Source organism: Cetorhinus maximus, chromosome 4, assembly GCF_964194155.1.
Source record: "Cetorhinus maximus chromosome 4, sCetMax3.hap1.1, whole genome shotgun sequence".
NCBI lineage: Eukaryota > Metazoa > Chordata > Chondrichthyes > Lamniformes > Cetorhinidae > Cetorhinus > Cetorhinus maximus.
Genome location: NC_135882.1, coordinates 150,605,714 through 150,749,892, shown reverse-complemented (window position 1 = coordinate 150,749,892; position 144,179 = coordinate 150,605,714).

The following is a 144,179-nucleotide window of genomic DNA, read 5'->3' as shown; positions in this document are numbered from 1 at the left end:
GGGACAGCCTGAGGTCATGAAAGGTGCCACATAAATGGAAGTATTTCTTTTTTATTTTATATATAATATTGGTATATATCCCTTAAGTAGTAGTGTTCATGGTTACTCCTGAGTTTGGAGCATGGCTGTGATGTTCTCAGCTTATCTATTGACGTGGTTATTAAGTTTTATGGGCACTGTTACATAGTCATTGTCATGCCCAGTAAAGGCATGACATATTATAAACTTTCAATCAGTGCTTTTAGGATGGACCAACAACTAAAGACTATGTAATTTCCAGACTGCCTGTCTCCATGTTTTACACTGGACAAAAGGGAGGATTGAAACTCAACGACCACAATTAACTTCCTATTGTACCACAATGGCCTTCAAACAATACTGGGTGGGCCTCAGAAGTGTTAACGCAGTGGTCTTGTGACAGAAACTGGTTTCAGGGACTGCATCCTCATTACCTCAGGACCCAGCAGATCCTTCAGAACCATCAGCCAGTCTGAAAACCAGTCTCTGAAACTAGTTACAAGTCATCTAGCAGCCAAATATTTAACCTGTTCCAGTTTGAAATTCACCTGAGAACTAACCTCTCAGATACTCAACTACAAAAAAATCTCAACCTGTGAAGGCTGTGAACCTTCCGTTTTACAAGACTCTCACTTCAGCTTCAAATCATTGAATCCATTCAAGGAAATGCAGGCTTGCCATGTGGGAGGCCGGAAATCATAAATCAGAGACTGAATTAACTGTAATCTGTAAAAGTGCACTATCTTTATTTGTATCCCATCTTTGTGTGTGTGTGTTTGTGTGTGTGTGTGCGCATGTGTGAGTATTAATTTGGAGTAAGTGTGTGAGAATAACTAACCTTCTTAATTTTAAACTCATGAAAACTTGCTGCACAATTTTTTAATTTGAATAGGCAGTCTAAGTTAAGAAAAGACACACCTCTTTCCATACAAAACATACTGATTACATTCTGTCCATGGCAATCATAGTTGTAATAACTTGATTTTAATTAATTCATTCAAAGCACGAGGGCATTGCGAGCAAAACCAGCATTTATTGTCCATTCTAATTGCCCTTGAGAAATGGTGAATTGGCTGAGTGAAGGGATTTGGCTTATTAAGTGAAGAGAAGAAGTGGTCAAAAAGAGGGAGTGAGAGAGAGTGAGTCCTGAGAGCTGAAATCTCGAGGCATTAATTAGGTGAACAGGCAGGTGATTTGTTGGTGAGTTTTATGTTTTTCTTACTTGAAACTGGAACAGTAGTTTAATCCAGTACTGAGGAGTTGTAAGTACTATATAAAACTTAGAGCTTAACTAGTTAAACAACTTAATATAACTACAAATAACCATTTAGTGATATTTCAAAACTCGGAACCCCAATTAGTGAGCCACCTTCTTGAACCACTGAAATGTATATCATGAAGGTACTCCCACAGTGCTGTTAGGGAGGGTGTTCCTAGGCATTGTATGTGATTTGGAGTGAAATTAACTTCTTTAGAGCCAGAGGGTGGTTTTAATTACCTGTATATTTGAAGGCTCCATGTCAATGAGTTTGGTTTTCTCTTTTTAATTAGTTTTTATTACAGTTTTATTAGCATGGAGGCTAGCTCAACAGAGCAAAGCTCTGATAGATTACTTAACTCAGGAATTTGGTGAGTGAAGGGATTTGGCTTATTAAGTGAAGACAAAGAAGTGGTCCAAAAGAGGGAGCGAGAGATAGTGAGTCCTGAGAGCTGAGATCTCGAAGCACTAACTAGGTGAACAGGCAGGTGATTTGTTGGTGAGTTTTACGTTTTTCTTACTTGAAACCGGGACAGTAGTTTAAACCAGTACTGAGGAGTTGTAAGTACTATATAAAACTTAGAGCTTAACTAGTTAAACAACTTAATATAACTACAAATAACCATTTAGGGATATTTCAAAACTTGGAAACCCAATTAGTTAAGCAAAATACAATAGGCTGGACAGGTGATGTGTTACAGTGTAGCATGTGGAAGCTGGTGGATGCCAGTTTGATCCACAACAACCACACCTGCAGTAAATGTCTCGAGGAGCTTTGGTTCGGAGTTGATGAGCTGGATTCTGAGTTTCAGGCACTGTAATGCATAAGGGTGGAAGAAACTTACCTGAACACTTTGTTCCAGGAGACAGTCACACCCTTTAGGTTCAGTATTTCAGATTTGGTTCACGATCAGGGACAGGAGGGTATGACCACATGGCAAGTTGTCAAGTAAAAGGTCAACATTGGAAATGTGGAAAAGTCTTCAGGTGAGTTAAAAAAAAGTTTGTCTAAAGGATAAAAGCGTAGTGTACATTTCATACTATTGAAAGGGTAGCCTGGTATGATAACAATGTGTAGAAATAATAACCTTTTCCCATTGCTTTTATGTATTAAGTCCAGACATCTTTTGAGATAGCAGTTCTAAAGTCTGATTGTTTACTTGGGCAGTTTTATGGGCTCTTGCCTGCAATCTAACTTCCTAATCATTTACAAATACTTGACTTTTTTTACACTGATGTTTTGAAGAGTCATTTACTCGGGGTGGTTTTTAGCCCATACAATGGCTTACCCTGTTATTTGGACTTGTGAGCTCTGATCATAAAGTAGATAATGGGTGAAGGGTGCGGTGGGGGGGTGGGGGGTGGGGGGGGATGAGAGTGAGGGGGAAAGGGGGTGAGGAGCTCAGGGTGAGGGGGTTGGGGGTGAGGCAGTGAGGGTGAGGGGTTTAATAGGGTAGAGTGAAGGTTATGCATGAAGCAGTGAGGGTAAGGTGGATGGAGTAGAAAAATAGGGAAATCTTGCTCCAAATCTACAAAGCATTAGTGAGACTGAACCTGGAGTGCTATGTGAAGTGTTGGTTTCCTTACTTAAGGAGGGATATACTTGCATTGGAGACAATTAGAGAAGGCTCACTAGATTGATTCCTGGACTGAAGGGTTGTCATATGCTGAAAGGTTGGGCAGGTTGGTCTTCTCCTCATTTGCATTTAGAAAAATGAGAGGTAATCTTATTGAATCACATAGGACCTTGACAGGGTGGATGCTGAGAGGATATTGTCCCTAATGGGGGAAATTAGAACTAGGGTGCACAGTTTCAGAATAAGGCGGTACCCATTTAGACAGAGATGAGGAAGAACTTCTTCTCTCAGAGGGCCTTTAACCTTTGTAATTCTTTTCCCCAGAAAGCATTGGAAGTTGGGTCATTGAACATACTCAAGTCTGAGTTAGATAGGTTTTTGACTGACACGGGAGCTAAGGGTTATGGGGAGCAGACAAGAATGTGGAGTTGAGGCCGTGATCAGATCAGCCATCATCTTATCAGCAATCTTATAAATAAGGCAATCTTGATGCAGAAATAGAGCGCGTCAAAACTATCCTGCAGAACAATGGCTATCCTGATCAGCTTATTGTTCACTGTATATCGGGCAAACTCACAAACCATTCAAAGGCACCACTTTCTGGACTTGAGAATTTCCCAGTCTATCTCAAGTTACCCTGGAAAGGCGAAGCATTTCAAAATGTGAATAACAGGTTAAGCAAGCCGTTTCATGCTGCTAGAATGCAGTGGTGATGCAATTGGTAACCTCCACTAACAGGATGCTGCCATCAGCTCAAAAAGACTTTCTGCCTATCACACAATTGAGCAACATCGTGTATGAATTTCAATGCCGGTGCGATGCCAGATACGTCTGCTATACGTACCAACAATTGGCTGACCGAATCAAACAGCATGTCCCATTGGTTGTTCGTAACAGATAGAATACAGGCCATTCTCAACCAGCCTGCGCTTGCAAAACTCAAAACAAAACTGCTACTGTCAGATGTGACCCGGCGATTGGGCAGAACTTGCTGAAAAGTCCTGAGTGCGCTAATTGCTACACTAACAGTCAATTTAAGATAATCAGTTGAGCTCATAACATGGTTCATTTACCCTTGCTAGAAACGACATATATTTATAAAAAGGGACCTGTTCTCTGCAACGAAAAGAATACGTTCAAGACGTGCATCTTTTTTGAATTACTGGGAATTTAGGGAGCTTATAATTTCTCATTACTTTCTCCTGTAGCATAAATTATTGTAATTGTTTAAAATTTGGCATTCTTGCATTTGCCCTGACCAGTGCAAGACGAAAAGCTTTGTCAACATGTCTCTCTTTGCAGCAATATTCAAGTTCTGCACTATCAAGTGACTCTTCATTTTCTCATTGTTGCTGGGATGAAATCCTGAAACCCGCTTCCCAACAGCACTGTAGGAACATCTTAGCCAAACAGATTGAAGCAGTTTAAGAAGGCCATCAGCTACTTCCAAAGTTCAAATAGAGATTGGTAATAAATTCTGGTTTTGCCAGTGATCCTCAAATCCCGAGAATGATTTTTTAAAAATTCTGCAGATTAAACTGTGCAATTGATAATTAAATTTGCAAGGAAAAGTTAACAATAAAAAAAAATCTGGAGGGGGAAAGTATGGAAATGAAACCTCAGTAATGTTATGACTCAGTTACTGGTAGGAAGAAGAAGACAGGTGTGATTAATGCCTCCGCAACTCTCTCTCATTGTAATTTGGAGACCCAGGTGTTGTTTGGCATGCTAATTTCCTTCTATCGATGAATGGAAATTAGGTTATTAATATAGCAAAAAATAAATGACGAAGTAAAGTGTTGTCACTCAGCCTGTTTTCAATTATTCACCATACTTCTAACAATGAGATGCATAATTTCAATGATCCTAACATATGCTGTAAGGTAATTGCTTGAAATTAATGAGCTTGATTTCCATGTAAATTTATATAATCAAGTGTGCCTAAGATTTTCTTTCATTCACCTTAAATTAATAGCTGTCAGCATAATGTGTTCATCGGAGATTCCTGTCACTATCTTCAGTGGTGTAATGGGACATAAGAAAAATGCAGATATTGAAGGGTCATGAGGACTCGAAACGTCAACTCTTTTCTTCTCCGCCGATGCTGCCAGACCTGCTGAGTTTTTCCAGGTGATTCTGTTTTTGTTTCAGATATTACATAGGCTGGGAGGAGTGCACAGTTGATCTAGCCCCAGTACTCCACAAGGTTGCACAATTAGGTTAAAAGTTTAATTCACTGACCAAAACGGCCAATGATTTACCTTTGCTATGGTTAGACCCAGAATAAAAGGCACTTTAACTAGGCTTCTTTCAATAAACTCAGAATGATTGATTTATTATAAAACAAAACTTATTTTTTTAAAACAAATTGCAAGATTTGGCTAACATATATTTTATAATTTGGAAGTTTATCTATCCCTCTTAAAATTCCCCAGCACACATACATAAACAGGCAAAGGACAAACAAATAGAGTTTCTGCAGCGATGGGCAATTGAAGAAAAGACTTGATAAAACAAAGGATAAAGTTCCAGGATTTCAATGCTGTTGATCTGGAGCTCACTCATGTGAAGACAGATTGCTACTCTCAGTAGATGCCTGCAGGTTCTCACCAATGGAGCTTTGACATGAAGGAGAATAGAGCCAGATCAATCCTTCTCATTTTAGCCTTTCGGGTTTCCAAAGACAGACAAGTTCCACTGAGATGAGGATTCCTAGCTGGATACAGATAACCACCCTATTTCAGGTAAGGCAAGACAAGAAGAGTGCGGGCTGGGCAGCTTCACTTCCTCAGTTCATTCCCAGCTCAGTACAAAAAAAGAAGCTCAAAACATGAAGCTCCTTAGTCAGGTGATCTCCAGTAAATCACTAGGCTGTTGCCTTTAAAACAGCTTTTGCCCATCAAATAAAGTGATTGCAGTTCAAATAGGCAAACATCTCTCCTCAAGTGCCATGCAGCTCAAGTTTATTTATTGGAAAGGGTGCTTGCTTACAATCCAAGGTGAACTTATGACCTCTTAAAAAACCCAAGCATCCAAATAATGCAATGTCTTTCCAAATTTTAAAAGAAAACGCAGATCATGAATATATGATTCTAACAGACTGATTACACACACATGCCAGGCCATTAAGGTCATACGTTTCTTCTAGAGAGCTGATTAAGAAGTTATTCATTATTCATCAGAATCTTGATAATTTATTTCATAAGCAAGCATTTGTAATTAAGCCCCACTGCAGGGCATGAGCACAAAAATCAAGGCTGGCACTCCAGTGCAGTGCTGAGTGAATGCTACACTGTTGGAGTTCCCGTCTTTCAGATGAGACATTAAACCAAGGCCCAGCCTACCCTCTCAGGCAGATGTAAAAGACCTGATGGCACTATTTCGAAGAAGAGCAGGAGAGTTAACCCTAGCATCCTGGCCAATATTTATCCATTGGTCAACATCACAGAACAGCGTATCTGGACATGATCACATTACTGCTTATGGAAGCTTGCTGTGTGTAAATTTGCTGCCGCATTCCTTACATCACAACAATCACCCCTCTTCAAATGTACTTCATTGGCTGTAAAATGTTTTGGGACATCCGATGGTCATGAAAGGCGCTATAAAAATGAAAGTCTTTCTATTTCCTTCACACATTTAAAAAAACATTTATAGAGCATCGTACCACATCTTCCTGCAATGTCTCCAACTGCTGCATCTATCTTGAATATTTGTGATATGCAGTCAGTTATTGTTTAACCAAATACAGCAGTCCTTTCTGGTTTGGCACGATTTCACAAACTGCAATGATAAAAATGATTGGTTACTTATATTTTGTTTATGATAAGAGAACTCCCTGTTCTTGTTCAAATAAAGCTCTGTGGTTTTCAAGGTCAAACGGGATCACCAGAACAGCTTAGGTGCAATATCTTATTCACTTCTTCCGTTCCTGCACTACGTCAATCCCACACTGAAGTATCATGTCACATCATAAACTCAAGTCCTCTTGTGGGTTCTGAACCCTCAATTTTCAGACTCTGCGACGAGTCAGATTAACTTTAGGTGAGAGCATAAAACAGGTAATGTCAGCTCAACTGTCTGTTATATATCTCTCCACAAGTTTCGCTTCCATTGATTATCAGCTTACCAAGATGGAACTCAAACAAAGGGCAGAATTTTGCCGTTGGCGTGTGGCGGCGTGCCTGACACGCCGATGCATAAAATGATGCACGATGACGTCGGGCGTGCATCCCGGGGTGCAGGGTCAATAGCAGGTGCAAGGCGGAAGGGGCCGCAGGAGACACCACTATCCTGCTGCTAGGATTTACAGGCGGCGATGCAGCTATCTCGATATGTCTGAGGTGAAATGCCGAATGAAGCTCCGCATCACAAGGGAGACAGTGACCTTCATCTGTCAGATGATTGGCCCTGAGATCAGATCCATCTGTGTGGGTGGACACCCCATGCTAGTGGCGCTGAAGGTCACAGTTGCCCTCAGGTCACGGTTGCCCCCAACTTTGGCTATTTCCAGGGGTCGGTGGGTGATCTTTGTGGAGTATCCCAATCAGCTGTCCACAGTTGTGTCAAGCTGGTAACAGACGCTCTGTTCAGGCGTGCATTGACTTTCATTCACTACCGCTTGGATGAGGCCGACCAGGCAGATGAGCCAGAGGCTTTGCAGCGATGTCTGGGTTCCCTCGCATAGAGGGTGCAATCGACTGCACACATGTGGCCATCAAGGCACCAGCGGGTGAGCCAAGAGCCTTCGTCAGCAGGAAGGGATTCCACTCCATGAATGTGCACATAGTTTGTGACCATAGGATGCAGATTCTGTAAGTCTGTGCCAGGTACCCTGGCAGCTCCCATGGCACTTACATCCTGAGACACACCCAGGTGCCGAGGCTCTTCAGTTCTCCAATCCGGCTAAATGGATGGCTGCTGGGTGATAAGGGCTATCCCCTCAAAAGGTGGCTCACGATGCCTCTCTGCTATCCAAGAACAGAGGCCGAGCAGCGGTACAATAGGAGCCATGCCTCCACAAGGGTCATAAAAGAGAGAACCATCGGTCTTCTAAAGATGCATTTCCGATTCAAGGGGCGCACTGCAAAAGCCCCCAAATCGTGTGTCACTGATAGTGGTTGCATGCTGTGCGCTCCACAATTTGGTGCTGGAAAGGTGGGATGCAGTAGAGGAAGAAGATGTAGATGCAGATGTTCTTGCTGCAGTCGTTGAATCCAGTAGTGAGTCTGAGGACAAGTATGCTCAGGAGAATGCTGAGGGGATAGACACTGACCTGGGCAACCTCCAGGGAGGCAGGGACACCCGGGAGGCTTTGATCCAATGGTCCTTCAGCTAGCCGACCAAAGATGAACCACCAACATATGCCAGGGCTGCAGGCTCCATACTTGATATCTGAGAGCAACATCTACCTGGTCAGGAACATTAACTATGTGCCTTGTCAATAAAGCTCAATGTCAAACATGTCACTCATAACATCATGGGTTCCCCTTCAACTGCAGAAGTAATGAAGCACCCAGAGGCTTGTTGAAAAACAAAACATTTAATCATTGCACACTTGCATACAGAAATGAAAGTCCATTAAAAGGTGTTGAGCAGTACATGTACTGAAAAACAACTGAAATGGGGACAAAAGAAAACCACCAGTGATAAGCCTGTGGTGTGCCTAATGTGATGTATATTAACGTTTGTGGGTGCTACATCTAGATGCTCCCCCCTCACTGGCACTGTCATTGGAGGCAGCCTGCTCACTCTGCTGTCCTGTTGGCCTTGATGACCTTGGCGGGCGTCCTCTGGTCCGTGGAGCCTGTGCTGGCCCCGCCTGGAAAGGAATGGTCAGTGTCATGTCTGGCATCTCCCCAGTCACCGCAGCTTCATCAGATGTCATTGTCACTGGCAGCGGGGCGGAGGAGCTGCTGCCATCATCCAGAGCACCCTGAGAGGAGCCCACAGAGACAACAGGCAGCTTGTGCGCCAACATGAGGTCGCTTCGGACCTCCCTGCTCACCATTGATGGATGGGCATCTAGCTGGGATACTGGGTGCCCAATCCATCTCCCACACTGACACTGACCACCTGAGGTCAATGCCACTATGAGGGCTTGCAGGTCCGAGTGCATCCCCAGGAAGCCCTGATTGTTCTCCTGGAGGACCCTCTCTATAAGAGTCGCCACTCTCTCCATGGAGGAGGCTTTGCGCTTGGCCATGAGAGTCATTGTATTGCTCATGCTCCGCATGGACTCCTCCATCACGGAGACCATGCCACCCATTCCCTCATGTATCTCCGGCAGATCCTCTCGGTCACCCTGCTGGACTTCCAGCATCTGCTGCCTAAGGGACAACTCCAGAGGCCCATCATCAGCCATCGACTGAGCATGTTCCTGGTGCCCAGCAGTCCTCCGACTGCCAGCGCCCTGGGCACTCTCTGCCTCTGCCTCAAGCGAGTGTGAAGTGCCCTCACCGCTGTGCACCGAGATACTAGCCGACGATCTTATCCCTAGCGAGGTGCAGGTATCTGCACTGGTGCCTGCCTGGCTGAGAGGGTGTGACGCTGGTACGTTTATATCTTCTGGGCCCTCAGGGGTCGGTGGCGGTCCCTCTGCCTCCTGAGTGTGGATGGCATTATTGTGTGCTGTCTTCTCCTGAAAGGAGAGAGCAGCATTGATTAGTCCACCCTGTACTTGCATTGCCATTGCAGCCCTGTCACCCCCACCTGAGTGAAACATTGCAGGGCTCATCCGATTCGTGACCCTGGAGCCGCCATACACTCACTTCAAGCAGCCAGGGCTGACCCCTTTGCCCAGGTGCTGCCTCCATCAATTTGCCACTCACACGCTAAGACCTTCCAAACTTACAAGCACTACCACCTAGAAGGACAAAGGCAGCAGATGGATGGCTACACTGCCACCTGTAAATTCCCCTCCAAGTCACTTAGCATCCTGACTTTGAAATGTTTCAGCACTCCAGCACTGTGCCTAGATCCAAATCCTGGAGCTCGCCCCCAAACAGCACTGTGGGTGTACCTGCACCACATGCAGCGGATACAGAAGGCAGCTCCCAAGCAAGTTTTGTCAGGTGGGGGGGCTTCATCCTCCTGTCCCTTGGCACTATGATGTCACGCCGTGCTGCCACCTCCTCGAGGAGGGCAGCGAGGCACTCATCCGAAAATCTCGGGGCACACTGCTCCGTCGACCTACACTCCCTCCTGGCCTGCTCTCCAAGAGCGCTGTCAAACATCCTTCTGTGCGCTATCAGTGGCAGCCTTTGGAAGGCCGCCTGCACTGTTTTTAAACAGGCCGCCGGGTCGCCATTGGACCCAGCGGTCATTGGACTCCTGCTGCTGCCCGCCCCTTCCCACTGTTCTCGGGAGCAGCAAATCACGCTGGCTGGGCCTTAATTGTCCCGCCCGCGTAAAATGGTGGCGCGGAGTCAATCGCAGGTGGCGATCGGCTCTGTGCCCGCTCTCGACCAGCCCACTCGCCATATGTAAAATCCTGGCCAAAGATACAAAAGATGTGTTTTATATTTTCCCAATGGGCAGTTGTCAGGCTAATAATGGGCTTAAATTTTAGGAATATATCCTAGTTCTGTCTGTTATTAAGCTAAACAACTTCCAAACGTGTTTAGTATAAAGTTTAAGAATCCATTAGGTTATGTATTTTTATTGGCACCTATCAAAGAAAGCTTACTGGCTAATATACTGAAAAAGGATATATTGCAGTCAGGTAAAGCTAATGAATCACAGACTCTAAAGTGACTCATTTCAATAGATTCTTTGGGGCTGATTTTCACCAACTATTCACCGAACCTGGTTTAGCCTGTGTTTCGCGCAAGATGCCATCTTGGTAAAGGAATTGATGCCAGTGTTAGGAATGGCTGCCCGGAGGCTTGTTAAACAGCTGATTGCTACTTATAATGCCTGCTAGTACTTATTAAAGAGCATGGACAGCAGTTTGGTGTCTAGCACTTCAACTAACAACCTCCCTTAACAGGGAATGGCTGTTTGGGTGTAAACAAGGTTGTGAGGTCCATTTCAGGCAGTACTCAAAAAGGCACTCACCTGTTGAAGGAACATTCACCATTTTATGATCATTGTTGCTAGAGCTATGAAAAAGACCTCTAAAACATATCAAAAGACTTTGTGGGATATTGTCTCAAGACTTCATCAATACTCATGCAATGTTTATTCCGGAAATTCTCTCCTTATAGAAGTCACTAAGAGATAAGGCATCTTGCTAGGGGTCCCCTTGGTCTGGATGAGGATTGGGAGGAAAACATGGGGAGAACCAGAGCAGCAGCAACTGCTTCAGGAGAGAGGAATTGGAGGGCTAGGAGGACTACATAATAGCTACAGGACATACCTCGTCCTCTCGATCTCCTCCACTAGAACCTCCAGTGCTGCTTCCAAGAAGCTGTGGTCACTCTCTGAGCCATCCTGTAACATGCTGATCAATGTGAGTCAGGGAACTTGAAGGAAAGTGGATTTAAGGTCACAAATCAGTCATCATCTTATCAAATGGCAGAGCAGGCTTGAGAGTTCAAATGGCCTACTCCCGCTCCTAGTTCTTGTGTCCTCTACACTTGCAGCAGAAGCTGGTGTGAGGAGCTCCATAGAAATTGCATCCACTTAGCACTAGAGTGCGTGATCGGTGGGCCCGGGAGTGGTCAGAAAATGGACCACTGACTGCAATCGGCCCCCAACCGCAATTTCACACCAGCTGGCCAACTAATGGCCAGCCAGCTTGAAGCGTGTGCTGAAAAGCTCAGTGCCGCAGGGGTGGGGGCAGGAGAAGGGTGGGCGACTACGTCAACACGAGCGTAGGCAAGTGCTGAAAGAAAGCTCCCTGAAGGCAGAGAGCTGCCTCAGGGAGTTGAAGATCCGAAACCCGGGAATAAACTTTAAAAAATCAGGAGAAAAAGGTCCAAATTTCACAAACAGGCACCTGAACAAATAGATTACAAAAATGCTGCCCACAGGTTTCTATTTTTATTTTATTTAATAACGGAACCCTCATCCCGCCCTTAGATGAGGTTTGATGAAAAATGTAAAGGCCACCTGGCTGATTCACCTGTCTGCCAACCATAAGATTGGACGAGCTACATAAAATGACAGACAATTGCACTGTTAATGGGTTTAATTCCCTCTTAATTATTGGCGGGCGCATTTCTGACTTCTGCGCGCGCCCGCTGACCGAAATATCGCGTGAGCATGGGATGACATCAGGGCGCTCACCCACCATTATCTCGCACGATTTCACGCCCAATCAGGTTGGGCACGCGCCCACCCGATCAGCATAAAATTCAGCCCCAGAGGTTTTATGAGAACATTGATGCTTCTTAGTTGAACCAGGGACAGATCAGCATTGGGTGTGTTAAATTGATTGACAGATTGGAAGATCAGTGGACATGAGTTTAAAGTAAGTTTTCGGCATTTCATCTTTTCCCAGATTGTGGTGAAGCACTGGGATGCGTTGGCTTCTGGTGTGGTGGTTGCCCTCAAGAGAGAGCTGGACTGCTTCTTGACTGGGGCAGAGATTGCTGCATTTAGGAGGCAAGTGACTTTGCAGCTAATGCATGGAGAGGAATTTTCCAGAATGTTTCTCCCTTATTGGCCTTAATTTTTTTTTTTGCTTCACCAAGGAGTGAGGCTCCCATGACTTCGAGGGAGCTGGGTATGAGGGGATGGGGCATGGTAGGTGGTGGACTTGGGATCAGGAAGCAGAAAAATGCAACCTAAGGGTTTTTGTTAGCTGAGCTGGTTATTTTCCTTCTTCTCACCATTCCCGGTCTGCCAATCTCTTTTTGGAGCCTTTAGATGATTTGAACGAAACAGGTTAATAAATGCCCTTGATCAGGGAGAAGATTTGAGTAAGTGCTCGTAAAATAAAACACCCTGCCAATCAAACACATATTGTTGTTGTCATGGTTAAACACATATCTGAACACAAATTAGATTGAATTTCTTTCCCTTGGACATTGGCTAATAGCCAAACCAACAATTGTATATTTTAAATTGGAACATGGAGCAGAATTTCGGCATCGAGCTGGAGGCAGGATGCGCTGTGTGCGGGGCGGTAAAGTCCCTGAAATTGATGTTGAGCCGTGACCCCAGTGTCTCCAAGCTTTCACCAGGTGGATTCCAAGTCCACTGGGAAACCGCCTTGGGCAGGGTTGGAAAGCAGTTGAGTCAATTAAAAAGGCAATTAAGAACCTTTTTAAAATGAACTTCTTCTTCCCCAACAGTGCACGAGTTCCACGCTATGTTTGCACCTCACTATGTCACCAAGGTGGGTGTAGAGCAGGGAGAGCTTCTTCAGTGAAACTGATAAGCTGGGAATTCTTTGAGTAATTATACTGAAGAGCTCCAGCCATGTCCAGTGAGAAGCTACTGTTCAAAGCACTTCTCCTGTCAGAGAGTGCTTGCACTGCTTTGACAGGTGATTGTCAACTGCTTGGAAGGCACTTCACGCAGCTTTAGCTGCACTTCCCTGTTGTTAGACTTCACCACAGCATTGGAATGGCTTGTGCAGCTCCACCTTCCATCTACTGTGTGGCTACCAACTAACTGCTCCAGCAACAGCGGGAGCAACAACAGCTGCAGAACCAGCTTCCTTCTCCTCAAACACATACCCCTCCATTGGGCAGATGGGATAAACACTGAGATCTGGTTGGAAGGAGGTGAAACCCCCAGCACAGGGTTGACAGGGAGAGGATCAGCTCTCTCAACATGTATGGGCGTCAGTGCCTGAGGAGGCTCAGCCTCTCACAGCAGGTCACTGCCAACATCTGTAGCCTCCCGGAACAAGACCTACTTTCCACTGGAGCAGGTGGGCGTGCATTGTCAATGGTCACCAAAGTTCCTGTTAATAGGGGGCCATCCCCATGCCGCCACTCCCCTCCCCACTGCCCCGAGGTCGCTGTTTTGCGCCAAGCTGTGTGCTCTCATCTCTTGCAAGCAGAGGAAGCAGAGACCTATGCATGTTTGTAAGTGTTTGGAGAGGAGGGAAGGACAATATTTGTGGAGGGTGACTGTGAGGCGTGGATGTGGGGCAGTAATAGGCTGAGGGTGAACGTGGGCGTTAGCTGTTCAGATGGGGATGTGAGGCGTATGGAGAGAGACGAGCTGCAAAATGAGTTGTCCTGAGGAACGCTGGGAAAGTGAGAGAGTGGAGCTTGGTGCCTGGGAGTGTTTTGTCATTCACCTGTTATGCCATCCTGAGGTCCTAGACCCTCTTGGTGCACTGTGCCCAGGTTGGAGGGAACACTTTTCTGCTTTTGACTTCCTGAGTCATTTACATCCTTGCCTGCTTGGTTGGAGATGTTGCCATCTTCCTCTCATCTTGGGAAAGATCACCTCACTGCAGCCCCCAGATCCTGCAGCAGGATCTCCAGGTAACAATGGGAGACTTGGGGGCTGCCTTCCCAGTTCTTTTCTCCGTTCCTGTGGTCACTGCAGCCTCAAAAGTCCAAATGCTGACGTGCCCTTCCAACCCACAACATAAATGCCTTCTTTCTACACAAAGTCACAAATGCACTACAAATATTGAATAGAGGAAATCGTTTCAAGCACTCCTCAGGACAAATCACTTTGCAGCTCCACTCGTTCCTCTCTCTCCAGGCACCTCATGTACAGTGCTTCACAATTTAATTAGAAAATTTCTTTCTGAAATACATTCTTATAGACAGCGTAAACATCAAATGAATAGAGATGAATGACCAATTGATCAACATCTTGGGGGTTACCATTGACCAGAAACTGAACTGGACTAGCCATATAAACACAGTGGCTACAAGAGCAGGTCAGAGGCTAGGATTCCTGCGACGAGTAACTCACCTCCTGACTCCCTAAAGCCTGTCCACCATCTACAAGTCACAAGTCAGGAATGTGATGGAATATCCCCCACTTGCCTGGATGAGTACAGCTCCAACAACACTCAAGAAGCTTGACACCATCCAGGACAAAGCAGCCTGCTTGATTGGCACCCCATTCACAAACATTCACTCCCTCCACCACCGACGAACAGTGGCAGCAGTGTGTACTATCTACAAGATGCACTGCAGAAACTCACCAAGTCTTCTTAGGCAGCACCTTACAAACCCACGACCACTGACATCTGGAAGGACAAGTGCAGCAGACACATGGGAACACCACCACCTGAAAGCTCCCCCCAAGTCATTCACCATCCTGACTTGGAAATATATCGCCGTTCCTTCACTGTCGCTGGGTCAAAATCCTGGAACTCCCTCCTGAACACCACTGTGGTGTATCTACACCATGTGGACTGCAACGGTTCAAGAAGGCAGCTCACCACCACCTTCTCAAGGGCAATTAGGGATGGGTAATAAATGATGGCCAAGTCAGTGATGCCCATATCCCATGAATGAATTAAAAAAAAAAGAAATCGAGTTTTGATGCTGTTGTTTGAGTGTGGAAGGCTGGTCAGGGCATCAGGAGAACTCTCTGCCCTGCAAATTTTGCCATGGAATATTTTATTCTATCTAGTAGCCGCACGGGTCTCTGCAGTTTACTGTAGCATCGAAAGGACACACCCTCCTACAATGGATCATTCCAATGAAGCATCAGCCTATAAAATGTATTTAGGTCATGGAGTGAGACTTGACCCCATGTCTTTTTCTGGCTTAGTGAGTGTTACTAACTGGGTCAAGTGGACAATTAGTTACAAAATATTATTGGCAGGTAGGTTTGGACACTCCGCATCAAATTTATTTTCTACCCTGGCAGTGTGAAGCCTGATTTTTACATAAAAGTTTTACAACTTTATATAAAAAAAACGTAAAGGCTGAAAATATCAAGGCAAAGATTAGCAGCAACACCATAACTGAACGATGGGTTGCTTTTAAAGAAGAGATAGTTCAAGTACAGTCAAGGTATATTCCCAAAAAGGGGAAAGGTATGGCAAACAAATCCAGAGCTCCCTGGATGACAAAGCGATAGGGGTTAAGATAAGGCAGAAGAGTGCTTATGACAGATATTAGGTGGATAATGAGAAACAGGTTGAATATAGAAGGTTCAGAGGGGGATTAAAAAGGCAAATAAGAAAAGCAAAGCAAGACTATGAGAAGAGGCTGGCAGCTAGCATAAAGGGGAAATCAAAAGTCTTATACAGCCAGATTAAATAGTAAAAGGTGGTAAGAGGAGGAGTGGGGCTGATTAGGGATCAAAAAGAGAATTTATACATGGAGGCAGGGGCCATTGCTGGGGTAGTAAATACTTTTTATTTGTCTTTACCGAGGAAGCAGATGCTGCACAGGTCATGGTGAAAGAAGAGGTAGATCAAGCACTTGAAGGGTTTAAAGTTGATAAGGAGGAGGTGTTGGATATGGTGCCTGTACATACCAGGACCAGATTTGATGCATCCAAGGATAATGAGTGATGTGAGGGTGGAAATTGAGGAGGCACTGGCCCTAATTTTCCAGTCTTCCTTAGACTCAGGAGTGGTGCCAGAGAAATGCAGAATTGCAAATATTACACCTTGCTCTAAAAAGTGTGTAAAAGTAAGCCAAGCATCTATATGCCAGTCAGTTTAACCCTGGTGGTGGCGAAGCTGCTAGAAATGATAATCCAGGACAAAATAAATAGTCACTTGGGCAAATGTAGGTTAATTGAGGCAATTCAGTATGGATTTGTTAAGGGCAAGTCGTGTTTAGCTAACTTGCTTGAGTTTTTTGAAGAGGTAACAGGGAGGATTGATGAGGGTAGCACTGTTGATATGGTGTATATAGACTTCCAAAAGGCATTTGATAAAGTGCCACACAACAGACTTGTGAACAAAGTTAGAGCTTTTTTATTATTCATTCACAGGGCGTGGGCTTCACTGGCTGGGCCAGCATTTATTGCCCATCTCTAGTTGCCCTTCAGAAGGTGGTGGTGAGCTGCCCTGGACTAAAAAGGACAGTAGCAGCATGAATGTGAAATTAGCTGAGTGACAGGAAAAAAAGGATAGCGGTGAACTTTGTTTTCAGATTGGAGGGAGTTTTATAGTGGAGTTTCTCAGGGATTGGTGTTTGGACCCCTGCTCTTCCTGGTATATATTAATGACCTAGACCTTGGTGTACAGGGAAAAATTTCAAAATTTGCAGATGCTACAAAACTTGGAAATACTTTGAACCACGAGGAGGGTAGTGTGGAACTTCAAAAGGATATAGACATGTTGGTGGAATGGGCAGCAAGCAGCAGATTAAATTTAATACATATAAGTGTGAAATGATTCATTTTGGTAGGAAGAATGCAGAAAGGCAAAATGAAATAAAAAGAATACAATTCTAAATGGGGTGCAGGAGCAGAGGGATCTGGGTGTATATATGCATAAATCATTGACGATGGCAGGAGAGGTTGAAAGTGCGGTTAATAAAACATACAGTAAGGAAGTTACATTAAACCTCTATAAAACACTGGGCGGAATTTTACGAGCTCGCTGGCGGCGGACATGGTAGGTGGTGTGCGCAGAAAATATGGTGGGACCCACTTCACAACGGCGTGAAGGCAGGTCGCAATCGTCTGCTCAGCCCGCTGACAGCGGGTCGCGTTTCCTAATCGTAATACATCAGCACATAATTAAAAGGCCATCCCGCCAGGCTCTTGGAACCCCGCCGTATCGTCCGTCATTGGCAGGAAAGCACACCAACGTGTTTCACAACGGCACACAGACGATGTGCGCTTGGTGGCCTTCACTTTGGGGGAACTGAGGTGATTGAACAGCAGCGTTCTCCGCAGCTTTCCTGTTGTTTACAGGTCTCGGGGCACCATGGGGTGGGGGCAACTGATGCCTGGTCCTGGAGGTGACTGCTGTGGGGGTGGTGTCTGGGGTCAAGTGCTGGCTAGCCTCGGAGGCGACGGCTGGGAGTGGGGTGGTCGGTGTGTCTGGGGGCAAGTGCTGGCCAGCCTTAGAGGCGACTGCTGAGTGGGGTGGGTGGTCAAGTGCTGCCCTGGCGTTGCATCCCGCGCACAGGCAATCGAGGTGGGGGGCAGGGTAAGAAAGCGGAGTGGCCACGCATTAGGGGCACCTGTATAAAGTGACCATGCTTCTGCAACTGAGACAGATCAGGCGCAGCCACAGTGATGTGATTGGGGTCAGGCTCCTAGTCTGCCTGCCCTTGCAAGCAACGTGGAGGCATGAAAGGGCCACCAAGTGTTCCATACCTTACCGCACTCCCCCCTACCATTGCCCCACTCCCCTGGCACAGACTTCAGGTCCGCCTCCACTTTATTGGACCGTGGAGCAGTTAGACTTGCACCCATTGTACAATCTCCTCGCCAACACTGGCCATGTAGCAGTCACTGCTGGAGGTGCTCACAGCCCCTTGCAATCTCAGCATCCCAGTTTGGACCAATGTCCCCATGTCATAGGTTGACAGGGCAGCCATGCAGCGCACTCATCTCTGGCCGTCCGAGGGGTGACCAGCACTCTCCGGGAAGCATTAAGGGGCGGTCACACAGGGCCAGGAAAGATGTTAAGTACACCCATGATAACCACGTCTCTCTTTCATGCTGCAGGAGGATACGTCAGGATCATGGATCTTGGTGACCTAGCTCTATGCCTGATGGCCTACAGAGACTGTAGAAGATGGAGGAGAGAGTGACTGAGGCTCCTGGCCGCGCAAAGACAAGACCAGCAACGTTATGAAGAAAGGGCAGCAGGGGCTTCTGCACACGCTGCCCAGGAGCGACAGCGAGCCGTGGCTGGTTGGTGCCTAGCGACACCCAGGGTCTATAGGCATCGCCTGCCATTCCTGCAGATGATTAGGAGCCAATGTGACCAATGACTGTGCATGTCTAGGGACCTGGTGTCTCACATCTGCCACTTACTGCAGGGCTTAGCACCAAAGAAATATGGAGGGCATCCACTGCCAGCGACTGTGAAAGTGACTGCGATGCTCAATTTCTATGCCAGTGGCTCCTTTCAGGGTTCCACAGGTGACCTCTGTGGGATTTCACAATCCGCCACCCACAAATGCATCCATGAGGTCATAGATGCCATTTTCTCCATGGCACACAACTTTGTGCATTTCACCCAGGACTGGGGCAGCCAGGGTACAAGGGCCATTGGATTCACCCTGATCTCGGGATTCCCACAGGTGCAGGGTGCAATTGACTACACTCATGGTGGTGCTCAGGTCTCCATCGCTACACTCACTGGATTTCATCAACCGCAAGGGCTTCCACTCTGAATGTGCAGCTGGTGTGCAACCACCAGAAATGCATCCTGCAGGTATGCGCACGGTTTCCAGGGAATGTGTAAAACGCCTACATCCTGAGTCGCTCACAGATCCCTGCAGTCTTCCAGGATCCACAGAGGCTGCAGGGTTGACTCCTCGGGGACAAGGGCTACCTGCAGAGGCCCGCGCAGCGGCCTCAGACTGCAGCAGTGTGACGGTATAATGAGGCTCATTCTGCAGTTGACAACTTGGTGGAGCAGACCATCGGGATGTTGAAGATATGGTTCCGATGCCTGGACTGGTCTGGTGGAGCCCTGCATTACAGTCCACAGAGGGTGTCACACATCGTTGTCGTCTGCAGCACCCTTTACAACCTGGCGCTGCAACAGGGTGAGGAGCTGGCTGAGGAGGAGATGGAGGAGCTGCACGTCTCCTCGGATGAGGAGGATGCTGACAGCGATGAGGGTGAGGGGGTCCTCGGTGGTGATGATAAGGGGGATGAGTCTCTTGCACTGGCTAGATGAGGCAGGCACACTCTGGAGGTCCTCATAGCTGCCAGATTTGTGGAGAATGATGACTACATACGTTAGGTGTCCCCGTAGAGCCTTGCATCACAGTTGTCAGCCTTTGACTCCAGTCTGGCTTATCGCAGCGCCAATAACCTCTGAGAATGCTCCTGTCATGGAGATGCAGTGGAAGCCCTAATAGTCGTTTGAATGCAGGAGGATGATGACAACATGCAGTGAGGATACTCCATAGATCTTCACATAGCCTCGGAGAATGTCTGACTCCTGTCTGGCCGAGGGCAGCTTGCTTGCTCTCCATGATCAGGGCCATCTCAGAGACACAGCCATGAAACTTTAGATGCATCTGATGCTGTGTCCACCTTCAGCACCTCAGCCCTTCAGGTCGCAGATGCTGGTGTGATGGGGGCCAGCCCCACCTTAAAGGTGTTGAGAGCACACAGAGAGAATGAGAGAACCTTAAGGTGCCTGCCCACTCCATTCTAGCAGCAATGACCATCAGTAAGGTTTCCAGGGAGTGTGAGGCTGGACTATCACTTTGGTCTGAAGGCTGCACAGAGCACAGGGAAGAGGCCCTGGACTGAGACACCTGCCTTTTATCTTGTGCAGAAAGGTTTCACATCTGAATGACATGAACACTGCTCATCAGAACAAGGAGCCATAGGCAGGGAGACATTCTTAGGAGTTTATTGACAATAGTGAACAGTATGTACAAGTGATTAACACCCGTGGCAAGGCTAACTTTGCGAACCCTGCCTCTACGTCTTGGTGCTCCCTGAACATCCACAGCGGAGGTGGAGGTAGCCCGCTGACTGTGACACCCTGTCTATGATGACTTTGGCGGGTGACCTCTGGAGGGCTGAGACTTGGAGGGCCCTGGCCTGCTTTCGGGGTCCTGCTGTGTGGCAGTGGTATCCTCCCCGGCCTGTGAATCTGGATCTATGAACATCACAGGAAGAGGGGATTCAGATAGGCCGGCCGTTCCCAGAGTCACCTGGGTGGATGGCCCCGGAGTGTGCACCTTCTGATCCTCCTCCCTATGGGTTCCCGAGGACCCTGGCTGACTCAGTGAGCAGAAGGGGTAACCGGAGCGAGATATAGCTGCCCAGCACCTCTCTCGTGTAAACACTGTTGGAGGCCAATTATAGCATCAGCAATGGAGTTAGCGTAGCAGTGCAGGGATGACATCCTGCATCAAGGTCTCCATGGCGGCTGCCATCCTGCCAGTGTTGACCTTGGTGCGTTGCAAGGCTGGCGCTATCACTTCAGCCTGAAGACGGATAGACTCCTCCATCGTGCCTTGAAACCTGAGGAGTGCAGCGTACATCCCTTCCTGATGTTCCCGTTCTTGCCTTTGCAACTCCAGCAACTGTAACATGACTGAGTCCCGAGGCTCGTCATCTGACTCAGACTCAGCAATGCTCTGGCCTCTAGCAATCCCCTGAGTGCCGGGGACCTGGGAAGTCACTGCCTCTGCCTTCTGTGGATCAGAAAGTGTGATGTGTTCACCAGACTGTGATCCTGAGGCTACTCTAAAGCTAGGTCCCACCGAGGTGTGTGTCTCTGCGCTGGTGGAGGGTGTGGGTGTGCGCTGTGATGGGACGTCAGGGAGGCTGCCTTCAGATTCCTCTTCAGAGGTTTCTCCGGAGCTTGATTGGAGGCCCTGGGTCATGGACTCTGTCGACTGTTTGGCAGATGTGCCTGTGAAAGCAAGGGGAGATAATCAGTGCATGGCAGTGGCCTGTGAAAGAGGACACATCACTCATGGCATGATTATCTGATGGATGTTGCACTGCTGGATCCTCACTTGGTAGAGCAGCGCTGACCTCACCGTTAGCACAGGACCGGTCCCAGTCATTCGCCAGCCAGCTGGATGGCTCTGTTTTCGAATTCTGTCAGAACTTTGATTTTTGGCATCCCTCCACCTGTCTGCGGCCTTTCCCTCTTGTTGTGAGCCAGTTTGTCCTACATAGATAGAGCTGGGGAGAATGTATCAGGACACCTGCCAGGCCAGATAATAAGTATGCCTGGCCTGGGTGGGTGGTGAGTGGTTCCACGGACAGGATGAGGACGATGACAGTGTGTGTGAAAGAGTGAATGGTGATGTTCCTTGCACTGGAGGGCCCTGTGGGTATGTGATGGGTTTGTGAGTGTGTGAGTTGGGAGTGATGAACAGAGTGACTTACCCTGGCGGAGATCATTCATCCTTTTGCGGCACTGGGTGGCTGTCCTCCTCTGCAGGGCGTTTGCGCTGACCACCGCTGCCAGTGCCTCCCAAGCTGGTTTGGTGACATTGCTACACATCCTGCGGCCAGAGCAGGGGTAGAGCACATCCCGTTGGGCCTCCACGGCATCCAGCAGTCGCGCGAGAGACCCGTCATTGAAGCAGGGAGCTGTAGTCTTTTTGCCTTTGCTGGCCAGGTCTCCCAGGCCACAGTGGTGAGCTGGTGTTGATGAGCGCTTTGCTGGCGGCTGCCTTTTAAATGTGGCAGCCAGCGTGATGCAATAGCAGGGTGATGCCGAGCAGGCACATGAGAGATCATCTGTCATGGAAACGGCGTGTTTCCCAGGAATGCACAAATAATAAGGCGGGCTCAGGAAGATATGGTGTGAAAACCTGACATTTTCGTTGGTGGGTCGAGCTCCATTTTACCCGCCCGCTCCCGCACTTAGTGCAATTTTGGGAAAGTTCTGGCTGCTGGTTCAGCCTCAACGGGAGTATTGCATTCAGTTCTGGGCAACTCACTTTGGTAAGGATGTGAAAGAATGCAGTAATGGTTCCAGGCATGAGGAACTTCAGTTAGGTAGAAAGGTTGGAGGAGTTGGGGCTGTTTTCCTTGGAGAAGAGAAGGCTGAGATGAGATTTAATAGCGGTATTCAAAACCATGAGGGGTCTGGATAGAGTAGATGGGGCAAAACTGCTCCCATTAATGAAGGAATTGAGAACAGAAGTAGGCCATTCGGCCCAGAGAGCCAGTACAGACTCAATGGGCCAAATGGTCTCCTTCTGCATTGTAAAGATTCTGTGACTCTGTCATTCTGAGGGGGGCACAGATCTAAGGTAATTGGCAAAAGAAGTTATGGTGACATGAGGAAAATGTTTTTCATGCAGTGACCGTTTAGGATTGGGAATGCACTGCCTTAGAGTGTGGTGCAGGCAAGGGGAACTCAAGCTTTCAAAAGACAATTGAGTCACTATCTAAAAAGGAAAAATTTGCAGGGCTACGGGGAAATTATCCAGCCAATATAAATATAATACTGCTAGGCAGGAGCCTTATTTTGAGGGGTAGGAGGCCATTGCCGGAGGCCTGAGGGATCGGTAAAATGATGGAAAGTTTGAAAGGGCATCTTGATTGCAATTGAGGGATGGTGAGGGAAGTCAGTAGCAGGGGAATTCCCAATATTCTCCTGAGCCTAAAGGGTAACAATCAGAATATTAAAAATGCTCACTTAGCAGAAGCTTTTCGGTCCATGATCCTGTTTTCACTGCACTGTCCTGATCCACAGTAAAAATCACATTGGGGTCCAAGTTTCATCATCAAGCCTCTGCTTACCTATAGTGGGTGGGATTAATACTGCTGAAATTCAGAGTTGAAATCACAGTAGCTGTGAATGTATTGGGTAGCAACCAGTGACCATTTTAACATCCCATTTAGCTTGTTCCCATTCTGTAGGTAGTGTTGAATTGACCTCTTTAAAGTTGTTGAGACATCTATTTCATTGCTTTCAGGAGATAATCTTGCAGCTCTAGGCATTCAATAAAGCCATCATATAAAGGCTCCTTACACAATGCGAAAGAGGTGCCTTATTTGCAGGCAAACAAATGGGATAATTCCCTAACGTTGACATAATTCTGAAATATTGAAATCTCATCAAAATGCAATCACCACCCAAGGGGTTAGATCAGATTCAGCCGCAGGGTCGAAGTTTGCTCGACAATTGGATTCAAAATGAGTAGTGGTTGAAGAGCTTGGGGATGTTTATTCTGGAAAAGAGAAGGTTCCAGGGGAGACATTATTCAAGTTTCTGAGATTATTAAGGTAACAGACAAAGTGACTTTTGATAATACATTTGAGATTGTCACAAACTCTCCAACCAGCAAACGTGGACTGAAAGAGAAAATGTATACAGCTCCTTTTAACTACTTTATGTAGTGGGTGGTGAATATTTGTACAAGCAAGGCAAGGTTAGTATACAGGTACAGCAAGGAATTAGGAAGGCAAATGGCATATTGTCCTTTATTGCAAGTGGATTGGAGTGCAAAAATAAGAAAGTCTTGTTACAATTGCACAGAACTCTGGTGAGACCACACCCAGAGTACTGTGTGCAGTTTTGCCTCCATTTTTAAGGAAGGTGAAACCCATACTTGCATTGGAGGCAGTGCAATGTGGGTTAACTAGATTGGTTTCTGGAGTGAGAGTGTTGTCCTATTTTGAGAGTAAATTGGACATATATTTTCTGGAGTTTAGAAGAATGAAAGGGGATCTTATTGAAACATACAATATTCTGAAGGAGATTGACAAGGCAGACGCTGAGAGACCCAAGGGTGGGGAATCTAGAACACCGGAGGCACAGGGCTGAATTTTCACTGAGTCGGGATAACTCAGGAGCCCTTTAAAAATGGTGGATGGGTCCTGATTTTTAGGATTCCCGACCCCATCCCCAGGCTGCCTGATTTTTGGGAGTGCCTTTAAAGGTGCGGACTGGTCCCTGTCAAAAACCCGCATCCTGACCTGGCCGTCTCTAGTGTGGAGGTAGGCATGTTCTACTCCTCGGCAATTTTCATGAAGTTGGGCCAGATTTTTAAAGAGTCATGGATCACAGTCCCTCAATGGACTCATGAATCCTAGTCTGCATGAGGGGATCTTTCAAAAGGAGAGTTCAGAAGGTCCTCCTCATGCATCCTATGCCAAGCTATGTCCCTTCATCCAACAACTATGGCCCTCATTATGTATGCTTGGCTGAGAGCCCTGACACCCATTACTTTTGTTGAAACAGCTGTGTCTCAGAGAAAACATTGTTTGATTGACAGCTCAGGCTCTCTAATCTCTGCAGTCAATTTCACAATGTTTACTTACACACGGTTAAGTGATTCAAGGACTTGTGGTTTTTATTACTGATACTTTAAAGGACATGAATGATTGACACTTTTATTGCCTTGCAGTGAAATTACTTTTTAAGCTTATATATTGGGAAGTTATGAACAAATTACTTTTTTAAAAGTTTTTTTTTTACACATCCTACTGTCACTGTCATGTTTATTGGTTCTATACAGTGTATATTTTGTCAATGGGCATGGAAGTGCCACAGCTTTGCATAGGGGCATGGGGGGTCCAGTGGTGGGTAGAGGGGCATAGCTTGGCACAAGTGGCATGAGGGGCCATAGCGGGTGGGTGCAGAGGCATAGCTTGGCAAAGTCTAGGGGGTGGGTGGGGGGACATGAGGTGGCATGGCATGGGTAATGTTGGGGGGGGGTGGGTGGTGAGGGGATATGAGGGGTGAGGGCTGGACGACTTTGGGTTTTTATTTTAACTGGGATGAAGTCCCTCAGCACTGAGGTGGGCCTTTTAAACAGCCCGTCTCAGCACCGGGCTGCCCCTTTGGCTACCTCCAACCCCTTTCCCGATTCCAGCCTGCATCCGCCCCCTGACAATGAAGATCCCGCCTTTCCGGATACATTCTCCCGAGGCAGGCAGGCTGAGCAGAAATTTTCCCAACTGCTGCCCACATCTAGGATGAAAATTCAGACCACAGTCTCAGGATAAAGGACTGATCATTTAGGGCTGAGATAAGAAGACATTTCTTGACTCAAAAGGTTGTGAATCTTTGGAATAATCTACCCGGGAGAGCTATGGATGATATATTTAAGCATGGGATAGAAAGATTTTTGGTCTCTCAGGGAATCAAGGGAAATGGGGAGTGGAGGGAAAGTGGACTTGAGGCTGAAGATCAGCCATGGTTGCAATGAATGATGGAGCAGCTGGGGGATTGTATGATCTATTCTTGTTCTTATTTCTTGTGTTCTTATGTTAACGTTTGAAGGAAGAAGATTAAGGAAATAATGAGGTGGAATACGTCAAATCACATTTCCTGCCTTTAAACAAAAAAACCCAGCAAATTATATCTCTTGAGTGCAATTATCCTTATCCATTACACTAATCATCACAGTACACCACTATACTCTGCAGGTGCTTTCAAAAGCTTTAGGAGAAGCCTTTGACTTATATAGAAACATGCAATCCCTAATACCATTGAAGTAACCCCTTTGGAATGTTTAGTGAGAGTGCAGCTGTAATTTTATTCCAAGTATATGGTATTGAGAGGAATTACAACTGGTAACAAGCCTGTTGTGTATTATTGCATGTGGTACCTCTCGTGATTTATCAACACTGCCTCACTCATGCAATTTAATTGTATTTTACCTTGAGCAACCATCTATCTTTTCTATTTCTTAGATTATGGTTAAGTTCCACTAGAGCTCAGTATCATATAGTGTAAAGCAAACAGAATACTGTTCTTATTTTAACGCTGGAGTTTTAAAAAAATTAATAGAGGTGAAACAATGTGCGGAGCTAGCACAATGGATCAAAATAATAAACAAAAACAAAAATACCTGGAAAAACTCAGCAAGACTGGCAGCATCTGTGGAGAGGAGCACAGTTAACGTTTCGAGTCCGTATGACTCTTCAACAGAACTTCTGAGATAAGAAGATATTTCTTCACTCAAAAGGTTGTAATGCTTTGGAATAATCTACCTGAGAGAGCTATGGATGATATATTTAAGCCTGGGATAGAAAGATTTTTGGTCTCTCAGGGAGCCTCTCTCAGGTAGATTATTCCAAAGATTCACAACCTTTTGAGTGAAGAAATGTCTTCTTATCTCAGAAGTTCTGTTGAAGAGTCATATGGACTCGAAACATTAACTGTGCTCCTCTCCACAGATGCTGCCAGACTTGCTGAGTTTTTCCAGGTATTTTTGTTTTTGTTTTGGATTTCCAGCATCCGCAGTTTTTTGCTTTTTATTTTGCTTGGATCAAAATAATATCCTGTGTTTGAAATTCTATTAAGGAAACATGTAACTTGGTCAATTGTATGTTCATCAAGGTGAAGAACCCCCAACCCTTGATTATGAATATCAAATTTTATTTCTAACTTACCTTACATTCCCATGTTCGGTCCAGCACAAGTTAGATGTCTGCTCAATGCTCTGATTCAATTGCAACTTCAGAAGCTTCTCCCTTCCTAAGTATCTACATGGTTGGCTTATCCCCTTCCTAGAATCCTTCTTTCTCACTGGGATATATCTTTGTTGTGAGTCATGAACTATTTTCTTAAACATCTGCTATTGTTCATCAACCATCTTTTCTGCTAAACTCCTTTCCCAGTCTATTCCAGCCAACTCTACCCTTATTCCTTTGTAATTACCTTTATTTAAGTTTAGCACAGTTGTTTCCGACCCAAGTTTCGCATTCTCAAAGTAAATGCTGAATTCGACCATGTTATGTTCTCTGTTTTCTAGGGGATCTTTTACTCTGAGAGCATTTATTAAACCTGCCTCATTACACATTATCAGATCCAAAATAGCCTGATCCCTGGTTGGATCCTCAACATATTGTTCTAGGAAACTATCCCGAATACAACCTATGAATTCTTGCTCGTGGCTACCTCTACCAATTTGATTTTCCCAATCTAGATGAAGATTAAAATCACCCATGATTAACATATTGCCTTTTTTCACATGCTCTCATTATGTCCTTATTTGTTCTCTGTCCTACAGCATAGCTACAGTTACTCCCACCAGTGTCTTCTTCCCCTTGTTATTTCTTACTTCCACTCATATGGATTCTACATCTTCTAATCCAGGATCATTTCTTGCTTTTATACTTATTCCATCTCGTACTAACAAGGCTACCCCACCACCCTTTCCTTCCTGGCTGTCCTTTCGAAAAGTCACATACCCCTGAATATTTAGTTCCCAGCTTTGATCTCCTTGTAACCATGTTCCTGTAATGGCTATAAGCTCATACCCATTAACCTCTATTTGTGCCATTAATTCATTAATTTTGTTCTGACTACTATGTGCATTTAAGTAAATAGCTATTCATTTTGCCTTTTTATCATTTTTTCCCTCTTTGACCCTATTTGCTGCTGCTTTTTTATGTTTGGACACTGTCCCTTCCTGTCACACTCTCCGTATCATTGCCCAAATAGCTGCCCTGCAATGCTGCCATATCCTTTTGCTTTGCAAGCTTATGTATCCCCTCTCTAGAACCCTCTCCCCCTCTATTTAATATAAAGCCCTCTCTACAGCCCTAATTATTCAGTTCGTCAGGACATTGGTCCCAGTACGGTTCAAATGAAGCTGTCTCACTGGAACAGCTCCCTTCTACCCCAGTACTGGTGCTAGTGCTCCATAAACTGAAACCCATTCCTCCCACACCAATCTTTGAGCCATGCATTTAACTCCTTGATTTTATTTACCCTATGCTACTTTGCCCTTGACTCAGGTAGTAATCCCGAGATTATTACCTTGGAGGTTTTGCTTTCTAATTTAGCTCCTAACAGTTGAAATTCTTTCAGCAGAACCTCCTTTCTAGTCTTATCAATGTCATTGGTACCAACATGGACAACAACAACTGGATTCCTCCCTTCCCACTCCAAGTTCCTCTCCAGCCCTGAAGAGATGTCCTTAACCCTGGCACCGGGCAGGCAACACAGCCTACGGGACTCACGCTCACAATTGCAGAGAACAGTATCTATCCCCCTAATTATACTGTCCCCTACCGCTATTACATTCCTATTTCCTCCCCCCACTTGAATGTCTCCCTGTACCATTGTGCTGTGGTCAGTTCGTTCATCCTCCCAGCAGTCCCTGTTCTTGTCCACACAGCTTGCAAGGGTCTCGTAGCTGTGGGACAATTGCAGGGGCTGAGGCTCCTCGAACGCTATCCCCCTGGTCCCCACACCTGCTTCACCTGCAGTCACACCCTCCTGTCCCTGATTACAGACCAAATTTGAATTACCTAATCTAAGGGGTGTGACCACCTCCTGGAGCAAAGTGTCCAGGTAACTTTCCCCCTTCCTGATGTGGTGTCCCACTCTCTTTATCTACCATCCACTACTCCAAATGTTTATTTTCACTTCCCTTAAATGATACAATACAGTCTTCCTCAAATCTCTCTGCATAAAATTATTTGTCTTACTCTCTCTCTGTTGCAAAAGTCTAACGTATTTTGTGTAAAAAATTCCACTCTTCAGAGATCCAAAGGCACATGTTTAATGTGGCTAATCACTGTTTGTTTTCCATGTTTGTAGATAAAGGCAGCTCATCAGCTGTTCTCTTTAATTGCAAATCCTGGCTCCCCTATTATAAGCGAGTACACTGTAGGCAAGAATTTTAATGAGATATTGAATCCCTGTGCAATAGTGTGCAGTAGTGTCAATCAGTAAAGCAATAGCACTAAGAGGTAGGAATTAACAAATGGTGGTGTTAGGGAAGAGAGGGAAGGAATTAGGATCAGATTCCTGGGGAGGCTGTGACAGAGTGGACAAGCTGGGAGTGACACTGTAGAAATTGGCAAAGACCAGAATGGTGGCAGAGCATAAGGAATGAGAGCAGGAATAGCAGTTCGGTTTGAAGAGTGGGTGAAAAGGGGAAAAACTAGAACCAGCAGCTTGGGGATGAGTAGAAGTTGAAAGAACAAAAAAATCCTGGAAACACTCAGCAAGTCTGGCAGCATACGTGAGGAGAATTGGAGTTAACGTTTCTGGTCATTGCCCATTTATCAGAACTGAGGAAAGATAGAAATGTAACAAGCTTTGAGCTAGTGAAAAGGGGGGTGATGGGGGGAGGAGTGGAAGAACAAATGGGGAAGGTCTATGATAGGGTGGAGGGTTGGGGAGATTAAATGACAAGTTTTCATGGTACAAAAGCTAAAGGGAGTGGTAATGGGTAAAGTAAAGAAACAAATGTGTCTCGATGAGGTGTAAATGATTGGATAGCAGCCATCTGAATGCATTTTGAAGAAATAAAGAAACCAGAAAAAACTGAACCAGCAAAAAAAAAAGCAAAATAAAATGGAGGCAGAAGTTATGATCTAAAATTGTTGAATGCGATGCTGATTCCTGAAAGCTTTAGGGTGTTGAGTTGAAAGATGAGGTGCTGTTCCTCAAGCTTGCGTTGAACTTCACTGGAATACTAAAGCAGGCCAAGGACAGAAAGGTGAGAGTGAGCACAAGGTGGAGAATTGAAACGAAAGCGACAGGAAGCTTGGGGCCATGTTTGTGGACTGAACAAAGGTGTTCCAAAAAGCGATCGCCCCAGTGTAGTGGAGACCTCATCATGAGTAGCGAGTACAGGACATAAAGTTGAAAGAATTACAAGTAAACTGCTGTTTCACTTGGAAAGAGTGTTTGGAGTCTTAGATGGTGAAAAGATAAAAGGGCCAGTGTTGCATCTTTAGCACCGTAGGTAAGGGAAAGGGTGTGAGGGTGATTACGAGTGGACCAGGGTGTCACGGAGGGAACAGTCCCTTCAGAATGCTGAAAGGAGAGAGGAGGGGAAGATGTGTTTGGTGATGGCATCATGCTGAAGGTAGACTGAATGGCAGAGGGGACAATTTGAAAGAAATGCTTTGTGGAAGCTGCTGCTCATGGTGCAGATGTTGTGCCTTAGAGAATGCCAGAATGAAATAAGATGGGGAGAATAAAGGAATCAGAGTTCAGGCATTAAATGAGGAGCAGCAGAGGAAGCAGAATGGCTGAGAAAAACTGAGGGAAGGGAATTTTTTGGCAATAGCTGAGAGGCAGAAGAGAAAAGAAAGAACTTGTATTTACATAGCACCTGATCATGTCAGGACGTCACAATGTGCAACACAGCTGGTGACTATATTTGAGGTATAGTCACTGTTGTTATCTAGATGAATATAGTAACAACTGTTCTAAAGGTCCCTGCCATGAAAGTATAATAATTCTCATAATAGTATTGTGATTTATTGTAAAAGTGGATTAATAGTGAGGTTTGGATAGTTTCTGTGTGTGTGTGGTGGGGGGAAGATTTAATTGATTGGAGTCAGCTGGTCTGAAGGCTTTGCCTCATCCAAAGAAGCTAGGTTTGAAATGCTAAATATGTAAAGATGGCTGAAGTTTTAGAATGTGAGGTGAGGAGAATTTGCATTTTTAGATAAATCAGGGTAGTTTGAATTTCAAAGAGATGGTAGGATGTTACACCTCGCCAGAGAAGCTAGACCAAGCAGTGTGTTTATTCTTCCTAAGGATTACTGATAATAGTAGCACCATGAAATGATTTATATGATGAGAAAGGTAAAGTTCCAAAGACATATGGGAACAATGGAATTTGCATTAAAAGGGAAAAACATGTATAAAGGTGAAGAGGCTATGTGTCAGAGAGGAAGGCATTGTAAAATTTAACATAAGTGTGAGAAGCTTCCAGTAGTTGTGCATAAAGCTGCTGTCTACAGAAACCGAATCTTGGAAAAGCCAGTTTGAATTATACTGTCCAGAGTATTGTGCTTACAATTTTTTTTACTGTTGCCTTAATGGGGGTGTAACTGGGAGCCAGATTAATTAGGGGTTTTAGGACTTCTTATAGTAGTAATTTGTAGACATATGTATGTGGTTGAAATCTTTTCCTTTGTTAATAAATGTTTAATTTAGTTTTGTAAAAAAAATCTCTAGAATCTTGGCGAACTTATTACTTCTGAATTCAGGGCACTCATCTCAAAATAAAATACAAATTGCAAAATCGTTATGACCACGTGATTAAGTTTCCCTTGTGCATTTGATCCACCTGGCACGCATCATCTGTCACATCATAACAGTTTCAAAAACAGAAAATGAGCCAAATGACTTGTTAATCTGTTATAGTGATCTGAGTAAAGGATATATTAACGAGGACACAGCCTGAATCTTTTACATCAATCCAAACAGATGGATTTAGCTGATTGGTGATTTAGCATTTCATATGAAAGTTAGTACCTCTGACACAGCTCCCGCGGTACTACATTAAAACAGTCTTCGTCTTCTATTTCCTTCTCCCAATTCACTTGGGGTCGTCACATTGCTGGTTGATCACCCTTCTTTATCTTCTCCTGTCAATCACCCATCCCTCTTCCAATCCCGTTGCATTTAAGTCCCTCGTCACCACATCCTTTCATCTGGTCTTAGGCCTTTGTCTTCTCCTTTTTCCTGACAGTCCCAACTCCATCACTCACCTTACGACATTTCCTGTCTCTCTCCACAGCAGATGAGCACACTATTTCTATCTCTTCTTATCTACATTCTTCGATACTCCCACAATCTTCACCGAACCCCTGATGTGCTAGTTCCTGATTTTCTTATTCCTCGTTACTCCACACATCCATCTCAGCATCTGCATCTCAGTAATACCCTGTCGTATTTCCTCTCTTCTTGATGCTGCCCAAGTTTCTGCACTATATAACAAGGCCAGTCTCACAACTGTCTGGCTGATTCTTCCTTTCAGTTTCAATGATACTTTTCTATCACATAACACTTCACTGCACTCCACTTCCAATTACTCCAACCATAGCTAATTCATTACCTAATTTCCATGTCCATACTTCCATCTTCTGGCACCACTGATGCCAGATACTTGAAACTACTCACTTTTGCCAAATCTTCACCCATAATCTTTACACCTTCATTCTGACCCTCTTCCCTAGGCTCAAATGGAAAGTTTTTCATATATGCTTAAGTCCTGAAGTGGAGCCCTCAACCTTTTGTTTTACTAAAGTGAGAGTGATACCACTGAGCCAAGTTGACGCAGGAACGAGGTCAGCATCAAATGAGAGGCAGAAGAGGAAACAGAGACTGTCAGCATTAACTAAGCTAGGACTGAAAGGAAGGAGATACTGACATTAACTAAGAGGAAGGGGAGAACAAGGGTCCATGGATTAACTGTGAGGACAGAGTAGAATGGTGACATGACTTAGCGTTGAACAAAAATGTCATCTTGAACTTTTGGGAGGAAGTAGAGTTAAAATTTAACCTGGGGGTATTTTGCATGGTGTCCAATTGAACTGGGTGAGAGGTGGATAAAGGAAAATGGAAGATTGCCAAGTGGAACTGTCAGAGGAGGAAGAGGAGTGCCAACATCAACTGGGATGGTTGCACTGGGAATGCAGATTTTTTTGTGAACTGGGTAAGAAGTCACATATGAACTGGGCTCTTAGCGGATAGAACTACATGTGGTGAAATAAGGAGAAAGGAAATTCATTGGAGAAAGAAAGTGACCCTTAACAGAGCTTTTAAGAAAACTGGGTGCTTTGAAATGCCAATGTCAATTTGCTTCTCCTTCTTTTCAGATTTAAAAAGAATTACCACTTGCTCACTCAAACACTTCGGAGGGGGTTGCTGTTTTAGGCAACAGTGTGTGGGTGCATGGTGCAGGGTGAGAGGGTGTTAAAATCGGGCAGAAACCCACTCCAGCTTAACTCACTTCCATACTTCACTCAAGCAGCTCAGACTGTGTGTCCTCAACAGCCTCAGGTTAAGGCGGGTTGCCAATTAAATGTTAATCACTCAATTAGAGAGATAACTAGACTTCTGAGTTTACTTGTAGTCCACAGGTTTTCTGGCCAGCAAAAGCAAGTTGAGCACACAACAGCAATTGAGGGAGTCATCCAACTCATGGAATATATGACCATAAATATTCAGTACTCACAGCTGCTTCCTCTCTTGCTAGTTTGAAAGGGTGTTCACAATACTTTTGCAGAGACTTTATTTTCTACATGTTGGAGGATTGTTCTATCACATCAGAATGGGTGGTGCTTTGGTTACCTTAAATAAGATCTCTGCTGAGGAGCAACATGGCCAGGAGGAGTGCAGCTCCAACAACACTCAAGAAGCTTGACACCATCCAGCACAAAGCAGCCCACTTGATTGGCACCCCATCGACTTCCTTCAACATCCAATCCCTCCACCACCGACACACGGTGGCAGCAGTTTGTACCATCTACAATAAAAGCAAAAATCTGCGGATGCTGGAAATCCAAAACAAAAACAAAAATACCTGGAAAAACTCAGCAGGTCTGACAGCATCTGCGGAGAGGAACACAGTTAACGTTTCGAGTCCGTATGACTCTTCAACAGAACTAAGGAAAAATAGAAATGAGGTGAAACATAAGCTGTTTTAAGGGGGGTGGGACAAGTAGAGCTGGATAGAGGGCCAGTGATAGGTGGAGATAGCCAAAAGATGTCATAGACAAAAGGACAAAGAGGTGTTGAAGGTGGTGATATTATCTAAGGAATGTGCTAATAGGTGACATTAAGGGTAGAAAGCAGGACGAGCAAGGTACAGATAGCCCTAGTGGGGGTGGGGTGAGGGGAAGGGATTGAAATAGGCTAAAAGGTAGTGATAAAACAATAGATGGAAATACATTTAAAAATAATGGAAATAGGTGGGAAAAGAAAAATCTATATAAATTATTGGAAAAAAGGGGGATTGGAAAGGGGGTGGGGATGGAGGAGAGAGTTCATGAACTAAAATTGTTGAACTCAATATTCAGTGCAGAAGGCTGTAAAGTGCCTAGTCGGAAGATGAGGTGTTGTTCCTCCAGTTTGCGTTGAGCTTCACCGGAGCATTACAGCAGGCCAAGGACAGACATGTGCATATAGATGGGAACATCACCATCTGCAAACTCCCCTCCAAGCCACACACCATCCTGGCTTGGAACCGTTCCTTCACTGTCGCTGGGTCAAAATCCTGAAACTCTCTTCCTAACTTCACAGTGGGTGTACCGACACCACAGGGACTGCAGAAGTTCAAGAAAGCAGCTCACCACCCCCTTCAAGGGGAGGTGGTAATGTAGTGGTATTGTCACTGGACTGACAACCCAGATACCCAGGGTAATTCTGTGGGGACCTGGGTTTGAATCCCACCATGACAGATTCAGTAAATATCTGGACGCTGTTAATTGGCCAGCCAGTGTAAAATTGCAGTCGGGAGCCGACTGCAGGCAGTGGGCTGTTCCTGGGCCTGCCCTCCAGACCTGCCCAACGACTTGAAAATCCTGTCCAAGATCTACAGACAGACTTTGTGATTCCTTGACAGGTTTGCACACTAATGTGCCCAGAGGCTCAGATTATCATGTCAGGTAGTGGTCAGGTGAAATATGCAGCCTCCTGGAAGAAGACATTTTCCCTTCTGGACCCCAGTGGTCACGTGTTACCAGTGACTATCAAAGTCACCAAAGCATTTTTCTGCCTCAGAGTCCTGCTGAAGCAATTGCGACGATCTCACAGTCGACCATCCACAAATGTATGAGACAGGTGATGAATGGTTTGTTTGCTAGAGCAGGCAGTTATGTAAACTTCACGAGCCAGAATGAGCGTTTAGATTTTGGCTGATTTCCCACCAGTTCACAGTGCTGTTTTTGGCACCCCAAGATCATTCGGAAGCTTTCATCATCTGTAAGGGTTTGCATTCTTTCAATGAGCAGCTGGTGTGCAACCATCAAAAAATATTTCTGCAGATGAGCACAAGATTCCCGTGGAGCTGCTTCATCCTGTGGCAGTCCAAGCTTCCTGACACCTTCACACCTGAAAACAAGCTTTGCGGTCAGCTGCTAGGGGACAAGGGATTCCCTTTTCCAAACTTGGCTAAAAATCCAACCAATTAAGTTCAACAGTGCAACAATGAATGGTATATGCCCAGCAGATGTGTTATTGAACAAGCCATTGGCCGGGATTTTCCAGCCCTGTTGTGGTGGGTCCTGCTGTGGGAGATTTAGCAGGCTAGCCAGAAGTCCATTGATTTTCAACAGGACCAGACGATCCCGGTGGCTGGCGGAACCGGAAAAATCCCGCCCATTGGCGTGCAAAAAATGTACTTCAGGTGCCTGGATAGTTTTGATGGAGCCCCGCAGTACGCAGCACCCAGGTTATCTGGTATGGTTACTGTTTGCTGTGCTCTGCACAACATTGTACCGCAGTGGGATTTGAACCTGCAGGAGGAACAAAGCACTGAGTGTAGAGCTTCTTCAGAGAATTCCAAGGAGGAAGAGGAAGCTGAGGCTGAGGAGGCGGAAGACAAGGAACAGAAGGTGATGTGGGCAATGCACCACCAGTGTTGCACATTGTTATCAGATGCCCTCATTATTGAGAGGTTTGCTTGTGAATCCACTTGCAATTCCTGACCTTGCCCACACCTGCCTCCCACAATCTCCGCCTTGCCTGGCATCTGTTCCTCAGCTGCTTTCCTACCTGACAGGCAGGCAGCCCGTCAGTCAAATTGACCCTAGGGCAGAAAACCAACCACCCACCCAGTTCTCTTCACAGCCCAAGTAAAATCTATGCCTCTTTTTATACAGCCAAGGATTCCACGTGCTTTTTTTTTTGAACAGCCTGGTCAATTTGTCTTGCTACCTTCAAGTATTGGAGCAAGTGAACTCTCATGTTTTCTGTTCCTGAATCCCCTTTAAAATGGTATAATTTATAGGGAGCATGGATAAGCCACCCCAGTGCCATGCTAAGGTGGGATCTGAGGGTTATTATCAATCAATAGTTTCTATGAACTACATCAATCCATTTTAACTCATTATTGTTTAGGCTTTGACAATTCTTTAATTCTTTCTACCCTTCCTAGCATTGGTTACAATGAAGCTGTGATATTCTTCAGTCCAAATACTCAACATGAAAGGTGCATTGTTACAGGTGCGATGATTTGTTGATTCCCTTTCATTCACACCTATGAAATTGATATTGCATGAATTTATTCACAAAAAAAAATTGATCTTTGTTTTGATTTGCGCCCATTATTATCTGTAATGTCAGAGCAATTGATTCAATTGATTCACAAAAACAATCTAAAATGATCTAACATGTAGCAAAATCTTTTTATCATGTAACATGTACACTAGCAAATCAACAAATTTTGTGTATTCTTTCTCTGAAGATGAAGGTTGAGTTTTTCACCAGTTTGTATTGAAGATGTTGGCACGTTTGCTGCAGTTTATCAAACTTGCTGAGCTCCCAGTCTGAGTCAAGTTGCTATGAGTGTTACCAAGAAGAAACTGGGTGCTTCCCACAGGTAGGGTGTGATTGGCAAACAGGTCATGTGTATCTTATAACAACCAGTTCAGAATCAGATTAAGTGTAAGAATTGAAAGGAGAACAGAGAAAGGGAAGGAAAATTGAAACTTATCATAAAATAAAACACTTCTAAAAACTGAAAAAAATGCATTATGCTCACTATTACTCTGCTGACAAACTGAATTTAAAGTCTCGGATGAAGAAATTATGGACAGTCATTCATGTGCATTCTGGAATTCAGAAGAAAGACAGCCAAAGGACTGAGTGAGAATGGCTAATTAATACGGTTTCTTAATGTGACACAGCTTCCATTAAGATTAGCATTTGCTTTGATTGTGTCCATTGAGTTGTTGAACAGTAATAGGGCACTGTTGCAGAAAGTGACTAATGTTTTTGACAGCCATACATTCATTGAGCTTCATGACAATAATTTATCTCTATCATTTTCTATGGCTGTAGTCTTCCTTGCTATGCTAGCAGCAGCCTGAAAAGCTGCATTTAAGATATTGAATAGCAACTGAGAGGATGGAAAACCACATTGAAACAATGAGGAAGGATGACTTGTAATAGAATATGTTACAGCTGTTACGGCACAGCCAATGATAAATGCTGAGCTGTTCAAATCCCAAAAGGAAACTTGAAACAACTGCCACAACTGCTTTGCAATTTGTATAAAAATCGAGGTGCGTGCCTTGAATTTAGTAGTAATAAGATCACCGAGTCTTATAGGTTCCTTACAAAACTAAATTAAATCTTAATTAGTAGAAGAAATTATTTTCGGTACACACATAGATCTACAAATTACTATGATGATAACTTCTAAATCCCCTAGTTAATTTAACTCCGAGTTACTTTCGTTAAAATCTATGTGATTGTAAAAGACCTAGACAAAGAAAGACAATACCCTGAACAATCCAATTCAAAGTGAGTTTTCTTAACTTGAGTTCTTTGTAGACAGCAACTTGAGGCTTAGATGCTCAAAAGCTTAGAGGCTTTTCACACTTGTTTTTGATCTTTGGATGCCTACCCTTACATACAGCCTTTTCTCCTTTATACATATTTTCCCCTTTGAATGCAAATTCCCATTGTTTCACTATGTCTTTGGACTTTACCTCTCTAATAGTAAAAACGTCTCATAGTACCAATTTTTGCCAGTAATCTTTGGGAAGAATAAATACACTGGGCAGAATTTTGCCCTTGATGGGCAGGCGGGCCCCACCGGATCGGCATCGGGTGGGCAGCCGGTCGCTGCCACTGAAACGGGCCCCATTGCCATTTTGAGTGGGCCACCTGATGGGAAGCGCTATGTGCTTCCTGTGCAGGGGGGGGAGGAGGGATTCCCCAACTGTCAAAGTGCGCTTTTTCGCGCATGTGCGCGAAAGAGTGCACAACTCCCTGAGACTAAGTGCTGTCTCAGGGAGAGCGCTGAAAGTTTTATAAACTTAAAAAATAGAAAAATAAAAAAATGATTAACATGTTCCCCTCATGTGAAAATGTCACACAAGATGGGACATGTTAATAAATATCACATAAAGTTTATTAAAGTTTTTTAAAACAGACATGAAACCTCATCCCATCGGTGGATGAGGTTTCATGTATTTTCAGAAACCCGCTGGGGCTCCTGGCCTGCCCGCCAGCCTTAAGGTTGGATGGGCAGGCCCTTTAATTGGCTTAATTATCCTGTCAATGGCCTCAATTGGCCATTGACAGGTTGGCGGGGGGGACAGCTGATTTCGCTGCGCCCCCGCCTTCCTGAATATTTAAGTGGGGCGGGATGACGTCGGGGGTTCGTCATTTTTGTGTCAGCGAGCGGGCCCCGCCCCCAACTTGCCAACGGAAAAATTCTGGCCACTGTTTCTTAACTTCTCCTGGCTAGGTTAAACATTTTCCACAACCTTTAAATTCAAGCTAATCTGGTTTATTTAAAATGCAAATGTCCCTTTTAACTCTTACATTCTAAAACTTCCCCCAAGTTTGCCTACTTAACATTTCAAACCTAGTTTATCTTCTGACCAGTGCGCACACACACACACACTATTAATCTACAATAAACTCCAATAACATTCTAAGCATGATTATATCTCCCTGGCAACAGCAAAAAGGCAGTGATGGTCAGGATAGGTGTGTCCTATAGCTGACTGGGATTGAATGGCTCACGAATTGAAAAAGATCATGTGGAAACCCAGATATGCAATGAGGTATTATCTGGGAAGACTTTAATGGAAGAATGATAATGACTTTACAATGGCACAGGCTGGCAGAGAGGAAAAGGTATTGATGATTGACAACAAACAGAGTTTGCAATGAAAAGATCAAGGCTCTGAAATTGTAACATCAGGGCTAAGACTGGCCTCACACCTGATTCTTTTCTCTGGACTTTCTGCCTGCCTCCCACCAAGTTAAGGCAGGACACCAGTGCTAGCACAAAGTAATCTCAGCTGTACCTTTTGAAATATCCTTGGTTTCTTCTGTAGCCACATCTGAATCATGCATGAGACAACCTTCATGGATGTCACAAAGGACCTTAAATTTCATTGTGAAAAGGTGTGACATTATATTCAATAAGCCTGATAATTTGTGGACTACCATCAGAAAAGAATAACTATGAAAAATTCCAGGCTATCATGAAAGACTAACAATTTCACTCATTTCTTTCACGGAAGGGAATCCACCCCTATTAAATATGGCTGACTAATAACTCCAGTCCCTAACCAAGTGGTTGACTCATAATTCCCTTCATGTCCTAATAAGCTAAGTGGACATAAGAACTTTTGGCCCACAACCACATTATCAAGGCAACTAGGAATGGCAATTTTTGTAGCCTTGGCAAAGATAGTCACATCCCAAGAACAAATAAATACAATGGCTGGGATTTGGCGGTGGTCATAATAGCAAAGCTGTCAGCATTGACGTCATTACTCCACTGAACTGACAGCAACTTGTGTGTTCACACTTATGCAGAATAACGCAGAAATCCAAAAGTTGATATCAGTGATTCTACACTTCTCCAGAAGATGCACTGTTTAGACAACCCAACCCCTGTCAAGTTTTATGAAGATTTATGTCGTCTGACCTTGCCTCTGTAACTCATTAGATTCACTTTGGTTCTGGCAAGTTGGACTAACTAAGGCAAAATTAGAACTCTGGATGGTAAATTTTAAAATAAGTTTATTTTTAAAAGGAAAAAGGTATACTTAATGATACACAACAGACTTTTACACTTAAATTGGATGATTGAGTATGATAGAAGCACAAATCTTTCTCAGGTTCCCTCGCCAACAGTGATTTCCCTGAAATCCTGTCCCAGGCAGCATACTCTCATGACTATAGTCCAACCTGCAATCAATGAGGTGGTTCCCGAGAATCACTTTTAACCCTTGAATTAGCATTACCTCATCTAGAATCAGATCTGTTGTAATAAGCCAATTGGCCATTTGTTGTTACTGGGTTAATTTGATTGTATTTAGCCATTTAAGTACATTGTTCCATGGAGTGAAACAACCAGATGGTTCATGATCTTTCTTTCACCTGAATTTGGACCAGTCTTCATTCATTCTCCTGCAACTGCCCCAGCCAGCCAAGGACAAATGGAGTCCATGTACTCTTTGGTATCGGAATGCTCTCTGTTTACATGGACAAAGCTTACAGCAGCAAATTAATATTTCAAACTTCAAACATTAGAGTATTACTCAGCCTTAACAATTGTACATTGATTCATTACTCATCCTTCAATTGTACATTGAGGCTCATTACTTATTTAATCATCTGTTTCTGGTTGGTTACTAATTACAAAGTAACCCTTGATTAATACGTGAATGATTACAAAGTACAGAATAATGTACAAAATGTTATAATATACAAAATGGTTTATTTAACCCAATGTGTTAGTACAAAATGGTGTATTGAACTTGTTAGCTTATTTCAGTGAAAATAATGTGAAAACTCCTTAGAAATGATCAAGTTAAACTAAAGCCTGCTGCCCAGACCTACTTTACACCACTCTCTCTAATCTCCACCAGAGTGCAATCAAGATAAATTAGTTGAACTGAGGAGAACTTCAACTCGTACTCTTGCATAAAAACCCTTGAAAAAGTTACACTCTGTTGAATGAGGATTCTTCACTAAGTTCATAATTATTACTGAACAGCCTCACTGGCCCGAAAGAGTCATTTTATATTTATTGGATGTCAAATTTCTCCATTGATAAGAAATTTCCCATACTTTTAAACTTTTTTGAATGGAACATTTTTTTTATATTGATGACCTTAGCTTGTATCATAATCCAAACATAATTATTTATTTTGCTATCTGAAAATTTAAATTAAAAAAGAAGGGTGAAAGTTTTAACTTCCTGGTTTGCTGTCTGTAAGTATGCTTCAATGCAATTGGTTCCTTCTTGCTGACATCACTTCTGCTACAAGCCTGGAGAAGCCTGGACTTGGCAACAGATTTAAGCTGTAATCGAGAAAGAGGAAATCTGCATCAGAGCGATCACTAGTTCCTAGAGGGCAGCTTTCTTCGAGGCCAGCAACAAGTGATATTGTTCATCACTGACTGCAAAATCCAGGCCATTAAGTTACCAAAGCTCACTTGATTAAAGTGCATCCTCACCCCCAGTTTTAAATCCTCATTAAGTTTGACCAATATTACTAATTCTAGCATTGCAGAACATGAATGAATTGGGGGGAACAAAGGGTTTCTTGCTGAGGCTGTCACATTCTTGGTGATATAGCAACCAGGTGACCACTTAGCTTGGCCCCATGACTATGGTCTCCCAACTTCTTGCCATCTCTACCCCTGATGACACTCTCCCCCCCCATTCAGATCTCCCTCCTCCACACAATCCCTTCCTGCAGCTTTGATCTACCTGCCCAGCCCAACTCTGAGGAGCATACTGTGTTTTCATTTCTGCCATTCTTCTCTCTGTAGCTCATGTTCTGTTCAATATCATATCTCTTAACTCTAGTTTGTGTCAGTTTACAAACAATTGCCTGTTGCTACTTAAATGTCTGTGAAATGATTTGTAGTCAGCAGCCATCATAACATTTCCTATCTTCGAAACTTTATGGTCCTTATGGTGAGACCTTATTCCTAAAGGGACACTATTTTTAAATTCCCATTAGCATCAACTCTCTAAGGTTTCCAAAATCTTGTTCCATCATCATAGCTCATATCAAATATATCAAAATCCATAGTTCGTGTCAATATATCTATATATATATACACACCACATATGGGGCGGATTTACAATGAAACACACTGTGCCATGGCACGGAGCCCCCATATGACAGGGGGGGGCTCCAAAATAAATGAGTTGCAAAACATTCCCTCCCGTTAATTCTCAGAACCAAACAGGATTTCCTCCTCCTGAACATGGCCGCGAGATATCGGAAAATGAACGCAAGGCCTCTGAATGTCAAAGTAAACCAACATTCCTGACTTTCCAGCACAGTCAAGATTGGGACTGACTGACTTTCCTGCTGTTTGAAAAATGCAGTGGGCCTATCAGTAGCCTATCACCAGGGAGCCCCTCAACAGCAAATGCAATTGTGATTGGCTGAATAGCTTCACTCACATTTTTCAAACAGCAGAACAGTCAGTCAGTGAGTCGTGGCTGCGGGGAAGGTGGGTTTAATTTGGAACTCACACCTCGCGTTCTTTTGTTGATATCTCGCAGCTAAGAGTGGGAGGGTAAGTTTTTAAGAGGGAAAGTTCAAACGTGAATAGTTAGGAACACTACACCAAGCCGAAGGCAAGGCAGCGCAGCGGACCCCAAGTGAGGTGGCAGGGAGCAGCGGATCCCAGGCGAAGCAGTAGATCCCAGGTGAGGCAGCGAGGAGCAGCGGGTCCCAGGTGAAGCAGTGGATCCCAGGTGAGGCAGCAGGAAGCAGCGGACCTGAAGCGAGGCAGTGGACCCCAGGCAAGGCAGTGGATGGACCTCAGGCGAGGCAACAGACCCCGGGCAATGTGAGAGAGAGAGAGAGATCGTGAGGGTGTTGGCGGGAGAAAGTGAGAGTCTGAGGTTCGTTGGGGTGAGAGAGAGAGAGACAGTCTGAGGGTGGTGGGAGTGGACAGAGTATTGTAGGAAATCCATGGTCAGAATCATAGCTACATAGTTAAAAGGTATTTTTGCAGAGCCTGATAACAACACGGGATTGACTGTGTGAAACCCTGCTTTGTCAGACATTTTATTACCTGCCTAAAATCAAGGCCAGTTTTTTTAGCAATAACAAAGGGACAATCTGAGTCCGGCAGTTAAAAATGCAGACAAATGAAGGCGAAGCAAGAAGATGAAGCTAAGCAAACAGACAGTTTGACATCTTATTTAAAAAGCTTGAGGTATTGAATAGTGGGCATCCATCAAAAAGTACGGGTGAGGAAAGATCGGAATTATTCCATCACTTGCCGAGTTGCGGAGATACCACAACGACTGCAAAAGTTGAACAAGTGGACTCTGAAGTGACAATGGAACCACAAAATATTGGTAATTTTGTCGAAGTAAGGGAAGAAACCCAACCTGAAGACATTGCATTATGGCCAAAATCTGTTTCATTGGATATGATAGAATATTTCTGAATTAATAAAGCAAAGAACATAGGTAATATGGAAAATCTGAGAGAAGAGTTTAAGGTTGGAGGCAAAGAGCAACTCAGAGGTCTTCATGAGCCCCATTATCTGAGAATGAAGCAAAATGGGACGACAGAGATGAGAACTTGGTTGATTTTTTTCAGAAACCACCACAGACATCTACTGCTATGTTTGCAAATTATTCCTTGACCCTAGTAAAGGAAAACAAACATTTGTTAATTCTTATTGGAGGAAAGTGCCTCATCTTCTTATCGTGTCCACGGACAGTCTATACATGGCCCAGCCAGAACTGGACACATTTTTGCGCCTTGTTGTTGAATTCGGCAAGATCTGCAACAATGCAGGGTTCCTCTAGCGATAGGCATTGCAGGAGATGTTGCATAGTCTGTGGCTCAGTTCCACATTCACAAGTTGTCGGGCAGGTTGTATATCCCCATTTGCTTAGTGACACCTTTGAACGACTTACACCAGTCCTAAATCTGTTAAGGCACTTCCAGGTTGCCCAGTTGCAATTAGCTCCTGGGGGAAGGCTTTCATCTGGTAGAATTTCCATCGTTGGGAGTTGTTCGAGACTGGTCTTTCCACAAGGCGATGCGGGCTTCAGGTGGGGTTGATTGTAATGAAACAACACTGTTCATGAAGCTCTTCCTTGACTTTAGGCAGCTGGGTGTAGGTGTATGACCATGTAGAGGGTGCCTTTCATCTAATGTTTGACGGAGTCACTCTTTCTTGCTGGCTACCGTTCTTCTTATATCAGGTGGAGCGATACCGGCCAGGATATATAGGCTGTTGGTGTTTGTTGGTTTTAAACAACCTGTAATAAGTCGGCAGCTTGCATCCAGAACGGCATCCATCTTCTTAGTATGAGTAGATCTTTCCCATGCAGGGCAGGCATATTCGGCAGTGGAATAGCAAAGAGCAAGTGCACTGGTTCGCAATGTTTTCGAGCTTGCTCCCCATTTTGTGTTAGTGAGCTTATTCAGGTTGTTGTTTCATGCGCTAATTTTTGCCTTTGTCTTTTCGATGTGGTTCTTGAAGGTGAGGCATCTGTCAAGGGTGACTCCTAAGTAGATAGGGTGCTCGCAATGTGTCAGTGTTGCTCCACGCCAGGTTACTTTAAGCTGGCGTTTGGCTTCACGGTTTCTGAGGTGGAATGCACAAACTTGCGTCTCTGTTCCAACCAATTCTACCACCACCACGCACAGCAAGTAGGAAAGTGCTGAGACATGTTATTGCCATGGTCAAACTACTGTCTTCTTTGGGACTACCTCTAAGAGGACATGGTGAGTCATCACTGACAAATTGAAAAGGTAATTTTTTAGCCTGCCTTGAATATCTTAGATGATTCTCTCAAAGAGTATTTGAAAAGCTATCAGTATTGTGGATCAAGTTGGACCAGCTTTTTCATCGCACCAAACCTGCAATGAATTTATCACTATAATGGCAGAGCAACTCAGAAACTGATGAAGTAAAGGATGCCAAGTATTATTCCATAATAGTCGATTCAACACGAGATGTGAGTCATGTAGATCAATTACCATTAATTTCAAGACACGTGACCAGCGATGGTGCAGCGGTAGAGCGATATCTTCGTTTTGTCCTGCTTAAATCCCACACATCTGAATGCCTTGAGACAACTGTTTTGGAAATCATTGCAACTTTGAGTTTGGACATCAAAAAATGTCTTGGGCAGAGCATTGCCAATGCAACAAATATGGCAGGAAAATATTCAGGTCTACAGGCAAGCCTGAAGAATGCAAGCCCCTCTGCTTTCCATGTATACCATGTTCCAGCCATTCCCTAAATTTAATCTGCAACGTTGCAGCTGAATCTAGCGAGGGAGCAACGCATTTTTTTGACTTCGTTCAAAATGTGCAAGCCTTTTTTTTTTGGTTTCCATGCATCACTGGAGTATGCTACAATCACACTTAGAGCAGGCAACTGAACAACATTTGACAGTCAAAAGGATTTGTGACACCAGGTGGCCTGCTCATGCAAACGCTCTTTTGGCTTTGAAAATGAGCTATAATGATATAAAGATCTTATTAGAAATAGCCACATCAGATTCAGGAAAACCACATGTGAAAACTGAAGCAAAATCCTTCACAGAAAAGTTTGAAAAGTACGATATTGCTGTTTTGTGGAACCATTTACTTCAAAGAATGAATGTCGTCAGCAAATCGCTGCAAAAGGTTGATGCAAATTTATTGAAAGCTGCACTGTTAGCCTCAGTTAAAAAGTTTTGTCATGGAAGTTCGAAATGACTACACTTTGGTGGAAGCAGAGGCACTAACATTAATAGAAAATACAGGTTCCTCTGATATATCTGATACGAAGCGTAAAAGAAGCAGGAAATCATTTTTCGATGAAACTAGAGACACTGAAATCAATTTACAATGGAAAGCGAAGAACTTCACTGAGACCGCCAATGTTATTTGTGACACAATAATGGTGCAATTGCAGAGTAGAGGTGAATCTCTAAAGAAAGGTTGATTTATTTTGTGTGTTTTTTGACAGAAGTATGGGCAAAAATGTTAAAAGCCATTGCAGTAAGAAATTACGTGAAACCTACCAAGAGGACATAGACACAAGCCTTTTTGAAGATGAAGTGAAACATATCATTGAAAATGATGAGGCCTGTGTTCTAAGGTCACAGTTGATTTGTATTTTTTTTATTTGCTCATGGGATGTGAGTGTTGCTGGCTAGGCCAGCATTTATTGCCCGTTCCTAATTTCCCATGTTCAGGGGGCATTTAAAAGTCAACCACATTGTTGTGAGCCTGGAGTCACATGTAGGCCAGACCAGGTAAGGACGGCAGATTTCCCTCCCTAAAGGGCATCAGTAAACCAGGTGGGTTTTTACAACAATGGTTTCATGGTCATCATCAGACTTTTAATTCCAGATTTTTACTGAATTCAAATTTCACCATCTGCCGTGGTAGGATTCAAACACAGGCCCCCAGAGCATTACCCTGGCTTTCTGGAATACTAGTCCAGTGACTATGCCATTCGCTCCCTGCGCATTGACTTGTATGTGCCGGTTTGCAGGCAACCTTTCCAAATGTAGAAACCATTCTGTAAATATCTTTAGCAATACCTGTCACAAATGTTTCTGGTGAACATTCTTTTTCTGGATTGAAATGAATTTAAAATCATTTGTGAAATACGATGAGTGAGGAACATTTGACAACTTCGGCAACATTGACAATTGAAAGTGCCTCTTTACAAGATATTACTTACGATGATGTAATTGACGATTTTGTAAAGGAAAAGTGTAGAAAAAAAGCCATCTAAATTGTCATGCCAACAAGGCATGAAGAAAAAATATCTTAAAAATCTGTTTCTCTTCCATATTCCCTTGTTTAAATTCTGTTTTTCAAAAGGATAATTTCTGGGCTGATAAAATGACTGCAGCTGGTCACTCTAAAGTCTGGCTCTAAAGTCACCTGCTCAAAACACAATGGGCAGGATTGTCCCAGATTTGCACTAAGTGCGGTAGCGGGTGGGAAAAAGAACGTTCTACCTGGCGGCTTGCACCCAGTATTGTCCCAATCCCGCCCCATTACTCTTGCATTCCCAGGAAACAAGCCATTTTGATGGCGGGTGGGCTCCAATTTGCCCGCCACACCGTCACCTCACCGTTTCATCATGCCGGGCGCCACATTGGCGCGCACACCTCTCAGTGCTTCCAGCACAGGGCTGCTGCACAGAAGACATGACCCGGAAAGGCAAGAAGACTACAGACCCTAGGTGTGGTGATGCATCCCTCGAGCACCTTTTGGATACCTTGGGGGCCCGCCATGATATCCTGTACCCCGGCTCTGGCCGCAGGAGGGGCAGCAACATTACCACTCAGGCTATATAGGTGATGGTAGTGGTGATCAGTGCCAATGCTGCACAGAAGAGATTGGCCATCCAATGCAAATAAAGGATGAATAATCTTGCCTTTGCTGCCAGGGTAAGGCAACCATCTCATCACTCTAAACTCACATGCTAAAGCCCATCACACATTCACTGGCACCTCACTCACTGCCAGCTCAAGGGACATCACTGCTCACTCTCTCACACACACCCTCACATCTCCATATGGCTTCATCTCCTCACGACATTGCTTCCTCAGCACTTACCATCTTGAGGCCAATTGCACAGTTCAAATCGTGTCCCCACATATACACCTTGGGTTAACCCCCCTTCTCCAGTACAGCCATCGCCCTGCAGCCTCTTCCTTTGCTGAGGCCACTTCTCTCCCTTCCTCAAGCAAGCCGTAGCCCTGCAGCCATTGAAAAACCACCCACACCGTACGGCTGGTCTGGTAGGTAGAGACTTGCCTGTGAGCTCCCCTAAAATTGATGTGGCGCTGTCTGCAGATCTTAGCACTGATGGCTGTGAGTACTGCCCGAAGAAGGATAGGCAAATAAACCTCAAAGTCCTGAGTGAAGTGCGACTCACCAGGTGCACGTCACTTATGTACAATTGTGAAACACATCGGTGTAATTGCACGCCTACGCGCTCGGATGATCCAACGTGGAGGGATGATTCTGGTGAGCTGGGCTTATAATGATATGCAGATGTGTTACAATGACATTCCCGACATCCGACGGCGGGCAACATGGCCCGCCATTCACGGGCAGATTGGATGATTGCAAACTGGTCTCACGACGTTGTGAAACTGATTTTTGGTCTTCTCGCCATATTGTTTGCTCATGCCGCCAAACACACCCGACGTCAGTGGGCACGGGAAACTCCACCCAATGGGGCTTCATTAGCCAAATAGCTCGGCCTGAAACCATCCTTTCACATGTATAAGACTTGAACTGTTTGAATTGCTTTAACTATACAGCTTTCGAATTCCATTTTCAGTCTCTGTTTTAACCTCTGAAGAGAAGCAGGACTACACTATCGCAGCTTGACTCTGACCACCACCTCTCTCCGAGACTGGTCTCCAGAAAGAATCCTGTTTTTCGTCTACAAAGTGGACTAATTCTTAGAACACAAGAATACTTTTCTGCATCTTCAACTGCCTCAACAAAGTTCCTTGGATAAGGACACAGAAATCTGCCAGACAAAGCTACCTGAAATTGGACTTGGACTTACTGCACTCTGCTCACATGAATTTATGCCAATGTCTTATTTAATTTCTTCAGAGGGAGTTAACTTATTTTAAATGAAAATCTGTGAAATATAGTGAATGGCAGCATATGTATCTTGTTGATCAGAGCATTTGCTCCTGCACAGGCTTGTTCCCAATAAATCCTAATTGTGAAAAATGAATCTTTAAAAAAAGGAGTTGCTAGGCAACATTTTTACTAGCTGTACAGGTCGTTTACAGCATTTAATTAAAATATTCTAACAAAAGACTTCACATTCAAAATGCATAGCCACGTAGTTTTCATTTGCTTATAGGTTATAAAAAGTGCACCTAAATAAACTGTGAAGGAATAAGTGCATTTTCAGATCTGTCCATCGCTGTATCAATAGGAGTGATCACCACACAGTTCTTGTGCTGACAAAGTCCCATCTTCACACTGAGGACACCCATCATCATGTTGTGTGGCACTACCACCATACTAAATGGAATAGATTTCAAACAGACTTAGCAGCTCAAGACTGGGCATTCATGAGGCACTGTGGGTCAACAGCAACGGCAGAATTATATTCAACCACAAATTGTAACCTCATGGCACAGCATAATCCCCTCACTCTACCATTACCACCAAACAAGCGGACCAACCCTAGTTCAATGAAGAGTGCAGGGGGGCATGCCAGGAGCAGCATCAGGCATACCTAAAAATGAGGTGTCAACCTGGTTAAACTACAACAAAGGACTACTTGCGTGGTATACAGCATAAGCAGCAAGTGATAGACAGAGCTAAACAATTCCACAACCAACTGATCAGTTCTAAGTTCTACAGCCCTGCCTCATCCAATCGTGAATGGTGGTGGACAATGAAATAACTCACCGGAGAAGGAGGTTCCACAAATGATGGAGGAGCCCAGCACATCAGTGCAAAAGATAAGGCTGAAGCATTTGCAGCAATCTTCAGCCAGAAGTCCTAAGTGGATGATCCATCTCAGCCTTCTCCGGAGGTCCCCGACATCACAAATGCCAGTCTTCAGCTACTCCTTGTGATATCAAGAGAAGGCTGAGGGCACTAGATACTGCAAAGGCTATGGGCCTTGACAATATTCCAGAGATAAGTGCTCAAGAACTTGCCATGCCCCTAGCCAAGCTGTTCCAGTATGTCTACAACACTGGCAGCTACCCGGTGATGTGGAAAATTTCCAGGTATGTCCTGTATGCAAAAAACAGGAATAATTCAACCCAGCCAATTGCCACCCCATCAGTCTACTCTCAATACCCTGCTCACTGACGCTCAGTTTGGGTTCTGCCAGGTCCACTCGGCTCTTGACCTCATTACAGCCTTGGCTCGAGCATGGACAAAATAGCTGAACTCCAGATGTGAAATGAGAGTGACTGCCCTTGACATCAATGCAGCATTTGAATGAGTGTAGCATCAAGGAGCCCTAGCAAAACTAGGTAAAACTAAACGAATCAGGGGAAAATTCTCCACTGGTTGGAGTCACTCCTAGCACAAAGGAAGATGGTTGTGGTTGTTGGAGATCAATCAACTCAGCTCCAAGACATCATTGCAGGAGTCCCTCAGGGCAGTGTCCTAGGACCAACCATCTTCAGCTGCTTCATCAATGACCTTCCTTCCATCATAAGGTCAGAAGTGGGGATGTTTACTGATGATTGCACAAGGTTCAGCACTATTCACGACTCCTTAGATACTGAAACAGTCCATGTCCAAATGCAGGAAGACCTGGACAATATCCAGACTTTGGTTGACAAGTGGCAAGTAACATTCACACCACACAAGTGCCAGACAATGGCCATTTCCAACAAGAGAGAATCTAACCATTACCCCTTGACATTCAATGGCATTACCATCGCTCAATCCTCCACTATCAACATCCTGCGGGGTTATCATTGACCAGAAACTAAACTGGACTAGCCATGTAAATAATGCAGCTACAAGAGCAGGTCAGAGGTGAGGAATCCTGTGGCGAGTAACTCACCTCCTGACTCCCCAAAGTCTGTCTATCATCTGCAAGGCACATGTCAGGAATGTGATGGAATGCTCTCCACTTGCCAGGATGAGTGCAGCTCCAACAACACTCAAGAAGCTTGACACCATCCAGGGTAAAGCAGCCCACTTGATTGGCACCCCATTCACAAACATTCACTCCCTCCACCACCGAAGAATAGTGACAGCAGTGTGTACCATAATCAAAAAGCACTGCAGGAAGTCACCTAGACTCCTTTGGCAGCACCTTTCAAACCCACGACCACTACCAACTAGAAGGACAAGGGCAGCAGATCAATGGGAACACCACCATCCGGAAGTTCTCCTCAAGCCACTTGCCACCCTGACTTGGAAATATATCACCGTTCCTTCACTGTCGCTGGGTCAAAATCCTGGAACTCCCTCCCTAACAGCACTGTGGGTGTACCTACACCACAGGAACTGCAGCAGTTCAAGAAGGCAGCTCGCCACCACCTTCTCAAGGGCAATTATGGATGGGCAATTAATGCTGGCCCAGCCAGCAATGCCCACATCCCATGAATGAATAAAAAAAACGTGGGTTAGGGAATGGATAAGCGAGTTATCGTGGATGGGTGGGCAGTCAGGTCAGTGGGGTGGGTCGTCGGGTTGCGCCCCCTCATTGATATAAATCCAGAGAAGAAATGCGTTTTGCACCTCTATTTTTTCATGGGATATTGATGCCACTGACAAGGTCAGCATTTGTTCCCCATCCCTAATTGCCCTTGAACTGAGTGTCTTAATGAGTCATTTCAGAAAGCGGTTAAGAGTCAACTGGAGGTCTGGAGTCACATGGAGGCCAGACCGGTTATGGATGGGGGATTTCCTTTCCTTCAGGACATTAGTGAACCATGTTGGCTTTTGCATTAATGTTAGTTTCATGGTCACCATTACTGAGACAAGCTACCAAAGTCAAAAACAATGCCACAAGAACACTATCACCTCCAAGGTCCCATCCAAGTTACAAATTTTTATGATAGACCTATATTCCTATTTCTTTATCATTGCTGGGTCAAAATCCTGGAATTCCCTTAATACCACTATGGGAACACTGAGGATTGCACTGCTTCAAACAAAAGGCCCAGCACCACTTTCTCCTGATTACTATGGATGGGCAAAAATGTGTCCTGAGCCATAGTATGCACACCTTGCAAAGAAATACATTTAAGAATCCTGTTTTGAGCCTGTTAGGTGAAACGTGATGCTGAATTGCAGAAGAACCTATATGCTCTGAAGCCTCTTTCATTTTAGGAGACTAATGATGTACTGTCACATGACAGCTGCCCCCACTAGATAATTATCTAGTCTTCAATTAATTAAATGACACTGACTTCTACTCTCTGAAAGTGGCATTTCTCACAAACTGAGCTGATCCTCAGCAATTTACTTTGTTTATACATTGATTATTCATTTAACCCCAACTCCTTTCCATGATAAGGCCATTTAAAATCACAAATGCATTTTCGTAGTTACATCTATTGATTGGAGTAGTGGCTTTGGACCATCTCAGGCAATACTTTTATAGTTTAGTCTGTATCACATTGAAATTTTGTCAGGCATCTTTCAACAGGGAGAAGCAGAAATATTACCTTCTCTGATGTGGGGAAGGAGTAATGCAACAAGTCAGCACATTGCCCAATCGCTTATTGCATCAATGTTTACATGCAGTCCACACACATGGATCTCCTCTTTTTTATTTGTAAGTCAGGTAAAAGTCATTTGCAACTTTTTACGAAATGCCTTACAACTGGCATAAACTAACAATGAGCCTGAATTTCCTTAAACTTTCTGCCAGTTCACCGTTGTAACTCCATTGTTAAGTACAGCAGAAATTTTATTTATACACATAAATGTGCATTATGTGGCACATCTCTAATTAAGTTAAGAGTGGTGCAATGGCAGGAAACCTGAGGAACGTCATCTTCTGAAGAAACAAGTACAATTGTAGCAAATGGGCAGGTGAAGTGTGGAAATCCCAAACCAGGGGACATAGTTACAGAATAAGGGGACACTCATTTAAAACTGAGAAGCGAAGGAATTTCTTCTCTCAGAGGGTAGTGAATGTGTGGAATTCTCTACCCCAGAGAGTTGTGGAGGCTAGTTTCCTGAAAGTATTTAAAAGAGGAAGTAGATAGATTTTTGAAATATTGAGGAGTTGAGGGCTATGAGGAGCTGGCACGAAAAAGGCGTGGGGCAGATCAGCCATGATCTTATTGAATAGCGGGACAGGCTTGAGGGGCCAAATGGCCTGCTTTTGCTCCTATTTCTTATGTTCTTAAAATGGATAGGATTCTGGAGCTATTTGCTATAGTGTTTCCATACACTATTTAAATAGACTCTATTTGCTGTTTGTTGAGCAACTCCTTCTTCTTCTTAGGCAGTCCCTTGGGGCCAAGGATGTCTTTTTTCCACTCCGGAGTTGAGGTGACGGTAAAGTCCAATGCTGGATCCGCAGACTCTTCCACAGATGGGGCAGGTAGTGTTTGATGAGGCGGGTGGGTTGGATGCTAGGATTTTGGTACGCTTCTTCCACTGAGCTTTGAGCTTGGCTTCCGCCCGGGCCTGTTGGAGACGTTCAAAATGGTTGGCACTTTCGTGGCTGCTTCTCCTCCAGTTTGGGCAGCCTCAAGCAAGAGATTCCCACATGTTGGTGGGGATGTTGCATTTTTTTCAGGGAGCCTTTGAGGACGTCCCTGAAACATTTCCTTTGCCCTCCTGGTAAGCACTTGTCGGGATGAAGCTTGGAGTAGAGAGCTTGTTTTGGGAGTCTTGTGTCAGGCATGAGGACAACGTGGCCCACCCAATGTAGCTGATTACCCATGAGCAGGGCCTCGAAACTGGGGGTGCTGGCCTGAGAGTGGACACTGACCACGGAGTACCATGAGCCATTGAATTTGCAGGATTTTGCAGAGGCATCGCTGGTGATACCTCTCCTGGGATTGAAGGTGTCTGCTGTATGTTGTCTATGTCTCTGACACATACAGGAGGGCAGGAATGAACCCTATTCGTCTTGCCTCAAAAGCACTGGTGAGATAGTGACGTCAATGCTCTCTGTTTTGTTATATTTACAGGATAGTGATGGAGTTGGGAGAAAGACTTTTGAAACTTGTTCTACATTGCTACTGGCTGTAGTCTGCAACTGCACTGTTACGTGCAACTCTTTACATAGAGGATTTCTATTCTAAGTGTTCAACTGGAAGGTATCAGTGTTAAATGTTGACTAAAAGTGCACTTGATTTTCATGACCGCAGGGTGTGAATACTTACGCAAATTTCCACATGGAAATGGCTGACAATATCATGGGCCATTCTGTACTGAAACAGATGGTGCTGAGTCTTACATAGCAATAAGTGCACGATTCTTCACGTGGGCCACTTTTTGTCAGACATAGGGTGGAATCGTCCCAAATTTGCTCTAAGTACAGTTGCGGGCGGGAAAAAGGACATTTTACCCACTGGCCGGAATGGCGGCTTTTCATGCCGTATCGCCCACTTCCCACCTCATTAATTATGCGACAGCCGGAAACACGGTGTCTCACTGGCGGGCGGCCTCTGAAGTGCCCACCACACCATTACCTCACCATTTCCTCGCTCTGGGTGCCATGTCTACACAGCAGCCGCGTACACCGTTCGAAGTGCTTGCAGCCCGGGACTACTTCACTGAAGACATGGCCCTGAAAGCCAGGAAGAGTTCAGTGATCCATCACTGGAATGCATTTTGGAGGCCCACTGTGATGTCCTCCATCCCTGCTCTGGCTGTAGGAGGTCCAGCAATCTCAACACTTCAGCTTGGGAGGCGATGGCAGTGGTGGTCAGTGCCAGCGCTGCACAGAAGAGGTCGACCATCCAGTGCAGAAAGAGGGTGAATGATCTCATCCGTGTCACCAGGGTAAGGCAACCATCTCATCACTCTAAACTCACACACTCACAAGGCCATCACACATTCACTGGCATCTCATTCACTGCCAGCTCAAGTGACATCACCATTCACTCTCTCACACACACACTCAAATTTCTATCTGGCCCCATCTTCCCTGAAGACTGCCTCCTCAGCCCGCACCATCTTGAGGCCACTTGCACAGATCAACATGTGCCCCCCACAGACACCCTAAAATACCCCCCCTTGCCCAGTACACCTCTAACCCTGCAGCCTCTTCCCTTGCCTGAGGCCTCTTCTCCCCCTTCCCTAAGCAAGCCCTCAGTCATGCAGTCATTGAAAAGCCACCCCCGCCGTACGGCTGATCTGGTAGGTAGAGACCTGCCCGTGTGCTCCCTAAAAGCCACGGGGTGCTGCCTGCAAAGCCTGGCACTGATGCCTACGAGTGCTGCCCAAAGCAAGATAGGCAAACAAACCTCAAAGTCCTGAGGTAAGTGCAGCTCTCTAGATGCATGTCACTTATGTGCAGTTGTGAAGCACATTGGCCTGGCCCAGATGATCCTTTTTTGGGGGGGTGCGGGGTTTGGTGAGGGGGGATGTTTCCGGTGAGCAGGGCTAAAAATGATATGCAGGTGTATGAAAATAAAGTTCCCGATGTCCAGCGGCAAGAAATCCTGCCCACCGTTGACGGGCGGAGTGGACGATTGCAAACTGGTTTCATGACATTGTGAAACTGACTTTTGGCCTTCCCGCTATACTGTTTGTTCACGCCCGCTGTGGCGCCCGACGCCAAGGGGCATGGAAAATTCTGCCCATGGAACAATGGGAAAAATGTAATATTTTAACACTCAGCTCATTTTAATCTCACAGGCACATTTCGGCATCCCATCTATCGGATCAGCAGAGGTTTTTCATATCAGTGCCGAGCTGAAACCTCAACTATGATGGAATATGCAAATATTTCAACAGGGGTCAATCTGAAGGCCAAAGTTTGGTATAAATATGGATATAATCATGGACAATTAAGCAGATTATATTTACATGGCAAATAATGGGACAAAATTATGTTTTATGTTCTAACGTATGCCAGAGGTAATGCAATTACATTACTCGGGCCCTGACTGCAGGAAGCCTTATTGCATTTGTTTACAAGTACATAATAATGTGTAATCGCTTTGGAGTCGCTCATCACATTGTTTACGCCATCCTAGCAGAAATGGCACAAGACTTCTTTCTTCCTGAAGATAAGTTTTGAGAAACACTTTCCCTGAAGGCACAGTATCTTTCAGTATTGCTGCATCTCATGGACTATGCAACTTCATAGCAACCAGGGCCCCCTGCTGGAATGACTCTGCAGCATTGTTTTAACAATTAAATGATAAAACAAATGTCCTGAAGGCATTTCAAACACAGATGTTGAATCTGGCTGCATTTAGTGTTGTAGACTCACGGCAAAATTCAGCGATGCTGACACATTGATATCTTTGACTGCGCAGTACAACAGGCGTTTTGAGACTGTCGTGTGCCGAGCAAGATCAAAGTTGTAGTCCTGGCTGTGACTTCCCACCCGAAGGGAGCTCTGTGCTTCCATGGTCACGTACATGGGTACAGTTAACATACTAGCATGAGCAAGCCATTCAGACCTTTGAACCAATCAATTGAATTATGGTTGACCTACACTTCAGTTCTTTTTGGTCACATTTGCTCCATAGCCCTTGATATCGTCACCTAATATTTATCGATCTCAGCCTTGAAAACATTAATTAAGCCAGCAGCTATAGTCTATTGGGGAAGAGAGTGCCTATTCTTTGTGTGATAAAAATTACTTCCTGATTTCACTCCTAAAAGGCTGAGCTCTAATTATAAGATTGCCCTCCATTATTCTAGATTATTCTAGCCAATTGAGGCCATTGACAGGATAATTAAGGTAATTAAAGGCCCTGCCTCTCCAAACTTAAGGCTGGCGGGCAGGCCAAGAGCCCCAGCGGGCTCCTGATAATACATGAAACCTCATCCACCGGCGGGATGAGGTTTCATGTCTGTTTTGAAAATCTTAAATAAACTTTATGTGAGATTTATTAACATGTCCCAGCTCGTTTGACATTGTCACATGAGGGGGACATGTTAATTTTTTTTTATTTTTCTATTTTGACACTTTGAAGCACTGCCTGTGATCTCCCTGAGACAGCACTTAATCTCAGGGAGCAGTTGGCAGTTGGGGAATCCCTGCCCCCCTGTCGGGCAGACCGCTGGGCGGGCCTTAATTGACCCACCCACTTAAAATGGCGGTGGGGCCTGCTTCAGCGGCGGAGTTCGGCTGCCTGCCTGTCACCGAGCCAGTGGGGCCCGCCCGCCAACCTAGGGCAAAATTCTACCCAATGTTTTGAGTCCATATGACTCTGAAGAAACTCTATTTCTCTCTCCACAGATGCTGCCAGACCTGCTGAGTTTTTCCAGCATTTTTTTGTTTTTATTTCAGATTCCCAGCATCCATAGTATTTTGTTTACATTCAGGTCTATATATTCTATCCTCTTTAAGCTCTGGTATAATTCTATATAATTTGCAATGAGCACCTTCCAAGGGCATTATTTCTTTCCTGTTATTTGGTGCACCAAACTCCAGTTGGGGTCTGTTTACTTACACGATGCAAGGCTTCTTCCTAATCCCTTCTTCTGCTTATCAATAGTCTATAACAATCCTACCCCAATTTGTCACTGGCCTGTGATGGCTCCCTGTTCACCAGCGATTCAGATTCAAAATCCTTGTGCAAATCTACCAATTCCCTCCATTGCCTTGGTCCACTCTGCTCTTCAACCTTCTCCAGTCTTGCTTCTCCTCCTGTACCATCTGATCCTCTACCATTATCGTGCTTTGTATCCCTTCTTTCTCCATCCTACAGTTGTTGGCAGAGCCTTTAATCATTTGAACTCTCCTTTCTGGCATTCTATTCAGACAATGGGGAGCTGACCAATGACACCATATTGCATAATACATTTTTAACACTTACAAAATGGGCGATAAGCCATATAAATGTAAGTAACAGCAAAGAAGGTCAGCATTTCATTTGGTTACTGCAAAACCCCTTATCACCTATATTGAATCTCCATTCTGTAGCAGTAGAAAAAAACAGTGGCAAGAGTGTAGGAAACAAGAATTAATGAAATTTCTGTTTTGACTTAATGGTGTTAAATAATACATGATAAATTATTCATTATTAGTGTCGTGGAACCTCAGTATAATTGGCATTATTTGTAGGCTTGCTATATGGAGGTTTCTCTACACAAATAATTGATAACTTATTATGTTGATCGTGCATGTTAATATAAGAAAAACTGCTGAGAACACTCAGAGATGAAAAGATTTTACATTCTGGTTACGCCAGCCTCATTCATCAGTATGGGCTTATTATTGTTTACTTTCCTTTTCTCTATTCTGAGTTATGATATGGCTAACAGCAGGCAATTTGTTATATTTCTGTTTCAACCAGAAGCACTGCCAAACACATGGGCACTTGTTCTTTAATCCTTCCTCTCTCTGGGTATAACTCTCTATAACCCATAATACAACACTATACTCAATATATCGCATTACCTTCCTCCATCTACCAAGCTAATTTAACTGCAGAATAATAAACACTGTAAAGTACCTCAGCAGCACCTCATTGTATGCAGTCCTCTTGGAAAATTGAATATGGGGAGGGACTGCTTAAATGAAAATATTATTCTAATTATTGGCTTTGTCTAATCGCTATTGATTGACCTCGTCTTCTGTCTTACTGTTTTCCATTTTGCTATCCTGCATTTTGGGCCTTGACCTGCTTCTCAGGTTTCTAGATTTTCAATGAATTAGTCCTGATTTGCCTTATGATCTCATTTATTTCACATTAGATTTAACACTGTTTCACAATATTAAGAAAATGCAGTCTATTAGAGACAAAAACATTGAGCTCCCAGCTGCTTAAAGTGATTTAAATATGTACGTTGGTAAGTGATTTGAAACTATGCACTGATATGACTTAGAAGTTGGTTTGTTATTGTCACCAGTTCCAGGAAAGGTATATTGATCCTTTATAATATAATTAGCATTACAAGGCCATGCTGTGAAACAGTGAGCATTCATTGCAGTGCATGCTACTGAGAGTATACCACTGGGAAATGATTCTGTGCTGCAGCCAATGGCCCTTGTACAAAGTCTATTTACTTTATCCTAACCTCTCATTCATCAACTGGGCCTCTTGATGTTGCATTATAGCACCACTGGTACTCGATTACTCCATGTCTGAAGATATCTCTTAAATGATTAACTTTCTGTGCACTGCTGCTCAACCCTTTCACTCTTGGTGGATTACATTAAACAACCATTAGGAATATCTACGTGCCTACATGTTCTTAGCTTTTTGACTGTTTCATACAAATCTTACTACTTCATATTTGCCTTTGCAGTTTAGTGAACCTATACAACCTATATCACATTTGTATTTTATCTAGATCGACCCACAGTCATAAGATATATCATTTTGTATGTCCTTACATTTGCTGGTGATGGAGATTGGTAGCGCCTGGAATTTGGGGTTATCATGGTTAATTTGAATTCAATTATATTTGCTTGTAGTACCCCTTCCCCTTGGCAGAACAGGCAGCAGCAGAGTTAAAATGAGGGTCATGATTTTAATGCCTTGTTCCTTCTTCTTCTTCTTCTTCTTCTTGTATATGACGTCTTGCAGCTTTACAAATAGTCTAAGTTGGACAACTATGTCGTAGAAATAGAGACAGAGGAGTAAAGGGAAGGGAAGTGTCGGGGATTGACCATGTGAAGGTAAGAGAGGGGTGGAAATTGGAAGCAAAATCAATACATTTTTCCAGGTCCAGGCAAGAGCATGGAGCAGCACCGATACAGTCATCGACATACTGGATAAAGAGTTGTGGGAGTGGGCCTGAGTAGGACTAGAACAAGGAATGTTCCACATGCTTCACAAAAAAACAGGCGTAACTGGAGCCCATGCGGGTACCCATAGCCGCACCTTTTATTTGGAGGAAGTGAAACATGTTAAAGGAGAAATTGCTCAATGAGAGAACAAGTTCAACCTGGCAGAGGAGAGTAGTAGCGGATGGGGATTGTTCAGGGCTCTGTTCAAGGAAGAAGTGGAGAACCCTCAGCCCATCCTAGTGGGGGATAGAGGTGTAGAGGGATTGGATGTCCCTAATGAAAAGGAGGCGGTTAGGCCAGGAAACTGGAAGTTGGTAAAATGACGTAAGGCATCAGAGGAATCAAGGATGTAGGTGGGGAGAGACTGGACAAGGGGAGAGAGAAAGAGTCACGGTAGAAATAAATGAATTCCATGAGGCAAGAACAAGCTGAAACGATGGGTCTAGCAGGACAGTCCTGTTTGTGGGCTTTGGGAAGGAGATAGAAATGGGCTGTGCGGGGTTGGGGAGCTATAAGACGGGAAACTGTGGAGGGAAGATCTCTAGAGGAGATGAGGTCAGTGACAGTCCTGTAAAGAATGGCTATCAAGGTCTGGGGTAGGTAGGATGAAGTGTCTGAGAGTTGGTGCTCAGTCTCTGTGAGGTAGAGGTCAGTACGCCAGACAACAATGGCACTACCCTTGTCAGCAGGTTTGCTAACAAAGTCAGGGTTGGACCTGAGATAATGGAATTCAGCAAGTTCAGAAGGAAACAGGTTGGAGTGGGTGAAAGGAGCAGAGAAATTAAGATGGCTGATGTCACGCTGACAGGTTCGCAATGAAAAAATCAAGAGCAGGTAAGAGGCCAGAGGGAGGGTTCCAGGTAGTGGGAGAATACTGGAGGTGGGTGAAAGGATCTGTTGAACGGGGGAGGACTCCTGGCCAAAGAAGTGAGCATGGAAACGAAGGTGACAGAAGATGAGTTCAGCATTGTGCTGAGCCCAAAATTAATTGAGGTGAGGGCATAAGGGGATAAAACTGAGTCCTTTGCTGAACACAGAACATTCAGCATCAGAGAGAGGAAGGTCAGAGGGTATAGTGAATACATGGCAAGAACTGGGATTAGAAGAAGGGATTAGGTTAGAGAGATGGGAAAGGTAGAAGCACCTGGATGGGTAATGGTACCAATAAGTTGTTAGAGCTTGCGTCCCTTAACACCTGAAAGGAAGGGGAAAAGTTTTTGTTAAGGCGTCAGATGAGATGAAGAATGAAATGGTACCATGTTCCTGGTTTCAGGAAGAGGTTTAATGACCTAAGCAGGTCAAGAAAGGTAAAAATAAGCCCAAGTTCACCTACATCCTGCTGTGTGCTTCACCTCACCCCCTCACTTTGACTTCTCAAGCCTACTCCATCACACCAACCCTCACAACTTGCAGACATAGGTGACAAAGAGGAGCATGAAGAGGGTAGAAAATAAGTAAAAATAACAGGAAGGCAAAGAGGAATTACAAAATGAAATTGTCAAAGAATATAAAAAGAAATAGTATAGTATTCTATGGACACATCAATAACAAAAGAAAAATTAAGTCAGATATAGGGCCACTTAAGGGATACACAAGATAAACTTGCAGATAATGAAAGTGAAATGGCAGAAATAATGAATAGCCATTTTGCCTAATTTTCTGTGACCAGGAAAGCCAGCAAAGTGGGTGTGGCATTAGAAGAAGAGATCAAAAAGGTTAGAAAGGAGGGTGATAATTGATAAAATAGGGGGGAGATGGTGATGTAGTGGTTATGTTACAGGACTAGCAGTTAAGAGACCCAGGCTAATGCTCTGGGGGGCATGGATTTGAATCCCACCATAGCAACTGGTGGAATTTACATTCAATTAACAAAATCTAGATTTAAAAACTCATCTTAGTAATGCTGACCATGAAACAATTATTGATCAACAAAAATAACTCCATCTAGTTTACTAATGTCCTTTGGGGAAGGAAATCTGCCCCCCTTACCTGGTCTGTCCTGCATGTGATGTCAGACCCACAGCAATGTGATTTAGTCTTAACTGTCCTCTGAAATAGCTGAGCAAGTCACTCAGTTCAAGGGTAATTAGGGATGGGTAACAAATGCTGGCCTTGCCAGTGACACACACCTCTCATGAAAGAATTTTAAAAAAACTAGTCAAACTTAGAGAAATAAACCCCATCTCTGGATGGATTACAATTGGGCATTGTCAAGAATGAGGTAGCAGAGATAGTAGTGGTGCACATTTATAAAATTTCAATATGATAGGGAATAGTGCCAGAGGACTGGCAGACAGCTAATGTTATCCCTCTATTCATAATGAAAGATAGAACCAATCTGGGAAACTATAAATTATATCTCAATTTTAATATCGTGGTAGAAAGGCTATTGGAATTTTTACTCAAAGATGTAATAGAAAAATGGATAGAAACTGAAAATATAGTAAAGAGTAGTCATCACCGATTTCAAAAGGGAAGATTATGTTTGATCAACCTTACTGAATTTGTTGAAGAAGTAGTAGAAAGAATAGATAAGGGTAATAAAATGGATAGAATATGTGTAAGATTTCAAAAAGCCATTCAATAAGGTACCACATGACCCATGACTAAGGTCAGAGCACATGGAATCAGAGGACAAGCAGTAGAATGGATAGCAGATTGGCTGCAAGACAGAAAATAGATAGTAAGGGTTAAAGGAAGTTCAGACTGGCGGACGATGGGAAGTGATGCTTCACAGAGATTGGTGCTGAATCCACCATTATTCACCATTTACAGAAATGATTTGGGCTCAGGAACCAGTTTAAAACTTTTTAAAAAATTCATTCATGGGATGTGGGCTTTGCTGGCTCGGCCAGCATTTATTGCCCATCTCTAATTGCCCTTGAGAAGGTGGTGGTGAGCTGGCTTCTTGAACTGCTGCAGTCCATGTGCTGTAGGTACACCCACAGTGCTGTTAGGGAGGGAGTTCCAGGATTTTGACCCAGCGACAATTTTGACCCAACTTCCAGAAGGTGTGTGTAAATGGAAAGCAAGTTACATTTTCGAGATGTGTGAGGTGTTGCATCTTGGGAGGTAGAGTAAGGAGGCCACACACTTACTGGAAACTGAGTGTCTAAATGTTGTTGAAATTTAAATTGATCCAGGGGTATAGAGTCACAAATTACTAAAAATAGCAATGAAAACAGAAAATGCTGTGAAAACTCAACAGGCCTGGCGGCATTCGTGGAGAAAGAAACAGAGTTAATCCTTCGATTCCACGTGGCTTCTTCTTCAGATCTTCTCCAGACTTGCTGAGTTTTCCCCGCATTTTCTGTTTTTATTTCAGATTTCCAGCATCTGAAGTACTCTGCTTTCATTACAAGTAGCAATACAGATTAATAAAACCAAACAAAGTGCAAGCAAAGCAGTGGGATTCATTTCCAGAGGGATGAAAAAGCCGAGAAGTTTTATACTAAACTTATACAGAAAGTTACACTTAGAATACTGTGCACAGTTCTGGTCTCCATATTACAAAAGGATGTAGAAACACTGGAAAAAATACCAAAAAGATATACAAGCACGATACCAAAACTAAGAGGGTAAGACTATCAGGAAAAACTGAACAGACAAGAGCCCATTTCGCTGGCAAAACGGGAACGTGAGGGATCTTCAAAATTTTTAAGAGTAGACTCAAGGGTGAAATTTTCCATGCCCGCTGGCATCGGGCATCGTGGCGGGTGTGAGCGGATAATATGGCGGGAAGGCTAGAAATCTGTTTCATGATGCCGAGAAAGCAGTTTGCAATTGCCTGCTCCGTCCATTAATGGCTGGTCCGAGTTTCCCGCCGCCACACATCGGGAACTACATTTTCATACATCTGCATATCATTATAAGCCCAGTTCTCCGAGTCATCCCCCACACTGGATCATTTGAGCACATTGGCGTGATTGCACTCCGACGTGTTTCACAACAGCATTTATAAGGCATGAACTTGGTGGGCTGCACTTCAAGGGGAACTCGGAGGTAAGTGCACAGTAACATTGTGCAGCGCTTGCCTGTTGGACCTCAAGGTTGAGATGCTGCACTGTTAGCAAACAGAGATGTTTTAAGGAAGTTATATTGGTACTTGTAGGTGTTAGGAATGAGTTTTAGTTTTAAAGTTTAAGCTTGGTTTAATTTCTGTATTTGTGTGTTAAGAAAGGTCAAACTGAGTTTTGGTTTCACTTTAAAAAGGTGCCTGCATTTGAAATGAGGTTTTTTATGATTATAAGCTAAGTTAAGCAATCAAGAGTAGAAGAATCGGGCTGTTGCCCAAATAGGGTGCCAGAGAGGCAGGTCCCTCCCAAAGACACAAAGAAAGTGCTAAAAAGGCAGTTTTGAGTTCTGAAGACAGCTGTCAAGCAGAATCAACCTAAAATGGCCAGATAGCCAGTTCAAAACTAAAGAAAAGACCCCAAAATCCAGAGGAGTGGAATAGGAGAAAGTCCTAAGCTGACCTTTTAGTCAATGGAAGAACAGGAACCTGGAAAAGGTCCTGTTAATGAAGTTAAGATTGCGGGGCACAGAGAAAGGCCCCAAGCTTCAGATTTAAAGAGACAAAAGCTGCAGAAAGCAAATTTAAAGTGAAAACAGCTTGCAAGGGGCAAGAAGGTCCAAAGAGACGGCTGAAGGTCTGTAACTCTTTGCTATGGGCATGTGAAGCAATGGTACTGTTGATGGCTGAGTCGGTGGGAGAGAGTGTGTGGAAGACAGCTTGAATGCATATGATGACCCAGGGAAGAGGAACATCGGAAGGGGACTTTGAAACCCTGAAGGTGAACTATTGTGGAAGGTGTCTGAGAGAAAGCGTCAGTTTGGGGGAAGATACCAAGGTGTGGCCTGGGATAGTGGAGATTGGAAACCCTCGTGTGAAAGACGGAGTGCAGTGAGATCGCTTGGATCACGTATGACAAGCACCTGGGGGAAGTTGAGGAGAGATCCATAGCATCTGGTTGAGGTGGCATCTGTCACTTGGTTTCAGAGTGTGCCGTGTCTGACCATAGGGTGCCTATTGGTACATGGACTGTGTGCTTATTGTGAACATTAGAGTATAAGATAGCTTTTGTAACTTGTGTTGTCCTTACAAATATGTCTATATTTGTAAAGGTATAGTTGTGGCTGAAGGAGTATTGTAATATAGTTCATTTTTTCTTTCTCAATAAATATTTTATTCTTTTGTTAAAAGATCTTCAGCTGACTTCTGTGAATCTGTTCAGTCACCCCTCTCCATGTATCTAAACAAACAAAGTTAAGATCTATCAGCTGGGTTCTGCCCCGGGATCGGGCTTGTCCAGTGGTAACCTCAGTTGGGGGTCATAACAACGCATTCAGGCAAGAGCATGGGCAAGCTGTATTTTCCCAGCTGGCTGACAGTGCATTGACGGGGCAAGGGCTGCACTGCAGTTGAGGCGAGTTGGGGGTGGGGGCAAGGGCTGCACTGTGGTTGAGACGAGTTGGGGGAGCAAGGGCTGCACTGTGGTTGATGGTAGTGCGAAAGCACATGCGGGATGGGGGGGCGGGGGGAGGGGAGTGGCCATGCATTAGGGAAACCTTGTATAAAGTGACCATTCCTCAGCAGCTGAGACAGCTCAGGCGCAGCCACATTGACATGTGTGGAGTCGGGCCTTGAGCTTATCTGCCCACTCAAGCAATGCAGGGGCCTTGAAGTGCTACCAAATGCTCCGGAGCTTTTAACCCCTTGGGCACAGACTGCAAACAAATGAGCATTTTAGTGGACTGCAGAACAGTTGGACAACTGGGCATGTTGTATAATCTCCTTGCGAAAGCTGGCCATGGAGCCTGTATATGGCTGGTGGGGGTGCTCACAGCCCCTTGCAATGTTATCATTCCCGTTTGGAACAGCCAGTCCAGTGGGCAAAGCTACTGCCAATCGCTCAGGTGGAGTGGGGCAGAGGTGGATGGGGTTTCAGGTAGCCATGCAGCGCACCGAACTCTGGCCACCTAAGTGGTGGCAAGCACTCTCTGGGCTGCTAACCAACACTTGGAGTCTTTCTCTTTCATCCTGTCATCAGGAGCATGGAGTTTGGTAACCTCGCTGTATGCCTCATGACTTACAGAGAATGGAGACGAAGGAGAAGAGGGTAACGGTGATGCCTGGCTGGGCAGAGGGGGGAGCAGCACCCTCAGGAAGAAGGGGTGGCTGGGGCTCCCGCGCATGCCACTGAAAAGCCATAGCGAGCTGTTGCTGGTCTGCGCCTTGCTAGACCCAGGGTCTATAGATGCAGCCTTTCATTCCTGCAGATGACCGGGAACCAGTGTTGCAGAAGACTGTGCATGTCCAGGGAAATGGTCGGTCACATCTGACATTTGCTGCAGGATTTGGCGTCACGGGGACATGGAGGGTATCCACTGCCAATGGCCATGAAAGTGATCTTGGCGCTCAATTTTTATGCTAGGTGCCACTTTCAGGGCTCCACAGGTGACCTCTGTAGGATATTGCAAGCCTCCACCCACAAATGCATCCATGAGGTCGCAGATGCCATCTTTGCGAAGGCACACAACTTTGAACATTTTGCCTAGGACCAGGAAAGCCAGAATACAAGAATGCTGGGATTTGCCAAGATCTGAGGTTTCCCACAGGTGCAGGGTGCCATCGACTACACTCATGTGGCGCTCAGATCTCTATGTCAACCACAAAGGCTTCCACTCGCTGAATGTGCAGCTGGTGTGCGACCACTGTAAACGCATCCTACAGGTCTGTGCATGGTTCTCAGGCAGTGCCCACAACTCCTGCATTCTGAGTATGTCTCAGATCCCTGACTTCTTCCAGGGTCCACAGAGGCTGCAGGGTTGGCTTCCCGGGGACAAGTGCTACCCGCAGAGAATGTACCTGATGACACCCGTGCAGTGGCCTCAGGCTGCAGCAGAGATACGGTACAATAAGGCTCATGCTGCAAATCGCAGCTTGGTGGAAAAAACCATAGAGCTACTGAAAATGAGGTTTTGGTGCCTGGACTGGTCTGGTGAAGCCCTGCAATACAATCCAGAGAGGGTGTCAGACGTCATCGTTGCCTGCTGCACCCTTTACAACTGGCGCTGCATCGAGGAGAGGAGCTGGCTGATGAGGAGATGGAGGAGCTGCATGTCTTCTCCACTGAGGAGGACGTCAATGGAGATGGTGAGGATGAGGATGACGAGGATGACGTTGATGAGGCCATCGCACTGGCCAGACAAGGCAGACGCTCTCAGGAGGTCCTCATAGCTGCAAGATTCATGGAGGATGATGACGACATGCACTGAGGAGACACCATAGATCCTCACATTTCATCTGTGAACGTTTCACTCCAGATTGGCTGATGGCAGTGCACATACCCTCTGCGATAAGGCTCCTGTCATGGAGGCGCTGCAGATGCCCATAGTCCCTACATTCCAGGAGGATGATGACGACATGCAGTGGGGACACTCCATAGATTCTCACGTAGGAGTGTCATAGTTTATGTGAATGCCTGACTCCTGTCTGGCTGATGGCACCTCACTTGTGCTCTGTGAACAGGGTCATGTCATGGAGATGCACGTATTTCTTTAAAACTTTAACTTCTCATGAGCCTGTGGCATCCTTCGTGGGCGGAACTCTTCAGGACCACGCTGTCACCGGACACAGATGCTGATGAGATGGGGGACCAGCCACACCTCAAAGGTGCTCTGAGCACACAGAGAGAATAACGGAACTCCATGCTGCCGGCCCAGGACATTCTGGCAGCAATGATAAGCCCCATCGAGGTGCAGTCATAACTGATGTGACCAGTGAGAGTGAACGCGCACCATCAATGTGCTGGGAAGGTTACCCAAAGCACAGGGAAGAGGCCCTGGACTGAGCCACCTGCCTTTATCTTGTGCAGGGAGCAAGGTTTCACATCTGAGTGACATGAACACTGCCAATCAGAACAAGGAGCCGTAGCAAGGAGACATCCTTGGGAGTTTATATATGATAGTGAACATTATGTACACAGCCTGTACCCAGGCTGTGTAGCTATGTCTTCTTAGCTTTCCTAACCCTGCCGCTATGTCTTGGTGCTCCCCCGACATCCACAGTGGATGTGGAGGCAGCCTGCTGACTGCTACATCCTGTCTGCGATGACCTTGATGGGCGTTCTCTGGAGGGCCAATCCCTATTGGGCCCTGGCCTGCTTTCAGGGGCCTGCTGTTTGGCAGTGGCACCCCGCCTCGGCCTGTGGAGCTGGATTTGCTCGGGTCACAGGAAGAGGGGATTCGGATGGCTGGAAGCTCCCGGAGTCACCTGAGTGGATGGCCCCAGGGTGTTCCCCTGCTGATCTTCCTCTCTGTGGGATGCCTGAGGGCCCCTGGCTGACTCCTTGAGGAGAAGGGGAAGATGGAGTGAGATTGAGCTGCCCCACGCCCCTCTCGCGTACACGCTGTTGGAAACATTAGTGATGTAGTTCAGCCCGTGCAGCAATGCAGGACCAGGGTCTCCATGGCAGCTGCCATCTGACCAGTGTTGGCCATGGTGCATTGGCATGCTGGCGCTATCACCTCAGGCTGAAGGCAGGTGCACTCCTCCATCGTGCCTTGCAATCTGAGGAGTGCACCTGACATCCCTTCCTGATGTTCCCAAGCTTGCCTTTGCAGCTCCAGCAACTGTGACATGACCGAGTCCAGAGGTTCGTGATCTGACTCAGACTCAGCATATTTCTGGCCTCCAGCAGTCCTCCGAGAGCTGGAAACCTGGAAGTCTCTGCCTCTGCCTGCTATGAATCAGATAGTTTGATGTGCTCACCAGATTGTTACTCCGAAACTGCTCTAAAGTTTGATCCCACCGAGGTTTGTGTATCTGCACTGATGGAAGGTGTGGGTGAGTACTGTGATGGGTCTTCAGTGAGGGTTTCAGCAGATTTCTCTTCTGAGGTGTCTTCGGGGCTTGAATCGAGGACCTGGATCGTGGATTCCCTTTGCTGTTTCTCAGATGTGCATGTGAAAGAAAGGAGAGATAATTATTCATGAGCTGTGGGCATCCCTGGCTAGGCCAACATTTATTACCCATCCCTAGTTGCCCTAGTTCAGAGAGCATATAACAGTCAACCACATTGCTGTGGGTCTGGAGTCACATGTAGGACCAGGTCAGATAAGGATGGGTTTTTACAACAATCAACAATGGCTTCATGGTCATCATTAGACTATTTCATTCCAGGGGCAGAATTTTCTCCCTGTTGGGGGGGAAGTTCAGAAGCGGGTGCATGGAGGCCTGCCTCTGATCGGCATCCCCGATTGGGGGTGCGCCGCCATTTTACGTGGGTGAGCCAGTTAAGGCCCGCCCAGCGTGGCATCTGCCAGGAAGCGCTATGTGCTCCCTGTGTGGGCAGGGAGTGGGGGGGGGGGGGGGGTGGATTCCCTGAGCTGAGAGTGCGCTCTTTTGCGCATGTGTGCAAAAGAGCGCACTCATCTTCCTGAGGCTAAGTGCTGCCTCAGGGAGATCGGCTCTAAATGTAAAAATGCCAAAAATATAAAAGTTAAATTTCCCTGACATGTCCCCTCATGTGACACTGTCACATGAGTTGGGACATGTCCATCACTTTTAGTTAAACTTTTATTAAATTATTAAAAACCAATATGAAAACTCATCCCGCCCATGGATGAGGTTTCATGCTTTCTCTGAGGCCCGCCAGGGCTCCCGGCCTGCCTGCCAACCCTAAGGTTGGACGGCCAGACCCATTAATGATGTTAAAGTGTTTGTCAATGACCTCAATAGGCCATTGACAGGCCAGCGGGCACACAGCTGATTTGGCTGAAAATTGAAATGACGCAGGGTGACGTCAGGAGTTCCACCCGATGTCATCCCATGTCATTTTACTCGTCGGTGAGGAGGCCCCGCTTGCTGACTGGGAAATCCTGCCCCAGATTTTTATCGAATCCAAACACCACCATCTGCTGTCGCAGGACTCAAGCTCAGGTCCCCAGAGCATTATCTTGGGTCTCTGGATTACTAGTCCAGTGATAATACCACTATGCCACCTCCTCCCCAAACCAAATTGGAAAACGTGGGCATCGATCCCACTACCGCTCACATGCAAAGTGAGTGCTCTACCATTTGAGCTAATTCCCTCATGTATGCAGGATGCCTGCCAGGCCAGAGGATAAGTATGCCTGTCTTGTGTGGGTGGTGAGTGGTGCCATGGATGGGATGAGGACAATGAAGGTGTGTGTGAGAGAATGAATGGTGATGTCCCTTGAACTGGCAGTGAATGAGGGCCCTGTGGATGTGTGATGGGTTTGTGAGTGTGTGGGTTGAGAGTGATGAAAAAAGTGACTTACCCTGGCAGAATGGAGGAGATCTTTCATCCTCTTCCGGCACTGGATGGCTGTCCTCTTTGCAGGGTATTGGTGCTGACCATTGCAGCAACTGCCTCCCAAGCTAGATTGGTGATGTTTCTGTCCCTCCTGAGGTCAGAACGGGGGTAGTGGACATCACGGCGGGCCTTTGCGGCATCCAAAAGGCGTTCCAGGTATGCGTCACTGAATCGGAGAGCTGCAGTCTTCTTGCCTTTTTGGACCATGTCTTCTGTGCAGCAGTCCTGGGCTGGAAGCACTGAGGGGTGTGTGTGTGGCTACACCTGAAATATGGTGCCTGAAGTGAGGAAGTGGCAAGGTCATGGCATGCCAGGCGAATCGGAGGCCGCCCGCCAGCGAAATGGTGTCTTTCCCGGGAATGCATGATTACTAAGAGGGGTTAGGACGATATGGCGTGAAAACCCGCCATTGTGGTTGGCGGGTAAAAGGTTTTTTTCCCGTTCGCTACTGCACTTAGTGCGAATCCGGAATGATTTCACCTGATGTTTCCACTTGAGATGGGAATACAAAACTAAGGACTATAGATAGTCACTGATAAATCCATTAAGGAATTCAAGGATCATTGGTGAGAATTTGGAATTTGCCACAACACAAAGTGGTTGAGGCAAATAGCATAGGTGAATTTATGGGAAGCTAGATAATTGCAAGAGGGAGAAAGGATTAGAAGGGTATGTTGATAGAATGAGATAAAGTAAATTCGGCGGAGGTTCATGTGTAACCCTAACACCAGTGTCGGCCTGTTGGGCCTGGATGACCTGTTTTTATGCTGTAAAATTCTAGGTAATGACTGGTTTCTATCTTTGGGATCTAATTGGTTGAAACTCTTCATTATAGTTCACACTAGGAACTCCATGCGATTACAGCATCAGCAATGATACAGGCTTAGAACTTCTAGCAATATGGAGCTCTTCCAGCATTTGAATAATTCATCATTTTAATATGTATGAATGTAACGATTCTGAGGGTCGCATAACTTTAACACAGTGAGCTAGCAACCCCTGATATTTATTGCGTGTACTTTTAAAATTAGCATTTGCAGTGCAAACATGTCATAAATTATTAATAACTTCACGGCATAAATATAATTACCGGACTGGAAAAGTAATGGGAGACAAAGCTGTTTTTAACAAACAAAATGCAGCCCGCAGGCGATTAATTTCCATCCATGTCATCATATTTGTATTCATTTTTCTTTCCTATACATTTCATACTGCCTCATCCGTCTCTTTTTGTCTGCTCATTAGTGTCATTTTTTTTCTTTATCTTTCTGATTTCTGTCTTAATGTGATGTATAACGTGTGTCTACAGGGAGAGCAAAAGAAGCAAGGTGGTGAAAGATTCCCTTGACATTTCAGTGGGAAATGCACTGTGCAATTTGACACTAGGCCTTATAGATCCCAGGGTTCTGTCTCTGATACTTTGCTGAAGATAGGAACAAAGAAATTACTGGGTGAGAAAAGACCAACATCCATCATATTCACCCATCTTCCACCCTGGTAGCCACAAGATACAATGGTAATGGAGTTATTGACGAATCATAGCAATCAATCTTTATCAATTAGCATACAACAGACCTGGAGATGAATTAAGGGAAACCCCCAGCGATGGAGAGCTTTGGCAATCGTAGTTCCAAAGTCATCTATTTCCTCCCAAGTGCAAAACACTTTATACAAGGCACATCCCAAATTATTCATATGCTATATCACAAGGCGTTATCTTTTGAAAGAAATTGATATAATCTAAATTTATCTAAATTGTGGCTTTAAATTTGTAATAATGTTGAGAGCAATACGGTTGGCTGTGGGGTTGGGAGGAGAAAACTAGCCATTGTTTTGCTTGCTATCAAATGACTACTGATTGTGGATACCTGGTAAGTACAGGGTTATTTGAGTCAATGATCAAAATGCCGACCTATGCACAGTATTTATGCTCCGCCTGGAAGAAAGGAGAAAGACAAGGAAATAGCCATAGGGATATTGTCAACATAAAAACTGTATCACAGAGAGGAGGAGAAGAGAAGGCAAGGAGACATAAGTGCGAAAAAGTGCTATTCATCTGAAGGAGACAAGAAAGGAAGGAAAACAAGTCTATGATTAAAAGGCGCACAGCATTTCTTCACGGCAGTTGAAAGCTTTTAATAACTTTGCTTTTGCAGTCTTGTCTGCATGTGTAAAGTATGATCACTAGCTGTGTAGAGCAGCATTTTATCCTTCATTTCAACACAGGAAGGAAGTTGCAATTCTGCATTTAATCGAGTTTACTGAAGACACATTTTTCTTTCCCCTATCAGTTATGGCCTTTATCTTTTGGTTTAGATTTCATGCTCATCAGAGTTTGGAATGGAACAGTTTTCATTTCAGAGTTTGGAATGGCTGTATAAAATGCTAGTTAGGTCACAGCTGAAGTACTGTGTGCAGTTCTGGTTGCCACACTATAGGAGGGATGTGATTACCCTGCAGAGGGTGCAGAGGAGATTCACTAGGATGTTGCCTGGGCTGGAGTGTTTCAGTTATGAAGAGAGACTGGTTAGGCTAGGGTTGTTTTCTTCAGAGCAAAGAAGGCTGAGGGGGGACCTGATAGAGGTATACAAAATTATGAGGGGCATAGATAGGGTAGATAGGAAGAAACTTTTCCCCTTAGCAGAGGTGCCAATAGCAAGGGGACATAGATTTAAGGTAGGGGGAAGGAGGTTTAGAAGGGATTTGAGGAAACTTTTTTTTCACCCAGAGGGTGGTTAGAATCTGGAACACACTGCCTGAGGGGGTGGGAGGCAGGAATCCTCACAACATTTAAGAAGTATTTAGATGAGTACTTGAAACACCATAGCATACAGGGCTATGGGCCAAGTGCTGGAAAATGGGTTTAGAATAGATAGGTGCTTGATGGTTGGCACAGGCACAATGGGCCGAAGGGCCTGTTTCTGTGCTGTATAATTCTGTGACTCTATGACTCTAATGGAGCAGTTTTCATTTCAGTCTGGTATCAAGCATTCCCAGGTCAGATTAGATGCAGAGTAAAGCTCCCTCTATTCTGTCCCAACAATATGTCTCAACCCCAAACTTAGAAAAATACAACCCATTACACCACTGTGACATTTTTCCATTTCCCACACTGGCCATCTTGAGTGAAGTTGCCAATTAGTATTCATTGTAGTTTCTTGCTGGAACTACATTCCAACTAGGAACTGAGCTGAGATGACCTAAACTTATCCATGAATTACTCTTATCTCCAGCAGACTTTAATTCCATCAGTCTGGGTTTAAATCAAACCGATATCCCAGAGGTGAAAGATCAGCATCTAACATACTTCAATGCTCAGTCCCCAGTTATTTTTTAATTGGAGAATTAGTGAATTAATCAGCAAAGCTACATTGTTTTTTTTATAGATGTTTTTGATTTATTTTTGCATTCGACTCTGTCAGCATTAGCAAAAAGAATGATAATCCACTTTGAGATCCAGTGTCACCACTAAGTAGTCACAGATCAGAAAGTGCACAGCCATGTGCAATGTAAGCTTTTACTCTTATTTTAACTCTAAGTCAACCACAAAACAGCATCCTATGGCAAATATGTAGATTTTTCCTCAATTCAATTCCAGTCATCTTTATGGGCTTTCTGAGGGAGATTGCTCATATAATGTTATTTTGTGCAAATTATTGAACAGTGGATATCCAATCCTATAAACCTAAACTAAGGCACTGTCATCTATTTTATATAGGATCTTTACACAAAGAAGAGACATTCATTCCACTAGTGCAAGCTTTTATCAGTATATGAAGAGTCTCTTAAATTCCCTTAATTTGCCTAGTGCTGTTGGGGGTGAAATTTAACTTTGGTGGGCAACAGGGAATTGGCAGTTGGTTTTCCATCCTGCCCACTTTGCTTTTCCATGATGGTAGGTCACTGAACTGAAGCCATCACTATCATTTCTATTCATGCTTTTGCTGAGTGCAACAAAACAAATGGAGCAATGCCTTCTTTGGACAATTGATAGACAATATAGACAACCATTACAGAGCCACAAAACCAGCTATTGAGAAACACAGGTAATATTCTGCTTTTAACTATCAAGTGCATGCACACACTGTCCATATGGTTGGCCATTCATCCTGTGATGCGGGTTGTGCGTGGTGGCAACTAGTGGTGCTGTTGAAGTTTAAAAAGATTAAGCTATGTGACCTATCTGTTTGTACAGTCATGGGCATTCCATTTGTTACAGTATTAGCTTGCTTCGTTACTTGGTACCAAATGGAATGCACGTGTCCAGCCTTCATTAGTGAGTCAATCACCAAAAGTGCCTTGCAGTGCTGCTGATCTGCCGGACTCAGTTTGTATTGTTGAGTCTACCACAAAGGGTTGACTAGACCCTGAGCTTCCAAGAACAAGCATGTTTAATGCCAACTGAAGTACAGAGAACCTGCCTATCCTGCAAGGAGCATAATCAATTGATTGGATAAATAAAGCAGGTGGCAGGAACTCTTCACAAGCAGCATTCAGAGCAGCAGAGCTTGAGCAATAGCTACTTGGTTTTCTGCAACTCAGTCATGGAAATATAAGCATCTGTCCTCAGATCTAGCCTTTAAGTAATTCCTTTCAGCAGCTGTGGTGCTAGCCACTTACAATATAAGGAAATTGTTTGTGTGAAACAGAAATTGAGTTAAGATTTTGAGAATGAACTTCTTGATCAATTTAACATAATTATTTATTTATGTAAATATTTTGGAAATGCCTGTTACACTCTAGCCTTCAGTTGTCATATTTTGTATTTCCCTAATTTAAGCAACAATCTGATCCCTTTTTTTATTATTTACAGCTGAACATTTTTACCATAAAGTAAACAAAAGGTCACAGAAACCCAGTTACTTTCAACTGTTTGGCCCAGATTGATGCCTGGCGTGGCAAAAATCCTTGAAATGGCCAGAAATCCTGAGTCCCTCCCCTGAACACGGCATGTTCCATTTCTGCAGGGGCAGGAGTGGAGTCAGGCCATGATTCATGCATACATGGTTCACGAAGCCAGTGGCCAGTTAAATCACCAGCTGCCTCCACTGAAGGGGGATTTTGGCAGGCCAGACTTGCGAAACCCTGATTGTGCAGATTAAGCCAGGTAAGAGGAGGTCTGGTGGATTCTATTAGATAGCCAGGGAACCCCTTTGGAGAGTGAAGATTGCCCTTTGGATCTGGTTCTGGGACACATTTGAGGGAGGTAAGGAACCCTTTGGGGATGGTCAACATCCTGGGGGTTACCATTGACCAGAAACTGAACTGGACTAGCCATATAAATATTGCGGCCGCAAGAGGAGGTCAGAGGCTAGGAACTCAGTGATGAGTAGCTCACCTCCTGACTCCTCAAAGCCTGTCCACCATCTACAAGGCACAAGTCAGGGGTGTGATTGAACACTCTCCACTTGCCTGGATGAGTGCAGCTCCAACAACACTCAAGAAGCTGGACACCATCCAGGACAAAGCAGCCCACTTGGTTGACACTCCTTCCACAAACATTTGCTCCCTCCACTACTGATGCACAGTAGCAGCAGTGTGTACCACCTACAAAATGCACTTCAGTAACTCACCAAGCCTCCTTGGGCAGCACCTTGCAAACCCATGACTGCCACCATCTAGAACGACAAGGGCAGCAGATAAGTGGGAACACCACCACCTGGAAGTTCCCCTCCAAGTAACTCACCATCTGACTTGGAAATATATCATAATTCCTTCACTGTCGCTGGGTCAAAACCCTAGAACTCCATCCTTAAAAGCACTGTGGATGTACCGACACCACAGAAACTGCAGCGGTTCAAGAAGGCAGCTCACCACCTTCTCAAAGGCAATTAGGGATGGGCAATAAATGTTGGCCCAGCCAGCAAAGCCCACATCCTGTAAATGAATAAAAAAATGGTAAGGCACTCTTTGGGATTGTTAAAAGTAAACATGATTGTGCATTAACTCATTGGAGTTGTCTAGTTGTCAAAGAGCTGTCAAAGAACTGTCAAGCTATCAAAGAACTGTCAAGCTGTCAAGGAACTATCAAGCTGTCAAGGAACTATCAAGCTGTCAAAGAACTACCAAAGGATTGCCAACAAACTGTCAAGCTGTCAAGGAACTGACAAGCTATCAAGGAACTGTTAAAGCTGTCAAAGCTCTGAAGAAACTGTCAAAGGATGCTTGGTGAACTGGCATGAAGAGGATAAGAGTGGTGGTTGGGGGGAATGGGTGGGCATGAGTTGTCACTAACTTGGCATAGGAGCTATAAAAGGCCATGGGGATTTGGGGAAATAGGAGGTATGAGGGACCATGGGAGGATGGGTAAAGAGGCAGGAGTTGGCAGAAGGGTTATGAGGGGCTTGGGGGGGCTGGGTGGGGGGCATGGGGTGGCATGGGTTGGCATGGATGGGGCATGAGAGTCTGTGGGGGGGGTGAGGGTTGAGGGTTATTTTCCGTTTTATTCTTCAAAAAAAAACATTAATTCAATAAATTGCCGGAGCGCCCGATAGCCTCTGCAATCTTTCTGGGGGTGGTGGGCCCAACTTCCAATCCAGTTCGCTCACCCCCCACCTCCCCTCCGGCCTTGGAATGAAAATTCAAACTACAGCCATTTTTAAAGGTCAGGTTCACAGAAGCTGGGAATTCTCCTGTCCACATCACGGAGATTAGCTTTAGGACTTCAGATATGTTAATTGAATTTAAACTCCACCACCTGTCATGATGGGACTTGAATCCATATCCTCAGAGCATTAGACTGGGCCTCTGGTTTACTGGTCCAGTGACTATCACTACACCACCATTTCACCTATGAGCTTCTGCACAAGTACAGAGAGGGACAAAGAGGGAGAGGCTATGCATGCACAAGGACAACCTCCTTGGAGAGGGCTCGAAAACATTGATCACGGGATTGGGGTTTTAGGGTGCCATAAAGGGGAGGAGTCTGATAAGAGGAGTGGGGGGATTAAGAGGCAGCAGAAAGTTGCCAACTCTTTGCAGCTGATGTATTGTGATTAGCTTCCTGCAGCTGAGGCCCAGGGGTGCCCAGGAGCAATATTTTCTTGGTGCAATTGGGGATTGGGGCTCAGTGGTGCCCAGGAGCATTTGTTGGCAGCAGTACGGCTGAGGAACTGGGACCGTTCCTGTCTTTAGACACTGGAGTGTAACCTGGCCAGCACAGGGGGCATAGTCTTGGTAGTGGATCAGCTCAGCTGCAAAAGAAGACTTGGGTGTGAGCTGTAAGCTCTCTGTGTAAGTAGACAGTGCTTGCTACCGAACAGAGTGGGGAGCACACAGTGTTTTGTGAATGGAGTGCTTATTTGAGAATTTGGTGCAGGTGGGAATTTGGTGTAGAGGGGAAGATGCTTTTTGTCCTGTGTCCAGTAGCTGTTGAGTATTCTTCTTTATTGTCCAAGCTAGGGCATGGTAACTTGCTGTTACTTTACTAAATTAGTAACTAGTTAAGGAAGGATATTGGAGGCAATACAGCAAAAGTTCACTAGATTTGTTCTGGGCTGAGAGGGTTGTCCCATGATGAGTAGCTGAGTAAATTTCAAGTAGTCCTGAACACCACACTTAAGGAAGGATGTGAAAGCATAAGAGGTGCAGAGAAGATTTATGAGAATGGCTCCAGGGAAGGGGAACTTTAGTTACATAGATAGATTGGAGCAGCTGGAGCTATTCTCATTGGAGAAGAAAAGATTGAGAGGAAATTTGATTGAGATTTTCAAAACATGAGACGTCTGGATAGAGTAGATAGGGAGAAACGTTCCCATTGGTGGAAGGATTGAGAACCAGAGGACACAGATTTAAGATAATTGGTAAAAGAAGTAATGGCGACATGGGGAAAAACATTTTTTTGCAGCTAATTGTTAGGATATGTAATGGATTGCCTGAGAGTATGGTGGAGACAGGTTCAATTACAGCTTTCAAAAGATATGTGAATTCTTATCTGTAAGGGAAAAGCTTGCAGCGCTACAGGGAAAAGGTGGGGGGAATGGCAGTCGGTGTATTGCTCTTGTAGAGAGCCAGCAGAGACATGTCCTCCTTTTGTGTTGTAATCATTTTGTGGCTCTATGATTCTATGAAACTCAAGGTTTTTGACAGGGCAGACAGGATAGAGAGGTTGTTTCCCCTGGTTGGGGAATCTGGAACATGGGTGGCACAGTCTTAGGATAAGGGGTTGATCACTTAGCACAGAGATGAGGAGAAATTTCTTCTCACAAGGAATTGTGAATCTTTTAAATTCTCTACACCGGAGGCTTGTGGCTGCTTCATTGTTGAATATGTTTGGGCCGTGATAGACAGACTCTCAGGGAATCAAAGGATATGGAGAGTGGGGGAGTTGAGGGCAAAGATCAGCCATGATATATTGAATGGTGGAGCAGGTTTGAGGGGCCATGTGGTCTACTCCTGCACCTATATCTTATGTACTTACACTGTAGTCACAGGTGTCACCAACACAATCACTAACAATAAATAGATGCAAAACCTGGAAGTACAATGATGATGAGGTGGCTAAGTTAAAAAGCACTGCACTTACCTCTGGGTTTCCCATGCATTTCTGGCCTACCAAGGTCCCCACCTCAGCACATCTGTGTATTACAATTCAGCCCATAGTTTCTATCTGAATCTGGAAATAACTTCTATAGTTTCACAACTTTCAGTGTAAAGAAATTTCTCCTGCTCTCTACTTAATTTCTTGCATTCAATGCTGTATCTATGCCCTCAGTTTAACTCTTTCAGCTATTGGAAACAGTCTGCTTTTATCTACTCTGTCCCATTCTTTCATAATTTTAAACTCTTCTCTCAGATTTCCCCATAGTCTGAATTGTTCTAAGAATTCAAGACTATGGGCAGAATTTAGCCCTTGGCTGGCGGGCGGGCCCCACCGGCTCGGCTGTGGGCGGGTAGCCGAACCCTGCCGCCGAAACGGGGCCCCTCGGCATTTTGAGTGGGCGGGCCAATTAAGGCCCACCCAGCGGCCTTCCCGACAGGAAACGCTATGCGCTTCCTGTGCCGGGGGGGTGGGGAGGGGGGAGGGAATCCCCATCTGTCAAAGTGCGCTCTTTCGTGTATGCGCGTGAAAGAGTGCACTGCTCCCTGAAGCAAAGTCCTGTCTCAGGGAGATTGGTGAGAAGTAAGTAAACTCTAAAAATAGATAAATATTAAAATTATTAACATGTCACCCTCATGTGACAATGTCACACGAGATTGGACATGTTAAGAATAAACACATAAAATTTATTAAACTTTTAAAAAACGGACATGAAACTTCATCCTGCCAGTGGATGATGTTTCATTAATAATCTGGAGCCCACTGGGACTCCTGGCCTGCCCACCAGTCTTAAGGTTGTCCAGGCAGGGTGTTTAATAAGGTTAATTAGCCTGTCAATGGCTTTAATTGGCCATTGACGGGTCGGCGGGCGGACAGCTGATTTCGCTGTCTGCCCACCTTCGTGAATGTTTAAAGGGCCCGGGATGACGTCGGGGGTTCCTCCTGCCATCATCCCACGTCATTTTCCCCTCGGTGACCAGGCCACGCCCCCAAATCGCCGAGGGGAAAATCTTGGCCTATCTTTTTGAGAAATTCTCATATTTCCTTATAACAAGTAGGATCCTAGTGGTATTCTACTGTGCTGTCTCAGTACAGCCTCAATATCCTTCCTATAATTTAGATACCAATACTGCACTCTAATTTAGGTCATTTTAAAGCTTTATATTAAACATATCATCATCACTTGGCTTTTATGTTTTTTCTTATTCATTCACGGGATGTGGGCTTCGCTGGCTAAGCCAGCATTTATTGCTCACCACTAATTCTCCTTGAGAATATGGTGGTGAGATGTTACCTTGAGCTGTTGCAGTCCATGTGGTGTAGGTACATCCACAGTACTGTTAGGGAGGGAGCTACAGGATTTTGACCCAGCGGTAGTGAAGGAACGGCAATATATTTCCAAGTCAGGATGGTGAGTGGCTTGGAGGGGAACTTCCAGGTGACAGTGTTCTCATGTGCCTGCTGCCCTTGTCCTTCTAAATGGTAGTGATTGTGTGTTAGGAAGGTGTGTCTAAGGAGCCTTAGACCATAAGACCATAAGACATGGGAGCAGAAATTAGGCCATTCGGCCCATCAAGTCTGCTCCGCCATTCAATCATGGCTGATAAGTTTCTCAACCCCATTCTCCCACCTTCTCCCAGTAACCTTTGATCCCCTTACCAATCAAGAACCTACCTATCTCGGTCTTAAATACACTCAATGACCTGGCCTCCACAGCCTTCTGTGGCAATGAATTCCATAGATTCACCACTCTCTGGCTAAAGAATTTTCTCCACATCTCTGTTCTAAAAGGTCTTCCCTTTACTCTGAGGCTGTGCCCTCGGGTCCTAGTCTCTCCTACTAATGGAAACATCTTCCCCACGTCCACTCTATCCAGGCCTTTCAATATTCTGTAAGTTTCAATCAGATCCCCCCCTCATCCTTCTAAACTCCATCGAGTATAGACCCAGAGTCCTCAAACGTTCTTCATATGTTAAGCCTTTCATTCCTGGGATCGTTCTCGTGAACCTCCTCTGGACCCTCTCCAGGGCCAGAACATCCTTCCTGAGATACAGGGCCCAAAATTGCTCACAATATTCTAAACGTGGTCTGACCAGAGCCTTATTAAGCCTCAGCAGCACATCCCTGCTTTTATATTCTAGTCCTCTCGAAATAAATGCCAACATTGCATTTGCCTTCCTAACTACCAACTCAACCTGCAAGTTAACCTTAAGAGAATCCTGGGCTAGGACTCCCAAGTCCCTTTGCACTCCAGATTTCTGAATTCTCTCCCCATTTAGAAAATAGCCTATGCCTCTATTCTTCCTACCAAAGTGCATGACCTCACACTTCCCCACGTTGTATTCCATCTGCCACTTCTTTGCCCATTCTCCTAACCTATCCAAATCCTTCTGCAGCCTCCTCAATACTACCTATCCCTCCACCTATCTTTGTATCATCTGCAAACTTAGCCAGGATGCCCTCAGTTCCTTCATCTAGATCATTAATGTATAAAGTGAAAAGTTGTGGTCCCAACACTGACCCCTGTGGAACTCCACTAGTCACCGGCCGCCATCTTGAGAAGGATCCCCTTATCCCCACCCTCTGCCTGCTGCCAGACAGCCAATCTTCTATCCATGCTAGTACCTTGCTTCTAACACCCTGGGCTCTTATCTTACTGAGCAGCCTCCTGTGCGGCACCCTGTCAAAGGCCTTCTGGAAATCCAAGTAGATAACATCCATTGGCTCTCCTTTGTCTAACCTACTCACTACCTCCTCAAAGAATTCTAACAGATTTGTCAGGCATGACCTTCCCTTGATGAAACCATGCTGACTTTGCCCGATTTTACCATGCATTTCCAAGTATTCTGAAATCTCATCCTTAATAATGGACTCTAAAATCTTACCAACGACCGAGGTCAGGCTAATCGGCCTGTAATTTCCCATCTTTTGCCTCACTCCCTTCTTAAACAGGGAGGTTACATTAGCGAATTTTCCAGTCCTCTGGGACCCTCCCTGACTCCAGTGATTCCTGAAAGATCACCACTAATGCCTCTACTATCTCTTCAGCTATCTCCTTCAGAACTCTGGGGTGTAATCCATCTGGTCCAGGTGATTTATCCACCTTAAGACCTTTCAGTTTTCCTAGAACCTTCTCCTTGGTAATGGCCACCATACTCACCTCTGCCCCCCCGACTTTCTTGAACTTTGGGGATGTTACTCGTGTCTTCCACCATGAAGACTGACGCAAAGTACCTATTCAGTTCCTCCGCCATTTCTTTGTTCCCCACTACTACTTCTCCAGTGTCATTTTCCAGCGGCCCAATGTCCACTTTTGCCTCTCTCTTACCCTTTATATATCTAAAAATCTCTTGCAATCTTCTTTTATATTACTGGCTAGTTTACCTTCATATTTAATCTTCTCCCTCCTTATTTCTTTTTTAGTTGTCCTCTGTTGGTCTTTGTAGGCTTCCCAATCCCCTGGTTTCCCACTTCTCTTCGCCACATTGTATGCTTTCTCTTTAGCTTTTATGCTGTCCCTGACTTCCCTTGTCAGCCATGATTGCCTTGTCCTCCCTTTAGTATGCTGCTTCTTCCTAGGGATGATTTTTTGCTATGTCTCCCAAATTACTCCCAGAAACTCCTGCCATTGCTGTTCCACGGTCTCTCCTGCTAGGCTCATCTCCCAGTCAATTCTAATTTTTGCTTGATCGCAGGAGGATGATGACAACATGCAGTGAGGACACTCCATAAACCTTCACATAGTCTCTGAGAATGTCTGACTTCTGTCTGGCTGAGGGCAGCTCACTTGCGCTCTGTGATCAGGGTCATATCATAGAGATGCAGCCATGAAACTTTAAAAGCATCTGATCCTTTGCCCGCATTCAGCACCTGAGCCCTTCAGGAGCTGGGGCTCAGCATCACTGGTCGCAGATGCTGGTGTGATGGGAGCCAGCCCCACCTTAAAGGTATTGAGAGCACACAGAGAATGAGAGAACTCTGTGTCGCCCACCCATTACATTCTGGCAGCAATGACCAGCACTGCTGAGGCGCAGGCAACTGGAGTGTTCCCAGGGAGTGTGAGGCTGGACCATCACTTTGGTCTGAAGGCTGCACAGAGCACAGGGAAGAGGCCCTGGACTGAGACACCTGCCTTTATCTTGTGCAGAAAGATTTCACATCTGAGTGACAAGAGCACTGCTCATCAGAACATGGAGCCATAGGCAGGGTGACATTCTTGGGAGTTTATGGACAACAGTGAACAGTGTGTACAAGTGATTAACACCTGTGCCCAGGCTGTGCAACTAATTCTTCTTAACTTTCCTATCCCTGCCTCTATGTTTTGATGCTCCCCATACATTCACAGTGGAGGTGGGGGCAGCCTGCAGACTGCAGCACCCTGTCTGTGATGACCTTGGTGTCCTCTAGAGGGCCGAGACCTGGAGGGCCCCGGCCTGCTTTCGGGGTCCTGCTGTGTGACACTGGCACCCTCCTCAGCCTGCGGAGCTGGAGCTGCTGAGGTCACAGGAAGAGGGGAGTCAGATGAACTGGACACTCTCGGTGTTACCTGGATGGATGGGCCCGGAGTGTGCACCTGTGGATCCTCTTCCCTATGGGTACCCGGGGACTCCAGGCTGACTCCTTGAGGAGCAGGGGTACCTGGAGTGAGATCGAGCTGCCCGGCACCCCTCTCACATGCACAATTTGGAGGCCAACTCTGGCATCAGTAATGGTTTGAGCCCACGCAGCAGTGCAGGACTGTTGTCCTGGACCAAGGTCTCCATGACTGCTGCCAGCCTACCAGTGTTGACCTCAGTGTGTTGGCACGCCAGCGCTATCACCTCAGATTGAAGGTGGACGGACTCCTCCATCGTGCCTTGCAATCTGAGGAGTGCAGCGGACATCCCTTCCTGATGTTCCCAAGTTTTCCTTTGCAGCTCCAGCAACTGTGACATGACCGAGTCCAGAGGCTCGTCATCTGACTCGGACTCAGCAAATTTCTGGTCTCCAGCAATCCAACAAGTGTCAGAAACCTGGGAAGTCCCTGTCTCCGCTTGCTGTGGATCGGACTGTGCAATATGCTCACCAGATTGTAATCCCAAAGCTATCCTAAAGCTAGATCCCACCGATGTGTGTGTCTCTGCGCTGGTGGAGGGTATCAGTGAGTGCTGTGACATAACTTTAGGGAGGGTGACTCCAGGTTCCTTTTCAGAGGTCTCTTCAGAACTTGACTGGAGGCCTTAGATCTTGGACTCTGTCGGCTGTTTGGCAGATATGCCTGTGAAAGCAAGGGGAGATAATTACTGCATGGCAGTGGCCTGTGAAACAGGACACATCACACACAGCATGGTTGTCTGATGCATGTTGCACTGCTGGACCCTCACGTGGTAGAGCATCACCGACCTCAGTCTCAGCACAGGACTGGTCCAGATCATCGCTGACCAGCTGGATGTCTCTGTTTTCAAAGTCAGTGAGGACCTTGATTTCAGGCATTCCTCCATCGGTCTGCGACCTCGCTCTCTTGTTGTGTGCCAGCTTGTCCTGCACGAATAGAGATGGAGAGAGTGTAAGCAGGACGCCTGCCAGGCCAGATGATAAGTAAGCCTGACCTGTATGGGTGGTGAATGGTCTCGTGAATGGGATGAGGACAATGACGGTGAGTGTGAGAGTGTGAATGGTGATGTCCCTTGAACTGCCGTGTGGATGTGTGATGTGTTTGCGAGTGTGCGAGTTGAGAGTGATGAAAAGAGTGACTTACCCTGGTGGAACGGAGGAGATCATTCATCCTCTTGTGGCACTAGGTGGCTGTGCTCTTTCGAAAGGTGTTGGCACTGACCACCTCTGCCACCGCCTCCCAAGCCGGGTTAGTGCTGTTTCTGCCCATCCTGCGGCCAGACCGAGGATAGAGGGCATCCCAGCGGGCCTGCACGGCATCCAAAAGGCGCTCGAGTGGCTGAGCCTGGGGGCTGCAGTCTTCTTCAGTTTCAGGGCCATGTCTTCCATGCAGCAGTGGCCTGGAAGCACTGAGATGTGTGCTGGCGGCTGGACTTTAAACATGGGGCCCGGCGTGATGCAGCGGCGGGGTGATAGTGGACAGGAGATTGAGAGCCCGCCTGCCACGGAAACGGCGTGTTTCCCAGGATGCATAAATAATCTGGCGGGTTTGGGATGATACGGCGTGAAAACCCGTCATCGCTGCCGGCGGGTAAAACGTCGTTTTATCTGCCCGCTACCGCACGTAGCGTGGGTCTGGGACAATTCCGCCCTCTATGTTCAAAGGAAATTTTTGACGTGGTTGCCAGGGATTTTTGTTTCTGTGCATGACGTGGCATTGTGTTAAATTTTCTTCACAGAATTGGTTTAATAACATAAAATTATTATTGTTCAATTCAAAAAGTTCCAGCTCAAAGGGTTTACATTATATATATAAATATAATTTTGATGATACCGCATCCATTCAGCGTTGTATTTCCTTTCACAGCAGTCCAGTTTGCATTGCTGCTGATGCTGTCTTTTATTTTGAGCCTGAAGCTGTCTGAAACGTATTTTGGGAATAGGGTAGACTGTGAGGGGTCGGTGGGGAGGGGTGTAGAGACTACCTGCAGATAGTAACCCCATCACACAACGTCATCTGTAGCTGTGTTAGCTCAATGGTTGACCATTTTTCCATCGGACCTGCCTGCGTAGGGTAAGTTAAAATTCCCTTGCAATCTGCTGGCTCTGGATGTACGAGAGCAGCTCGCAAGTTTTGTCTGGGAAAAAAAAAATAACAGATTGAAAACAACAGAATACTGTTCGGGGACAAGACCATTAGACATATAAATGGACACCATCTCACTGGACTAGTGGTTGTTAGAATTCTTAGGACAGTTGCAGGTCCAGAGCTGCGCAGGCGGCCTACAGATCCAGGGGCGATCAGCTGAGCCTAGGAGAAGCTGTGTTTCTTGCCCATCATTCAATGCAATCTGAAGGAGGTTGTGTTATAACACCGTCGTGAGTTAATACATTTTAAAGCTTGTTGTTCGAAAGCCACTTGGACCTGATTCGCTTGGGAGTTATTGTTGAAGGACAATTTTTGAATTTTTGCTGGCAGCAGGCGTGATAGGTGGCATACGCGGACAATATGGTGCCATCGGTTTCATGACAACGGGAAGGCGGGTCGCGATCTTCCACTCAGCCCGCCAATGGTGGGCCGCGTTTCCTGTCAACAGTTGTCGGGGAGCTTCATTATAATAGATCAGCATATCATTAAAAGGCCATCTCGCCAGGCTCTTGGACCCTGCCATATTGTCTGTTCACGTTAACATGCTTCACAACAGCACACAAGCGACGTGCACTCGAAGGCCCTCACTTTGGGGGAACGGAGGTGAGCAGACAGTATCATTTTCCACAGCTTGCCAGGGTCACCTGTTGGTTTGCAGGCTTCAGGGGCACCGGGGGACCTGGGTGAAGTGCCACCCTACAACGGAGGCAACTGTTTTCGGGCAGAGGGGTGGTGGGTGGACAGTGTTCGGGGGAAACTGCTGCCCTGCCAGGGAGGTGACTGTTGCTGTTGTCGGGTGGGGAGGCAGCTGCTGCCCTGGTGTTGGATCCCGCGCACAAGAAATCGAGGTGGGGGGCAGGGTAGGCGATGGAAGTGGACATGCAGTAGGGATATCTGTATAAACTGACCATTCCTTTGGAACTTCAGACAGTTCAGGCGCAGCCACAGTGATATGATTGGGGTCGGTCTCTGAGAGTGCCCGCCTATGCAAGCAATGTGGGGGCACCAAAGTGCACCAAGCGCTCCAGGCGTTACCAGCATTGGAGGCGGTTCAAAGGAGGTTTACTAGATTGATATCTGGAATGAGTGGGTTGTCTTATGAGGAAAGGTTGGACAGACTGGGCTTGTTTCCACTGGAGTTTAGAAGAGTGAGGGGTGATTTGATTGAAGTAGACAAGATCCTGAACGGCCTTGACAAGGTGGACGTTGAAAGGATGTTTCTGCTTGTGGGTGAGTCCAGAACTCGGATGTCATGTTTTAAAATTAGGGGTCGCCCTTTTAGAACAGGGATGAGGAGAATTTTTTCTCCCAAAGGGTTGTGCGACTTTGGAATTCTCTGCCTCAGAAGGTGGTGGAGTCGGGGTCATTGAATATTTTTAAGGCAGAGATAGATAGATTCTTGTTAGGCAAGGGAATCAAAGGTTATTGGGGTTAGATGGGAATGTGGAAAATGAAACACAAGAAGATCGGCCATGATCTTATTGAATGGCACAGCAGGTTCGAGGGGCCGAATGGTCTACTCCTGTTCCTATTTCTTATGTTCTTATGTTCTTACCCTCCCGACACAGATTGTGAGTCCGTGACAACTTTACTGGACTGCAGAGCAGTTGGACTGCACACGTTGTACAATCTCCTCGACAATGCGGACCTTGTAGCAGTCACTGCTGGAGGTGCTCACAGCCCCTTGCAATCTCAGCAACCCAGTTAGGAGCTGTCTCCCCCATGTCGCAGGCTGACAGGGCAGCCATGCAGCATACTCATCTATAGCCACCTGAGAGGTGGCCAGCGCTCTCTGGGAAGCGTTAAGGGCTGGGAAAGGGGCTAAAAGTTCACCCATGTCTCTCTCTCTTTCATGCCGCAGGAGTACCACATCAGGATCATGGGGCCTGGTGACCTAGCCGTATGCCTGATGGCCTACAGAGAGTGTAGAACATGGAGGAGAGAATGACTGAGGTGCCTGGCCAGGCAAAGGCAGGAGCAGCAACCTCAGGGAGAAGGGGAGGCAGGGGCTTCCGCACATGCTGCCCAGGTGTGACAGTGAGCCATGGGTGGTCAGCAACTGGCGACACCCAGGGTCTATAGATGCCACCTGTCATTCCTGCAGATGACCGAGAACCGGTGTCGCCGCCGATTATGCATGTCTAGGGACCTGGTTACTCACGTCTGCCACTTACTGCAGGACTTGGTGCCAAGGGGACATAGAGGGGATCCAGTGCTAATGGCCGTGGCACTCAACTTCAGGCTCCAGTGGCTCCTTTCGGGGCTCCACAGGTGACCTCTGTGGGATATCACAAGCCTCCACCCACAAATGCATCCATGAGGTGACGGATGCCATCTTCTCAAGGGCACACAAATTTGTGCATTTTGCCTGGGACCGGGACAGCCAGGATGCAAAGGCCATTGGATTCGCTGGATCTCGGAATCCCCACTGGTGCAGGGTGAGATCAACTGCACCCATGTGGCGCTCAGGTCTCTGTTGCTGCACACAGTGGACTACATTAACCGCAAGGGATTCCACTCACTGAATGTGCAGCTGGTATGTGACCACCAGAAACACATCCTGCAGGTATGTGCACGGTTTCCAGGGAGTGTGCACGACGCCTACATCCTGAGTCGCTCGCAGATCCCTGCAGTCTTCCAGGGCCTACAGAAGCTACAGGGTTGGCTCCTTGGGGACAAGGGCTACCCACAGAGGCCATGGCTGATGACACCCATGTGTCAGCCTCAGACTGCATCAGAGCGACGCTATAATGAGGCTCATGCAGCAGCTCACAACTTGGTGGAGCAGACCATCGGGATGTTGAAGATGAGGTTTCAGTGCCTGAACCAGTCTGCTGGAGCTCTGCAATACAGTCCGCAGAGGGTGTCATGCTTTGTCATCATCTGCTGCACCTTTTACATCCTGACGCTCCAACGGGGAGAGGAGCTGGCTGAGGGAGGGGATGGAGGAGCTGCATGTCTCCTCAATTGAGGAGGACGCTGATGGGGATGAGGGTGAGGAGGTCCTCAGAGGCAACGGTGACAGGGATGAGGCCTTCGCACTGGCTAGATGAAGCAGGCACGCTCAGGAGGCATTTTTACTAGCATTTTTAAGACAAACTGCCTTTTAGGCTAGCTTGCTGAGAAAATTGAAATGGAGAACACATTTCACTGTCTATGTCAGCAGGGCATTCCAGCACCAATCCCAGACTGAAATATCAATAATGTTTCCAGGGAGTATGAGGCCAAACTTTGGTCTGAAGGCTGCACAGAGCAGAGGGAAGAGGCCCTGGACTGAGACACCTGCCTTTATCTTGTGCAGAAAGGTTTCACATCTGAGTGACAAGAACACTGCTCATCAGAACAAGGAGCCACAGGCAGCGAAACATTCTTGATAGTTTATTGACAATAGTGAAGAGTATGTACAAGTGATTAACACCCACGCACAGGCTGTGCAACTAATTCTCCCTAATTTTCCTAACCCTGCTTCTATGCCGTCGTGCTTCCCCGGATATCCACAGCAGAGGTGGAGGCAGCCTGCTGACTGCGACGCCCTGTCTGTGATGACTATTAGGGCCTCCACCACCTCTGCATGACAGAAGTATTCTCACAGAGAGTATTCACACTGCCATCAGCCAGAGTCAGACATTCACAAATGTGCTGTGAGGATCTATGGGGTCACCTCACTGCATGTCTTCATCATCCTCCACAAATCTAGCAGCTATGAGGGCCTCCTGATGCCTGTGATGACTTTGGTGGGCATCCTCTGGATGGTGGAGATTTGGAGGGCCCCAGCCTGATTTCAGGGCAGTGGCACCTCCCTCAGCCTGTGGAGCTGGAGCTGCTGAGGCCACTGGATGAGGGGAGTCGGATGGGCCAGTCAATCCTGAAGTCACCTGGGTGGATGGGCCCAGAGTGTGCACCTCCTCCTCATGGGTGCCCATGAGCTCCTGGCTGACTCCTTGACGGGTGAAGGGGTACCTGGATTGAGATCGAGCTGCCCCGCACTTGCCTTGCGTACACACTAGGCCAACTGTGGCATCAGCGACGGAGTTGAGTCGACGCAGCAGTGCAGGAGCGACGTCCTGGACCAAGGTCTCCATGGCGGCTGCCATCCTACCACTGTTGACCTTGGCACGTTGGCATGCCGGTGCTACCGCCTCAGCAGTGCTTGTTATTGCTGCCAGAATGTAGTGGGCAGGCACCACAGAGTTCTCTCATTCTCTCGATGTGCTCTCAGCACTTTTAAGGAGGGGCTGGCCCCCATCTCTTCAGCATCTGTGACCACTGATGCTGTGCTCCAGCTCCTGAAGGTCTCAGGTGCTGAAGATGGATTGCCTGGGAGGGTGGTGGAGGCGGGTTGCCTCACACCCTTTAAAAAGTACCTGGATGAGCACTTGGCACGTCATAACATTGAAGGCTATGGGCCAAGTGCTGGTAAATGGGATTAGGTAGGTAGGTCAGGTGTTTCTCACGTGTCGGTGCAGACTCGATGGGCCGAAGGGCCTCTTCTGCACTATGATTCTGTGATTCTGTGTGATTCTGTGATTCTGGACAAGGCATCAGATGCTTCTAAAGTTTCTTGGCTGCGTCTCTATGATATGATCGTGATCACAGAGCGCAAGCGAGCTGCCCTCGGCCAGACAGGAGTCAGACATTCTCAGAGGCTTTGTGAAGATTTATGGAGTGTCCTCACTGCATGTTGTCATCATCATCCTCCTGCAATCGAGTGACTATTAGGGCATGCCGGCGCTATCACCTCAGCCTGAAGTCGGATGGACTCCTCCATCGTGCCTCGTAGTCTGAGGAGTGCAGTGGACATCCCTTCCTGATGTTCCCGAGCTTGCCTTTGCAGCTCCAGCAACTGTGACATGACCGAGTCCAGAGGCTCGTCATCTGACTCAGACTCAGCAAATTTCTGGCCTCCAGCAGTCCTCTGAATGCTGCAGACCTGGGAAGTCCCTGCCACTGCCTGCTGTGGATCAGACAGTGTGATGTGCTCACCAGATTGTGATCCTGTGTCTATTCTAAAGCTATGTCCCACCGAGCTGTGTGTCTCTGCGCTGCTGGAGGGTGTGGGTGAGCGCTGTGACAGAACTTTGAGGAGGGTGCCTTCAGGTTCCCCTTCGGAGGTTTCTTCGGGGCTTGATTGGAGGCCCTGGGTCATGGACTCTGTCGGCTATTTGGCAGGTGTGCCTGTGAAAGCAAGGAGAGATAATTAGTGCATGGCAGTGGCCTGTGAAACAGGACACATCACTCACAGCATGGTTGTCTGATGGATGTTGCACTGCTGGATCCTCACTTGGTGGAGCAGCACCAACCTCACCACTAGCACAGGGCCGGTCCAGGTCCTCACCGGCCAGCTGGATGGCTCTGTATTCAAAGTCTGTGAGGACCTTGATTTCGGGCATTCCGCCACCAGCCTGCGACCTCTCCCTCTTGTTGTGTGCCAGCATGTCCTGCATGGATGGAAATGGAGAAAGTGTAAGCGGGACGCCTGCCAGGCCAGATGATAAGCATGCCTGCTCTGTGTGAGTGGTGAGTGGTCCCATGGACGGGCTGAGGACAATGGAAGTGTTTGCGAGAGAGTGAATGGTGATGTCCCTTGAATTGGCAGTGAGTGAGGGCCCTGTGGATGTGTGCTGGGTTTGTGAGTGTGAATTGAGAGTGATGAAAGGAGTGACTTACCCTGGCGGAATGGAGGAGATCATTCATCCCCTTTCTGCACTGAGTGGTCTCCTGGGCAGCGGTGGTGAGCTGGTAGCGATAAGCGGTGTGCTGGTGGCCGCCTTTTAAACATGGTGGCCGGTGTGATGGAACGGCAGGGCGATGGCGGGAGGGTGATTGAGAGCCCGTCCACCATGGAAACAGTGTGTTTCCCGGGAATGCATAAATAACGTGGTGGGTTTGAGATGATTTGGCGTGAAAACCCACCATTGCCATCGGCATGCTATTTTGCCTGTCGCTGCTGCACTTAATGCAAATTTGGGAACATTCTGCCCAAAGATTTGGGATAAGGGGGGCATTTTCAGGATGGCAACCTGTAACTAGTGAAGTGCCACAGGGATCAGTGCTGGGGCCACAATTATTTACAATATACATTAATGACTTAGATGAGGGAAGTGAATGTAATATCACCAAATTTGCAGATGATACAAAAATAGGTGGGAAGGCAAATGGTGAGGATGACACAAAGGGTCTACAGAGGGATATAGACAGGTTAAGTGAGTGGGCAAAAACTTGGCAGATGGAATAATGTGGGAAAATGTGAGGTTATGCACTTTGGCAGGAAGAATAAGAGGAACTATTTTATTTACATGGAGAAAGACTGATGAAAGCTGCAGCACAGAGGGATTTGGGGGTCCTCATGCATGAATCTCAAAAAGCTAACATACAAGTTCAACAGATAATAGGGAAGGCAAATGGAATGTTGGCCTTTATTTCAAATGGAATAGAGTATAAAAATAGGGTAGTCTCACTTAAACTATACAAGGCACTAGCTAGACCACACCTAGAAAACAGTGAACAGTTTTGGTCCCCTTATCAAAGGAAAGGTATACTGGCAATGGAGGCAGTCCAGAGAAGGTTCTACAGGTTGATCCCGGGTATGGAGGGATTTTCTTATGATGAGAGGTTGAGTAGGTTGGGCCTGTACTCATTGGGGTTTAGAAGAATGAGAGGCGACCTTATTGAAACATATAAGAGTTTTAGAGGGCTTGACAGGGTAGATGCTTAGAGGTTGTTTCCCCATGTGGGAGAGTCTAGGACCAGAGGGCATAATCTCAGAGTAAGGGGTCATTCATTTAAAACAGAGATGAGGAAGGATTTCTTCTCTCAGAGGGTAGTGAATCTGTGGAATTCTTTACTGCATGGGGTTGTAGAGGCTGGGTCGTTAAATATATCCAAGTCTGAGATAGACAGATTTTTAATCAGTAAGGGAATCAAGGGTTCTGGGGAAAAGGCAGGAAAGTGGAGTTGAGGATTATCAGATCAGCCATGATCTCATTGAATGGCGGAGCAGACTCGATGGCCTACTTCTCCTATGGTCTTTGAGGATGACAGCTTTAGATGTCATGCTGTATAAGATCTTTTTAAAAAATAGCAACATTTAAAACTCAGAAGAAGCCTTTGGTAATAATAACTATGTCAGTGCTATTTCTCATGTACATTGGTTGTTTCAGCAAATGAGGATAACATTTTCAGGAGTAAGATATATTGCTAAGTCATATTTTCTGATGCTTTTAGTGTATGCCTGTTATAGGTTTCAGGTCTGTGCAAGATATTCTTCAAGGTATAGCATCTCTGTTCCATTCTATTTGCATATCCTATGGGCCTTCTGATCAGGGATTTACTTTTAAAACACAATATATATAGTCCTGCAATATTGCAATTTTTCAATGCATTTGTTCTCAGGATGTGGGCATCTGTAGCAAGGCCAAATTTTATTGCCCTCGAGAAGGTTGTGGTGAGTCACTCGAAACGTTAACTCTGTTTCTCTCTCTACAGGTGCTGCCAGACCTGCTGAGTTTTTCCAGCATTTTCTGTTTTTATTTCAGATTTTCAGCATCTGCAGTATTTTGCCTTCATTATTTTCTGTCTCTTGACTGCCTCACTAGCTAGCACTCTCAGACCATTTGTTTCTTTGTCCTTTTGATGGACAGGAAGTTAATAACTTGTTCCCTGACCTCCCCCTAACTTCCTATGGCCAGGGATTGATCAGCTGACCTGGAAATTAAACAACTGATACCCTCCAATGTACATGTTCTCTTCCACCGTCTGTGCTCTTCTCCAATAAATAGGTCATCTTAACATAATTGGTGTGGTTGTTGCCTGGAATCTTTCGATCATTCCCCATAGCTTATGGTTGAAAGAAAAAGTCTTGCATTTATATAGTGCCTTTTATGACCAGTGAGTGTCTCAAAGCACTTTACAGCCAATCAAGTACTTTTGAAGTGTAATCACTGGTGTAATGTAGGAAATGTGGCAACCAATTTATGCACAGCAAACTCCCATGAAAAACAACATGATAATGACTGGATAATCTGTTTTTGTGGTCTGAATTTTTATCACGTTGAAAGGGCTCTGTGCCTTAGCCAAAATGGCACCAGATCCCCGATTCCAGAAGTCCCAGCCCCAAAACTGGCACCCACCATTTTTGCTGGGAGAATGGGATGGGTTGTACTTTGCACATCCATGGTTCAGGGAGGCAACTGCACATGTGAAAATGCAGCTTTCTTCAAATACACCCATTATTCGTTACTGGAATGTCAAAAATACATCTAATAGACTTTAGACATTGGGGAAAAGATCTAAAGCTGCTGGAGTTATTTGGTGAAGTAATGTGCCATTTTTGGAGAGGTCAGGTGACCTTTGGGTGAGGTCAGGTGCCCTTTGGTACTGTTAAGAATAGACATGAATGTGCATAAAAAGTGGATAAGCTCTGTGGAACTGTCAAGCTGTCAATTTATTTAAATCCATAAGCCCTTAATTTTTTTCAAAAAGAAAACATCCAGCCTACAATTGAAAAAAAATCACTGCTTGCTATTTCACTGTTCATTGACACAAGGATTAGTACTACTTGATTGCTTCCACAACCTATCATTATCACATTGGAGTGGCCTGTAAGCTCACAGTTTTATTAACAGCTCCAAATAATTATAAAGAGATTAGTTGTCTTTGATGTGGAGCTATGAATAAAAATGTATGTTTTCATTAGGGACTAAATACTTGAAAGAAATATTTATTTTTCTTAAAGATTAAGTACTTGAAATAATTTAAATATTATCAATGACAACATTTCTTAAAAATTCAGTGAAGTCTGCAACAGATATTTAGGACTTCATTTTATTTCATCTCACTATGGCTCCTGAAGTCTGCCCATGGTGGATATTGGGTGAGTTGGCATGAGGATGTATGGGAAAAGGCTGGTGGGGAACATGGGTCAGCATTAAGCTGGCATTAAGATTGTCAAATGGGCAAGTTGGCACAGAGGCTAAAAAGGGCCATTGGGATGAGTGGGTGGGGGGGTCATGTGTTGGTATGCATTGACACTAAGTTGGCATAATGGCCAAGAGGATAAGCTTGGGTGGGGGGGGGGTGCACGAGTTGAAATGAAGTGTCTAGGGGCCATGGTGGTTTATGTGGGGCATGAGATGTCATGAGTTGACATGAATTGGGCATGGGGAACTTTTGGGGGGGTGACAGGTGAGGGCTAGAGGGATGTTTTTGTTTCTGTTAATTTTATTGTAACTGGGACAAAGCCAGAGCACTGAGGTGGGCCTTTTCAACGCCCTGCCTTGGCACCTGGCAGCCCTGGTGGCTGCCTCTGAACTCTTTCCAGGGTCAGCATGCTTGACCCTTGTGAGAACCTCCCCTACCTGCACCACCCCAGAATGAAAATCCGAAGATTCTGGGCACTCTCCCCTGAGTTGGGTTTGGGGAGCAGGGAATTTTCTCAGGAGTAAAAATTTGGCCCTGTGGTTTTGATTGAGGGATAAATATTGACCAGGACAGTGGGGACAACTCCCCTAATCTTCTTTGAAATAGTGCCACGGGGCCTTTTACATGCATTTGAGAGGCATGAAGGCAGCACCTAGAGCACAGCACCCCCTCAGCACTGCATTGGAGTGTCAACCTTGATTTTTCTGCTCAAGCCCTGGCATGGGATTCAAACTTACAACTTTGTGACTCAGAGGCAAGAGTGCTACCAACTGAGCTGCAGTTGACACTGAAGCACCATTTTATTGGCGGGTTTATGATTTATGATGTGAGCATGCCCTGTGCACACCTCCAAGCTTTCACATTGCTGATTTTTACAGCAAAGTTGGCTATCATACAGACTGTGAGAGAAATTCTCCGTAGCAGGATTGTCAATTGGGCAACAGGGCATCAACAGCTCTCTCTTTCATTGTGGAAAAAGATGTCGGGTGGAGTATAAAACAAACTGCTGATTCGCTACCTGCATTGCCCGAGGCCAATTGATCACCACTGGGCCTCTGAACCAGTAAGGGGGAACTTGGAAGGGATACGTCTTCAATTTATTGTATTTTCTTTTTTACATATGCAGCAATAGCCTGCAGACAACGAGGAATGGTTACTGTCATTCTTTTCATTGTAACTGCAGGAATTAAAAGCTTTATCTCAGCTCAGGAAATTCCGAAGCGCCTCAAAACACACTTTTGAAACGCAGTCACTCATATTATATAGGCATACCCAGCAGTCAAGATGCACTTAGCAAGGTCTCCACAAACAGTAAGTGAGATGAATGATTAATTTCTGGTGTTGTTGGCTGTTGAGGAAACATTAACTATCAGAGAGGTGTCTTACGCTTCAGATGGTGCCATCAGATCTTCACGCCCATCCGATCGGCAGACAGGGTCTCATTTTAACATCACATCTGAAACCTGGTGACACCGACAATGCAACAATCTATCAGCATTGCAGTGTCAGCTTAGATTATGTGCTCAAATCCAAAAGTTAGACTCGTAGCATTCTGACCAACAGATAGGACTATTCAGTCAAGGTGACAGACAGGTAAATATATAGGAAAAAAAGGAATGAAACATTGAGTTCTTAGGTAAAAATGTGATTGTTCTCCTAGAGCACTGGATTTATTTTTGAAAATGGTAGGCTCTTCTGGCAGAAATGGGGAAGTTTTATTGATGTAATCATGAGAAATAAGAAAATGCAAGTTAATTGTAACCCTGGCTTCTGTCAGGGCCCATAACCTTTTCAGTATTTAGTGCATCCAATCGAGCAATTCTTCCCCAAAGTGTTAACTTATTCCCTGTGACAATGTCATTAGTCCACGTGATGTATGGTTATTCCATGTGACAGTGTAATTCACCCACTGTACCAGTTAATTCCAACTCTGAGTTCTGTAGAGACTACAAATGCTTCAGCTTATTGCACAGTGCCTTAGTTTTACAGTCAGCCTCAGGTACAAGACACCAGTGGTGTGGTGGGAAGTGCAGGAGCTTGAAGAAAACATGTTGGATATATCATTTCTAAGACTACTATTATGAACCTTGCTGTGGCTGGTGTCCTCATGAGCTGCCTAACTAGGGAAGTAGAGAGGGTTTTAAGCAGAATAGTTGGGGCAAGGGATCAAATTTGGGAAGATGTGGTGAACCAAAGAGCAGAGACAAGGCAAGAGAGACATGTATTAATATGGGAAATAATAAACACACTTTGACATGAAGGGACAGAGTACAATTCTAAGAGTAAATCAGTAGATAAGGCTAGAGGCTACAAAAACAGTAAAAGGACAAAACTAAAGGCTCAGTACCTAAACGCACATAGCATTCGAAACAAAACAGATGGACTGATAGCACAAATAGAAATAAATAAGTACGGACGAATAGCCATTACAGAGGCATGGCTACAGGATAACATAGATTGGGGACCTGAATATTGAAGAGTACGTGATGTTTAGGAAGGACAGTTAGGAAAAGATGGAGGGGTGGCTCTGTTAATTAATGATGGTATTAGCACATTAGAGAGGGATGACCTAAGTTCAGGAAACCAGGATGTAGGAGCAGTTTGGGTTCAGATGAGAAATGATAAAGGCAAGAAGTCACTTGTGGGAGCAGTGTACAAACCTCCTAACTAACTACACAGTAGGACTGAGTATAAAAGAAGAGATAATGGGAGCTTGCCAGAAAGATACAGCAATAATCATGGGGGATTTTAATCTACATGTAGACTGGAAAAATCAGATGGGCAAAGGTAGCATAGATGAAGAGTTCAGAGAATGTTTTTGGGATAGTTTCTTAGAACAGCACATTCTGGAGCCAACCAGAGAGCAGGCTGTATTAGACCTGGTATTGAGCAACGAGATAGAATTAATTGATAACCTCCTACTGAAGGCACCTCTAGGTAGCAGCAATCATAATATGATTGAATTTTACAGTCATTTTGAGGGAGAAATGAGTGTGTCCAAGACTAGCATTTTAAACTTAAATAAGGGCAATTACGAGGGCATGAAAGCAGAGCTAGCTAAAGTGAACTTACAAATGAGGTTAAGGGATATGTCAATAGAAGTTCAGTGGCAGACATTTAAAGGGATATTTCAGAATACACAAAATAGATACATTCCAATCTGAAAGAAAAATTCCAAGGGGAGGGCCCACCATCCGTGGTTAACTAAAAAAGTTAAAGACAGTATCAAACTTAAAGAAAAATCATATAATTATGCAAAGATGGGTGACAGGTCAGAAGATTGGAAAGAATATAAAGAACCGCAAAGAATGACAAAAACATTAATAAAGAGGGAAAAATTAGAGTATGAGAGAAAGCTTGCTAGTAATATAAAGATGGATAGTAAGAGTTTATTTATATATTTAAATAAGAAAAGAGTTAACAAAGTGAGAATTGTTCCTAGAGAGAGTGCGTCTGGGAAATTAGAAATGGAAAGTAGGGAGATGGAGGACGAATTAAACAGGTATTTTGCTTCGGTCTTCACTAAAGAGGACACAAGTAACATCCCAGGAATAACAGTCAATCAGGAAGTGGGAGGGAGGAAATTGGGAAACTTACAATCACCAGTGAAGTGGTATTGAGCAAATTGTTGGGGCTTTGGGCTGACAAATTCTCACGTCCAGATGGACTTCACCCTAAGGTCATGAAAGAAGTGGCTAGTGAGATGATGCACTGGTTTCAATATTCCAAAATTTCCTAGATTTGGGGAACGTTCCATTAGATTAGAAAATAGCAAATTCACAAAGGGAGGGAGACAGAAGGCAGGAAACTATAGGCCAGTTACCCTAACATCTGTCATAGGGAAAATGTTAGAAGCTATTATTAAGGACATTATAGCACGGCGCTTAGAAAAATTCAAGGCAATCAGGCAGAGTCAACATAGTTTTGTGAAAGGGAAATCATGTTTAACCAATTTATTGGAGTTCTTTGAAGGAGTCACATTTGCTGTGGATAAAGGGGAACCGATGGATGTGCTATACTTAGATTTCTAGAAGGCTTTTGATAAAGTGTCACATCAAAGGTCATTGCAGAAAATAAAAGCTCATGGTGTAGGGGGTAGCATATTGGCTTGGATAGAAGATTGGCTAGCTCAAAGGAAGCAGAGAGTAGGTATAAATGGGTCTTTTTCTGGTTGGCAGGATGTGACGAGTGTTGTTCTACAGTGATCAGTGCTGGGCCCTCAACTTTTTACAATTTATATAAATGATTTGGATGAAGGAACTGAAGGAATGGTGGCTAAATTTCCCGACGACACAAAGATAGTTAGGAAAATAAATTGTGAAGAGGATGTAAGAAGGCTACAAAATGACATAGGTAGGTTAAGTGAGTGGGCAAAGATCTGACAAATGAAGGATAATTTGGTCAAATGTGAAATCATTCATTTTGGCAGGAAGAATAATAAAGGAGCTTATTATCTAAATGGTGAGAGATTGCAGAGCTCTGAGGTTCAGAGGGATCTGGGTGTCCTAATACATGAATCACAAAATGTTAGTATGGAGCTGCAGCAGATAATTAGGAAAACTAATAGAATGTTACCATTTATTGTAAGAGGAATTGATTACAAAAGTAGGGTGGTTATGCTTCAGTTGCGCAGGTCATTGGTGAGACCACATCTAGAGTACTGTGTACAGTACTGGTCTCATTATTTAAGGAAAGATGTAAACGCATTAGAAGCAGTTCAGGGAAGGTTTACTAGACTAATACCAGGAATGGGCAGGCTGTCTTATGAGGAAAGGCTGGACAGGTTAGGCTTGTATCCACTGGAATTTGGAAGAATAAGAGGCAATTTAATTGAAATCTTTAAGATCCTGAGGGGTCTTGATAGGGTGGATGTGGAGAGGGTGTTTCCTCTTGTGGGAGAATCTAGAACTAGGGGGTCACTGTTTAAAAAATAAGAGCCGCTCATTTAAGAAAGAGATAAGGAGACATTTTTTTTCTCTCAGAGGGTTGTGAGTCTTTGGAACTCTCTTCCTCAAAAGACGGTAGAAGCAGGGTGAATATTTTTAAGGCAGAGCTAGATAGATTCTTGATTAACAAGGGGTGAAAGGTTATCACAGGGTAGGCAGGAATATGGGGTTGAGGCTACATTCAGATCAGCCATGATCTTATTGAATGGTGGAGCAGGCTTGATGGGCTGAATGGCCTACTCCTGCTCCTAATTTGTCTATTTGTATGTTCGTATGTTTTCTATGCACTAATCATGTGAGTCCCCAAAAATCAGTAAAACTATGCTTTTTAAGTGAAAAATATTACTGCCAGTAGGCGCTAGGCATTTTATTTTGAACCGTGTGGTATTTTGAATCATTAGTCTTTAGCACAGCCAGAATTTCACTATGCAGCATTTTACAGGTCGAGTATCCATTATTTGAAATCCTCAGGGCCATTGCATTTCGGATTTCAGTTAATTTCGGTTTTTGGATACTGCATATAGGACTAGGCTTACTTACATTACAATAGCCTAAGCCTAGGCTAGCTATCGTCTAAAGTCAATAAAATAGCTAGAAAAGTAAGATATATTACTGAATAATAAATGTAGGATACCTGTAATAAATTCCTACCCATGGCGCCATCTGTGGTTCTGCTTGTAGGAGAGGGTTCAGCGTGTTGATGTGCACTGCTGAAAGGCATTCTTGAATAATTCTTCCAGCTTCATCTGCTTCATCAACATTGGCGTTTGTTTCATTTATTTTATAGATTGACATTATTTCTTGCTCACTCATAAATGCATGTTGCCCGAGTGCATCTATCAACCTGTCACACATCTTAATAATATCTTCCATGGGCACTTCCGGATTCACCCCAGTCCTCACTATTTTTAACATTTACATTTCATGACCCAAAAATTGCTGTGGTCCATCGGCTGAATTAATGGCGTTACGTTTGGCTTGGAAATTTTAGAAATTGTCCTGTTTCCTGTGGGCAGCTGTTACCGACTCTGACAGAGGCCCTTCTTCCTTCAGGCTGGCAGTGAGTACTGAGTAGGCCAGTGGATTTTGGGCTGTTATATTTTATAAGCTGTTAACCTGCCACTTTGGGGAGTCGAGAGCCGGGAGCCTGGGAAAGAAGACAAAATACATGGACACTAAACAGGTGATGTTTTGGCATGTTGTTCACCTCCAGGGTTTCAATTTCACCTTCTGCAAGTTACTCTGGATCTCCATGTACACTCAAGCTTCACCTTCCAAGCACACTTTCAGATCTTCAGCAGTGCCAGGCAGAACACCACAGCTCCAACGGCCATCGACAAGGAGTCACCAATCTTCCACTGCCTCCTTGGATCTTAACGGCTTTTTTCAACCGTACTTTGCTTCTCCCTTTGCAGCTCTTTCTTTAACTTGGAGCTTTCTCTAACTTTAACTTTATTCCTGGAAGTGCTGGGACCTTTCTCCTGTCCCCCTTGTTGTGTCCTGCTCTGTGGGCCACCTCTTCTGTAATGGTGCTCCTGCTCAGGTTACTTGACCTGTAGTTTTGTGGTCTTTGGGCCCTTTAAGCTCTTCTCTACTGTGCCTGCGTTCAGGGCCGTTCCCTGGCCCAAGAAACGACAAAAGACAAACTGTGCATTAAAAAACAATCATTTATGGGATATGGGCTTTGCTGGCTAAGTCAACATTTATTGTCCATCGCTAATTGCTCTTGAGAAGGTGGTGGTGAGCTGCCTTCTTGAACCAGTGCAGTCCATGTGGTGTAGATATAACCACAGTGCTGTTATGGAAGGAAGTTGCATGGTTTTGACACAGCGACATTGAACGAACGGCGATATATTTCCAAGTCAGGATGGTGAGTGACTTGGAGCGGAACTTCCAGGTGGTCGTGTCCCCATGTGTCTGCTGCCCTGGTCCTTCTAGGTAGTAAGGGCCGTGGGTTTGGAAGATACTGTCTAAAGAGCTTTGATGAGTTTCTGCAGTGGATCTTGTAGATGGTACACACCGCTGCCACTGTTTGGCAGTAGTGGAGGGAGTGAATGTTTGTGGATGTGGTGCCAATCAAGTGGGAGCAGGAGTAGGCCATTCAGCCCTTCCTGCCTGCTCCGTCATTCATTATGATCATGGCTGATCATTAACAGCCTGCTCCCGCTTTCTCCTCATACCCTTTGATCCCTTTCGCCCCAAGAGCTATATCTAACTCCTTCTTGAAAACATACAATGTTTTGGTCTCAACTACTTCCTATGGTAATGAATTCCACAGGCTCACCGCTCTCTGGGTGAAGCATTTTCTCCTCATCTCTGTCCTAAATGGTCTACCCCGTATCCTCAGACTGTGACCCCTGGTTCTGGACTCCCCCACCATCGGGAACATCCTTCCTGCATCTACCCTGTCTAGTCCTGTTAGAATTTTATAGGTTTCTATGAGATCCCCCCGCATTCTTCTGAACTCCAGTTAATATAATCCTAATCGACTCAATCTCTCCTCATATGTCAGTCCCGCTGTCCCAGGAATCGGTCGGGTAAATCTTCGCTGCACTCCCTCTATAGCAAGTATATCCTCCCTTAGATAAGGACACCAAAACTGCACACAATATTCCAGGTGTGGTCTCACCAAGGCCCTGGACAATTGCAGCAAGACATCCCTGTTCCTGTACTTGAATCCCCTGGCTATGAAGGCCAACATACCATTTACCTTCTTTACCACCTGCTGCACCTGCATGCTTACCTTCAGCAACTGGTGTATGAGGACACCCAGGTCTCGTTGCACATTCCCCTCTCTCAATTTATAGCCATTTAGATAATAATCTGCCTTCCTGATTTTGCTACCAAAGTGGATAACCTCACATTTATCCACATTATACTGCATCTGCCATGCATTTGCCCACCCACTCAGCTTGTCCAAATCACACTGAAGCATCTCTGCATCTTCCTCACAGCTCACCCTCCCACCCAGCTTTGTGTCATCTGCAAATCTGGAGATATTACATTTAATTCCCTCATTTAAATCATTAATATAGATTGTGAATAACTGGGGTCCCAGCACAGATCCCTGGGGTACCCCACTAGTCACTGCCTGCCATTTGGAAAAAGACCTGTTTATTCCTACTCCTTGTTTCCTGTCTGCCAACCAGTTTTCTATCCATCTCAATACACTACCCCAATCCCATGTGCTTTAATTTTACATGCCAATCCCTTATGTGGGACTTTGTCGAAAGCCTTCTGAAAGTCCAAATAAACCACATCAACTGGCTCACCCTCATCAACTGTACTAGTTACATCCTCGAAAAATTCCAGTAGATAAGTCAAGCATAATTTCCCTTTCATAAATCCATGCTGACTCTGTCCAACTCTGCCACGTTTTGCACGTGCTCAGCTATTAAATCCTTTATAATGGACTCTAGAATTTCCCCCACTACCGACGTCAGGCTGGATGGTGTCAAACTTTTTGAGTGTTGTTGGAGCTGCACTCACCCAGGCAAGCGGGGAGTATTCCGTCACACTCCTGACTTGTGCCTTGTAGATGTTGGAGAGGCTTTGGGGAGTCGGGAGGTGAGTTATTCATCGCAGGATTCCTAGACTCTGACCTGCTCTTGTAGCCATAATATTTATATGGCTGGTCTTATTCAGTTTCTGGTCAAATGCAACCCCCAGGATGTTGATAGTGGGGGATTCAGCAATGGTTATGTCATTGAATGTCAAGGGGCGATGGTTAGATTCTTGTTGGAGATAATCATTGCCTGGCACTTCTGTGGTGTGAATGTTACTTGCCACTTGTCAGCCCAATCCTGGATATTGTCCAGCTCTTGCTGCATTTGGACATGTATTGCTTTAGTATCTGAGGAGTCATGAATGGTGCTGAACATTGTGCAATCATCAGTGAACATCCCCACTTCTGACCTTATGATGGAAGGAAGGTCATTGATGAAGCAGCTGAAGTTGGTTGGGCCTAGGACACTATCCTGAGGAACTCCTGCAGTGATGTCCTGGAACTGAGATGATTCACCTCCAACAACCACAACCATATTCCTTTGTGCTAGGTATGACTCCAACCAGTGGAGAGTTTTCCCTTGATTCCCATTGACTCCAGTTTTGCTAGGGCTCCTTAATGCCACATTTGGTCAAATACTGCCTTGATGTCAAGGGCAGTCACTCTTACCTCACCTCTGGTGTTCAGCTCTTTTGCCATGTTTGAACCAAGGCTGTAATGAGGTCAGGAGCTGAGTGGCCCTGGCGGAACCCAAACTGGACGTCAGTAAGCAGGTTATTGCTAAGCATGTGCCGCTTAATAGCACTGTTGATGATCCCTTCCATCACTTTACTGATGATGGAGAATAGACTGACTGGGTTGTAATTGGCTGGGTTGGATTTGTCCTGCTTTTTGTGTGCAGGACATACTGGACCAATTTTCCACATAGCCGGGTAGGTGCCAGCATTGTAGCTGTACTGGAACAGCTTGGCTAGGAGCGCAGCAAGTTCTGGGGCACAAGTCTTCAGTAATATTGCCAGAATATTGTCAGGGCCCATAACCTTTTCAGTATCTAGTGCATTTAGCTGTTTCTTGATATCACGTGGAGTGAATCGAATTGGTTGAAGACTGGCATCTGTGATGTTGGGGATCCCCAGGGAAGGTCTAGATGGATCATCTACTTGGCAATTCTGGCTGAAGATTGTTACCAATGCTTGAGCCTCATCATTTGCACTGCTGTGCTGGGCTGATCCATCACTGAGGATGGGGATATTTGTGGAGCCACCACCACAAGTAAGTTGCTTAATTGTCCACCACCATTCACGATTGCATGTGGCAGGACTGCAGAGCTTAGATCTGATCTATTAGTTGTGGAATCACTTAGCTCTGTCTATGACTTGCTGCTTATGCTGTTTGGCGCGCAAGTATCCCTGTGTTGTAACTTCACCAAGTTGACACCTCATTTTTAGGTATGCCTGGTGCTGCTCCTGGCATGCCCTCCTGCACTCTTCATTGAACCGGGTTGATGCCGTGGCTTGGAGGTAATGGTAGAGTGGGGCATATGCCGGGCCATGAGGTTACGGATTGTGGCTGAGTACTATTCTGCTGCAGCTGATGGCCCACAGTGCCTCATGGATGCCCAGTCTTGAGTTGCTAGACCTATTCAAAATCTATCCCATTTAGCAAGGTGGTAATGATGGAGGGTATCCTCAACTTGAAGACGGGGCTTTGTCTCTACAAGGACTGTGTGGTGGTCACTCCTACAGATACTGTCATGGACAGACGCATCTGTGGCAGGCAGGTTGGTGAAGATGAGGACAAGTATGTTTTTCCCTCATGTTGGTTCCCTTACAACCTGCTACAAACCCAGTTTGCAGCTATGTTCTATAGCCAGCTCAGTCTGTGGTGGTGCTACCGAGCCACTCTTGGTTTTGGATATTGAAGTCCACCACCTAGAGTACATTCTGCACCTTAGTCACCCTCAATGCTCCCTTGAAGTGGTATTCAACATGGAGGAGCACTGATTCGTCAGCTGAGGGGGGACGCTACGTGGTAATCAGCAGGAGGTTTCCTTCCCAAGTTTGACCTGATGCCAAAAGACTTTATGGGGGCTGGGTTTGATGTTGAGGACTCGCATGGCAACTCCCTCCCGACTGCATACCACTGTGCCACCACCTCTCCTGGGTCTGTCCTGCTGGTGAGACAGGACATCCGCAGAGGTGGTGATGATGGTTTCTGAGACACGGGGCTGAATCTTACCTATGTTGGGCGGGCTGGGCGGGAGCAGGCGTGGGCAGTCGTGGAGCCAATCGCTGCCTGCGATCGGCTCCGCGCTGCCAATTTACGTGGGCGGGCCAATTAAGGCCCGCCCAGCGTGAATCGTGGCTCCCGAGAACAGTGGGAAGGGATGGGCTGCGGCGGAAGTCCAATGACCACTGGGTCCAACGGCAACACGGTGGCCTGTTTAAAAACCGGGCAGGCGGCCTTCCAAAGGCTGCCAATGATGGCGCACAGAAGGATGTCTGAGAGCGCTAACGGAGAGCAGGCCAGGCAGGAGGGCAGGTCAGTGGGGCAGTGTGCCCGAGATTTTCAGATGAGTGCCTCGCTGCCCTCCTCGAGGAGGTGGCAGCACGGCGCGACATCATAGTGCCAAGGGATGGGAGGAGGAAGCCCCACCCCACATGACGAAACATGCCTGGGAGGAGGTGGCAGGAGGGGTCAGCTCCCACAATGTGGTGCGATGCACCTGGGTGCAGTGCCACAAGCAGTTCAATGACCTCTTGCGATCGGGAAGGATGAGTACCGTGTTGGTATGGGTCACTTAGCACAGCAGTTAGGTTGGCCCCCACCGACCCCACCCCAACTCAGAGTTATGCTATTGCATTCATTCATTCAAGGACTGTGGCCTTCACTGGGTGGGCCAGCCCCTAGTTACCCCTGAAAGGGTGGTGGTGAGCTGCCTTCTGTATCCGCTGCATGTGGTGCAGGTCCACCCACAGTAGTGTTTGGTGGATGAGCTCCAGAATTTGGACCTAGGCGCAGTGCTGGAACGCCAAAACCTTTCAAAGTCAGGATGTTGAGTGACTTGGAGGGGAACTTCCAGGTGACGGTGTTCCCATCCATCTGCTGCCCTTGTCCTTCTAGGTGGTAATGCTCCTTGGTTTGGGAGGTCTTAGAGTGTGAGTGGCAAATGTGATGGAGGCAGCACCTGGGCAAGGGGGTCAGCCCTGGCTGCTTGAAGTGAGTGTATGGCAGCTCCAGAGTGATGAATCGGATGAGCCCTGCAATGTTTCATTCATGTGGGGGTGGCAAGGCTGCAATGGCAATGCAGGTACAGGGTGGACTAATCAATCTCCTCCGTCCTTTCAGGAGAAGACTGCACACACAATAATGCAGAACGGATGCGGACTGGTGGAGGGCAGGCACACCTACTCATTCTCATCAGATACGAGCAGGAGTCTCTCGATCTGGAGAGGCGCCATGCACCCAGGTCTACCGGCAGCGGTGAGGTTGGGGTGCCAGTGGGAGGTAAGAGTGCTGTGCCCTGAGCTCACAATGTCTGTTATTGCAACCATTCACTGTTGACTGTATTGATTTTAGCATCCAACATTGATAATGGGAGGAGGAGCGCATCCTGATCCGGGTGCCAGGCATGTACATTAACAGTGTAACGAGTTCAACTAATCAAATGTCCTTGTTCTTCCTTTCAGCCTCACTGGAGTATGCCCAGACTCAGGAGGCAGAGGGTCCGCCACTGACCCCTAAGGGCCCTGAAGCTATACATGCACCAGCGTCACACCATCTTAGCCAGGCAGGCACCAGCGCAGATACCAGCACCTTAGTGGAGATAAGAGCTTTGGTTAGTGTCCCACAGCACAGCTGTGAGGGCACTTCACAGTTGCTTGAGGTACAGGCAGAGACAGAGAGTAACCATGGCGCTGGCAGTTGGAGGACTGCTGGGGACAAGGGCCATGCTCAGTCAGTGGCTGATGATGTGCCTCTGGAGTTATCCCTGAGGCAGCAGGTGTTGGAAGTCCAGCAGGGTCTGTGGGAGTATCTGGCAAAGATACATGAGGGAATGCGTGCCATGGTCTCCGTGATGGAGGGTTCCATGCCGAGCATAAGCACTACGTTGACCCTCATGGACAGGCACAATACCTCCTACATGGAGAGAGTGGTGACTCTCATGGACAGTCTCCTCCAGGAGGGCTTCCTGGGGATGCGCTAAGACCTGCAAGCCTTCACAGCGTCATTGACTGCCAGTGTAGGAGATGGATTAGGCACCCAGTATCCCAGCTAGGTGCCCATCCATCAATGGTGAGCAGGGAGGTCCGAAGTGACCTCACATTGGTGCACGAGCTGCCTGTCGTCTCTGTGGGCTCCTCTCAGGGCGCTGCAGATGAGGACAGCAGCTGCTCCGCCCCTCTGCCAGTGACCATGGCATCTGATGAGGCTGCGGCGACTGGAGAGATGCCAGCCATGCCACTGGCCACTCGCTCCCAGGCGGGGCCATCACAGGCTCCACGGGCCAGAGGACACCTGCCAAGGTCATCAAGGCCAACAGGACAGCAGAGTGAGCAGGCTGTCTCCAATGCCGGTGCCAGCGAGGGGGAAGCACCGAGACATATCACCCGCAAACGTACGCATAAATTATCTTAGGCACATCACGGGCTTATCATTGGTGGTTTTCTTTTGCCCCCGTATTAGTTGCTTCTCATTCGATGTGCAGATCAACACCTTTTAATGCACTTTTATTTCTGTTTTGTAGTATGCAATCATTAAATGTTTTGTTTCTCAACAAGCCTCTGGGTGCTTCATTACTTCTGCAGTTGAAGGGGAACCCATGATGTTATGAGTGACTTGTTTGTCATTGAGTTTTATTGACAAGGCACATAGTTAATGTTCCTAACCAGGCAGATGTTGCTTTCAGGTATCAAGTATGGAGCCTGCAGCCCTGGCATGTGTTGGGTTGCTGAAGGAGCATTGGATCAAGGCCTCCCAGGTGTCCCTGCCTCCCTGGAGGTTGCCCAGGTCTGTGTCTATCCCCTCAGCATTCTCCTGAGCATACTCATCCTCGGACTCACTACTGGATTCATCGTCTGCAGCCCGCGCATCTGAACTAAACCTTCTTCCTCCCCTGCTTCCCCCCTTTCCAGAGCCAGATTGTGGTAGCGCAGCATGTAACCACTATAAGTGACACATGATTGCAGTGCGCTCCCTGAACGGTCCAGGCATCAGAAGCGCATCTTGAGAAGACCAATGGTTCTCTCTACCACCGCCCTTGTGGAGGCATGGCTCCTGTTGTCCCACTGCTTGGCCTCTGTTCTTGGATGGAGGAGAGGCGTCATGAGCCACCTTTTGAGTGGATAGTCCTTGTCACCCAGCAGCCATCCATCCAGCCAGGCTGGAGCACTGCAGAGCCTCGGCACCTGGGAGTGTCTCAGGATGTAGGCTTCGTGGGAGCTGCCTGGGCACCTGGCACAGACTTGCAGAATCTGCATCCCTTGGTCACACACTATCTGCACATTCATGGAGTGGAATCCCTTCCTGTTGATGAAGGCTCCCGGCTCATCCACTGGTGATTTGAAGGCCACGTGTGTGCAGTCAATTGCACCCTGGATGCAGGGGAACCTCTGGCTCGCTCTGCCTGGCTGGCCTCGTCCAAGCGGCAGTGAATGAAAGTCAATGCAAGCCTGAATGGAGCGTCTGTCACCAGCTTGACACAACTGTAAACAGCTGATTGGGAGACTCCACAAAGATCACCCACCGACTCCTGGAAAGAGCCGGAAGCATAGAAGCTGAGGGCTACCATGACCTTCAGCGCCACTGGCATGGGGTGTCCACCCACACAGTTGAAGCTGATCTCAGGGCCGATCATCTGACAGATGGAGTTCACTGTCTCCCTTGAGAGACAGAGTCTCCTCCGGCATTGCACCTCAGACATATTGAGGTAGCTGCATCGCCGCCTGTAAACCCTGGCAGCAGGATAGTGGCGGCACCCCGGCTTAAGAGGAAGTGCCTCCAGTGGAGAGCACAATCCCCATTCCCAGAGTAAGGGAAGGCTGCCTGAAACCTGCAAGGCCCCAAGAATTATGTTTCCTCCAGAGTCCTGACCTGAAGTTTGTTACTCCTGTAAAAGCAGCTCTAAAGAGATTTGAAGTTCTCCTGTTCACACAAGCAAGTAGCAGTAAAGTAAATGACTAACAACACATAGTCGCGAGCCCACTTAGCCCTCTTATCCTGCCCATGGATGAGGTTTTTTAAAAATGTGGCCTATCCGCTTGTCTGTTGCAGCCGTGTAACACCCTGAAAATCGCACGGGCACTGACAAATCACGGTGTATTCCTGCCTCAAGGACCTTAAGAGGCCCGTTAATTAATGGCGGGCACGCCTCAGAGCTCATAGCCCGCCTGCCCACCGAAATATCGTAATGGTGCGTGGTGACATCGGGACGCACGCCCGACATCATCGTGCATCATTTTACGCGTTGGTATATTGGGCCCACCCCCACACGCCGATGGCAAAATTCTGCCCATGATGTGTAAAGTGTGATCCTGACTGTGTCAGAGGTTGTTGCTTAACTAGTCTGTGAGATGGCTCTCCCAATTTTGGCACAAGCCCCCAGATTTTAGTAGGGCTGGGTTTGCTGTTGTCACTTCTAGTGCTTAGGTCAATGCCAGGTGGCCTGCCTGGTTTCATTCCTTTTTATTGACTTTGTAGTGGTTTGGTTTGAGTAGCTTGCTAGGCCATTTCAGTGGGCATTTAACATTACGGCAGAGTCAGACCAGTTGAGGATGGCAGATTTCCTTCCCTGAACAGCATTAGTGAACTAGATGGGTTTTTATGACAATCGTTTCACAGTCATCATTAGACTTCTAATTCCTGATTTTTATTGAATTCAAATTTCACCATCTGCCCTGGTAGGATTTAGACCCTTGTCCCCAGGGCATCACCCTGGATTACTAGTCTAGCGGCAATACCACTAGGCCACTGCCTCCCCCAGTTCCCAGCAGGCACATGCACAAAAGACCCGAGACCGTCTACTGCCAGCTGGAAAATGTATTTTCACTGCAATAGCAGTGACAGCAAGTTCCCAGTGTGTCCCTCAAGCTCGGGGGGGCACGTCACGGCTGTCCGGGGGGGAGTTGGGGCTGTACGGCGGGGGTGGGAGTTGGGCTGTCAGGGAAGTCGGGATTGTCGCTGGTCAGAAGAGGGGGTGCTGGACCTGTGCTCCGGCGAGATCCGGCAGCACTACGCCACTGCAAGGCACCAAGCAAGTTCAGTCACATTCAAGCTGCCAAATTACATGGTGGGGAAAATCACGAACAGATACTTCAACACGGGGATGGTGACAGGTTTAAAATAAAGAGGTTAATATCATCACTAAAATGAGAAAGTGGAAATTTCAATGGGTTCAGGGATGCAGTTCACAAGTTATTTCCAAAACTGTAAGAACCTGGCAGTTCCTGGGTTCCCAATGTGCCAGGGTTAAATGCAAAAGGTTGTTGAAATGGAAGGCTGAAATCCTATTTAAATAGCATAGGCAAGTCAAGGGCTAGAGAAGCTAAGCTGGTTCTTTATTTCTATTGGGAAACCTTTGAAGCATATTCTTTATTCCTACTTTGCTTCTTCCTCCTTTAATCTGTTCTTGAAACATCTCTGTGTCCCTGCTTATTTATTGGAAGCTGGGTGTGTTTCAGCCACGCTTTTGATTAATTAGGGCTGCTGGCAAATGTTTAAAATGTAAACCAGGCACCACAAATCTGACTTTTAAATCAGAAATCCATTTGCCTCGTGTCTTCTGTGCATTATGGTTTGCAAACATAAATTTTAATACTTGTTTAAGGGAAGAAACTCTTAGCCAGCATTTATTGTCCATCCTTAGTTGCCCTTGAGAAGGTGGAAGTGAGCTGTCTTATTGAACCGCTGCAGTCCATGTGATGTAGGTACACCCACAGTGCTGTTAGGAAGGGAGTTCCAGGATTTTGACCCAGTGACAGCGAAGGAACGGCGATATATTTCCAAGTCAGGATGATGAGTGACTTGGAAGGGAACATCCAGGTGGTGGTATTCCCATCTGTCTATTGCCCTGGGCCTTCTAGATGGTAGTGGTTGTGGATTTGGAAGGTACTGCCTAAAGAGCCTTGGTGAATTCCAGCAGTACACCTTGTAGATGGTACACACTGCTGCTACTGTGCGTCGGTGGTGGAGGAAGTGAATGTTTGTGGATGTGGTGCCAATCAAGCAGGCTGCTTTGTCCTGAATGGTGTCCAGCTTCTTGAGTGTTGTGGTAGCTGCACTCATCCAGGCAAGTGGGGAGTATTCCATCATATTCCTGACTTGTACCTTGTAGATGGTGGAGAGGCTTTGGCGAGTCAGAAAGCGAGTTACTCATTGCAGGATTCCTAGCCTCTGACCTGCTCTTGTAGCCACAGTATTTATATGGCTAGTCCAGTTCAGCTTCTGGTCAATGGCGACCCCCAGGATGTTGATAGTGGAGGATTCAGTGATGCTAATGCCATTGAACGTCAAGGAGCAATGGTTAGATTCTCTCTTGTTGAATATGGTCATTGCCTGGCACTTGTATAGCACGAATGTTACTTGCCACCTGTCAGCCCAAGCTTGGATATTGTCCAGGTCTTGCTGCATTTGAACATGTACTGCTTCAATATCTGGGGGGTCATGAATGGTGCTGAACATTGTGCAATCATGAGTGAACATCCCCACTTCTGACCTTATGAGGGAAGGAAGGTCATTGATGAAGCAGCTGAAGATGGTTGGGCCGAGGACACTACCCTGAGGAACTCCTCTGGTGATGTCCTGGAGCTGAGATGACTGACCTTCAACAACTACAATCATATTCCTTTCTGCTAGGCATGACTCCAATCAGTGGAGAGTTTTCCCCCGATTCCCATTGACTCCAGTTTTACTAGGGCTCTTTGATGCCACACTCGGTCAAATGTTGCCTCGATGTCAAGGGCAGTCGCACTCACCTCACCTCGGGAGTTCAGCTCTTTTGTCCATGTTTGAACCAAGGCTATAATGAGGTCAGGAGCTGAGTGGAACTGGCGGGACCCAAACTGGGCATCAGTGAGCAGGTTATTGCAAAGCAAGCGTCGCTTGATAGCACTGTTGATGACCCCTTCTGTTACTTTACTGATGATCGAGACTGATGGGGCAGTAATTGGCCGTGCTGGATTTATCCTGCTTTTTGTGTACAGGACATACCTGGGCAATTTTCCACTTAGCCAGGTAGATGCCAGTGTTGTAGCTGTACTGGAACAGCTTGGCTGCGGGTGCAGCAAATCCTGGAGCACAAGTCTTTAGCACTATTGCTGGAATATCTCCAGGGCCCATAGGCTTTGCTGTATCTAGTGCCTTCAGCTGTTTCTTGATATCACGTGGAGTGAATCAAATTGGCTGACGACTGTCATCTGTTATGCTGGGGGCTTCTAGATGAGGCCGAGATGGATGATCCAGTTGGCACTTTTGGCTGAAAATTATATCTACTGCATCAGCCTTATCTTTTGCACTGAAATGCTGGTCTCCTCCATCATTGAGGATGGGGATATTTGTGGAGCGACCTCCTCCAGTGAGTTATTTAATTGCCCAGCACCATTCACGACTGGATGTGGCAGGACTGCAGAGCTTAGATCTGATCCGTTGGTTGTGGGATTGCTTAGCTCTGCCTATCATTTGCTGCTTATGCCATTTAACACACAAGTTGTCATGTGTTATAGCTATGTTTTAAGTATGCCTGGTGCTGCTCCTGGAATGCCCTCCTGCACTTTTCATTGAACCAGGGTTGATCCCCGATGGTAATGGTAGAGTGGCAGATATGCTGGGCCATGAGGCCACAGATTGTGTTTGAGTACAATTTTGCCGCTGCTGATGGCCCACAGTGCTTCATGGATGCCCAGTTTTGAGTTGCTAGATCTGTTTGAAATCTATCCCATTTAGCACGGTGGTAGTGCCACACAAGACCATGGAGTATATCCTGAATGTGAAGGCGGAACTTTGTCTCCACAAGGACTGTTCAGTGGTCACTCCTACCTATCCTGTCATGGACAGATGCATCTGCGGCAGGCAGATTGGTGAGGGTGAGTTCAAGTATATCTTTCCCTCTTGTTGGTTCCATCACCACCTGACACTGATGCAGTCTAGCAGCTATGACCTTTAGGACTTGGCCAGCTAGGTCAGTAGTGGTGCTACCAAGCCACTCTTGGTGTTGGACATTGAAGTCCCCCACCCAAAGTACATTCTGCACCCTTGCCACCCTCAGTGCTTCCTCCAAGTGGTGTTCAACATGGAGGAGCACTGATTCATCAGCTGAGGGAGGATGGTATGTGGAAATCAGCAGGAGGTTTCCTTGCCTATATTTGACCTGATGCCAAGAGACTTCATGGGATTTGGATTTTAATATTAGTTGAAGGGAAGAAAACCGTAGAGGGAATTGTTGTAAGATTGTATATTGTCTCATGAGGAGGTCTAGAGGCTTGTATTGTTGAACAATAACTGCTTATTAATAACACCTAATTATATACATTTATACAGGATACAGTCCTGACTTGGTGCTATCTTCATGCTGACTTCTACCAGACTCACTCCTAACATTCCACTGCTCCCATGTGACTCTCTAAATTATGAGGATGGTACTGTTTCCCCAGCCCCACATTAGCCCTTCTAGTCCTGAACACCCTAATACTACACCTCCCCGCAAGTCTTTACCCAAATGTATTTCATCATTACTATACTCTATACTCATGTGACTCTCTAATGTATAATGTGGGTGGTGCTGTTTCCCCAGCCCCACATTAACCCTTAATGTCCCGAACACCCCAACACTATGCCTCCTTCCAAGTCTTTATCCAAATATATTTACAATAATATTGACATGCCACCCCTTCTCCCCCCAAGTCTCTGACTTTACAGGTTTAGATGATCTGGAGGCTTTACTACTCTTACAGGTCTCATTCTTTTCAAGTTTGGAGGTGCGGTACTATCAAATGCATTGGGCTGACTTTGTTGGCCTGCAGTTGAAATTGTTGTACTTGGTGTTGCAAAATTTTGGGTTACTACATCTGATTCACTCAATTGTATGATAGGAGGTTCACCACGAGGAATGAGGCAAAGACTTCTGTTCCGTCTGTGCCTTCTGGGATATATGACAATTAAGACCATCATTGATCTTCATCCCTCGGAACAATCACGCCTGCCCTGTCAAATTGTGGGCTGTTGCTGGACACCACCTAGTCCGGGCGCCATGGATCACAAAGATTGTTTTTAACAACCTAATGACCAACTCCGTGGTCGTTGTGTGTAAACACTTCACTTCGATCCACTGAGTGTAGTAGAAGGACTTGCCATTGTATATGAATTAATTCTTTCCCAAACATTCCCACGGTCTGGTAGGGAACTGTGTAAGAATAAGGGGCTTCTTCTGGACGAATTTGTGCAGAGTGCTCACCTGGAAGTTTAAAATAATCTCTACAATTGCTCTTGATATTCCCGGCCACCACACTGCAGATCGGGCTCGTGCTCTGCACTTCATGATGCCAAACTGACCTTGATGGATTCCTTGTAGAATATCCAACCAGAGTGAGACAGGGATGACCAACCACTCATCAGACACAAGCAGATCGTCAATAACAGTGAAGTATTTCTCCTGTTCGAAGTAAATTTTCATAAGATTGTCACCTGGAGGCTGCAGTAGCCAACATTGTAGGATACAAACGCACTCTTCATCTCGCATCTGCTCCTGGCATATCTATTAAAACTTTTTGGGGCTTGTCCGCAGCTGTATTGTCAGGAACTGGGAATATGACTCAAGCTCTTCAACCAGATTGAGATTGTGTGTCATAGGATGGTTGACTGCAGCCCTGGGCACTGTGTCCGCAGTTGTTTGATGTATCCCCTGGACGTACACTGTCTTGTATGCAAAGTGCATGAGATGCAAGTGGAACCTCTGAATTCTGGAGGACATCCTGGCAAATTCCTTCTTATCCAATAGTGAGATCAATGGTTTGTGGTCTGTCTTGATGATGACTTTCAGCCAAAGAATATAGTCAGAAAAATTCCCATAAGCCCACATTACTGCAAAGGCCTCTTTTTCAAAAGCAGCATACTGCATCTCTTTGTCTGACAGTCCCATCGATGCATAATTTAGTGGTTGACGGCATCCATACAGCTGCTGTTGGAACAGAACTGCCCCTGGCCCTATTGACGAGGCATCCACTGCGATTATAGTTGGCAGGGATGGGTCATAGTGAGCCAGGATGTCTGCCGAGAGTGGCATGTCTTTAACCTAATGGAATGATTCCTCTTGGTGTGCATGCCAACACCATGCTTGGGCCTTTTAGAGAAGGTGTTGCCGAGGCTCTGTGACCTGTGCCAAGTTGGGCAGAAATTTCGTCAACTGGTTCACCATTCCCAGGAATCTTTGGGGGTCTGGAATGGATGACAGAGTTGGAAACTCACTAATTGCCTTTGTTTTGTGTTGGTCCGCCATGATGCCTTTGCTGCTCACAATATAACCTAAGAACCAAATGGAGTCTTAGAGAGCTCACACTTATCATTCAGCACCAGTCCTGCTTCCTGCAAGAGTTTCAAGACAGCTGTGAGTCTACTGTCATGTTCCTTGGCAGCCACACCATGGGAAAGACATCATCCATATGGCAGATGGCTCCTTTCAGGCCTTCTAAAGTGGCCAATGTGGTGCACTGAATTTTTCAGATGCCGAAATGATACAGATTTTAAAATCGGAGCCAGATGCTTCCTGGCCAATCTTGTCAATCTTTTGGATGAGATTGAAGTCGATACAGGCTTTCCTGCTCCGGAGAGAAAATTCTCGGTTGTGGAGCACAAATAACGTCTCCCATATTTGTTTATTTTTATATTGGAGCATTGCCTGCAAACTCCATTTGACCTGGAGGTTGATGCCTCCTGGTCCATTTAACTGTATTGTAGGTGGTTTCAGAGATTGTTTCACTAGCTACTGTTCCTTATCTGACAGGATCGTCACACTGGCTCCTGTGTTTAATTTGAAATTCAGGAGGTGACTATTTGCAGATATGTCAGTATTCCAAATTGTGAATCTGGGACCCTTAATATCTCCTAAGAAGCATTGTTGGACTTCTTCATGGTGTGGCTCATCTATCCCATGGATTCATTTGGGATCCTCCACATGCCTCGAGGATTTAGACTTACATATCTATCCAAAGTATAGCAAGCGGTTGTAGTGAAAACACTGCACGGTAATTGCTGGACTCTGCTCATTCCTGTGACGTCTTTTGGTGCCACAGCACTGACATAGTCACATGACATCTTGTGTTTTACTTGGGTATTGCTTTCCTTGACCTTGAGCCTCCTTGCCCTTTTGTTGCTTTATAAGTTGGACTGCTGGGATTGCTGTGTATCACGGTTTAACTTCACCACACAAAATGGAATGGTTTTTCTGGCAGACTTCCAATTGCCTGACAATTTTTTTCCAAAGTTAGATCTTCTTTAGATTGGAGTACATCCAAAAGAGTATCACTGGCCACTCCTAATGAGCTATGACTTAATGTCACCATGGTCACAGCCTTCAGCCAATCTGTATAACTAATTTATGAAAGAATCTATGGGTTCCCTGAGCTTTTGGACTCTTGTTAAACTTTGCTCACTCTACTATTGTATTGCTTCTTAGGTTAAAGTTGATGTCAAAGGATTTTGAGACCTCTTCAAAGTTATTGGAAGGTTAATTTATTCCTTGTCTGGCAATTATGGCATTGGCTATTGGACCTACTGAATATAATAGTGTAGTCACTTGTTCAGCCTCTGATTTATTATTCAAGCCTGACCTTAAAAATCATTTTCACCATAATTGTCTGGCCTTTCCATCTGCCTCATTTGGTTTGGCAGTGTTGAGTTACCATCCAGGGATGTTTTCAGCACATGGGAATACAATTTTATTTTTTTTTAAACAGCGCCACTGTAAATTTTTAAAATCTTTCCACACTTGTCAGAATTTAGCAGGCTCTCGTCACAGTTACAGAGCTGTTTTAAGCTTTAGCGATTGTACAGAAAATCTTTTGAACAAATTGTTTTGACCAGCTAGTTTGTTCTCCTGAGCTGGAGAATCAGATTGAAGCCAATTTTTTGGCTCTGATTTCTCTTGAGTTATTTTTCTCTTTCATGCTTGGTCACCATGTGTTATGATGCCGACTCTGGATCCAGCAGTTGTGTTCTTCAAAACAATTGGTCTGCCAGTGCTGTCTGACTATTGTGCTGAATTTAAAAGCTTATTTCAGCCTTTTTTTTGGAGTTTGCTCACCCTTTTACCATTTTGGAAGGTCTAATACAGGCAGGAATTAGACAGTAAATGGCAGAACCCTTAAGTGTATTGACGGGCAGAGGGATCTGGGTGTACAGGTCCACAGGTCACTGAAAGTGGAAACGCAGGTGGATAAGATAGTCAGGAAGGCATATGGCATGCTTGCCTTCATTGGCAGGGGTATTGAGTATAAAAGTTGGGAAGTCATGCTGCAGCTATATAGAACCTTGGTTAGGCCACACTTGGAATATTGCGTGCAATTCTGGTCGCCACATTACCAGAAGGATATGGAGGCATTGGAGAGGGTGCAGAGGAGGTTTACCAGGATGCTGCCTGGTCTGGAGGTTATTAGCTATGAGGAGAGGTTGGAGAAACTCGGATTGTTCTCACTAGAGTGACAGAGATTGAGGGGCGACTCGATAGAAGTTTACAAAATTATGAGTGGCATGGACAGAGTAGATAGTCAGAAGCTTTTTCGCAGGGTGGAAGAGTCAATTACTAGGGGACATAGATTTAAGGTGAGAGGAGAAAACTTTAGAGGAGATGTGCGGGGCAAGTTTTTTACGCAGAGGGTAGTGAGTGTCTGGAATTCGCTGCCAGAGGAGGTGGTGGAAGCAGGTACGATAGTGGTGTTTAAGAGGCAGCTTGACAAATACATGAATAGGATGGGAATAGAGGGATACGGACCCCGGAAGTACAAAATGTTTTAGTTGACGGGCAATATGATCGGCGCAGGCTTGGAGGGCCGAAGGGCCTGTTCCTGTGCTGTACTTTTCTTTGTTCTTTGTTCTTTATGATCTGGCTGGTCCTTTAACTCTGCTTTCAATCAGGTCTTGCAACAGACCTCCATGTGCTCTGGTGGAATCCTTTTATACTGCATTGTGGGTCTTTCTCCTGCCCTTCAGACTCCACACCTGCAAGGGAGATTCTTCGGGGATCTCTAGCTGTGAATTTGAGGTCTACAAGTTAGGCGCAGTTCTCTCAGGCCAGACTGCAGTTTCTTTACTTCTTCTTTCTTACCTTCACCTGCTGCCACCATGTTGTAATGTTGTATATTTCTTTTTATTTACTCACGGAATGTGGGTGTCGTTGTCTAGGCCAGAATTTATTGCCTATCCCTAATTGCCCTTCAGAAGGTGGTGGTGAACTGACTTCTTGAACTTTTCATGTTGTCTCATGAAGAGGTCTAGAGACTGGCATGGTTGAGCAAAACTATATACTTACATACACGATACAGTCCTGACTAGGTGCTATTTTCATACCAACTTCTACCAGACTCACCACTACACTCTACTACTCCCATGTGGGTGGTTGTGTTTCCTCAGTCCCACATTTGCCCTTAGAGTTCCGAACACCTTAATACTACAGGGATAATGAGAGCAAAAGTATAGCCCTTTGTATAAAAGAATCTAAAGGACTGATATTGCAACAGTGGGCACCTAGTCCCTGTATAGCTGGACATGGGGGCCTGGGGACTACAGTGTGCCTGAGACACGCAATGCATCTGAATACAGGTGGCGATTGCAGAGCTGGCTGGAAGTATGCTCACTAGCAGCAGACTAGGCTCATTAGGATCCTGATTTTTATGTGGAGAAAGTGGAGACAATATAGTGAAATTGGAATATCTGAGCCAAGCTATACCACGACTGTTTGCAAAGGGCGGAGAAAAGGATGCCATTGTTTAAAGCTGAATTGCTGTCCACCTCCACTGCTGCCTGGTGTCCTTCTGGGGCAAGAATACACCCTTGACCATGATCGTGTGTCTTCGTATTCTCCTTACCTTGCTACCCTGTGCTTTACATCTTGGAAATTTATCCAGTTCACAACAGCTGGCTTCTGCTTTCATTAGCTCCTTCTGCCTGCTGTTGCAGACCTGACAGTCTTGTCACATTCAGGGTAACACACTTACAAATGAACTGACATTGCCTTATCTGGCAAAGTCAACCCATTAGTACACAAGTACATACGGCATCTGTGTTGTTGTCAATGTGCATAAGGATGGATTATATGCCTCTCATTGTCTTATCAGAATGTTCACAAACTTTTTTCAAAGCCTTAGGTTTATCTGTGATAAGGATATTTTCGAGTAGGATTTCATTGCAGACAGTCGTGGGGTGGAACTTCAAACCACTCCAAGAGCAGCTTCAGAACTTTGCAAACTCCACTCAGAATGCAGATGTCCCAGTATATGGTGTTTCTTGAGGTCAAGTGGCTTTGGAGACAGGGTCCCTTAGATTGGTTTGAAATAGTTGATGCTGTTACAATATAGTCACTTCAAGAAATTTGGGAAAGGTATTTGACATCACTTGAGAGGCCTAGCAGTGTAAGAGACTGCTGTAGGATCTCCATGACTGAGATTGGTTAAAGTTGAAGACTGAGATTGGTTAAAGTTGAAGACATAGCTGATATGTTTGCTATTTTCATCTATTATTAAAAAGGAAGGCTTTGACCCATCCTTTCCTAACTTTGCTTCCACTGTAAAACATCCCCTGCCCTAACCCTGAACTCATGGGGCTAATTGTCATCTTGACATTCCCCTCCAGGAAGAATTGGGATGAAAATTGAACAATTTTTTAAAAAGCATCATAGATCTGCTGTTTGGTTTCCAGGCAGAACTCAATTTAGGCTCCCAGTAAACCAGGTAGAGATATGCTATGGTGTATTAAAATGATTAAGACACCAGCATGATGTTCAGCATTACCATGGTGGTAACATGCCAAGGGGTGACCATTTCCAGTGTTTCTTAAAGGAATACTTACCTCTTATTATAAAGTGTGGCAAAGGCTCGGGAGATATTTTGCTGGTGTCGGTGCAGACTCGATGGGCCGAAGGGCCTCTTCTGCATTGTGTGATTCTGTGATTCTGTGTTTCTGGTGGTTGCAGTGGTTTTTGGAAAGTTACTCATATTTGAAGTGAAGTTCATGAGGTGGTTGAACAACCTTCTGAAATCCTAAGGAAGTAAGTAGCAACACACTGTTTTTCCAAACCCCATATCCTTTCAGCAATTCCATTCTAACTGGAGGAAGAGGAGCAACGGGTGGAAGGTGCAAATGGAATCCAACTAGAAGGAGATTTGCTTGTAGGAATCCTTATGCTCACAGCCAAGTGTACAGATCCAGTGCAACACATCTGCTCTTGCATGAGGAGCAGTGCGTTGAGGAGGCCGCATTGCTCCCGGGAAAGATCTCACATGGCCATGTTGCTTTTTGCAACAAGACTTGCAATCCATTGCCACAGATGGCACTTGTTGTAATTAAAGCCACTACAACCCAGAACATCTTTACCTTGATCTTTTCAACTGCAACTTAGGCAGGATGTCGATGTTAGTCAGCTGCAGTCCATGCAGGTTTTAAGCAAGCTACTGAAATGCCATGTTTCCTGAGGTAAACCATTTCTTCATGGAGCAGATGAAAACAGCAGCATCTGGCACTGAGATTTGCACAGATTGAGATGTCCCCCAAGTCCAGATTGTTACTTTGAGGGGTATCTTAGACAGGCCCACTGTTTTCCTGAATTGCAAGTGCGTCAACTTCATTACTGTGCAGCTGGTGTTTTGTCACAAGTCGTGCATCATGTACGTCTGTGCCCAATGTTCTGGCAGCTGCCATGATGCATTTATGTTGTGCCAGTCCTCCTTCTCCACTGTCTTTTCCCTCTGTACACCAATGAAAAACATGGCTGTTTGGCACAAGAGCTAACCCCTGTACACTTCACTGATGATAACCTCTCAGGAACTTGTGCTTGGTGGCTAAATTAAGATGTAGATAGATCCATGGGTCAACTAGAGCCTTGATTAGGCACATCAATGTAGCCCTCAATCAATGACTTCATTGTTGAGAAAGAGCATTACATCTGATTTCCCCCATTGATATCCCCCTACAAGAGAAGCCACAATGATAACTTAAATAGCAGCCCTCCAGATTTTAGGCTGAACCATCACCACATGGTTACTGATGAGATAGCTCAAATGAGGGAATAGTTAGGGGATCAGTCACAAAATAGGGGCAAAATATTTACAGTCATTTTCCTGGGTCAAATATCCATTTTGCTGGCATGATTTGGGTGCTAAACAAAGAAGCATCAACTCCTAGGCTCAGCTATTCGGTCCTGGGTCAGGTGCACAGAGACAGGAGTATTTCTGACTCTGTGAGCCTAACTTTTAAAAATGGCTGCCTGCAGTTCTGAGTTTTGTTCCAGGGCCATGGGCCCTCGACGCTCCCTGAATGCGTGCAGAGACTGCTTGGTGGGGGGTGGGCAGAAGGTTTCCCTCTGTGCTCTGACACTTTTTTGAATTAAATTTAAAAAAGATTAAAACAAAAAACATCCCTCCAGCCCTCACCTCTCACCTCCCTCACACTTCACCCACACACTCCCCATGCCCCATCCATGTCACCCTTTGCCACCTCATGCCCCCACCCACCCTCCCATGGCCCCTCATACCTCATCTGTTCCCACGCCCCCATGTCCCCATAGAGCTCCTCTGCCAACTTAGTGCCAAATCATGCCAACTCATGCTTACTCCCACCACCCTTTGCCTTTACCCCCTCCATGCCAACTCACCTTCTTTGACAGTTCTTGAACAGTTTTTGATAGCTTTGGTAGTTCCAACAAGATTATGTACTTTTTACGCACAATCATTTATACTTTTAACAATCCTAAAGGGTGCATAACCTCTCCAAAGGGGTGCCTTATCTATCCCAAACAGTGTGTTACCTATCCCAAAGGGTGCCATGCCTCTTCTATAGGTGTCCCAGCATCATATCCAAAGGGGTATCTTACCTCTCCAAAACAGTACACTGGCTAGCCAAATGAATCCTCCAATTCAAACCTGGTCTAATGCATACACTCCAGAGGCAGAATTTTATGCTTTGTGGGTGGGCACGTGCTTGACCCAGTCAGGCGTAAAATAGCGTGAGAAGGTGTCGGGCGAGTGTCCAGGCATCCTCCGCACGCGCAGAATCTTCAGGTCGGTGGGCGTGCGCAGGTGTTGGAGCCGTGCTCACCATCAATTAAAAGGCAACTTAAGGCCATTAAAACCCCAATTGACTCTTGTTTTACATTGCCTGTGTGATTTCACGCTTGACAGGGGGGCAGCCCATATTTTGCAAAACCTCATCCAAGGGCTGGATTAAAAAGGGTCAGCAGCATTATCAGTGTGAGTAGTGAGGAGTTTAGGAGATAGTTTGCTGCTGGTTGCTTATTTGAACTTGACAGCTTCATCTCTGTTCTGAGCTTCATTCTTAGCATTTCCAGGCTTCATTTCAGGACTCATTGGTGCCTCCAAAGCCCCCGGGGGATTTTGACCATGTAGAACCTTCCAGGTATCAGACAGCCTTCTGTAACCCTGGTAATGGGGATTGTGGTCTCCGCTGGTGGGACCTCCTGTGAGGAGGAAGAGAGGGGCAGAAGGGAGAGGAGGCCAGGTGTCCCAATGCAGCTTCAGGGGAGCGACCAGTGGGAGGAGTGGCGCAGACACAAGGGGCACAGGATCAGCAGGTAGTCCAAGGCGGAAGACACCACTATCCCGCTGCCAGGGTTTACAGGTGGCAATGCAGCTACCTCAATATGTCTGAGGTGCAATGCCGAAGGAGGCTCCGCCTCTCCAGGGAGACTGTGACCTCCATTTGTGAGCTGATTCGGCCTGAGATCAGCTCCGACTGTGTGGGTGGAAATCCCATGCCAGTGCCTCTGAAGATCACAGTGGCCCTCAACTTCTAAGCCTCCAGCTCTTTCCAGGTTCAGTGGGGAATCTTGGTGCAGTGTCCCAATCAGCTGTCCACAGTTGCGTCAAGCTGGTGACAGAAGCTCTGTTCAGGCAGGTAATGATATTTATTTATTTCCATATGGATGAGGGCAGCCAGGCTGAGAGAGCCAGAGGCTTTGCAGCGATTGCTGGGCTCCCCTGCATCCAGGGTGCAATCGACTGCACACATGTGACCATGAAGGCGCCAGCAGGTGAGCCGGGTGCCTTCATCAACATGAAGGGATTCCATTCGATGTACGTGCAGATTCTGTGTGATCACAGGACGCAGATTCTGCAAGTCTGTGCAAGGTACCCTGACAGCTCCCATGACGCTTATGTCCTCAGGCACTCCCAGGTGCCGAGGTTCTTCAGCGCTCCAGCCTGACTGGGTTGATGGCTGCTGTGTGATAAGGGCTATCCATTGAAAAAGTGGCTTATAACACCTCTCCACCACCCAAGAACAGAGGCAGAGCAGCATTATAATAGGAGCCATGCCTCCACAAGGGTGGTGATAGAGAGGACCATAGGTCTTCTTAAGATTCACTTCTGATGCCTGGACCGTACAAAGGAAGCACTACAATACCTCCCAGAGTGGGTGCCTCTGATAGTGCTAGCAGGCTGCGCTCTCCACAATCTGGCACTGGCAAGGGGGGGCCCACTGGAGGAAAAGGATCTTAACGCAGCTCCACAGGCCACAGAGGATGAATCCAGTGGTGAATCAGAAGAGGAGCACAGTGAGGAGAACACCAATGACATTGAGGCAGACCTTGGTATCCGTCTGGGAGGCAGGGACACCAGGGACGCCTTGATCCAACACTCCTTCAGCTGGCCCTATTAGTTTACCTGGTATTTTTTCTAATAGTGACAATTATTGTATTTATTTCCTCCCCCTTTTGCCCCTTGATTGTTTAGTATTTTTGCAATGCTATTAATATCTTCTACTGTGAAGACCGAAGCAAAGTATTTATTCAACTCCCCTTCCATTTCCTGGTTCCCCATTATTATTTCCCCAGCCTCATTCTCTAAGGGTCCTATGTTCACTTTGGCCCCTCTCTTCCTTTTTATATATTTAAAGAAGCTCTTACTGTCTGTTTTTTATATTACTTGCTAGTTTACTCTCAAAGTTTATTTTTTCCCTCTTTATTATTTTTGGTCATCTTTTGTTGGTTTTTAAAACTTTCCCAATCCTCTGGCTTACCACTAATCTTTGCCACATTGTATGATTTTTCTTTCAATTTGATACTGTCCTTAACTTCCTTGGTTAACCATGGTTTCCCAATCCACTCCAGTTAACTCTGCCCTCATTTCATTGTAATTACCCTTATTTAGCTTTTACATAGTTGTTTCTGACTGTAATGTACTCTTATCTTCGTCTGACACCCCAGCCTCTCCATGACTGGCTGAATGAGGTGTATGGCAGCTCTCCAGCTCCAAGGCTGCTGCTCAAATTTGGTCAGGATTGGGAGGTTTTGGGGGCCTCAGCCTGTCTGCGACCTCTAAATGTTACTATGGCTCATCTTCCCCTGAAAAGACAGAGGAGCATTGATTAGTCCAGTCTATACCTGCAGTGTCATTGCAGCCTGGCCAACTCCACCTGAGGAACACCTTGCAGGGCATATCCAAGTCGTGGCCTTCAAGCCGCAAGGCACTCAGTCCAAGCAGACAGGGCTCACCCCCTTGGCCAGCTCCTGCATCATTGACAGTTGGCACTCAGGCTCTAACACCCTTGAGGTCCACGGAGGGATGGCCAGCCCTTAACACTTCACTACAATGATCCATGCCAACACGGTACTCACTGTTCCCGAGCGCAGCAGGTCGATGAACCTTTTGCGGCAATATACTCTTGTGCACCGCACAACGTCATGGCTGCTGACCTCGGCTGCCACTTCTCCCCAAGCTCTTTTCGTCTGGTCCAGTGGCTTCCTCCTTCCATCTCTGGCAGCCACCTCATCCAATAGCACTGAGAGGCACTCGTCCGAAAACTGAGGGGTGCCGAGTGCCCACCCCCCCGACCTTCCCTCCTGCCTGGCATTTCCAGCCATAGCTGAGGCCATAACTTTGGTCTCCAGAACGCGGAAGATATGTTCTTCCCTGGCACCCTTCAAGGAGCTGCCTGTGCTGTTTTTAAACTACCATTGGACCTGGTGTCCGATAGGCCCCCTCCCCTACCCGGCCCTTCCTGACCATTGGGGAGGCGGGTTTCACGCTGGGCATGCCTTGATTGGCCAGCGTGCATGAAATCGCAGTCATGGGCCAAGTTTGCAAGTTGTGCAACATGGTCAAGTTGTGCGCACCCACCAAGGGTAATATTCAGGCCCAGGTTTCAGACTCCTGGCTTAACAAAATCCCACTTCAGTGGAGGCAGCTAGCGATTTAAATACCGCATGCACAAACCCTGGCCCAAAACCAGTTCCCAACCCCCACCCCCGACACCTCCCCACTGCGAAAATAGGAAATGACATGTTTGCGGGGTGGGGTGCGGGCACTTTGGATTTCCAGGCTTGTTTGCCATTTTCACAAAATCTGGGTCTTAAATGTAAGGCAATGCCTTTGGGAGGGGGAAAAACTGGGGGAAGAAATTGGGGAGGAAAGAAATGAAATGAGTCAGGAAGGAGGGACTATGCAATCACATAGCAAGAAGGGAAGACTTTGAGATCCTGGCAAAGTATGAGTTGAATTCTGAGTTAACATTTAACTCAACAATGCTTTGATTAATTTACTGTCAACATACTAATCCAGCCCATGCAAATATATACTTTCTAACAAGAAGTCCGCTGAGCAAGGACTTCAAAGTGCAGCAGCCTAAAGCTAAATATAGTGAGTACAATCTGTAATTCAGGCAATTATCAATTAATTTGTTTGATAAAGGTTAAACTCCAGGAGCAGTTAGAAACCATTTGGAGACACATGCCTTCTAGCTTTCAATGTGCTCATGCTTTTGTTTGATGGCTTGCAATGAATGAAATCCTTCTTTTTACTGGTTAACAAGCTTATTGCAGTTCTTACGATGCAGCGAATATTGTTTAAAATGTAATAGAATTGCTGCTTCCATTTTAACTTATGTGCTAAATTACAATTATTCATTTTTTATTAGCATCAGGTTTTATTACAATGTAAGGCTGATTCCTTGAAATGCAATATTTATGGTTATTTTATTCTTAAAAATCTATTAGAAATATATGACATTTACATGAATACTGGCTACCTCAGGACATAGCCCCTACCTCAGCTTGATTTCTCACCTCACTGGGGAAATACAGGCTGTAACTTCCAGGCCGCAACTTCCAAGCTCGAGGGTACCACATTTGGAGGGTACACCAAAGGTGCGCTGGGGAACCCACCCCCTGCCTTCCCCGCACCCTGCATGCCAATTGCTTGGGATGTGCAAACCTCCCTTGGGCAATTGCCCTGCACTGGGAATCATCCAAAAATGCAATCTAAATCACAAACTTTGGATGTTTCTGTCTGCCTTACATCAATTGTTACCCAGAAAAAGTTAGCAGACTTAAAACCAATTGTAGCTTCTAACTATTGTACAGTCCCCACCGACCCTCCGAAGGGATTCACTCCACCTCCTGACCACCCAAGGGGACTCGTCCCACCCCCCAACTACTCCCCATTAAGGATTCCCCCCATCCCCCTGACCCGATCCAACCCAAAGCCCGCCACCTCCTCCAATGCTGCCCACTTACCTTATATACTTACCTTCTCCCTCGCTTGTCAAGGACCTTTAAACTTGGCTGGACACTTACTGTCATGTTTACTTACATGACAAGAGAATATATTGACTGTAATAAGGCACTGGAACATAGGAATAGGAGTAGGCCGTTTATCCCCTTGAGCCTGTACTGCCATTCAATGTGACCATAGCTGATCTGTGTCCGAACTTCATAAGCCCACGCACAAGTCCATTTACTCGTATAATGAAAGTACGGCATATATTCAATTAAGAATGGTTAATTGCATGTATATATGGAGGATACAAACTGAGGAAAGATAGATTTGGGTATCTCACAAGTGGCCTGAACTATTAAGTTAAATTTAGTCAAATCCACTTGAGAGATATGAATCATACTGAACAGTTTTACATTGTGTATTAAGCGACAGGCACGTATTAAGTAGTCAAATTAAAAATGTTTTTTGTTGTGAACTCAAATCCGCTTAAAGCTGCTTTCAGGCTTTCCAAAATAGTTTCACAAAGGATTCTCACAACCAAAGGCAAAAGACCTATATCTCATCAGTGTGGGGTACATTTCCCCATAGGTTTTAGATCCGAAAGGACAACATGGCTCGACCTCAAAAATATGCCTTTTGGAACAATAAATCAGTCCTGCAAGTCAAATTGAGACCAAACTTTGTGTTGATTTCCAAGACGAATTTTGAAAGGGCATTTGTGTAATGGAGCCACCAACGGCATATGCTGAGATATTATACAAATTTAACTGAGCTCTGTAAAACTAGACTATAAAGGTTTCGACAGCGTAAAGCTTTAGGATGGAAAATGAGGAAAAACACAGGACCGAATTAAAGAGAGCATTCAGGCAACTATGATATATGGCTACCAGTGAGGTCGTCAAGAAAATGGCAGAGACCCTAAACGTTTTGATCATCAGAGTGTAAGGAATCATGTCAGAATAATAATTTAACTACATGATTTTTTAGTTGCTGTCCATGTTTAAAAAGCCTATTCTTTCCATTTCTTTCAAAGAGTTGATTTATTTTAGTGAGGGCTGATGACATCATAGGGGAAAACTACTTTGGAAAAGATATTGGCCTAGGAATTAAATAACTAGTGAACGTTAATATGAAGGTTCTTTGCTATTTTAATGGAAGAATCAACCTATTTATCCTAATGCTTTGATGGTATCATATTGGGGTGCACTCTCGTCTTGGCTGAGAGGGCAAAATGAAAGAGGGGTGAGTCAGCAACCGATCTTAAAACTCTGTACAATTTCCTTTGCTATTGACTTCAATGGGAGGAGATTGGGTGGCATTTAAAATGGGCTATTGATTTACATTACTGCCCAAGATAAATTTCTACTCTATTGAGTCTGTCAGTGTAGAACTGAATAAACACAAACACAGTTAGAGCAATAGGATCACTGGAACATCAGTGGTTAAGAGATACGGAATATAAAAGAGAAAAGGTAATGATCAATCTTTCATACACCTTAGGTTAAGCAATGTGTGCAGCATTGAGCTTCACATTATAAAGGACATTGGGGTTTTAGTGAGAGTAGAATGCAGATTCACGGGGATGCTGCCTGGTATGAAGTAAGGTCAAGTAATTATCTATATTCCACAAAGGACCATCAGCATCTCTCTCCATTAGAGAGGGAGAGACAATTGGATATATATAGCTTGAGGGACACCACTCCATAAACATGGGGTAAAGTCAAGAAGCAGGCCTCTAACTAAATTAAAGAACAGGTCCTCAAGGGTTATAATCTCCAGATTACTACCCAAGCCACGTGCAAATTGGCATAGGGTGCGAAAATAAGGGAAGTAAACACGTGGCTAAAGGAGTGGTGCAGGAAAGAGAGGTTCCATTTTGTGGGGCACTGGCATCAGTATTGGAACAGGAGGGGTCTGTACCGTTGGGATGGTCTCCACCTGAACCGATCTGGGACCAATGTTCTAGCGAAAAGGGTAAATAGGGTTGTCAACAGGACTTTAAACTAGAAAGTGGAGGGGTGGGGGGAGAGGGAAGGGTAAAACTCGAAGAAGTATGACTAATGGGAAACAAAGCAGCAGGTTAGTGTATGGGGGGGTGGATTCAACTTCATGGAAAATTATGAAAAAACTAAAAAGAAAGGAGAGCCCAGGAGAGGCAATTAAAGTCTCCAGAACACAAAATAGGACAGAGTGTTTGGAAAGGGCTAGGAATCTAACTTCAAGCACATCAGATAAAGGGGCGACAATGAGAAAGGGGACGGGAAATACAGGACTGAAGGTGTTGTATCTGAATGCACGCAGTATACGAAATAAGGTAAATGAGCTTGTGGCGCAGATTGAAATTGGCAGGTATGATGTGGTGGGCGTCACGGAGACATGGCTGCAAGGGGATCAGGACTGGGAGCTAAATATCCAAGGATATACATCCTATCAAAAAGATAGGCAGGTTGGCAGACGGGGTGGGGTTGCTTTGTTAGTAAGAAATGAAATTAAATCGATAGCAAGAAATAATGTAGGGTCAAATGATGTAGAATCTGTGTGAGTAGAGTTGAGGAATCGCAAAGGTAAAAAAACCATAATGGGAGTTATGTACAGGCCTCCGAACAGTAGTCAGGATGTGGGGCCCAAGATACACCAGGAGATAGAAAAGGCGTGTAAGAAAGGCAAGGTTACAGTGATCATGGAGGATTTCAATATGCAGGTAGACTGGGAAAATCAGGTTGGTAGTGGATCCCAAGAAAAGGAATTTGTGGAATGTCTACAAGATGGTTTTTTGGAGCAGCTTGTGGTGGAGCCCACTAGGGAACAGGCAATTCTAAATTTAGTGATGTGTAATGAGTCAGATTTGATAAGGGAGCTTAAGGTGAAGGAACCCTTAGGAGGAAGAGACCATAATATGAAATAATTTACCCTGCAATTTGAGAGGAAAAAGCTGAAATCAGATGTAACGATATTACAGTTGAATAAAGGCAGCTACAGAGGCATGAGGGATGAGCTGGCCAGAATTGAATGGGAGATAAGCCTAGCAGGAAAGACAGTGGAACAGCAATGGCAGGAGTTTCTGGGAGTAATTTGGGAGACACGGTAAAAATTCATCCCTAGGAAGAAGAAGCATACTAAAGGGAGGACGAGGCAACCATGGCTGAAAGGGAAGTCAGGGACAGCATAAAAGCTAAAGAGAAAACATACAATGTGGCGAAGAGCAGTGGGAAACCAGGGGATTGGGAAGCCTACAGAGACCAACTGAGGACAACTAAAAAAGAAATAAGGAGAGAGAAGATTAAATATGAAGGTAAACTAGCCAGTATTATAAAAGAAGATTGTAAGAGTTGTTTTAGATATATAAAGGGTAAGAGAGAGGTAAAAGTGGACATTGGGCCACTGGAAAATGACACTGGAGAAGTAGTAGTGGGGAACAAAGAAATGGCGGAGGAACTGAATAGGTACTTTGCGTCAGTCTTCACGGTGGAAGACACGAGTAACATCCCCAAAGTTCAAGAGAGTTGGGGGGCAGAGGTGAGTATGGTGGCCATTACCAAGGAGAAGGTGCTAGGAAAACGGAAAGGTCTGAAAGGATAAATCACCTGGACCAGATGGATTACACCCCAGAGTTCTGAAGGAGATATCTGAAGAGATAGTGGAGGCGTTAGTGGTGATTTTTCAGGAATCACTGGAGTCAGGGAGGGTCCCAGAGGACTGAAAAATTGCTAATGTAACCCCCCTGTTTAAGAAGGGAGTGAGGCAAAAGACGGGAAATTACAGGCGGATTAGCCTGACCTCAGTCATTGGTAAGATTTTAGAATCCATTATTAAGGATGAGATTTCAGGATACTTGGAAGTGCATGGTAAAATAGGGCAAAGTCAGCATGGTTTCATCAAGGGGAGGTCATGCCTGACAAATCTGTTAGAATTCTTTGAGGAGGTAATGAGTAGGTTAGACAAGGGAGAGCCAATGGATGTTATCTACTTGGACTTCCAGAAGGCCTTTGACAAGGTGCCACACAGGAGGCTGCTCAGTAAGATAAGAGCCCATGGTGTTAGAGGCAAGGTACTAGCATGGATAGAAGATTGGCTGTCTGGAAGGAGGCAGAGAGTGGGAATAAGGGGGTCCTTCTCAGGATGGCGGCCGGTGACTAGTGGAGTTCCGCAGGGGTCAGTGTTGGGATCACAACTTTTCACTTTATACATTAATGATATAGATGAAGGAACTGAGGGCGCTCTGGCTAAGTTTGCAGATGATACATGGATAGGCGGAGGGACAGGTAGTATTGAGAAGGCGGGGAGGCTGCAGAAGGATTTGGACTGGTTAGGAGAATGGGCAAAGAAGTGGCAGATGGAATACAACGTGGGGAAATGTGAGGTCGTGCACTTTGGTAGGAAGAATAGAGGCATAGACTATTTTCCAAATGGGGAGAGAATTCAGAAATCTGGAGTGCAAAGGGACTTGGGAGCCCTGGTCCAGGATTCTCTTGAGGGTAACTTGCAGGTTGAGTCGGTAGTTAGGAAGGCAAATGAAATGTTGGCATTTATTTTGAAAGGACTAGAATATAAAAGCAGGGATGTGCTGCTGAGGATTTCTAAGGCTCTGGTCAGACCACATTTAGAATATTTTGAGCAATTTTGGGCCCCGTATCTCAGGAAGGATGTGCTGGCCCTGGAGAGGGTCCAGAGGAGGTTCACGAGAATGATCCCAGGAATGAAAGGCGTAACATATGAGGAACATTTGAGGACTCTGGGTCTATACTCGATGGAGTTTAGAAGGATGAGGGGGGATCTGATTGAAACTTACAGAATACTGAAAGGCCTGGATAGAGTGGACGTGGGGAAGATGTTTCCATTAGTAGGAGAGACTAGGACCTGAGGGCACAGCTTCAGAGTAAAGGGAAGACCTTTTAGAACAGAGATGAGGAGAAACTTCTTTAGTCAAAGAGTGGTGAATCTATGGAATTCATTGCCACAGAAGGCTGTAGAGGCCAGGTCATTGAGTGTATTTAAGACGGAGATAGATAGGTTCTTGATTGGTAAGGGGATCAAAGGTTACTGGGAGAAGACGGGAGAATGGGGTTGAGAAACTTATCAGCCATGATTGAATGGCGGAGCAGACTCGATGGGCCGAATGGCCTAATTTCTGCTCCTATGTCTTATGGTCTTATGGTCTTATGAACAACCACAGCCAATACAGGGATTAAACCTTTGCTAGTGGTTTTAGTCTGAATCCCACTCTCACCAACTGAGCTAATGAACCCCCACTTGGTATGAGGAACTGCTGGATCAAGTCTTCAAACAAATCAACAAATGAATCTCAGTCCCAATGGGTGTCATAAAACAGGAAATGCGGATTATAAAGTGGGAAAGATTGCTTGTTACAAGGGAGTGTGGTATGATGTGAATGTTCCTGCTTATAAATGCTGATGAAGGTGGAATGTGACTTTTAAAGCAGGTGATGTTGCTTAGCAAATGAAGCCCATGGCTTATCAGATCTAAAATGTTGTTTTAAAATGGGGAACTATTTCAAAATGAGACACATTTCTTTTAAAATGGGTGCACCACTTTCCACTGGAAAGGGCATTTCTAAATTTAGAGAATGGAGGGAAATATTCTCTCAGGTGTGATTATGGTTACAACCGTATGGACTATTACTTGTGATTCAAGCAAATGTCCCAGAAAGGACATTAAAAAGCTTTGATTCCATTAAAATTGCCAATTTGTCTGAGAAGAAGCAATTAAACACTTGTTTCAGTAAGTACCAGTTTTGCATTTTAAATGCTGCGTTGCAAGTTTGCAAGACCGCTGTGAAATCTCTGAGTTTGGTTGTAAATGGATGTAATTAAAACCTCACAATTAGGGGTACTTTTCTATTGTTGTTTTGCTGGTGGGAAACCATGCCAGCCAGGTATACTGCAAATTCAGGCATTCCAATGAGACCAAAAAGATAGGTGTGCAGTGTGGTTAAGTGTAGCTTTGTTACAGTGTGTTCTATTGCGGAGCATTTTGCTATAACTCAGATACCACCAAACTCCAACTTACGTAGTTACTAGGCAATCTCTTAGCAATGCTGGCCCAGACATTCCCTTAAGAGTTCTCCCAGTCGTGATACCCAGAGAAAGGGTGTAAATAAATCTGCAATCTAAATAATTGGGAATAAAGTGCCAATGTGGACCAAGTTTAGAATTGGCAGAGCTGTTCCCTTAAAGTGGCTAGTATGGCTCCTACACAGAATCAATGAGTTTGTTTCCTCTCTGTGAATGCATATGTCCATTTTCAAGATTCTGATATTTGTTGGGCATCAAGGGGCGTGGATGTATCAAGGGTTGAAACATGGAGCTATGGTGCAGATCAGCCTAATTCTAATTGAATGGCGGAACAGGCTTGAAGGCTGGAATAGCCTACTCGGGTGCTTAAGTTTCTATGTTCCATTTGTACCTGCCATCTCTGGTGGTTTAAGGGAGATATACATTCATGTCCCTGCCAGTTGAAAAGTGGGTCATTGGTTGGGTGGGGTGGCCATAGCAAAAAGCATAAGACCTTGCCTCCTTATAATTAGCTGGAAAGATTTTGTTAAAAGGCATTTTGAGGCTTAGTTTATATAGCACTCATTCTATATAATTCAAATTCCATATTTTGGCTTACTCACAAGAACTGAATTTCACTGACTGCTATTACTCAAATGTTGACAACTTGATAGGAACGGATTTTTTGTCAATTACTTATAACTGCTTCCATTTTTAGATGCCGTAACATGAATTTTTCCTGCTTCTCAGTGACATGCCACAAATGGAATTATCATTGCTGTAATAGCATCCATCTCTTATGTGCAGGGAACATTTAATGGACAATGTCGCCACATCGGGAGTGATGAGCACTGTGATAATAAAAGCCAGACTGCAGATTTTGATTGAAACTATTACTTTATACTTCTGTTATCTGTTTCAAATCATCCTCTTTTGCATATTGTAAACCCTATGTAGTCTATTTAAGTTAAAGAAACTAATAACACCTTAACATTACAGAAATGTCAAGCATCAGTAGTACGAATATGGAAACAGGCCAATCAGGATCTTAAACATGTGCTGCCATTCAAACCATGTATGATCTGTATTTTAACTCCATCTACCCAACCTGATGTCATATCTTTTAATATCCTTGCCAAACAAAAATATATCAATCACAGTCTTAAAATTTTCAATTGATCTAGCCTCAAAAGCTCAGGAGAGAGTTCCAGACTTCTCCTAATGTTTATGTGGAAAAGTCCACACATCATGGTAGAATGGTCTAGTTTTAACTTTGATGGTTATTTTGCCTTGTTTTGGACTCCCCAACCAGGGGAAATAGGTTCGCTTTATCCTGTCACATTGTTCCTTCATCTTAAGCACCTCTATATCATCTCTTAATCTTCTATATTCCTTGACTGGCGTCCATTACCAGATGAGCAGAAATTTCTGCCAGAACAGAATATTGGGAAGATCAAAGCCGCTGTCTTCAGCCCCTGATGTAAATTCCATTCCCTAACACCAACTCCATCCTTCCGCATGGCAATTCTCTGGTGCTAAACCAGACGGTTGTAATGTTGGTCTCATATTTGACCTGAGATAAGCTTCCCAGCTCATAATTGCAGCGTCACTAAGACCTCCTACTTTCACATCTATAACATCGTCTGACTTCACCTGGCCTCAGCTTATCTGCTACTTCATGCCTTTATTACCTCTAGACTTGATTATTCCCATGCACTCCTGACTGGCCTCTCATGTTCTACCCTTTGTAAACCTGAAGTCATTCAAAACTCAGCTGCTTGTGACCTAACTTGCACCAAGTCTCGTTCACCTATCACTCCTGTGCTTGTTGGCCTACATTGGCAGCCAGTTTCGCAAAACCTTGATTTTAAAATGCCCATCCTTGTTTTCTAATGCCTCCATGGCTTCACCCCTCCTTATCTTTGTAATTTCCTCCAACCACTCTGAGGAATCTGCACTCCACTAATTCCAGCCTATTAAACATCTCTGATTTTAATCGTTACACTATTGGTGACTATATCTTCAGCTGCTAAGGCATTAAGATTTGAAATTCCCTTCCTAAATCTCATTTCCATGTACCGTATTGGTCACTTATTTAAGGAAGTATGTAAATGTATTGGAAGCAGTTCAGAGAAGGTTTACTGGGCTAATGCCTGGAATGGGTGGGTTCTCTTATGAGGAAAGGTTGGGTAGGCTAGGCTTGTATCCGCTGGAGTTTAGAAGAGTAAGAGGTGACTTTATTGAAACATAAAAGATCCTGAGGGGTCTTGACAGGGTGGCTGTGGAGAGGATGTTTCCTCTTGTGGGAGAATCTAGAACTAGGGGTCACTGTTTAAAAAATAAGGGGTCACCCATTTAAAACGGAGATGAGGCAAAAAAAAATTCTGTCAGAGGGCTGTGAGTCTTTGGAGCTCTCTTCTTGAAAAGGTGGTGGAAGCAGAGTCTTTCAATATTTTTAAGGCAGAGGTGGATAGATTCTTGGTGAGAAAGGGGGTGATAGGTTATTGGGGGTATGCGGGATACAGATTTGAGGTTATTATCAGATCAGCCATGATCTTATTGAATGGCAGGACAGGCTCAAGGGGCCGAATGGCCTACTCCTGCTCCTTGTTTGTATGTTTGTAAGTATGTCCTCCTTTAGGTTGCTCCTTAAAACCTATCTCTTTGATGACGTTTTTGGTCATCTTCCCTAATATCCCCCTCTGTGGTTCGATGTCAAATTTTGCTTTGTACTACTCCAGTGAAATGCCTTGGAAAGTTTTATTATGTTAAAGGCACAAGATAAATGCAAGTTATGGTTGTTTAAGATGGAGACTGGGGAAATTAGAGGTGAGGGGGCAGATCATTTGCTTGAACCTTCCTGCATGCTAATGGTCCTGAATGACTCTGGGACAAGGAGGTTCTAAAAGAAGGGTAAAAGGACAAGGTGGAATTAAAATCAGACTGTTTTTTGCAATGTTTTGTGTGAACAGTAAGATTATTTATTCAGTGCTATGGACACACTCACTGACACTTTGTCTCAATTTTTAAGAATTGGGTCCATGGGACATATAGCATTTCTCTCAGGTTTTTCCCTTGCATGACTAGGCACCTTTTGGGAATAATATATTTTCAAATGAGACAAAGATGGAATTTTATCACTGTTTTCTTTACTTATGACAGTTTGCCTTTTTCTCAATGTGACCATTAATGAAGCGATTATGAAATGCAATTCAGAATCTGGTCTCAAGGCATTCAGATCTTGGTGTCGTTAGACATCTGTGTGGAAATACAAATCCTATGCAAAATATTATTTGAAATTTCCATTTAAATGTTCATTCAGGCTTGGCTGGTTCAGTGATTCTAGTGGTTGAGTAATGAGCACTTGACTTCATCCCCAAGGGTTGCCTTCTACTTGAACTCATTTGCTTCAGTTGCATAGAAAATATTTCAAGTTCTTCACCAGCAAGTTATACTCTGACATAGCCCTTCTGGGAAAGTTCTAATAAGATGACAAGGTTCTTGATTCCAATTAGTTTGCTGGCTACAAAAATATGATCGGGTGGTGATATTTAGCATAGAATTTTACACCTGTGGGGTTTTAGGGCCCCTCCGATGTCAATGGACTTTTGAATGGCTTGCCGCATTTTATGACGCAGCTCCCACCACGACAGGGCCAAATTCCACCTGTAATTCTTAGTAAATTTGACCTAGAAGATCAGAGAGGAATACTGAATGGACCATTTTAACCCTACTCACCGGGTGGAAACCATACAGCATATTCCTTACAATAATAATTTGGATTTACAGCCGCAAATATATGCCTATAGCATTATGCATTAGTTATATGGACATATTTTCTGATTGACACTGTTCCTATACAAATGCTTAATTTGTTTGCTTAAAATTCCTTAGTGTGTCATTTTAAGCATGTGCTGATCTTTTTAAAGAAGATGGATTATTGCCTGCATTAAAAGAAAACAAACAGAAGAATTTGATTCAGGCATTTTACACATTAACACAGGAGCAGTGCCAATCAGAAAATATACTGTATAATTCCATAGTAATCTCTGTTTCGCAACACCAACTTGCATAATTATAGCACCTTTAACATAGAAAAATGTGCCAATGTCTTTCACAGGAGCATAATCATACAAAAAAAATATATACCAAACAAAGAAGAACAGGCAATGAATTAGGACTGAAGGAGCATCTTAAAAGGATAGTCAGGCAGCAAGGTGGAGATGTTTAAAGAGGGAATTCCAAAGCAGGCCTTAACAGCCAAAGTCATTGATGTCAAGGCAAAGAAAGCCAGGGCTGCACAAATGGGCAGAATGAGGAGTACACAGAGTGCTCAGAAGCATTTTAAATTGAGGCATTTGAAGACCAGGAGCCAATGTATGTTAGCAGTAGGAGAGTAGCGTGGGCTACTTTAATAGTTAGTAGTCTAGAGAGAGAGTTTGAAGTGTAAGCATATGTTTAGTTGCTGATGAGTGCCTTTGTAAATAAACTAAGAACTTCCACCTAAGAAGTGTCTGCTGATCAACTTTATCAATAGTACCAACTCGGTCACCACTTACAACAAACTGGCGATGAGGATCCGCAGGATCCAACAACTTAATAGCATTTTCATTATCTCCTTGTGCAAGGAGGAAGAAAAGGAGAGAGAACAGTGCTGAATTCCAGCTGATTGAATACCCAAGAGCTTGGCGGGTCTCAAATGGAGACCTGAAGAAAATGGCTTGCTGATTTCTATTAAGGCCAAATATAAAGAGCTAGTAAAATGCTTCTGGGATGAATTATGAAAACTGCAGCTTTGATTTCTGAAGAGGTATTGGTGATGTGGAGTTTGCCTGCAAGGACGCATGTTGAATATTAAGCTCCCAAATTTGCACTTGATGTACGTCATGTCTGATCTTGATTTAATTTAAAATATATTAAAGCAGCTGAACATTCCCATTCAAAACGTAATTATTTTCAAAAATTTATTGAGTTGCACTTACTGATGCTCAATTACATTAAATCAAAACTGCAAACAGCACTCAAACTGTAACCGAAGCAATGCATGTCCAAATTCCTTTAATTGTATACTTCAAGGGGCGGAATTTTCTGTGCTTGCGGGTGCTGGGCGTGTTCAGTGGCATGAGCGGACAATATGGTAAGAAGGCCAAAAATCTGTTTCACGATGTCATGAAACCTTTTGCGATCGTCCGCTCTGCCCAACAATGGCGGTCAGCATTTCCCGCCATCGGGCATCGGGAACCTCATTGTAATACAGCCGCATATCATTATCTGGCTAGCCTGCCAGAATCATCACCCCTGCGCTGGATCGTCTGAGCACATCGGTGTGATTGCATGCTCATGTGTTTCACATCACCAAGGCGTGCACTTGGCGGGCTGCACTTTGAGGGGAACTCGGAGGTGAGCGCACAGTAATGTTGCACAACACTCACGGAGGTCGCCTGTTGGATTTCAACGTTGAGGCGAGTTGGGGGGGAATGGGCTGGCTTGTGACTGAAGTGAGTTTGGTGGGGGGGGCGGGGGGGACAAGGGCTGCCCTGTGGTTGAGGTAAGTTGGGCAGGGGGAGGCAATGGTTGCACTGCGGTTGAGGGTAGTGCACAAACACGTGTGGTGTGGGGAGGAGGGATGAGGCCACCCATCAGGGAAATCTTACATAAAGTGACTATTCCTCCACAGCTGAGAGAGTTCAGACTCAGCCACACTAACATGCTTGGAGTCAGGCCTCTAGCTTACCTGCCCACTCAAGCAACGCAGAAGCATGAAAGTGCCACCAAGCTCTCCAGAGCTTTTCACTGCAGAACAGCTGGATGACTGTGCACATTGTACAATCTCCTTGCAAAAGCTGCCCATGGAGCAGTCACTGGTGGAGGTGCTCACGGCCCCTTGCAATGTCAGCATCCCGGTTTGGACCAGTCTCCCCCATGGTTCACGCTAACAGCTCAGCCTTGCAGTGTGGTTAGGAGAATGCCTGTGCCTGAGCTGAGAGCACAACATGCAGTCCAATGGGAAGGCTGCCGCCAATCGGGTGGGTGGATTGGGGCAGAGGTGGGTGGAGTTTCAGGCAGCCATGCAGCACACTAAACTCTGGCTATCCAAGTGGTGGCCAGCACTCTCAGGGGTGTGTTAAGGGACCTTCAGACTTAACCAAGAGAGGTGGTTCTTAGGACACCCAAGCTAACCCACCCAGCTCTGTCTTTCATCCTGCAGGAGGAAAACATCAGGGGCATGGAGCCTGGTGATCTGGGTGTATGCCTCGTGGAGTACAGAGAACAGAGAAAGTGAAGAAGAGAGCGACGGAGGCACCTAGCTGCGCAAAGGGAGGAGCAGCACCCTCAGGAAGAAGGTGCGGCTGGGGCTTCCACACACGTCACTGAAGAACCACAGCGAGCCATCGCTGGTTGGTGCCTAACTAGACTGAGAACCAGTGTCACTGAAGACTGCGGATGTCAAGGGAACTGGTCGATCACATCTGCCTCCTACTGCAGGATTTGGCAGGGACGTGGAGGGCATCCACTGCCAGTGGCCATGAAAGTGACCGTGGCACTCAATTTTTATGCCAGTGGCTCCTTTCAGGGCTCCACAGGTGACATTGTGGAATATCGCAAGCCTCCACCCACAACTGGATCCATGAGGTCACGGATGCCATCTTCGCACAGGCACACAACTTTGTGCATTTCTCCCGGGACCAGGAGAGCCAGGATGCAAAAGCGATGAGATTTTCACAGATCTTAGGTTTCCCACAGGTGCAAGGTGTGATGGACTGCACTCATGTGGCACTCAGATCTCTGTCGCAACACACAGTCAACAATGTCAATCACAAGGGTTTCCATGTGCTGAATGTGCAGCTGGTGCATGACCGCCACAAATGTATCCCGCAGGTCTGCGCTCAGTTTCCAGGGAGTGTCCACGACTTCTACATTCTCAGTCGGTTATAGATCACTGACGTCTTCCAGGGTCCACAGAGGCTGCAGGGATGGCTCCTCAGAGATAAGGGCTACCCACAGAAGACGTGGCTGATGACATCTGTGCAGTGGCCTCAGACTGCAGCAGAGCGAAGGTATAATGGGTTCTGGTGCCTGAACCGGTCTGCGTGTGTGTGTGTGTGTGTGTGTGTGTTGAGCAAGAAGTTGATAGGAAACATGAAATGGTTAAAGTTGTTATGTTTGAGGTACAAATAAATAGGTTAGATCTAACATTTGCATTTTTGGATAAGTTGGGAATATCAAAGGAGAGCCAGAGGTCTCAAGGAAAATGTTTGCATCTTGCAGGAGACCAGAGGTAAATAATAGTGGAGATATTATATTTTTACTGGCCCAAAAGCAAAGACAAGATGGAAACATGAAATATCTTATATTTGGAAGAGCTTGAGTTTCAAAGGGGTTTGAGAACAATGGGACTGAGATGAAAAGGGAAAAAAAAGGTATATTAGAGTCACTGTGAACAGCTGTTGAGGTAGAGAGAGCTAAAGATAGCTATTGAGCTGGATAGCTGTTGAACCATTAAACTTGAGATGGCTAGAGATAGCTAGAGCTGTTTGAGCTGCTGAGAATTCTTGGGCTATAGCAAGCAGTTTGATTCTGAAATGAATTCCATAGAAAAGTGGTAGAGGGTACAGGGCATGTGGTAGGCCCTGGTTGAAGCCACAGCAGTCTGCCTTGTGCGATGTTACTGGATTTCATACTTAAATATCTATAAGGGAGTGTTGCCTGGAAAGTGTTTATTTGTCGGTTTGACCGAGTAAAGAGTTTTGGAGGAATGCTTTGTAAGACTATCATTAATTGTTTAACTGTAATCTTGTGTGCTTAAGTTTTCTTTACTTTTCTTAATAGAACTTTTACTTTTAATTTTTAAAAACCCCAAAGTGTTACTGGACCTCTTACTGCTGAGATCGGTATGCCTGCTTCTCATTATTAGAATACAAAAAAAAAGGCTGTAGCCTGTAAGCCAAGTTTCCCTCTGGGATTCGGTTTGCGCAGCGATTAACATCAGCTGTGGTCATAACGTAGTCCGCAGGGGGTGTCACACATCACCATCATCATCTGCTGCACCCTTTACAACCTGGCGTTCTAAGGGGAGAAGAGCTGGTTATGGAGGAGCTGGAGGTTTCCCTTGATGAGGAGGACATCGACGGTGATGAGGGTGAGAAGGTCCTTGAAGGTGACGATTATAGTGATGAGTCCATCACACTGGCCAGATAAGGCAGGCGTGCTCAGGAGGCCCTCATAACTGCTAGATTTGTGGAGGATGAGAGTGAGAAGACATCATAGATCCTCACAATGCGTCTGTGAACGATGGAGTCCACTCCAGCTTATGGCAGCGCACATACCCTCTGGAGACGCAGCAGAGGCACTAGTAGATGCCCAGTTCCAGGGGAATGTTGATGACATGCTGTGAGGACACTCCATAGATATTCACAAAGGGCAGAAATTTTCGCTCGGCAGACGGGTGTGCAGCTGACCCGCTCGAGTGTGAAATGACACGCATTGACAAGGTGTCGTCATCAACGGGCAATTGCGCGATAGTTCGGACAGTGGGCACAGGAGTTGGCAGCATGCCCGCCCACAATTAAAAAGCCTGTTAATGCCATTTAAGAATCAATTAAATTAATATTTTCGCGGCCCATCCAAAATAACAGTTGGCGGGCTGGCGAAAAGGCCAAGCGGCCTTTGTATTTTTTTGGAAACCTCATCCATGGGCGGGATGAGGTTTCCAAAAACAAATAAAAATAAAATAATTAATGAATTTTTAATTAATAAAATGTTCCTGTTCATGTGACAGAGGGGACATGTTTCATTACATTTTTATTTCCTTAAATTATTTTTTTAATATCTCATAATTTCCCTGAGGCAGCTCCATGCAACTACTTCGTCTTCACCTTCCTAACCCTGCTGCTATATCTTGGTGTGCCCGGACATCCACGCAGAGGTTGGGGCAGCCTGACTGTGATGTCGTGGCAGCCTGACTGTGATGACCTTGGTGGGTGTCCTCTGGGGGGCTGAGACCTGGTGGACCCTGGCCTGCTTTCAGGGTACTGCTGTGTGACAGTGGCACACTCTTTGGCCTGTGAAGCTGGAGGTCACAGGAAGATGGGATTCAGATGGGCCGGTCACTCCCAGAGTTACCTGTGTGGATGGCCCCGGAGTGGGCTCCTGCTGATCCTCCTCCCTATGGGTGCCCGAAGCCCCTGGCTAACTCCTTGAGGAGAAGGGGAAACTGGAGTGAGATCAAGCTTCCCCCCACCCCTCTCGCCAACAGTGATGGAGTTGAGCCCATGCAGCAATGCAGGAGCGACATCCTGGACCAAGGTCTCCATGGCGGCCACCATCCTACCAGTGTTGGTGCATTGGCATGCCGACGTTATCACTTCAGCCTGAAGATAGGTGGATTCCTTCATCGTGCCTTGCAATCTGAGGAGTGCAGCGGACATCCCTTCCTGAATTTGCCTTTGCAGCTCCTACAACTGTGACATGACCTAGTTCAGAGGCTCGTCATCTGACTTGGACTCAGTAGATTTCTGGCCTCCAGCAGTCCTCCAAGTGCCGGGGACCTGGGAAGTCCCTGCCACGATCTGCTGTGGATCAGAAATTGTGATGCGCTCACCAGATTGTGATCCTGAGGCTACTCTAAAGCTAGGTCCTACCAAAGTGTGTGTCCCTGCACTGGTGGGGGGTGTGGGTGAGAGCTGTGATGGGTTTTCAATGAAGCTGCCTTCAGATTCTTCTTCAGAGGTTTCTTGATTGGAGCACTGGGTGGTTGTCCTCTTTTGTAGGACATTGGTGCCAACCACCTCTGCAGTCGCCTCCCATGAAGTTGCTGCCCACCATGCGGTCAGAGTGGGGGTAGAGGACATCACGGTGGACCTCCACGGTGCCCAAAAGGCATTCGAGGGATGCGTCATTAAACCTGGGGGCTGCAGTCTTCTTGCCTTTCGGGGCCATGTCTTCAGTGCAGCAGTCCTGGGCTGGAAGCATTAAGAAGCAATATGGCGCCCGGTGTGAGGAAGTGGCGAGGTGATGGCATGGCAGGCAAATGAAAGCCTGCCCACCATCGAAATGGCGTGTTTCGCAGGAATGCATAATTAATAGGGCAATTGGGACGATATGGCGTGAGAAGCCGTCATTGCGGCTGGTGGGTAAAATGTCCTTTTTTCCCGCCTGCTACCGCATTTAGTGCAAATGTGGGACGATTCCGCCCCATGTCTCAATTCACAAAGACCAAAACGCTGCCAATAATTTTTATGGCTTCATCTATCTGAAGTTACGCTCTCAGGGATTAATGGATTTGAACTCCTGATGTGACATTCTTCATCGACAACTTTCAATATGCTCCACTGAATGTCTGCTTTTGTTTACATTAGCAAACTTGTTCTTTCGCACTTATCCACATGAATTTACCTGTCACATGTCTGACCATCCTGCTAATCTGTGTCTTCCTGAAATCTTTTTACTATTTTTCTCACTATTTGCATAAACCCTTGGTGAACAATTGGTCACGTTTTCTGTACCCAACCTACTTTACCCTCTAATGGTAAGCTGCAGCCCTTAAAAATACTGCCTTACAAGGTTTGTAATCTCTCCTGGCAATTGTGCTACAGATCAAACTCTCTGCAAACTTCTCAAATGCCAGAAGCCCAATCAAATTAGGTGGGTTATTCCATTGTGCTACTTGCTCTGTTCGTGGGGGAGTGAGCTGTGTCATAGGTTAGCATATCCCCATATTGGCTATTGTGAAATTGGGGCTGAACAGTTTTCCTCTGTCATGTTATTAGGGACTTATGTGAAGATCACTGTCATATCAAAAATTATACTACCTATGATGCCATTGAGACGTTTTGAAAGGTGATTTTCTTTCTGCAAGTAAGCTGGCTTCATCAATTCTATTTAAACTTATCTGATTCATTGAGTACTTGTCTATAGTTGAAAAAATAAGGGCTGATGTTACATCAGAAAATTTGAGATGAAGGGTGAGAAATCACTTTTAACTTTGTTTCCAGATTATGGGTAATTTTGGTAATGCCACATTTATTGTCCTTCCCTAATCATCCTGAGAAGGTGGTCCGGACTACTACTTGAACTTTTGCAGCTCCTGTAGTGACTATGGTCCACAATGGTGTTAAGTAGGGAATCCAAGGATTTTGACCCAACAATGTAAAAGGAATAGTGAGTATATATCCAAGTCAGAATGCTATCCATCCTAAAGGAGGAACTGGGAGTAATGGTGCTTTCCTGACAGTGCTGTTCTTGGCCTGGTAAAGCCACCTTAAGTTTTTATGCTGTACTATCACACTTCGAATACATTATTATGGGTAGCTTCAGGTTACTGGCACAAATTGGAGAAACTCCTACAGAGATCTGATCCTAGAAATTCCATGACTCTGTGTCTATTTCATGGTTGTAAAAGTGAATCCAACCGCCCACCATTATGATAAAAGCAAAATACTGTGGATGCTGGAAATCTGAAATAAAAACAGAAAATGCTGGAAAAACTCAGCAGCTCTGGCAACATCTGTGGAGCGAGAAACAGGGTTAATGTTTTGAATCCATGTCACTTCATCAGGGCCACCATTATGATATAGGCATTAAAAGATACATCCAGCACCTATTGCACATATAAATCGAGGCATGAGCCTGTTTGAGAGTCTCTTTGTAAACATTCAGCTACCAGGTGAATCTAGGTCTACCTGTGGCTTAACTGCTGCAGGTCATCACCAATTCTACTAGTCCATGGGCCATCAAAGCTTTATGCAGAATTTCATCAGTCACCACGTGATTCCTTTCACAGAGTTCATTGCTGAATGGGTCTTCAGCGGTGATATTCATAACCTTGATGTTCATGTTTTCACATTCATCTGTAGCGAATTCCTCTCTCATATATCAGCCGGAAACTTCATTGCTATCCCAAGCCCAATCCCAATCCATGGCCAGATTTTTACATTCGTCGGGCGGGCTTGGCGGGAACAGACAGGTGCGGTTGGGAACCTGGCCGCCACCCACGAGCGGCTCCGCACTGCCATTTTATGCTGGAGGGCCAATTAAGGCCCGCCCAGCGTAACACGCAACAGTGGCAACAGCGAGAAGGAGTGGGCGGGGGTGGGGGCTCAATGTCCGCCGGTGACCCAGCGGCCGATTCAAGAGTGGCCGCGTGGCCATAAGAAGGCTGCCAGTGACTCAGAGGACCCTCGGTATGGAGCACTTCAGTGCTGAACACGGCAGACAGGAGGGCAGGTGGGCGAGGCAGTCGACCCCGCGTTTTTCCGACGAGAGTCTCGCAGCCCTCCTCGAGGAGGTGGCAGAACGCAGAGATATACTTGGTCCCCAGGGACAGGAGGAGGAAGCCCGCCCACCTCACC